The sequence below is a fragment of the Macaca fascicularis genome, chromosome 4 (assembly GCF_037993035.2).
Source record: "Macaca fascicularis isolate 582-1 chromosome 4, T2T-MFA8v1.1".
Classification (NCBI taxonomy): domain Eukaryota; kingdom Metazoa; phylum Chordata; class Mammalia; order Primates; family Cercopithecidae; genus Macaca; species Macaca fascicularis.
The window spans coordinates 138,355,946-138,483,869 of NC_088378.1; the positions used below are offsets into that span (position 1 = coordinate 138,355,946).

General features: G+C 48.7%; 10 protein-coding genes across 38 annotated transcripts; 7 read left to right on the forward strand and 3 right to left on the reverse strand.

The window, feature by feature from the left end:
- Nucleotides 1-18,053: 18,053 nt before the first annotated feature.
- Nucleotides 18,054-24,299, forward strand: SMIM40 (small integral membrane protein 40). 2 transcript variants are annotated; one of them, XM_045390694.2, is made up of 3 exons: nucleotides 18,054-18,346; nucleotides 23,905-23,964; nucleotides 24,068-24,299. In XM_045390694.2, the coding sequence occupies exon 1, from the start codon at nucleotides 18,068-18,070 to the stop codon at nucleotides 18,305-18,307; it is 240 nt and encodes a 79-aa protein (XP_045246629.2). In that variant the 5' UTR covers nucleotides 18,054-18,067; the 3' UTR covers nucleotides 18,308-18,346; nucleotides 23,905-23,964; nucleotides 24,068-24,299. The 2 variants fall into 2 exon arrangements, with proteins under 2 accessions (XP_045246629.2, XP_045246630.2); XM_045390695.2 differs by having other exon boundaries at nucleotides 24,071-24,299.
- Nucleotides 24,300-24,961: 662 nt separating this feature from the next.
- Nucleotides 24,962-29,341, forward strand: DAXX (death domain associated protein). Of its 2 annotated transcripts, none has more exons than XM_005553309.4 (8): nucleotides 24,962-25,059; nucleotides 25,928-26,187; nucleotides 26,338-27,169; nucleotides 27,314-27,522; nucleotides 27,678-27,903; nucleotides 28,058-28,523; nucleotides 28,684-28,906; nucleotides 29,099-29,341. In XM_005553309.4, the coding sequence occupies exons 2-8, from the start codon at nucleotides 25,981-25,983 to the stop codon at nucleotides 29,156-29,158; spliced, it is 2,223 nt and encodes a 740-aa protein (XP_005553366.3). In that variant the 5' UTR covers nucleotides 24,962-25,059; nucleotides 25,928-25,980; the 3' UTR covers nucleotides 29,159-29,341. The 2 variants fall into 2 exon arrangements, with proteins under 2 accessions (XP_005553366.3, XP_065400235.1); XM_065544163.1 differs by having other exon boundaries at nucleotides 25,998-26,187.
- A 469-nt stretch (nucleotides 29,342-29,810) lies between these two features.
- Nucleotides 29,811-33,465, forward strand: ZBTB22 (zinc finger and BTB domain containing 22). 2 transcript variants are annotated; one of them, XM_065544164.1, is made up of 2 exons: nucleotides 29,811-30,014; nucleotides 30,906-33,465. In XM_065544164.1, exon 2 carries the CDS (start codon nucleotides 30,975-30,977, stop codon nucleotides 32,874-32,876), a length of 1,902 nt encoding a protein of 633 aa, XP_065400236.1. In that variant the 5' UTR covers nucleotides 29,811-30,014; nucleotides 30,906-30,974; the 3' UTR covers nucleotides 32,877-33,465. The 2 variants fall into 2 exon arrangements, with proteins under 2 accessions (XP_065400236.1, XP_005553369.3); XM_005553312.4 differs by lacking the exon at nucleotides 29,811-30,014 and adding an exon at nucleotides 30,145-30,239.
- Nucleotides 33,466-33,804: 339 nt separating this feature from the next.
- Nucleotides 33,805-48,786, forward strand: TAPBP (TAP binding protein). Of its 3 annotated transcripts, none has more exons than XM_074038380.1 (8): nucleotides 33,805-33,879; nucleotides 34,023-34,300; nucleotides 34,411-34,671; nucleotides 43,061-43,459; nucleotides 43,809-44,150; nucleotides 44,230-44,319; nucleotides 44,460-44,494; nucleotides 46,700-48,786. In XM_074038380.1, exons 3-8 carry the CDS (start codon nucleotides 34,479-34,481, stop codon nucleotides 46,709-46,711), a joined length of 1,071 nt encoding a protein of 356 aa, XP_073894481.1. In that variant the 5' UTR covers nucleotides 33,805-33,879; nucleotides 34,023-34,300; nucleotides 34,411-34,478; the 3' UTR covers nucleotides 46,712-48,786. The 3 variants fall into 3 exon arrangements, with proteins under 3 accessions (XP_073894481.1, XP_005553368.2, XP_005553367.2); XM_005553311.5 differs by having other exon boundaries at nucleotides 34,023-34,193; XM_005553310.5 differs by lacking the exon at nucleotides 46,700-48,786 and having other exon boundaries at nucleotides 34,023-34,193; nucleotides 44,460-45,156.
- A 685-nt stretch (nucleotides 48,787-49,471) lies between these two features.
- Nucleotides 49,472-56,806, forward strand: RGL2 (ral guanine nucleotide dissociation stimulator like 2). 18 transcript variants are annotated; one of them, XR_012433907.1, is made up of 19 exons: nucleotides 49,472-49,613; nucleotides 49,833-50,025; nucleotides 51,110-51,239; nucleotides 51,338-51,421; nucleotides 51,670-51,848; nucleotides 51,982-52,032; nucleotides 52,121-52,418; nucleotides 52,687-52,938; nucleotides 53,021-53,124; nucleotides 53,232-53,316; nucleotides 53,397-53,465; nucleotides 53,687-53,761; nucleotides 54,384-54,416; nucleotides 54,515-54,655; nucleotides 54,750-54,845; nucleotides 54,926-55,037; nucleotides 55,143-55,433; nucleotides 55,904-56,018; nucleotides 56,135-56,806. XR_012433907.1 is itself a non-coding variant. In XM_045390686.2 (19 exons), exons 2-19 carry the CDS (start codon nucleotides 49,955-49,957, stop codon nucleotides 56,344-56,346), a joined length of 2,379 nt encoding a protein of 792 aa, XP_045246621.1. In that variant the 5' UTR covers nucleotides 49,472-49,613; nucleotides 49,833-49,954; the 3' UTR covers nucleotides 56,347-56,806. The 18 variants fall into 18 exon arrangements, 8 of the variants coding, with proteins under 8 accessions (XP_045246621.1, XP_073894475.1, XP_005553372.1 ...); XR_012433910.1 differs by having other exon boundaries at nucleotides 53,397-53,446; nucleotides 54,534-54,655; XM_045390686.2 differs by having other exon boundaries at nucleotides 54,534-54,655.
- A 726-nt stretch (nucleotides 56,807-57,532) lies between these two features.
- On the reverse strand, nucleotides 57,533-58,833 carry PFDN6 (prefoldin subunit 6). Of its 2 annotated transcripts, XM_005553325.4 has the most exons (5): nucleotides 58,802-58,833; nucleotides 58,510-58,660; nucleotides 58,212-58,282; nucleotides 58,006-58,130; nucleotides 57,533-57,745 (listed from the first exon to the last, which is right to left on the reverse strand). In XM_005553325.4, exons 2-5 carry the CDS (start codon nucleotides 58,571-58,573, stop codon nucleotides 57,616-57,618), a joined length of 390 nt encoding a protein of 129 aa, XP_005553382.1. In that variant the 5' UTR covers nucleotides 58,574-58,660; nucleotides 58,802-58,833; the 3' UTR covers nucleotides 57,533-57,615. The 2 variants fall into 2 exon arrangements, with proteins under 2 accessions (XP_005553382.1, XP_065400238.1); XM_065544166.1 differs by having other exon boundaries at nucleotides 58,510-58,829.
- A 365-nt stretch (nucleotides 58,834-59,198) lies between these two features.
- Nucleotides 59,199-68,782, forward strand: WDR46 (WD repeat domain 46). 2 transcript variants are annotated; one of them, XR_012433918.1, is made up of 15 exons: nucleotides 59,199-59,328; nucleotides 59,426-59,635; nucleotides 59,739-59,819; nucleotides 59,963-60,075; nucleotides 60,198-60,285; nucleotides 60,416-60,477; nucleotides 60,739-60,843; nucleotides 60,952-61,102; nucleotides 61,229-61,364; nucleotides 61,563-61,658; nucleotides 67,096-67,409; nucleotides 67,560-67,654; nucleotides 68,018-68,113; nucleotides 68,271-68,384; nucleotides 68,505-68,782. XR_012433918.1 is itself a non-coding variant. In XM_045390690.2 (15 exons), exons 1-15 carry the CDS (start codon nucleotides 59,251-59,253, stop codon nucleotides 68,613-68,615), a joined length of 1,854 nt encoding a protein of 617 aa, XP_045246625.2. In that variant the 5' UTR covers nucleotides 59,199-59,250; the 3' UTR covers nucleotides 68,616-68,782. The 2 variants fall into 2 exon arrangements, 1 of the variants encoding a protein (XP_045246625.2); XM_045390690.2 differs by having other exon boundaries at nucleotides 61,563-61,662.
- B3GALT4 (beta-1,3-galactosyltransferase 4) lies at nucleotides 63,618-70,740 on the reverse strand. Its single transcript, XM_045390691.3, has 2 exons — nucleotides 68,891-70,740; nucleotides 63,618-64,096 (listed from the first exon to the last, which is right to left on the reverse strand). Exon 1 carries the CDS (start codon nucleotides 70,484-70,486, stop codon nucleotides 69,335-69,337), a length of 1,152 nt encoding a protein of 383 aa, XP_045246626.2. The 5' UTR covers nucleotides 70,487-70,740; the 3' UTR covers nucleotides 63,618-64,096; nucleotides 68,891-69,334.
- Nucleotides 70,324-98,363, forward strand: VPS52 (VPS52 subunit of GARP complex). 5 transcript variants are annotated; one of them, XR_012433916.1, is made up of 21 exons: nucleotides 76,009-76,286; nucleotides 77,275-77,359; nucleotides 77,507-77,559; nucleotides 77,739-77,814; nucleotides 78,001-78,068; nucleotides 78,372-78,547; nucleotides 79,236-79,386; nucleotides 79,677-79,777; nucleotides 79,885-80,017; nucleotides 80,143-80,200; nucleotides 80,557-80,690; nucleotides 80,804-80,957; nucleotides 81,165-81,320; nucleotides 83,007-83,125; nucleotides 83,408-83,531; nucleotides 83,802-83,897; nucleotides 84,023-84,130; nucleotides 84,355-84,420; nucleotides 96,573-96,684; nucleotides 96,910-97,028; nucleotides 97,663-98,363. XR_012433916.1 is itself a non-coding variant. In XM_045390687.3 (20 exons), exons 1-20 carry the CDS (start codon nucleotides 70,485-70,487, stop codon nucleotides 97,807-97,809), a joined length of 2,103 nt encoding a protein of 700 aa, XP_045246622.2. In that variant the 5' UTR covers nucleotides 70,324-70,484; the 3' UTR covers nucleotides 97,810-98,363. The 5 variants fall into 5 exon arrangements, 4 of the variants coding, with proteins under 4 accessions (XP_045246622.2, XP_005553385.1, XP_073894480.1 ...); XM_045390687.3 differs by lacking the exons at nucleotides 76,009-76,286; nucleotides 80,804-80,957 and adding an exon at nucleotides 70,324-70,505; XM_005553328.5 differs by lacking the exon at nucleotides 80,804-80,957.
- RPS18 (ribosomal protein S18) lies at nucleotides 71,381-75,799 on the reverse strand. The gene is made up of 6 exons (XM_005553327.5): nucleotides 75,752-75,799; nucleotides 75,148-75,246; nucleotides 71,998-72,084; nucleotides 71,815-71,916; nucleotides 71,610-71,701; nucleotides 71,381-71,497 (listed from the first exon to the last, which is right to left on the reverse strand). Exons 1-6 carry the CDS (start codon nucleotides 75,752-75,754, stop codon nucleotides 71,422-71,424), a joined length of 459 nt encoding a protein of 152 aa, XP_005553384.1. The 5' UTR covers nucleotides 75,755-75,799; the 3' UTR covers nucleotides 71,381-71,421.
- Nucleotides 98,364-127,924: the final 29,561 nt, after the last annotated feature.

Consider the following 127,924-nt stretch of genomic DNA (forward strand, 5'->3'; position numbering starts at 1 on the left):
TCGCTTTGGAAAAGAATGGCTGCCAGGCACCGTGGCTCACGCCTGTAATCCCAGCACTTTGGGAGGCCAAGGTGGGCAGATCACAAGGTCGGGAGATCGAGACCATCCTGGCTAACATGATGAAACCCTGACTCTACTAAAAATATAAAAAATTAGCCGGGCATGGTGGCAGGCACCTGTAGTCCCAGCTACTCGGGAGGCTGAGGCAGGAGAATGGCGTGAACCCGGGAGGCGGAGCTTTTAGTAAGCCAAGATCACACCACTGCATTCCAGCCTGGGCGACAGAGCGAGACTCCGTCTCAAAAAAAAAAAAAAAAAAAAAAAAAAAAAAAAAAAAAGGCTGGCATGGTGGCTCACACCTGTAATCCCAGTGTGTTCCTTCTGGTGGGTTCTTGGTCTCTCTGACTTCAAGAATGAAGCCGCGGGCCCTCGCGGTGAGTGTTACAGTTCTCAAAGATGGTGTGTCCAGAGTTTTTTCCTTCAGATGTTCTGATGTGTCCAGAGTTTCTTCTTTCTGGTGGGTTTGTGGTCTTGCTGACTTCAGGAGTGAAGCCACAGACCTTCGCAGTGAGTGTTACAGCTCTTAAAAGGTGGCGCCTCCGGAGTTGTTTGTTCCTCCTGGTGGGCTCGTGGTCTCGCTGGCTTCAGGAATGAAGCCACAGACCCTCATGATGAGTGTTACAGCTCATAAAGGTAGTGGTGACCCAAAGAGTGAACAGCAGGAAGATTTATTGTGAAGAGCGAAAGAACAAGGCTGCCACAGCATGGAAGGAGACCAAAGCGGGTTGCTGCTGCTGGCTCGGGTGGCCTGCTTTTATTCCCTTATTTGGCCCCATCCACATCCTGCTTTTTAGTCCATTTTACAGAGAGCTGATTGGTCCACTTTACAGAGTGCTGATTGGTCCATTTTTACAGAGTGCTGATTGGTGGGTTTACAAACCTTTAGCTAGACACAGAGTGCTGATTAGTGCATTTACAATCCTTTAGCTAGACAGAAAAGTTCTCCAAGTCTCTTTACCCAATTAGCTAGACACAGAGCGCTGATTGGTGCATTTACAATCCTTTAGCAGCCCAGCGTAGTGGCTCAAGCCTGTAATCCCAGCACTTTGGGAGGCCCAGATGGGCGGATCACGAGGTCAGGAGATCGAGACCATCCTGGCTAACCCGGTGAAACCCCGTCTCTACTAAAAAAATACAAAAAACTAGCTGGGCGAGGTGGCCGGCGCCTATAGTCCTAGCTACTCGGGAGGCTGAGGCAGGAGAATGGCGTGAACCCGGGAGGCGGAGCTTGCATTGAGCTGAGATCCGGCCACTGCACTTCAGCCTGGGCAACAGAGCGAGACTCCGTCTCAAAAAAAAAAAAAATTAAAAAAAAAAACCAAACAATCCTTTAGCTAGACAGAAAAGTTCTCCAAGTCCCCATCCAACCCAGAAGCCCAATCGGCTTCACCTCTCACCAGCACTTTGGGCGGCGGAGGCAGGTGGATCACAAGCTCAGGAGATCAAGACCATCCTGACCGACATGGCGAAACTCTGTCTCTACCAAAAATGCAAAAAAATTAGCCAGGCATGGTGGCGGGCGCCTGTAGTCCCAGCTACTCAGCTACTCAGAAGGCTGAGGAAGGAGAATAGCATGAATCTGGGAGGCAGAACTTGCAGTGAGCTGAGATCGTGCCACTGCACTCTAGCCTGGGTGACAGAGTGAGACTCCATCTCAAAAAACAAAAAAGGTGGGGGAATAAATATGTCTACAAAGTGTTATTAAAACTAAGTTTGGCTGGGCGCGGTGGCGCAAGCCTGTAATCCCAGCACTTTGGGAGGCCGAGACAGGCGGATCACGAGGTCAGGAGATCGAGAGCATCCTGGCTAACCCAGTGAAACCCCGTCTCTACTAAAAAATACAAAAAACTAGCGGGGCGAGGTGGCGGGCGCCTATAGTCCCAGCTACTTGGGAGGCTGAGGCAGGAGAATGGCATAAACCCAGGAGGCGGAGCTTGCAGTGAGCCGAGATCCGGCCACTGCACTCCAGCCTGGGTGACAGAGCAAGACTCCCTCTCAGAAAAAAAAAACAAAAAAACAAAAAAAACAACTAAGTTTAACATTAATAGGCCGGGCGCAGTGGCTCACGCCTGTAATCCCAGCACGTTGGGAAGCCAAGACAAGCGAATTGCCTGAGTTCAGGAGTTCGCGACCAGCCCGGGCAAAAAGGTGAAACGCCGTCTCTACTAAAATACAAAAAAATTAGCTGGGCGTGGCACCATGTGCCTGTAGTCCCAGCTACTGGAGGCTGAGGCAGGAGAACTGCTTGAACCCGGGAGGCAGACGTTGCAGTGAGCTGAGATCACCCCACTGCACTCCAGCCTGGGTGACAGAGTAAGACTCCATCTCAAAATAATAATAATAATAATAACAACACAAATAGGCCGGGCGCGGTGGCTCAAGCCTGTAATCCCAGCACTTTGGGAGGCCGAGACGGGCGGATCACGAGGTCAGGAGATCGAGACCATCCTGGTTAACACGGTGAAACCCCGTCTCTACTAAAAAATACAAAAAATTAGCCGGGCGCGGTGGTGGGCGCTTGTAGTCCCAGCTACTCGGGAGGCTGAGGCAGGAGAATGGCGTGAACCCGGGAGGCGGAGCTTGCAGTGAGCTGAGATCCGACCACTGCACTCCAGCCCAGGCAACAGAGCGAGACTCTGTCTCAAAAAAAAAAAAAAACAAAAACAATAATAACACAAATATAAAAGTGAAATTTCACTTATCTGGTCTAAAAATCATACAGGAAGCACTGTCAAATATAAAACGGTGTTTGGCGTTCTTTAGTCTAAAAACTAATAAAAATAAGTGCTAAAGGAAATTTCTCAGTAAGAAGGCATCAATGACTATAAAGTCCACTGCTAATGTCCTCACATTTAAAACAAAAGGTCAATTTCTTAGAAATTATGTGCTTGGGCCGGGCACGGTGCCTCAAGCCTGTAATCCCAGCACTTTGGGAGGCCAAGACGGGCGGATCACGAGGTCAGGAGATCGAGACCATCCTGGCTAACATGGTGAAACCCTGTCTCTACTAAAAAATACAAAAAACTAGCTGGGCGAGGTGGTGGGCGCCTGTAGTCCCAGTTACTTGGTAGGCTGAGGCAGGAGAATGGCGTAAAAACCCAGGAGGCGCAGCTTGCAGTGAGCTAAGATCCGGCCACTGCACTCCAGCCTGGGCCACAGAGCGAGACTCCGTCTCAAAAAAAAAAAAAAAAAAAAAAAAAAAAGAAATTATATGCTTGGTTTATCTTCCACTTTCCTTTCCCTCAAAACTAAAAGTCTTTTAGCACATGTACCACCCCTAGAATTTCCGGTAAACCAGCACCAGCCTGAAGATCACGTTGTCATCAAAGGGTGGAAAGAAGGAAAACTCGAGCCAGCCTGGAAAGGACCCTACCTTGTGCTGCTAACCACTGAGACTGCTGTTTGTACAGCGAAAATGGGATGGATTCATCACACTTGGAGTCAAGAAAGCGCCACCCCCTCCAGAGCTGTGGGCTATAGTCCCAGGGGGAAACCCTACCAAACTAAAGCTAAGAAAAATTTAACTCTTTCATCTATTCTATTACTCTTCTTTCCTCTCTCTATTGCTGACCATCTAGTTATTAACATAACCAAGTCAATTTCATCTCAAACTATTGCATTTAATGCTTGCTTTGTTTTACCCCGTGGGAACTTGCCAAGTCAAAGACAGCTCTCTACTTCAGAAAAGTACCTCTGTCTGTCCTGACTCTCCTCAGACTGGGCATTAGTAAATTAGGACCACTGAATCCAGGGGGATTTCAATAAAGTCCCCAGTGTCAACCAGGAGTCTTGACCTCTGATGTAGAGCTTTTATGCTGTAGTTGGTCCAGCGTTCTGTGGATCACTAAAGAGCAAGTATGGATTGCCCCAACCAGTTTTTGTAATTTCGTAAAACCACACATTCATTTTACTAGAGGATCATAGAAGTTAAAGACTTAAAAAACATTTTGGCAATTAAGACAGGATACCAAGATGCAAATGCCTGGTTGGAATGGATCAAATATTCTGTCCACGTTAAACAAAAGCAATTGTTACGCTTGTGCACTCGGCAGGCCAGAGGCCCAGATTGTCCCCTTTCCACTAAGGTGGTCCTCCAGTCGACCAGGTGTGGGCTGCATGGTAGCTCTTTTCCAGGATTCTACAGCCTGGAGTAACAAGTCATGCCAAGCTCTCTCTCTGCTATATCCCAAAGTCTGGCACCCTACGGGTCAGCCCCCAAGGGCCATCCAGCTTCTGTCTCCCAACACTAAGTTCACTTCATGTCTCTCCCAACAGGAAGGAAACTTAGCGTTCCTTGGAGACCTGAAAGGATGCAGTGAGCTTAAGAATTTTCGGGAACTTATCATTCAGTCAGCCCTTGTTTATCCCCAAGCGGATGTGTGGTGGTATTGTGGTGGACTTTTACTGGACACTCTGCCAAATAACTGGAATGGCACTTGTGCTTTATTCCAATTGGCTATCCCTTTCACCCTGGCATTTCATCAACCAGAGGAAGGAAAAATAAGATATCATAAAGCAAGAGAAGCCCCTTATGGGTCTTTCGACTCTTATGTCTGTTTAGACACAATTAAGAGTCCCACAGGGAATACTAGATCAATTTAAAGCCCGAAATCAAATCGCTGCAGGATTTAAGTCAATATTTTGGTGGGTGACAATTAATAAAAGTGTAGATTGGATAAACTACATCTATTACAACCAACAGCAATTTATTAACTACACTAGAGATGCTGTTAAAGGAATAGCTGGGCCGGGCGCAGTGGCTCAAGCCTGTAATCCCAGCACTTTGGGAGGCCGAGACAGGCGGATCACAAGGTCAGGAGATCCAGACCATCCTGGCTAACATGGTAAAACCCCGTCTCTACTAAAAATACAAAAAACTAGCCGGGCGAGGTGGCAGGTGCCAGTAGTCCCAGCTACTCGGGAGGCGGAGGCAGGAGAATGGCGTAAACCCGGGAGGCAGAGCTTGCAGTGAGCTGAGATCCGACCACTGCACTCCAGCCTGGGCAACAGAGCGAGACTCCGTCTCAAAAAAAAAAAAAAAAAGGAATAGCTGAACAATTAGGGGCTACTAGCCAGATGGCTTAGGAAAATAGCGTCAAGGGTGTCCATGTGAAGAGACCAAACAGGCTTTGTGTGAGCAATAAAGCTGTTTATTTCACCTGGGTGCAGGCGGGCTGAGTCCGAAAAGAGTCAGTAAAGGGTGGTGGGATTATCATTTGTTCTTATAGGTTTGGGATAGGCATACAAAGTACATTCTTAAGGGCAGGGGAGAATATTACAAAGTACCTTCTTAAGGGTTGGGACGAGTAGAATATTACAAAGTACGTTCCTAAGGACAAGGGAGAATATATTTATCAGTTAGGGTGGGGCAGGAACAAATCACAATGGTGGATTGTCATCAGTTAAGGCAGGAACTGGCTATTTTCACTTCCTTTGTGGATCTTCAAATGCTTCAGGCCATCTGGATGTATACGTGCAGTTCACAGGGGATATGATGGCTTAGCTTGGGCTCAGAGGTGAAAGGGTGGCCTACCCCTCCACACCTGTGGGCATTTCTCGTTAGGTGGAACGAGAGACTGGAGAAAAGAAATGAGACACAGAGACAAAGTATAGAGAAAGAAAAAGTGGGCCCTGGGGACCAGCGCTCAGCATACAGAGGACCCATGCCGGCACCGGTCTCTGAGTTCCTTTAGTATTTATTGATAATTATCTTTACCATCTTAAAGAAAAGGAAGTGGCAGGATAATAGGATCATTATAGGGAGAAAGTCAGCAGTAAGACATATAAATAAAGTTCTCTGTGACATGAATAAGTTTAAGGAAAAGTGCTGTGCCTTGATATGCATATGTAAATATCTCCATAAACCTTTTTAGTGCATAAAGAGCAGCATTGCACTAGCAAGTCCCGCCTTTCGCCCTAAGGTGGTTTTCTCCTTTCTCAGTAAATAGAACATACAATCAGGTTTTACACCGAGATGTTCCATTGCCCAGGGACGGGCAGGAGACAGATGCTTTTCTCTATCTCAACTGCCAAGAGGCCTTCTTTCCTCTTGTACTAGTCCTCCTCAGCACAGACCCTTCACGGGTATCAGGCTGGGGGACGATCAGGTCTTTCACTTCCCACAGGCCATATTTCAGACTATCACATGGGGTGAAACCTTGGACAATACCTAGCTTTCCTAGGCAGAGGTCCCTGTGACCTTTGGCAGTGTACGACCTTTGGCAGTGTACATGTCCCTGAGTACTTGAGATTAAGAGAATGGTGATGACTTTTTTTTTTTTTTTTTGAGACGGAGTCTCGCTCTGTGGCCCAGGCTGGAGTGCAGTGGCCGGATCTCAGCTCACTGCAAGCTCCGCCTCCCGGGTTTACGCCATTCTCCTGCCTCAGCTTCCCGAGTAGCTGGGACTACAGGTGCCCGCCACCTCGCCCGGCTAGTTTTTTGTATTTTTTTTAGTAGAGACGGGGTTTCACCGTGTTAGCCAGGATGGTCTCGATCTCCTGACCTCGTGATCCGCCCGTCTCGGCCTCCCAAAGTGCTGGGATTACAGGCTTGAGCCACCGAGCCCGGCCGAGAATGGTGATGACTTTTAACCAGCAAGCTGCCTTCAGGCACTTGTTTAACAAAGACACACCCTGCACAGCCCAAAATCCTTTAAACCTTGAGTCACCACAGCACATGTCTCTTGCAAGGACAAGGTTGGGGGTAGGGTCACAGATTAACAGCATCTCAAATACAGAACAAAATGGAGTCTCTTATGTCTACTTCTTTCTATATAGACACAGTAACAGTCTGATCTTTCTTTCTTTTCCCCACAAGAGGCCTGACAAATAGGACAGCCTTAGACATGATATTAGCAGAAAGAGGAGGAGTCTACACCATGATTAAAACTCGATGTTGCACCTTCATCCCAAACAACACCGCCCCTAATGGAAGTATAACAATGGCATTGCAAGGTCTGACTGCTCTATCCAATGAGTTAGCCAGCAACTCAGGGGTAAATGACCCCTTTAGAGGATGGCTAGAAAAGTAGTTTGGTATATGGAAAGGAATAATAGTCTCAATTTCTATTTCCCTCACTGGTGTAATAGGTGTACTTATTCTTGTCGGGTGCTGTGTCATACCATGCATCCATAAGTTGATGCAGAGGCTCATAAAAATGGCACCTACTAAAACCTCCCTTAACTATCCTCCACTTTATCCAGAGAAGCCGCTGCTTTTGGAAAATCAAGCAAAACAACTAAGCTAAGACATATTTTAAAAGTTTGAAAAGAAAAGCTGTAAGGAAATACAAGGGGAGGGGTTGTTAGATGTGAGTTCTAAATTTCTTTTCAAAGAATTAATGTGTCAGTATGTTCAATTCTTTGCCTTCTGCTTTTAAACTTTACTTCCTTGTAAAGCAATCTTTTTTGATTACCTACCCCACCTTGACTCATTCGGATCACCTGTTCCACCCTAATTCATTTCAATTACCTGCTACCTGCTCTGCCCTGACTCCCACCAAAGCACTCACCCCGTCATTCTCTTTAAATTAGCCAATCGGAATTAGTTTAGCCTGTGCGGTCTAACCCTAGCCAATAGGGGAAGGACATAGCAGCAGCGGCCACGTGCATCAGGGATAAGAACCCCTTCCTCCACCTTGTCCAAGTGTGCGCTCACCATTGTTCCATCTGTAAGGGTGTACCCTTCTATATAGAAATACCTTGCCTTGCTGAGAATTAAAAAGAAAATTTTATATTTGAATGCTATTCCTTTTGTGGCACCGAAACTTTGTATATAACCAAGGGAAACGAAACAGAGGAGGCCAGAAGGCTGATGCTGGAAGTAGGAAATGAGAACTTGCATATGAGGGATACAATCATAATCAGCCACTTTCCTTCAGTCCTGGAGGCACCCCTCCAGGGTTTGTCCAGGAGATGCGGCCACCCCATCATACAAATGTTCGCTGACCGGGGGTCTTATCTAAGGACGGACTTTTGGACAGATTACAATCTTTTTTTTGAGATGGAGTCTGGCTCTGTCGCCCAGGCTGGAGTGTAGTGGCTGGATCTCGGCTCACTGCAAGCTCCGCCTACCGGGTTTACGCCATTCTTCTGCCTCCGCCTCCCGAGTAGCTGGGACTACAGGCGCCCACCACCTCGCCCAGCTAGTTTTTTTGTATTTTTTAGTAGAGACGGGGTTTCACCGTGTTCGCCAGAATGGTCTCGATCTCCCGACCTCGTGATCCGCCCGTCTCGGCCTCCCAAAGTGCTAGGATTACAGGCTTGAGCCACCGCGCCCGGCCCAGATTCCAATCTTTAAGGCGGATGGGAGGCGCTGTTGGCTGAACGGAGCCAACAAATGCAGGTCCCTTTAAGGGTGGAGGAAAGGAGGCAATGGCTTTTCTATAGAGAGAGGAAAAGGCTCCAGTTCGTCCTTATCCTCACTAGAAAAAAAAAATCCTCCTTATGCCCTGCAGAAGGGAATGAAGTAGAGAGAGGAGCACCCTCCTGCTGTTCTGGTTCCTATTTTTCCTCACTAGAAAAAATCTCTTATTCCCCATAGAAGGGAATGAAGGGAGGAGAGGAATCTCTCCCTTTAAATCTTCTGAATTCTTTTCAGGTGGAGGTAATAGGCGTTCTAACTCCCCACGATCTGGCAAATTAAGAAGATACAACGCAGATGGTCAAAATAGTAACATTAGTAAAATGACCTTGCTCATATCCTCTTTCCAGGCAGCGACCTACCTGCTCCCGTAACTTTAAATTTAAGGTTCCTTGATCAGGAAACCAAGGACATTCCTGCCTAATTAAAAGCATAAGATTGGGCCGGGCGCGGTGGCTCAAGCCTGTAATCCCAGCACTTTGGGAGGCCGAGACGGGCGAATCACGAGGTCAGGAAATCGAGACTATCCTGGCTAACCCGGTGAAACCCCGTCTCTACTAAAAAAATACAAAAAGTTAACCGGGCGAGGTGGCGGGCGCCTGTAGTTCCAGCTATTCGGGAGGTTGAGGCAGGAGAATGGCGTGAACTCGGGAGGCGGAGCTTGCAGTGAGCTGAGATCTGGCCACTGCACTCCAGCCTGGGCGACAGAGCGAGACTCCGTCTCAAAAAAAAAAAAAAAAAAAAAAAAAAGCACAAGATTGTGTAGAGCTTCAGGCTCTACAGTGCACTGGATAGCCTGAAGTAGCTGTTGCACTGTTTTAAAAAATACTTTCTGAGGCCAGGAGCAGTGGCTCACGCCTGAAATTCCAGCACTTTGGGAGGCTGAGGCGGGCGGATCACGAGATCAGGAGTTCGAGATCAGCCTGACGAACATGAAGAAACCCCGTCTCTACTAAAAATACAAAATTTAACCGGGCGTTGTGACGCGCACCTGTAATCCCAGCTACTCAGGAGGCTGAGGCAGGAGAATCACTTGAACCAGGGAGGCGGAAGTTGCAGTGAGCCGAGATCGTGCCACTGCACTCCAGCCTGGGTGACAGAGTGAGACTCCATCTCAAAAAAAAAAAAAAAAACAAAACACTTTTTGTTCTTTGTTCATTTCCTGACCCACGATAACCGAACCCCTGGTATTTTTCGCGTGGGTCCTATCCACCTGATGGCAGTCAGGAGTGTCTCTTACTGGGATTCTCCGAAAATTGATGTGCATAACTTCAAGGCGATCGTGTCGCCTTGCAGAGTTTATAGCTCGCAGTGAACGCCAAGAATGAGTTCTTAGACAATGCCAGCTGAGTGCGACCGGGGGAGCGTGGGGGGGCGGGGGCAGTCCTTCTAAGAGGGCCGGCCGCAGCGTCAGTCTGCCAAATACTTATTGAAAGGGCTTGTTAAATCACAAACATCCACTAGATGGCTTTTTTGAGGTCAGGTTGTGAGACACCTGCGGCCTTGTAAAAGCACTCAAATCACATTCTCAGGAGGCTATTTTCAGCGTTCCTTATCTCACCACACCCTCCACTCCCTGTCCTGTTTTCAGGGTCAAGGAATTTCATTCTCACGCACAATTAACATACACACAGTGCCTCAGTATTTTTCCATGTCCGGACCTCAAATGCCATGTACATAAGCTTGAATATGTTGCCATGCACCCCCCACACTCAAGTGTCCCCATCCCTTTAAACCTGTCCTGTGGGGTTAGTTCTCCCACTGCCCGTGAAAGATAACTCAGGCAGGCCACAGATCATGTCTGCTCAATCCCTGGAACCAAAAAAAAAAAAATCCTCCAAGCATCATTTTGAATTATATTTTTCTCTCGGCCAGCTCCGACTGAGTGTCTTGACACGGGAAGCTGCCAGTGGGAAACTGGCAGAGTGGCTGGCTTCCTCAAGAATTTCTTTCTTGCCTTCCTGTGTCTGACTCTCCACCCTCCCCCTCACAGCTGGAAGCAGAGGAGGTGAGGGGGACAAAATGCTTTACCTGACAGCCACACACTACTAGTGATTTTGGTTTCCTCTGGCTATGGCAGATGTTCAAATGACTTTTGCTCTAGTATGATGTTTGTGGGTCTTTTATAAACTCCCAATAGCTGAATATCTCCCGCTTATACTCTGTAGCCCAAACTTTGCATTATTTTATTTTTTAATTTTTATTTTATGTTCAGGGGTACGTGTGTAGGTTTGTTATATAGGTAAAATGTGTGTCATGGGGCTTTGGTGTACAGGTAATTTAATCACCCAAGTAACAAGCATAGTACCTGATAGGTCCCACCTTGAATTTGTCTAGGTGTTAGATTGGCTGCAGTTCTCTACCACTTCCTGTTATCCGAGGCCTTTACAGTGTGCCTTGGTGGCTAGTCACTGTCACCAAAAGGTACAGTTTAGGAGGGCATGGTGGCGCCCACCTGGAGTCCCAGCTACTTGGGAGACTGAGAAAAGAGGATCACTTGGACCCAGGAGGTTGAGGCTGCAGTGAACCATTCATGTTCATGCCACTGCACACTAGCCTGGGCAACAGAGCAAGACCCTGTTTCAAAACAAACAAAAAAACATAGCAAACCCCTGTCTCTATTAAAAAGATAGAAATTAGCTGATGGTGGCGTACACCTGTAATCACAGCTACTGGCTGAGGCATGAGAATGGCTCGAACCTAGAAGATGGAAGTTGCAGTGAGCCGAGATCATACCACTGCACTCCAGCCTGAGTGATGGAGTGAGACTCTGCCTCAAAAAAAAAAAAAAAAAAAAAAAGTTTGATTACACTCTCAGCTGACAGGGGTGGGGAAAGGAAACTGATACTGTCACACATTGCTGACAGGAAGGAAGGTACACTGGTGCGGCCTCTACAGAAAGCATTTAAAAAATATATACCCAAATCAAGTATTTACATATTCTTTGACCTAGCAGTTCTACTTCAAAGAATATACATTTACACTAGACCTTTTTTTTTTTTTTTTTTTCTGAGATGGAGTCTTGCTCTGTCACCCAGGCTAGAGTGTAGTGGCACAATCTCAGCTCACTACAACCTCTGCCTCTGCCTCCCAGGTTCAAGCGGTCCTCCTGCCTCAGTCAGCCTCCTGAGTAGTTGGGATTACAGGTGTGCACCACCACGCGCAGCTAAGTTTTTTTTCTTTTTGAGATGGAGTCTTGCTCTGTCGCCCAGGCTGGAGTGCAATGGCGAGATCTCGGCTCAGTGCAACCACTGCCTCCCAGATTAGAGCAATTTTCCTGCCTCAGCCTCCCAACTGAGTAGATGGGATTACAGGCGCCTACCACCACGCCCAGCTAACTTTATTTTATATATATATATATATATATATATATATATATATATATATATATATATATAAAGTTTATATATATATAACTTTATATATATTTGAAGGGGGGGCCTGCCCCTCCACACCTGTGGGTGTTTCTCGTTAGGTGGAACGAGAGACTTGAGAAAAGAAATAAGACACAGAGACAAAGAATAGAGAAAGAAAAGCGGGGGCCCAGGGGACCGGTGCTCAGCTTACAGAGGACCCACGCCGGTCTCTGAGTTCCCTTAGTATTTATAGGTAATTATCTTTACCATCTTAAAGATAAGGGAGCGGCAGGACAATAGGATCATTTTTAGGGAGGAAATCAGCAGTAAGACATAAGAACAAGGATCTCTGTGACGTGAATAAGTTTAAAGGAAAATCCTGTGCCTTGAGATAAACCTTTTAGCAGCATTGTTTCATCCTATCACATGGGGATAAACCTTGGACAATACCTAGCTTTTCGAGGAACAAAGGCACACCCTGCACGCCCAAAATCCATTAAACCTTGAGTCACCACAGCACATGTCTCTTGCAAGGACAAGGTTGGGGGTAGGGTCACAGATTAACAGCATCTCAAATACAGAACAAAATGGGGTCTCTTATGTCTACTTCTTTCTATATAGACACAGTAACAGGCTGATCTCTTTCTTTTCCCCACATATATTATATATATATAACGTTATATATTTTATATATATATATATATATATATATATTTTTTTTTTTTTTTTTTTTTTTTCTGAGACAGCGTCTCGCTCTGTCACCCAGGCTGGAGTGCAGTGGCACGATCTTGGCTCACTGCAACTACACCTCACAGGTTCAAGCAATTCTCCTGCCTCAGCCTCCCGAATAGCTGGAATTACAGGCGCTCACCACCACGCCCTGCTTATTTTTGTATTTTTAGTAGAGACGGGGCTTCACCATGTTGGCCAGGCTAGTCTCGAACTCCTGACCTCATGATCTGCCCGCCTTAGCCTCCCAAAGTGCTGGGATTATAGGCGTGAGCCATTGTGCCAGGCCAATTTTTTATATTTTTAGTAGAGACAGGATTTCACTATGTTGGCCAGGCTGATCTCGAACTCCTGACCTCAGGTCCACCCGCCTCGGCCTCCCAAAGTGCTGGGATTACAGGCATGAACCACTGCGCCCGCCCTTGTGTGTGTGTGTTTTTGAGATGGAGTTTTGCTCTTTTACCCAGGCTGGAGTAAAGTGGCGCGATCTCGGCTCACTGCAACCTCGGCCCCCCGGGATTCAAGCGATTCTCCTAACTTGGGCTCCCGAGTAGCTAGCTGGGATTATAGGCACCCACCACCATGCAAAGCTAATTTTTGTATTTTTAGTTGAGATGGGGTTTTACTATGTTGACCAGGCTGGTCTCAAACTCCTGACCTCAGGTGATCCACCCGCCTCAGCCTCCCAAAGTGCTGGGATTACAGGCATAAGCCGTGGTGCCTGGCCTGCTGGCAATCTTTGACATATCAACCTGATCTCTGCCTTCATGGTCACATGTCATTTTCTATCTGCAAGCCTATGTCCAAACTTCCCTTTTTAATAAAGGGGGTGAGAGGCCCACTCAACTCCAGTATGACCTCATTTAACCAATTACATATGCAACGACCTTATTTCCAAATAAGGTTACATTCTGAGGAACTGGGAGTTAGGACGTCAACATATGAATTTTATTGTTTTTCCTTTGACTTTTATTTTAAGTTCAGGGGTACATGTGTGGGACGTGTAGGTTTGTTACACAGGTAAACAGGTGCAATGGTGCTTTGCTGCACAGATCATCCCATCACCCAGGTATTAAGCCCAGCATCCATTAGCTATTCTTCCTGGTGCTCTTCCTTCCCCCGCTCCCCCCGACAGGACCCAGTTGTGTTGTTCCCTACCCTGTGTCCATGTGTTCTCATCATCACTTATAAGTGAGAACATGCGGACAAATGAATTCTTCACCGTTTTTTGTTTGTTTGTTTGTTTGTTTTAGAGGAGTCTTGTACTGTCACCGGGGCTGGAGTGCAATGGTGAGATCATAGCTCACTGCAACCTCGGTCCCCTGGGTTCAAGTGATTCTCCTGTCTCAGCCTCCCATGTAGCTAGCTGGAATTATAGGTGCCTGCCACCATGCCCAGCTAATTTTTGTATTTTTAGTAGATATGGGGTTTTGCCATGTTGGCCAGGCTGGTCTCGAACTCCTGACCTTGTGATCTGCCCGCCTTGGCCTCTCAAAGTTCTGGGATTACAGGGGCATAAGCCGCTGCGCCTGACCTGATCTTGTTTTTTTTTTTTTTTTTTTTTTTTGAGATGTAGTCTCGCTCTGTTGCTCAGGCTGGAGTGCAGTGATGCGATCTTGGCTCTCTGCAACCTCGCCTCCGAGTTCAAGGCACTCTTCTGCCTCAGCCTTCTGAATAGCTGGGACTACAGGCCCATGCCACCATGCCTGGCTAATTTTTTATATTTTTAGTAGAGACGGGCTTTCAGCACGTTAGCCAGGATGGTCTCGACCTCCCGACCTCGTGATCTGCCCGCCTTGGCCTCCCAAAGTGCTGAGATTACAGGCATGAGACACTGCACCCAGCCCAGCTCTTGTTCATTTTTATGGCTACACAACATATGAATTTTTAGGAGACACAATTCAACCTGTAACACATGGTTATACTGGGGTTGAGAGCGAGATGGAACAAATACAGCCAAGTGTTGACAAATGGAGAATCTGAGTGAAAGAGGTACATGCCAAAGTTCTTGGAACTGTTCTTAAATTTTTCTGTAAGCTGAAAATTATTTCAAAATTAAAAAAAATTCCAACAAGGTGCTAGGTTTATTTATTACACAAGATCTTGGTGCTGAACCTACCATGTGAAAGGAATGGTAAAGAGACAATAAAGGTATTTGTGTGGCCTTATTGCCCACTTGCCTGGGATGTAAATGAGGGTATCAGAGATTAATATGTTACATTTACATAGGGCTTTATAATTTACAAAACACCCACAACATCAAAAAACCTTTGTTTCATTTATCTCTCAGAATAATTCTGGGAGGCAAGAACTTTTTCTGATTTTATTAAAAAAAAAAAAAAACTAAACTAAAGAAAGGTCATGTGACTTGTCCACAGCTTCACACAACTAAGAGATCAGTTTAAATTCTAGTCCAGGGTTTTTTTACTCTTTTGAGACTCCTTTGCCGCTGCTGTAAAAGACAATGCGGCACGACTTGAAACAACATTTTTTTTCTTTGAGACAGAGTCTTGCTCTGTCGCCCAGGCTGGAGTGCAGTGGCGCAATCTCAGCTCACTGCAAGCTCCGCCTCTGGGGTTCACGCCATTCTCCTGCCTCAGCCTTCCGAGTAGCTGGGACTACAGGCCCCCGCCACCACTCCTGGCTAATTTTTTGTATTTTTAGTAGAGACAGGGTTTCACCGTGTTTGCCAGGATGGTCTCGAACTCCTGACGTTGTGATCCACCCACCTTGGCCTCCCAAAGTGCTGGGATTACAGGTGTGAGCCGCCGCGCCCAGCCCTCGAAACATTATAACATCATTTCTGCTCTTTTGGGGGGTGACTTGACTTTCCGAGTAAGGAAGGTTTTCCTAGTCAGGCATGGAGGCTTATGCCTGTAATTCCAGAATGATGGGAGGCTGAGGTGGAAGGATTGCTTAAGCTCAGGAGTTAGAAACTAGCCTGGGTAACATAGCGAGACCCTGTCTCTACAAAATTAAAAAATGAGCCAGGCATGGTGACACACACCTGTGGTCCCAACTACTCAGGAGGCTAAGATGGGAGGATTGCTTGAGCCAGGGAGATCAAGGCTGCGGTGGGCCATGTTTGAGCCACTACACTCCAGCCTGGGTGACAGAGCAAGATCCTGTAGCCTGGGTGCGGTGGCTCACGCCTGTAATCCCAGCACTTTGGGAGGCTGAGGTGGGTGGATCACGAGGTCAGGAGTTTGAGCCCAGCCTGGCCAACATGGTGAAACCCCGTCTCTACTAAAAAATTAGCCAGGCGTGGTGGCACGTGTCTGTAATTCCAGCTAGTCAGGAGGCTGAGGCAGGAGAATCGCTTGAACCCAGGAGGCAGAGGTTGCAGTGAGCTGAGATCGTGCCATTGCACCCCCAGCCTGGGTGACAGGGTGAGATCCCATCTTAAAAAAAAAAAGATCTGGTAAAAAAAGAAAAAAAAAAAAAAAAAAGGAACAAGGTCTTCCTATTGATGTAAAAATGAAAATGAAATATTTTAGGTAGGAGGCTCTAAAGGTTCCCAGTATAAGGTTCACTACTACACACACTGCTTCCTCCACCGTTCCCCCTCCCCTCCCTCACCCTCACTTGGGGAAATCCCTTGTCTCTAGATGGCCTTCAATTTCCCTACCCAACCTTCAGGCCAATGCCTGGGGAACAGGATCAATAAAAGGTCTTCTTTTTTTATTTTTATTTTTTTGAGACAGAATCTCACTACGTCACCCAGGCTGGAATGCAGTTGCAGTGGCATGATCTTGGCTCACGGCAACCTCCGCCTCCCGGTTTCAAGAGATTCTCCTGCAGCAGCTTCCCAAGTAGCTGGGATTGCAGGCACGTGCCACCACTTACAGGCGTGAGCCACCACGCCTGGCCTAAGAAAAGGTCTTCAATCAATCAAAAAGGAAAGAAAAGAAAAGGTCTTCAATCCTTGCCCCCACAAGTTCCTCAACCACATCCTCTACCAGTAGCCTCTGAGACCTGGACCATCGATGGGAAAACTTCACTCTTCTTTAAAATTACCCTGGCTGGGTGCAGTGGCTCACGCTTGTAATCTCAGCACTTTGGGAGGCTGAGGTGGGCAGATCATTTGAGGTCAGGAGTTCCAGACCAGCTTAACCAACATGGTGAAACCCCATCTCTACTAAAAATACAAAAAAATTAGCTGGACGTGGTTGCACATGCCTGTAATCCCAGTGCTGAGACCAGCTCAGTAGGGGAGACCCTGACCCAGTGGCACTAGAGGAATTAAAATCACACACACGTAAAAATAGAGGTGTGAAATGGGAAATCACGGGTCTCACAGCCTTCAGAGCTGAGAGCCCCAAACAGAGATTTACTCACGTATTTATTAACAGCAATCCAGTCATTAGCATTGTTTCTATAGATATTAAATTAACTAAAAGTATCCCTTATGGGAAATGAAGGGATGGGCTGAATTAAAGGAATAGATTGGGCTAGTTAACTGCAGCAGGAGCATGTCCTTAAGGCACAGATGGCTCATGCTATTGTTTGTGACTTAAGAACGCCTTTAAGCGGTTTTTCACCCTGGGTGGGCCAGGTGTTCCTTGCCCTCATTCCCGTAACCCCACAACCTTCCAGCTTGGGCGTTAGGGCCATTATGAACATGTCACAGTGCTGCAGAGATTCTGTTTGTGGCCAGTTTTGGGACCAGTTTATGGCCAGATTTTGGGGGCCTGCTCCCAACATCCCAGCTACTTAGGAGGCTGAGGAAGGAGAATTGCTTGAACCCAGGAGACAGAGATTGCAGTGAGCTGAAATTGTGCTGCTGCACTCCAGCCTGGGAGACAGAGCGGGACTCCATCTCTAAATAAATAAATAAATAAATAAGTAGAGTAAAATAACCCCAACCCAATAGCCAAGTCCCAATCACATACCCTTGCCCTGCTGATCCATCATGGTCTTTGTCTTTTTATAAGCCTCCCCTTGGGCTCATGCAGTCAATGATAATCCTTGCATTATCATTAGGAAGAGAGTGCTCTGGGTTATAACATCTCAAACTTAGCTGCCTGCAGACCCAGTGGGGAGAACTACTCCTGTGAGAACTCAAGTCCCTTCTGCTTATTCCCACCCGCCTTGGTTAGGATAGACCATCTCACCCCCTACCATCCAGCCAGAAGGGGCTTTAGATCCTTGACTGACAATGGCCCACAGATGCATGGTAGTTCCATTTCCTCACTCTCTATCAGTTGGGGCATAAGACTTTGAGCCGTGAGGCTTTGAGACTTGAGACCCAGAGTGACAGGCAATTCTAGCTTATGCCTCCATGTTGGGCCTTCAGTTTCCAAATCACAGAATTATACTATGAAAAAGCTGAAAAGAGTTCATGGATCATTTAGTCCAGACCTTTCACATCACACTGGATGTTTACATAATTGATCCGAAGGCTCAGAGGGTCCGCTTTCTTTTCTCTTAAGTGTGGGAATTAGGGTCAGGACTGGCAGGTGCAGGACTTGCCATGGCCATGCCCCTTAATCCCAGCAGTGCTGAGCAAGGCCTTCCATCCCAGCCCCTGATCCAGCCAGCTGTCTGACTGTGAGTCAGGATGGCAGAGGAAGGTGATGTGGATGAGGGGGATGTGTTCCTGGCATTTGCCCAGGGTCCCTCTCCTCCCAGGGGTCCCATGCGACGTGCCTTGGACAAGGCTTTCTTTATCTTCCTGGCCCTCTTCCTGACACTGCTGATGCTGGAGGTTGCTTATAAGCTGCTGTGGTCACTACCATGGGCAAAGTTAGGGGACTGGCTCCTGGGGACACCTCAGAAGGAGGAGGAGCTGGAATTGTGACCACCTTTCCTATAAACATCTTCTTTCCTCGCCAAGGAGGTGAGAGGGGAGACAGGAGGGAAATGGGAGTGTTGGGGGCTATGGAGGAGACGCTTGGATAGCTTAGGGCAGCAGTCTTTTTTTTTGGTGGGGTGGGGGATGGAGTTTTGCTCTTGTTGCTGGGGCTGGAGTGCAATGGCACGATCTTGGCTCTCTGCAACCTCTGCCTCCAGAGTTCAAGGGATTCTCCTGCCTCAGCCTCCTAAGTAGCTGGGATTACAGGCATGTGCCACCGCACCCGGCTAATTTTGTATTTTTAGTAGAGACAGGGTTTCTCCATGTTGGTCAGGCTGGTCTCGAACCCTGACCTTAGGTGATCTGCCCACCTTGGCCTCCCAAAGTGCTGGGATTACAGGCGTGAGCCACTGCGCCCGGCCAGGGCAGCAATCTTAAATTCTGCACCTATACTCAGGGAAATAATTTTGAAAAAGTATATACTCCTTCACATATCTTTAAGTAGGTATCTAAAAATTTTCATCATCAGTTAAAATTGTGGCCGGGCACAGTGGCTTATGCCTGTAATCCCAGAACTTTGGGAGGCCGAGGCAGGGGGCCGACCTGAGGTCAGGAGTTCAAGATCAGTCTGGCAAATATGGTGAAACCCTGTGTCTACTAAAAATACAAAAACTAGCTGGGCAAGTTGGTGGGCACCTGATTCTCTGCCTCAGCAACTTGGAGGCTGAAGAGGAGAATCGCTTGAACCCCGGAGGCAGTTGCAGTGAGCCGAGATCACACCATTGCCCTCCGGCCTGGGTGATAAGAGTGAGACTCCTTCCAAAAATAAATAAATAAATAAATAAAAATTGTTTCAAGGATGTAATTCTGGCATATTGAAAATATTCACATTTATTTATTTATTTATTTATTTATTTATTTATTTATTTGAGGTGGAGTCTTGCTCTGTCTCCCAGGCTGCACTGCAGTGGCACAATCTTGGCTCACTGCAACCTCTGCCTCTGGGGTTCAAGCTATTCTCCTGCCACAGCCTTCTGAGTAGCTGGGACCACAGGTGTGTACCAGCACGCCTGACTGATTTTTTTTTTTTTTTTTTTTTTTTGAGACGGAGTCTCGCTCTGCCGCCCAGGCTGGAGTGCAGTGGCCGGATCTCAGCTCACTGCAAGCTCCGCCTCCCGGGTTCCCGCCATTCTCCTGCCTCAGCCTCCCGAGTAGCTGGGACTACAGGCGCCCGCCACCTCGCCCGGCTAGTTTTCTGTATTTTTTAGTAGAGATGGGGTTTCACCGTGTTAGCCAGGATGGTTTCGATCTCCTGACCTCGTGATCCGCCCGTCTCGGCCTCCCAAAGTGCTGGGATTACAGGCTTGAGCCACCGCGCCCGGCCTCTGACTGATTTTTATATTTTTAGCAGAGACAGGGATTTCACTATGTTGGCCAGGCTGGTCTCGAACTCCTTTTTTGTTTTTTGAGACAGAGTCCTTCTGTCGCCCAGGCTGGAGTGCAGTGGCAGTGATCTCGGCTCACTGCAGCCTCTGCCTCGCAGATCAAGTGATTCTCCTGTCTCAGGCCCCCAAATAGCTGGGATTACAGGTGTGCGCCACCATGCCCAGCCATTTTTGTATTTTTAGTAGAGATGGGGTTTCACCGTGTTGGCAAGGCTGGTCTGGAACTCCTGATGTCAAGTGATCCACCCACCTCAGCCTCCCAAAGTGCTGGGATTACAGGCGTGAGCCACTGCACCCAGCCTATTTATTTATTTATTGAGATGAGGTCTCACTATGTTGCTTAGGCTGGTCTGTACTCCTGAGATCAAGCAATCCACCCACCTCAACTTCCCAAAGTGCTAGGATTATAGGCGGTGAGCCACAGCATCTGGCCACATTTTATTTTATTTTATTTTATTTAATTTTATTTATTTATTTATTATTTAAAAATTTTTTTTAGTTTTTGAGACGGAGTCTTGCTCTGTCACCCAGGCTGGAGTGCAGTGTCAAAATCTCGGCTCACTGCAACCTCCGCCTCCTGGGTTCAAGCGATTCTTCTGCCTCAGCCTCTCAACTAGCTGGGACTACAGGTGCCAGCCACCACGCCTGGCTAATTTTTGTATTTTTAGTAGAGAAGGGGTGTCACCATATTGGCCAGGCTGGTCTCGAACTCCTAGACCTCGTGATCTGCCCGCCTCGGCCTCCCAAAGTGCTGGAATTACAGGCATGAGCCACGCGCCTGACCTATTTATTTTTGTGAGACAGAGTCTCTCTATGTTGCCCAGGCTGGAGTGCAGTGGTGCGATGTTGGCTCACGACAACCTCTGCCTCCCAGGTTCAAGCAATTCTCCTGCCTCAGCCTCCCAAACAACTGGGACTACAGGTGCCCGCCACTGCACCCAGCTAATTTTTTTATAATTTTAGTAGAGACAGGGTTTCATCATGTTGGCCAGGCTGGTCTCGAATTCCTGTCTTCAGGTGATCCTCCCACCTCAGCCTCCCAAGTGCTGGGATTTCAGGTGTGAGCCACCAAGTCCGGCCTATTTTTTTATTTTTTGAGACAGAGTCTTGCTCTGTCACCCAGGCTGGAGTGCAGTGGCACGATCTTGGCTTAACTGCAACCTTCGCCTCCCAAATTCAAAGGATTCTCCTGCCTCAGCTCCCAAGTAGCTGGGATTACAGGCACCCACAACCACACCTGGCTAATTTTTTGTATCTTTAGTAGAGACAAGGTTTCACCATGTTGGTCAGGCTGGTCTCAAACTCCTGACCTCAAGTGATCTGCCCACCTTGGCCTCCCAAAGTGCTAGGATTACAGGCATGAGTCACCATGCCTGGCCCGGCATTTTAAAATAAAACAATTAGATCACCATTTATTGTCCAGTGGAATTGAAATACCATAGTGATGCCGGGTGCAGTGCTTCACACCTGTAATCCCAGCACTTTGGGAGGCCGAGTTGGGTGGATCACGAGGTCAGGAGTTCGAGACCAGCCTGGCCAATATGCCGAAAACCCATCTCTACTAAAAATAAAAAAAAAAAAAAATACAAAAATTTAGCTGGGCATGGTGTCATGCGCCTGTATTCCCAGCTGCTCAGGAGGCTGAGGCAGGAGAATCGCTTAAACCAGAGAGGCGGAGGTTGCAGTGAGCCGAGATTGTGCCATTGCACTCCAGCCTGGGTACGGAGCAAGACTCTGTCTGAAAAAAAAAAAAAGTATAAATAAGTTCTTACCAGTTGGGAATCATTCCTTTTTTTCTTTCATCGCCTCTTTTCTCCTTGAGCTCCTACTACTACTCCACTTCCCCACAAACTTTATGCTTTTATACTTGAAAGTCCTTTATTGACCAAACTTTTACCTCTTCCTGCATATACATATATATTAATGGAGATGAAAAATATCTTTCTTGTGTTTGTAAGACTCTAGTTGTTAAAAATTATTCTGGAGTAACTGTTACAATTATTATAAGAACAGAATGTTCTTATAAACATGTGATCGTACACATTTTTTTTTTTGAAGGAGTCTTGCTCTTTCGCCCAGGCTGGAGTGCAGTGGCAGGATCTCGGCTCACGGAAGCTCCGCCTCCCGGGTTCATGCCATTCTCCTGCCTCAGCTTCCTGAGTAGCTAGGACTACAAGGCGCCTGCCACCACGCGCTGCTAATTTTTTTTTTTTTTGTATTTTTATTTTTAGTAGAGACAGGGTTTCACCGTGTTAGCCAGGGTGGTCTTGATCTCCTGACCTTGTGATCCGCCTGCCTTGGCCTCCCAAAGTGCTGGGATTACAGGCGTGAGCCACCGCGCCTGGCCGATGGTACACATTTTTATAACTGTTAAAAATAAATTTTTAATAAGATAGTAGTCTGGGAGTGGCGGTTCACCCCATAACCCAGCACTTTGAGACGCTGAGGTGGGAGGATTGCTTGAGGCCAAGAGCTCAAGATCCATCTGGGCAACATAGTGAGACTCTGTTGCTATAAGAAAACCTTTTTTTTTTTTTTTTTTTTTTTTGAGACTGAGTCTTGCTCTGTCGCCAGGCTGGAGTGCAGTGGCTGATCTCGGCTCACTGCAACCTCCGCCTCCCAGGTTCAAGTGATTCTCCTGCCTCAGCCTCCCGAGTAGCTGGGCCTACAGGCGCGTGCCACCAAACCCAGCTATTTTTTGTATTTTTAGTAGAGACGGGATTTCACCATGTTGGCCAGGCTGGTCTCAAACTCCTGACCTCAGGTGATCTGCCCGCCTCGGCCTTCCAAAGTTCTGGGACTACAGGCATGAGCCACCGTGCCCGGTCTCTACAAAAAACTTTTTTAAAAAAATTAGCCGGGTGAGGTGGTGTGCGCCTGTAGTCCTAGCTACTTGAGGTGAGAGGATGGCTTGTGAGCTATGATCGTACCCGCATTCCAGCCTGGTTGATAGAACAAGACGCTGGCCGGGCGCCGTGGCTCAAGCCTGTAATCCTAGCACTTTGGGAGGCCGAGACGGGCGGATCACGAGGTCAGGAGATCGAGACCATCCTGGTTAACACGGTGAAACCCCGTTTCTACCACAAAATACAAAAAAAAAAAAAACCCAAAAAACTAGCCGGGCGAGGTGGCGGGCGCCTGTAGTCCCAGCAGCTGCTGGGGAGGCAGAGGCAGGAGAATGGCGTAAACCCGGGAGGCGGAGCTTGCAGTGAGCTGAGATCCGGCCACTGCACTCTAGCCTGGGCGACAGAGCAAGACTCCATCTCAAAAAAAAAAAAAAAAAAAAAAAAGCAAGACCCTTTTTTTCTTTTCTTTTTTTTTTTTTTTGAGATAATCTCGCTCTGTCGCCCAGGCTGGAGTGCAATGATGCGATCTCGGCTCACTGCAACCTCCGCCTCCCGGGTTCGAGCGGTTTTCCTTCCTCGGCCTCCTGAGTAGCTGGGACTACAGGCGCCTGCCACCACGCCCAGCTAATTTTTTGTATTTTTAGTAGAGACGGGGTTTCACCATGTTGGCCAGGATGGTCTCCATCTCTTGACCCCATGATACGCCCGCCTCGGTCCCCCAAAGTGCTGGCATTACAGGCGTGAGCCACCGCGCCCGGCCGACCTTGCCTTTAAAAAAACAAACAAACAAACAAAAAAAGAAAGGAAATAAAAGAAAAAAAAGAAAAGGTGTTCAACAGGGTACATCTCCCTTTATTTTAAACAGGTAAGAATACCCCAGGAGATTTCATGGTTGAGAACTACACTTTTGAGGGCGGAGGGGAAAAAGAGAGAACTATTCTTTTCTTTTTTCTTAAGAGGGTGTCTCTATTGTAAAAGGAGAAGTGAAGAATGAGAACCTGTACTGCAGGTGTTTCCTTAGGAAGACCAATTTTGGGAAAGTTGAGGTTCTGGAAATTAAATCCCTTACATCTCCCAAGTTCCAGTCCTCGCGGAGGTTTTTTATGTTCCCCATTTTGAAAGCTGTAGACTTTGACGACTGGAGAGAAGTGATGTGGGATTGTTCAATGGACGGGTGTTTGCGATTCTATGACTCAGCGTTAGGGATGTAGTAAATTCTGTGAACCTAGTTAAGCGGCAAGATGCCCACCACTTGTGGAAATGGGAATCTTTGCGATTGGGACCTTGTTAATCTTTCTGGTTTCCTCATAAGCTCACCTCTGGACCCAGCCTTGCCTCCACGACTCCCTCCAACCTCCCTAAACTCAACGAGGTGGGTATCAAGTCTGTTTCTTCATCCTTCATTCTTTTTTAACCTCTCCCAGAAGAGGAGGAGGAAACCCAAAGTATTTTATGAGCCTCATTTCGTTTCACAGCAGCCCTTGCAGAGGCTCAAACTCTCCTCCAAGCCCCACCCCATCATCGCCCATCCGCAGACCCTGGGCCTCCACGACAAAGCACGGCCTCACAGTCAGCACCGACGGCCCTTCGAGGACCCCCTCTGGAGGAGAACCATTCAGGTCCCAACCGTCTGGTCATTAGTTCTGTGGTGAAGCTTGAAAAGCAAATCAGCAACAATAGTAATAATAATAACACTTTTGTATGGCGCATTGTGCTTATTTGTACGCATGTGTTATAACGACTGTGGGACGCAGCACCTGGCAGTAGAAGCAGCTGCTGGACAGCGGCAAGGAGCGCGCCGCCCTTGCAGGGGAAGGGGCTGGGTCAGCCGAATAAGCCGTGGAAATGGGAACCTGGGGGACAGGAAAGCAGGGCCAGATAGCTTGCCAATAGCCTAGTTGAAGATAAAGGTTTTACTTCCCTTTTAAGAGACTTCTGCCATTCCCTGAAACCCTACGCAGCTTTGGAAAGCCCAATTCCTAAACCACCCTGTTCGGTTCCCCTGCCCCTCCTTGGAAAGGAGGCTCCGTTCTCCCCACGCGCTACTCGCCGGCGGTTGGACCCCAGGGAGGAAGTTTCTGATTGGCGGAGTCAGAGAAGCACCGGGTGAAAAGAGCTCCTCCGGCTGCGCACCGAAGTTCTGGCGTAGCCAGCGCCGTACGGCAAAATGGCGGCCCCCAGCTGCTTTGGGACGCCCGGGTTCGGGGAGACAAACTCCGACCTGGAAGACCGCGCTGACTATGTGGGCGGCACTGGAGGTGTTCGCGGGGCGGGCCTACGGCCGCTTCCGGCCACAGGAAGCCTTGTTCCGTACGACAATATGGCGGCGCTTAGTTGCATGCAGGCGGAAACTCTGTTGCTTCCGGTCCGTAGTGGGGCCTGCGGTGGGAGTGGGAAGGAAGGCGGAGGGAACCATGCGAGGTTCTGAGATCTGCGGCGAGGGTCGCCTCGAGAGACGGTTTCTGAGGTGGGGGCCGGATGGTGCGGGGATCAGAGGCGGGGGCGGGGATATCGAGGCAGAGGTATTGGGGAGAGCCGGGCTCTGAGTCTGAGGGGAAAACTGTGGTACCTTCCTATCCCTGAAAGGGAGTGGGGCGGCCGGGGGCTGAACTGGGGGAGGGGGATTTGGCGGGAAGCGCATCTACCGGACCGGCCGGACCCAGGGTTGGGATCTAAGAGGAATCGGGAGAGCGTAGCGCGGTGCGGGGGGACTTCTAATTAGTTACAGGTCTCCGAGAGAATGGGGAAAATTAGGGTGGGGTGAAAGGGAGGGGACTTGGGTAAAATATCTTCAACCTAAAGGCCCAGTTTGAGGAGACTCATCTGAGGGTGAAATACGGAGATAATTCAAGGAGGGGAAAAGAGAACGGACTGTTGGGAGGGAACCTCTTTCACCTCAGAGAGTCTAGGAGTTGGGGTGATCAGGATGGGGCGGGTGTGGGGTTGACTTGTTTGAGGGCAGAGGGGGCAAACACATGAGGTGGCGCCCACAGGAGTGTGTTGTCTGTGCCAGGGGGTGTCAGGACGATTTAGGGTGCAGTGTGGGAGAAAGAACCAACTTGCCAACTCTGAGAAAGAGTGGGGAAATGCAACAGAAAGACCGGAAATCGACGTGAGGGGTGGAGCAGAAGGTGGCAACTTAAGGTGTGGGGGGGTTTGCCCCCCCCACACACCACTTGAAGGGCCCGAAAAGCATATAGAACTAATGGTTATTGAAATCAGGTGGTGAAGACAGTGTTGGTCAGGGCTGAAACCCAAGGAGTTCAGAAAATGCGTGAGGTGAAGGGATGGGGCTATGCTGGAGGGGCTCATTCTGAGGCCCCATCCCCTTCCAGCAGGAATTCTGAAATCCCCACCACTTCCTCCTTCCGGGGGATTTGATTCCCCCATGGCCACCGCTAACAGCATCATTGTGCTGGATGATGATGACGAAGATGAAGCAGCTGCTCAGCCAGGGCCCTCCCACCCACTCCCCAGTACAGCCTCACCAGGGGCAGAAGCCCCTAGCTCTTCTGAGCCTCATGGGGCCAGAGGAAGCAGTAGTTCGGGCGGCAAGAAGTGCTACAAGCTGGAGAATGAGAAGCTGTTCCAAGAGGTGAGCTTTAGCGGGGAAGATCGTTGTACCCCAGGGAGGGGGATGGCTGACTGGCTCTCCTGTCCTTTCTTCCCCACTAACCCCACTCCCCTTTCTCTCAACCCCCTCCCTTGTCTCTCTTCCCCTTCCTTCTTCCCCTGAACCTTCTAGTTCCTTGAACTTTGTAAGACGCAGACAGCGGACCACCCTGAGGTGGTCCCATTCCTCTCTAACCGGCAGCAACGTGCCCACTCTCTGTTTTTGGCCTCGGCGGAGTTCTGCAACATCCTCTCTCGGGTCCTATCTCGGGCCCAGAGCCGGCCATCTAAGCTCTATGTCTACATCAATGAGCTCTGCACTGTTCTCAAGGCCCACTCAGCCAAAAAGAAGCTGAACTTGGCCCCTGCTGCCACCACGTCCAATGAGCCCTCTGGGAATAACCCTCCCACACACCTCTCCTTGGACCCCACAAACGCTGAAAACACTGCCTCTCAGGCCCCAAGGACCCGTGGTTCCCGGCGGCAGATCCAGCGCTTGGAGCAGCTGCTGGCGCTCTATGTGGCAGAGATCCGGCGGCTGCAGGAAAAGGAGTTGGATCTCTCAGAATTGGATGACCCAGACTCCACATACCTGCAGGAGGCACGGTTGAAGCGTAAGCTGATCCGCCTCTTTGGGCGACTATGTGAGCTGAAAGACTGCTCTTCACTGACCGGCCGTGTCATAGAGCAGCGCATCACCTACCGTGGCACCCGCTACCCAGAGGTTAACAGGCGCATTGAGCGGCTCATCAACAAGCCAGGGCCTGATACCTTCCCTGACTATGGGGATGTGCTTCGGGCAGTAGAGAAGGCAGCTGCCCGACACAGCCTTGGCCTCCCCCGACAGCAGCTCCAGCTCATGGCTCAGGATGCCTTCCGAGATGTGGGCATCAGGTTACAGGAACGACGTCACCTCGATCTCATCTACAACTTTGGCTGCCACCTCACAGATGACTATAGGCCAGGTAGGGGGTTAGTGGGATGCCTCTCAGTGACCCTTATATGTCAGGTATGAGGCGGATGGGGCATCTCTCTAGTCCTTTCTAGGGTTTGTACTCTTCTAGTCCCTTCCACGGCTGAGTGCTCTGACTTTATATTTTCCCACGTAGGCATTGACCCTGCACTATCAGATCCTGTGTTGGCCCGGCGCCTTCGGGAAAACCGGAGTTTGGCCATGAGTCGGCTGGATGAGGTCATCTCCAAATATGCAATGTTGCAAGACAAAAGTGAGGAGGGCGAGAGAAAAAAGAGAAGAGCTCGGCTCCAAGGCACCTCTTCCCACTCTGAAGACACCCCCGCCTCCTTGGATTCTGGTGAGGTGTGGATGGGGTAAAGCCTTCAGAGAGACATTGTCCTTCCCCTGCACTGGCCACCAGGGAGTCCAGGTTGACTGATGGGGGAGCATGAGAAGGAATGCAAGAACCAAACCCTCTAGGGCAAGGGATTCCTTAGAGAAACTTCTTTGTCCCCCAGGGCCCTAGTGGAATGGCATCCCAGGGGTGCCCTTCTGCCTCCAAAGCTGAGACAGATGACGAAGAAGATGAAGAGAGTGATGAGGAAGAGGAGGAGGATGAGGAGGAGGAGGAGGAAGAAGAAGAAGAGGAGGAGGCCACAGATTCTGAAGAGGAGGAGGATCTGGAACAGATGCAGGAGGGTCAGGAGGATGATGAAGAGGAGGAGGAAGAGGAAGAAGCAGCAGGTATGTCAAGGGAACATTCTCCTCACCTGTCATTTGTTTTTGTTAGGCATAAGCCACCTGTTTGAGACCTTTCCCTTCCTCCTCCTAGTGTCCTCTCAGCAGTATTTTTTCCCCTCATTCTCGGGCTACCCTCTCCCCTTTTCTTCTTTTCCAGGTAAAGATGGAGACGGGAGCCCCATGTCCTCACCACAGATCTCCACTGAAAAGAACCTGGAACCTGGCAAACAGATCAGCAGGTCTTCAGGGGAGCAGCAAAACAAAGTGTCACCCTTGTTACTGTCAGAAGAACCCCTGGCCCCCTCCAGCATAGATGCTGAAAGCAATGGAGAACAGCCTGAGGAGCTGACCCTGGAGGAAGAAAGCCCTGTGTCTCAGCTCTTTGAGCTAGAGATTGAAGCTTTGCCCCTGGATACCCCTTCCTCTGTGGAGATGGACATTTCCTCTTCCAGGAAGCAATCAGAGGAGCCCTTCACCACTGTCTTAGAGAATGGGGCAGGCATGGTCTCTTCTACTTCCTTCAATGGAGGCGTCTCTCCTCACAACTGGGGAGATTCTGGTCCCCCCTGCAAAAAATCTCGGAAGGAGAAGAAGCAAACAGGATCAGGGCCATTAGGAAACAGGTAATAACAACAGGAGGAGGAAGAGGGAAGCCAAGGAGGGATTGCAGGGGACTTTCGGAGAGGAATATTGGGGAACTGAGTCTGCTGGGAGAGACTGGACTGCCCTCCTCCAGCCTCAGTCTTCCCTTACCCCTCCGCATATTTATGTTTCGGTTTCTAGCTATGTGGAAAGGCAAAGGTCAGTGCATGAGAAGAATGGGAAAAAGATATGTACCCTGCCCAGCCCACCTTCCCCCTTGGCTTCCTTGGCCCCGGTTGCTGATTCCTCCACGAGGGTGGACTCTCCCAGCCATGGCCTGGTGACCAGCTCCCTCTGCATCCCTTCTCCAGCCCAGCTGTCCCAAACCCCCCAATCACAACCTCCTCGGCCCAGTACTTACAAGGTAAGAAGGGGAGGCCGTGTTTCCTCTGATAATTTGTTCTCTTTCATTGTCTGTTTCAGCTGCTCTGTCTGAATATTGCACCTGCCACATCCTGTCTCTTTTTCCCACCCGTTTTATCCTGTAAATCCTCCTGTCTGTTTCTTTTCTCCTGTACTCTAGATCTCTGACTCTTTGTCTCTGACTTCCCTGCAGACAAGTGTGGCCACACAATGCGATCCAGAAGAGATCATCGTGCTCTCAGACTCTGATTAGCTGCCTCCCCTTCTCCCTGCCTCCAGAATGTTTTGGGATAGCATGTGGAGGAATGTGGGAAGCAGATGACTGAGGAAGGGATGGACTAAGCTAATCCCCTTTTGGTGGTGTTTCTTTAAAAAAAAAAAAAAAAGCTTAAGTTTTACACAGAAACATTAATAATAAAGTTCTTTTCTTACTGTATCACTGTCTTTTTCTTGTCCTTCTACTGTTACAGATTGGCATTAGCTGTCCCCTTGCTCAGGGTTAGCCCAATATCCCCGGGGTAGTCCCGATCTGTCCTTTCTAGCCTGGTCTTTTGTTGTTGTTGTCTCGCTGTGTCGCCCAGGCCAGAGTGCAGTGGTGCGATCACAGCTCACTGCAGCCTGGACCTCCCAGTCTCAAGTGATAATGCCCCAGTCTCCCGAGTAGCCGGGACTACAGGCGCGTGCCACCATACCTGGCTAATTTTTTGTTTTTGTTGTTTGTATTTTTTGTAGAGACAGGGTTTCGCCATGTTGTTCAGGCTGTACTTTTTTTTTTTTTTTAAGTGCTTCAGCCGCCTTAACGCACTTTACTTTTTCACTTCGTGCAGTAGGAGTGAAAAAGCCAATGAGGGGCCGACTCAAGGTTATTTGGCCAATCCAGGCCCGGAGAAAGGGGGCGGGGCTTCAGGGGGCTGTAAGGAGCTAGGAAAAGGGCGATTAGATCCCACCAACCAGCTAATGGTCACAGCTCAGAGGCGGAGCCTGGGGAACGATACCTGAACCCATCGCCAATGGGAAAAGACAGGCTTATAGCTTTAAAGGGGAATAAATGCTTCGGCCGAACCAAGTCCTGAGTTCCCAGCGGAGGAGGGGGAATCTGATCTTTTAAGGTGGAATGAGGCGACGGTTCTTTAAAGGCAAAGTAGCCGAGTCGGCCGAGTATTGCCCAGCGGCACGGGCGGGGTGGCCGGCTGTGCCTTTAAAGGCAGAGGGGCGGGAGGCGGAGCGGAGGCGGAGGGCGGAGGAAGTCGGCGCAAGATGGCGGCGGGAGGGGCCCAGGCTGCTGCTCTGCCCGCCGAGTGAGGGGCGGGGGGGGCCCGGGGGCGCGCGGCCCGGTAAGCGGGGACGCGCGAGGTTGGGGGGCGCCTTCCGAGTGGGAGAAGAGGCCGAGGTAGCGCCTGGGGCGGAGCGGGGGGGGCGGGGTCCGTTGTGGGCGGAGGTAGACAAGGGGCGGGGTCGAAAGGCCCGATAGTGGGCGGGGCACGGGGGCGGGCCTGGAAAGGGGCGGGGCTAGAGAGAAGCTGGGGTGAAGGGGGCGTGGTCGACGAGAGAGCTTGCGGGGCATAGCATGGAGGGGAGATGGAGCAAGAGTTGGTTTTCAGTAGCGGAGCTGCCCTGCCCCCTCCCAAAAAGTGGGTGCAAAACACCAAAAAGGTAGATTTTGGAATGTCAGACTCCCAGGTAAATGGGAAATAGGGTGTAATTCCGAAGGAAGCCACTCCACCCGCTAAGAGCACCTTATTTCTCTAACCTCCAAGGAAAGGGCACAGGATTTGTCAGATACCTGTGTTTGCTGGCGGTGCCACTTGCTGTGTGACCTTGGATAATCTTGTAATCTTTCTGAGCCTCAGTTTCCTCATCTGTCAAATGGGGTTGAGAGGAATACCTACCTCACTGTTGTGGGGAGTTACACAGATAATGGGTGTGAACATATTTTTGAGTTGTAATGGGCTGTGTCGTTATAAGATGTTATCATTATTCTTTTCTCTTTTTCTTCCCAGAGACCCCCCCGGCCGCCCTCTTCCTTTCTTTGTTCCTGTGGCTGGGGGGGTATCCCCTCCCTCCACAACATGGAGCCATCTCCTCTGTCTCCCAGTGGGGCAGCACTTCCCCTGCCGCTGTCGCTGGCTCCGCCCCCACTACCCCTGCCAGCAGCTGCGGTGGTACATGTGTCCTTCCCTGAGGTGACCAGTGCCCTCCTGGAGTCCCTCAATCAGCAGCGTCTGCAGGGCCAGCTCTGCGATGTGTCTATCCGAGTGCAGGGCCGTGAGTTCCGGGCTCATCGGGCTGTCCTGGCTGCCTCCTCCCCTTACTTCCATGATCAGGTCCTACTCAAGGGCATGACCTCCATCTCACTGCCCAGTGTCATGGACCCAGGCGCCTTTGAGACTGTCCTAGCCTCCGCTTACACTGGCCGCCTCAGCATGGCTGCTGCTGACATTGTCAACTTCCTCACAGTGGGGTCTGTGCTCCAAATGTGGCACATTGTGGACAAGTGCACTGAACTACTCCGAGAAGGCCGGGCCTCAGCTACCACCACCATCACTACTGCTGCAGCCACCTCTGTCACTGTCCCTGGTGCTGGGGTCCCATCCGGGAGTGGGGGCACTGTGGCCCCTGCTACCATGGGCTCTGCACGCTCCCATGCCTCCAGCCGGGCCAGTGAGAATCAATCTCCCAGCAGCAGCAACTACTTCAGCCCCAGGGAGTCCACTGATTTCTCATCTTCCTCTCAAGAGGCATTTGCAGCTTCTGCAGTGGGCAGTGGGGAGCGTCGAGGAGGTGGCCCTGTGTTCCCAGCCCCTGTCGTTGGCAGTGGGGGGGCCACATCTGGAAAGCTGCTGCTGGAGGCAGATGAGCTGTGCGATGATGGTGGGGATGGGAGGGGGGCAGTGGTTCCTGGGACTGGGGTCCGGAGACCCACCTACACACCCCCTAGCATCGTGCCACAGAAACACTGGGTATACGTGAAGCGAGGTGGTAATTGCCCAGCACCAGCACCGCTGGTTCCCCAAGACCCAGATCTGGAGGAGGAAGAGGAAGAGGAAGACCTGGTGTTGACCTGTGAGGATGATGAAGATGAAGAGCTAGGGGGTAGCTCCAGGGTTCCAGTAGGGGGAGGGCCTGAGGCTACCCTCAGCATAAGTGATGTCCGTACCCTGAGTGAGCCCCCAGACAAGGGAGAGGAGCAGGTTAACTTCTGTGAGTCCTCCAATGACTTTGGCCCATATGAGGGTGGGGGTCCTGGGGCAGGTCTTGATGACTCAGGGGGGCCAACTCCCTCTTCCTATGCACCCTCCCACCCTCCTCGACCACTTCTTCCCTTGGACATGCAGGGCAACCAGATCTTGGTCTTCCCGTCGTCTTCATCCTCCTCCTCACAGGCTCCTGGCCAACCACCAGGGAACCAAGCAGAACACGGGGCAGTGACTGTGGGGGGCACGTCGGTGGGGAGCCTGGGTGTGCCGGGTAGCGTTGGGGGGGTCCCTGGAGGGACTGGCAGCGGGGACGGGAATAAGATCTTTCTGTGCCATTGTGGGAAGGCCTTCTCCCACAAGAGCATGCGGGACCGGCACGTGAACATGCATCTCAATCTGCGGCCGTTTGACTGCCCCGTGTGCAACAAAAAGTTCAAGATGAAGCACCATCTGACTGAGCACATGAAGACGCACACAGGTCTCAAGCCCTACGAGTGCGGAGTCTGCGCCAAGAAGTTCATGTGGCGAGACAGCTTCATGCGCCACCGAGGACACTGTGAGCGCCGGCACCGCTTGGGTGGGGGCGGAGCCGGACCTGGGCCTGGGACGTCCACGGGGCCTTCCTTGCCTTCTAAGAGAGAGTCTTCCGGAACGGGCGCGGGCAGCGGCGATGAAGCGAGTGCGGCCACGCCCCCGTCCAGTAGACGTGTCTGGTCCCCACCCAGCGTCCACAAGGTGGAGATGGGCTTCAGTGGAGGTGGAGGAGCAAACTGAAGGGGCAGGCTACTGGGGTGGGGTAGCTTTCGGGAAAAGGAATAAGCACGATACAAGGGCGCTGTGACCCCCGGGTGATCTCCCACCACTCTTTCTGTCTTCCTTTATCTCTGTGGACTTGTATATATTCTGGAAGGGGAGCCACAGTTGCACCATCGCCCGCCCATTCTACTACTCAGCCCCTCCTTCCCAAGGTATTTCCGGAACTAAGCCCTTCCTTTCCCTCTGATGGGTACACTGAAGCCCCTGCTCCACAGAGTAGGGTGCACGAGGAGGGTAGGAGAGGGGGCGTGTTGAGCATCTTGCAGTCACAGGGTCAGGGGTCAGGTGGTTGTAGTCTGTGCCTGAAGTCTGTGTTTGTGTTGTCGTGGAGACCAGGCCTTTGAGCCCCACCCTTGTCCTAGAACCTACCCCCTCTCAAGGATGCGCTCTTTATTTCTACCCTCTGTCCTCGCCACCCCCCACTTCCCGTGGAAATTCCCAACTCGGTTCTCATGGAGGAGTGGGTGGAGACAAGGAGGGAGTAAGTCTTAGGAGTACAAGGTTTTTATTTTTTTTAACAGTGATTAAAATATTTATTGGTCATTTACTTGGCTTCCCGACAACGTGTGTTTGGTGGGGACGCGGCACAGATGGGGGAAAGCAGGAGTAATGGTTTTCGGGCAAGTGGATGCTGGAGAGCACACACAGGAGTTGGGGAGCGGGGAGTGGGTGCCTGGGCTTAGGGAGGGCTCGAACTCGGGGCTGCTGTGTAGTCCAAGAGGGCGCGGTAAGACTGGGGTGTCCTGGTGAGAACTGGAGAGGATCTTCCCGGGTCCCTGCCTGGCCAGTGAGGAAACACTGGTCTCCCAGGCACCCTCACCTAACCAGAGCGGGGATTTCCACCGCCCCTCCCGTCGCCCTTTGGAGGAAAGTGAAAGTGAAAGGAGGAAGAGGAGGGTTGCTGGCTGAGGAGGTCGCAGAGCCATGAAGTCGCTGTCTCTGCTCCTCGCTGTGGCTTTGGGTGAGCGAACCCCGCGACTCATCGCCCAGGAACTAGAGGGAAGCGGGGGGAGGTGGCCCCACTGGAGCCGACGCCAGGGTGGGTGTGAGTGGGCAGGTCACCAGATATCCAAGCCGCCCCTCACTCGCGCCCCTATACGCCAGGCCTGGCGACCGCCGTCTCGGCAGGACCCGCGGTGATCGAGTGTTGGTTCGTGGAGGATACGAGCGGAAAGGGTCTGGCCAAGAGACCCGGTGCACTGCTGTTGCGCCAGGGACAGGGGGAACCGCCGCCCCGGCCGGACCTCGACCCTGAGCTCTACCTCAATGTGCACGGTGAGTCTTTAGGGACTCGCCGCCCCCCTACCTCTGTCGCCTCCACCGAAACCCCCTCTTCTTTAGATCCGGCAGTGACCTCGGGCCTCAGCTTCCCCCTCTATAAAGTGAGTCTCACTATGGGGTAGTCTGTGCATTTGAAGTTCCCTGAACGCTGCCCTTCCAGCCCCTTTCCCGGCGGTGACTCTACAGCTGCAACTTCCTTCTCTACACTCAGACCCCGCGGGCTTCCTCCAGGCTGCCTTCAGGCGGTACCCCCGGGACGCCCCCGCACCACACTGTGAGATGAGCCGCTTCGTCCCTCTCCCCGCCTCTGCGAACTGGGCCAGCGGCCTGACCCCGGCGCGGAACTGCCCGCGGGCCCTGGATGGGGCTTGGCTGATGGTCAGCATGTCCAGCCCAGTCCTCAGCCTCTCCAGCCTCTTGAGACGACAGCCAGAGCCTCAGCAGGAGCCTGTTCTCATCACCATGGCAACAGGTAGCTGGGGAGGGGAGGTGAAGGGTGGGTAGATTCTAAGGGTCCAGATCAGCCGGTGGTCTCGCTTTATGGACTTGAGCAAGACATTTCGCTAATCGGGGTTCAGTTTCCTTTTTTTGTTAAGAGAGGTGTTTGGCTAGAATGAATCAATCTCTACCGCTCCTTCTAGCCCTCACCCAGTTAAAAAAAAAATACTGCGGCTTGGCGGGGGTGTGGGGGGAGAGCCGGGGCGGTCAAGGGGGTTACTTTCTGATGTTTCGAAGGGCGGGGCTTTGAAGAGGTGGGATTTCCGGACACCAGACCTGGAGAGACTTGTCAGGTGATGCGAGGTGGGAGGGGTTCAGAGGCAGGAGCTCCTGCCAGATTTGTATCTTGCTCGGCATCCTCAGCTTTGCGGTTCACTCTTTCAAAACCCAGCTCTCTAGCCCCACCTGCGCCCACACCCGGCGCTGCGGCAATCCGCAAAGCAAAGGCTCTTGCACTCTAGCGCGTTGACCTTCCCTGACAGCCGCGTGTGGGGATGTGCTGCCGCTCTGTGGTCCGCAAACAAGTGGGCTCGAGTGGCGGATGGACACTGCTGGAGATTGGGTGGTTCCTATTGCATTGCAGGGTGCGTTGCAGTTTGAGGCCCAGGGGTCGGAAGCTTTGCTGGGCTGGGACGTGGGAGGGACTGTGCAGATAATTCAAGAATGAGGAGAATCTGACCTGGATATCTGGGAGCTCTCCGTCCTGGCAGTGGAGGCGGGGTATTCCTGGGTAGAATACCTGTAGAGTTCTTAGCTTTTCTATCTGGATTTTATGTAAGCGACACAGCCTGATGGACAGGCCAACCCTGCACCCTCCCTTCCCTCCACCCTCCTGAGAATTACCCACAGAACCAGGGAGACAGACTTGAAACCCACGCTGAAACCCTCACCTCTGCCTACACCTCCATTCTTAGTCTTAAGCCCCCACCCTGGCAGAAGCAGAGGAGCACTGCTCTTGTGTAGACAGTGGCTCTCTCTGGTGGGGGGAATATTTCCTAGGGCTACTGGCTCCACTGAGGTGATGATGAGAATGGTCTTTGCTTTCTGAGTTTGTTTTTCCAACTGTAAAATGTGCATACTATTTCCCAGCTGCCTTTCCTGTTGTGACTATCAAGAGATGGCACTGTGTTAATTTATTCATTGACTTAATAAATACTTATTAGCACCAAGAATGAGTTGGGACTCAGCAGTTCTTAGTCCACACTGGAAATAAGAATCCTGTTGGAGGTTTCTAAAATATACTGAAACCTCATTCAATCCCATGCTTGACTTGGTCAATTAAATCAGAATCTCTGGGGTGGCCCTGGGTACCCTTGAGGGTCACAAAGATGATCCGATGTAGATTCTGCTCTCCAGGAGGTTCTGGGCGGATTTGCCACAGATAATCCTAATGTAAAGTAGAAAGTGAAGGACGTGCAGACAGGGAGCCTTGGAAGTGTCCAGGTGGTAAGATTGTCTGTATCTCACAGACAACTGGGGTCAAAGCAAGGTGCTATGCTATTTTTTATTTTTATTTTATTTATTTACTTATTTATTTTTGAGATAGAGTTTTGCTCTTGTTGCCCAGGCTGGAGTGCAATGGCGTGACCTCACACTCGCCGGAACCTCCGCCTCACTGGTTCAAGCGATTCTCCTGCCTCAGCCTCCCGAGTAGCTGGGATTACGGGTGCACACCACCACACCCAGCTAATTTTGTATTTTTAGTAGAGATGGGGTTTCTCCATGTTGGTAAGGCTGGTCTTGAACTCCCAACTTCAGGTGATCCTCCCACTTCGCCTCCCAAAGAGCTGGGATTACAAGCGTGAGCCACTGTGCCCGGCCTGCTATCTATCTATCTATCTATCTATCTATCTATCTATCTATCTATCTGTGTTTGAGACAGAGTCTCCCTCTTATTGCCCAGGCTGGAGTGCAGTTGCAGTGGCATGATCTTGGCTCACTGCAACCTCTGTCTCCCAGGTTCAAGCAATTCTCGTGCCTTAGCCTCCCCAGTAGCTGGGATTACAGGTGCATGCCACCATGCCCACCTAATTTTTGTATCTTTAGTAGAGACAGGGTTTCACCATGTTGGCCAGGCTGGTCTTGAACTCCTGACCTAAGATGGTCTGCCTGCCTTGGCCTTCCAAAGTGTTGGGATTACAGGCGTGAGCCACCACGCCCAGCCTGCTGTGCTCTTTCTTTTCAAGCATTTTTGCTTGATTTGGGATTTAAGAAAATGAAAGCTGTTGTGCTGATGTACAATTAGAAATGAAATCTCTCCAGGGTCAAAGATCATTGATAATTTTGCTAATATACATTTATACTTGTCTTATCAAATATTTTAAAATGTTTGTTGACAAATATACTTATTTATTTATTTGAGACAGGGTCTCCCTCTGTCGCCCAGGCTGGAGTGCAGTGCAGGCTGGAGAGCAGTGGCATGATCTCAACTCACTGCAACCTCCACTTCCGTGGCTCAAGTGATCCTCATGCCTCAGTTTCCTGAGTAGCTGGGACCACAGGCATGTGCCACCATGCCCAGCTAATTTTTGTATTTTTATTTGTAGAGATGGGGTTTCATCAGGTTGCCCAGACTGGTCTTGAACTCCTGGGCTCAATTGATCTGCCCACCTTGGCCTCCCAAACTGCTGGGATTACAGGTGTGAGCTGCCTGGCCCCAAATATACCTTTTTTTTTTTTTTTTTTTTTTGAGACAGAGTCTCACCCTGTTGCCCAGGCTGAAGTGCAATGGCGTGATCTCTACTCATTGCAACCTCTGTCTCCTGAGTTCAAGTAATTCTCCTGTCTCGGCCTCCTGAGTAGCTGAGACTACAGGTGCCCACCAGCACGCTCAGCTAATTTTTGTATTTTTAGTGGAGACAGGGTTTTGTCACGTTAGCCAGGCTGGTCTCGAGCTCCTGACCTCAGGTGATCCACCCACCTCAGCGTCCCAAATTGCTGGGATTACAGGCGTGAGCCACCATGCCAGGCTTATACTTTCTTAATATACTTTGTGTATATTAAGAAATATACATTCTCACCATTCTTTTAAAATATTACTGAGCCAGGTGAGGTGACTCATGCCTGTACTTCCAGCACTTTGGGAGGTCTAGGTGGGAGGATCATTTGAACTCAGGGGTTTGAGACCAGCCTGGGCAACATAACCAGACCTTGTCTCTACTAAATACTAAAAAAATGCTGGGTACAGTGGCTCACATCTGTAATCCCAGCACTTTGGGAGGCTGAGGTGGGCAGATCACCTGAGGTCGAAAGTTCAAGACCAGCCTGACCAACTTGGAGAAACCCTGTCTCTACTAAAAATACAAAATTAGCTGGGCATGGTGGCGCATGCCTGTAATCCCAGCTACTCGGGAGGCTGAGGCAGGAGAATTGCTTGAACCTGGGAGGCGGAGGTTGCCGTGAGCCAAGATCATGCCATTGCACTCCAGCCTGGGCAACAAGAGTGAAACTCTGTCTCAAAAAAAAAAAAAAAGTTGGGTGTCGTCCCAGCTACTCTGGAGGCTGTGGTGGGAGGATTGCACCTTCGATGGGTGACAGAGTGAGACCCTGTCTCAAAAAAAAAAAGAGTTAAACTGTAAAACCTTTAGGTTTTGTTTATTTAATTTTTTTTCTTTTAAATAAAGATGGGGTCTTGCTATGTTGCCCAGGCTGGTCTCAAACTGCTGGGTTCAAGTGATCCTCCAACCTCAGCCTCCCAAGGTACTGGGATTACAGGTCTGAGCCACCCTGCCCAGCCAGGTTTTGTTTATTAATCCTGTGGATTTTTTTTTTTTTTTTTTTTGAGACGGAGTCTCACTCTGTAGCCCAGGCTGGAGTGCAGTGGCCAGATCTCAGCTCACTGCAAGCTCCGCCTCCCGGGTTCACGCCATTCTCCGGCCTCAGCCTCCCAAGTAGCTGGGACTACAGGCGCCTGCCACCTCGCCCGGCTAGTTTTTTGTATTTCTTAGTAGAGACGGGGTTTCACCGTGTTAGCCAGGATGGTCTCGATCTCCTGACCTCGTGATCCGCCCGTCTCGGCCTCCCAAAGTGCTGGGATTACAGGCTTGAGCCACCGCGCCCGGCCTTTTTTTTTTTTTTTTTTTTTTTTGAGATCGAGTTTTGCTCTTGTTGACCAGGCTGGAGTGCAATGGCATGATGTCAGCTCACCGCAACCTCCACCTCCCAGGTTCAAGTGATTCTCCTGCCTCAGCTTCCCAAGTAGCTGGGACTACCAGCATGCACCACCACGCCCGGCTAATTTTGTATTTTTAGTAGAAATGGGGTTTCTTCAGTCTGGTCTCAAACTCCCAACCTCAGGTGATCTGCCCACTTCGGCCTCCCAAAGTGCTGGGATTATAGGCATAAGCCACTGCACCCGGCCTGTGGATCTTTTTTTTAGCAATTCAAAAGTATGTTTCTGGATTTTGACAAACTAAGTGAAATTGCATACTGTTTTTACTCTACTGAACAATTCCATGAAGCTGAGAACAGTTTAACCTTATAGGCCTCAGAAGCTAGGACTAAAAAGAACATACAGATAATAACAAGAAGAAAAAGATTATTTCTACCCGAAGGACCTAGACATTTCTGGGAAGAAACAGCAGTGAAAATGACCTTAAAGTACATAGAGTATTTAGATCATGGGTCTCCAATCTTTTGGCTTCCCTGGGCCACACTGGGAGAATAATTGTCTTGGACCACACATAAAATACACGAACACGATTGCTGATAAGCTAAAAAAAATTGTGAAAAAAAATCTCATAATGTTTTAAGAAAGTTTATGAATTTGTGTTGGGCTGCATTCCAAGCCGTCCTTGGCCGCATGTGGCCCGTGGGCTGGAGGTTGGACAAGCTTGATAGATGTTTGGGAGAAAATGGGAAAGACATTGTAAACTGAAGGGACCTCATGACCAAAACAAAGAGATGCCCAATGATGACCACTTCTACTAGGCACAAGGAAGGGGTTCTATGTGGCTGGTCTGTAGGATGCAGGAGAAGTCTGGAAGGGTGGGTTAGGGGCTGAATGTTCAAATACCTTGAAAGCTGGGCTTTGTTCTGTAGGTGAGAGTGAACCATCAGAAGTTCTTTTGGAGGGCTGGTTGTTCTAAAAAGCCTGTTTGTTTTGTTTTGTTTTGTTTTTGAGACAGAGTCTCCCTCTGTCACCCACATTGGAGTGCAGTGGCGCGATCTCGGTTCTCTGCATGCTCTGCCTCCTGGGTTCACGCCATTCTCCTGCCTCAGCCTCCCAAGTAGCTGGGACTACAGGCGCCCACCACCACGCCTGGCTAATTTTTTGTATTTTTTAGTAGAGATGGGGTTTCACCATGTTAGCCAGAATGGTCTCGATCTCCTAACTTCATGATCCGCCCGCCTCGGCCTCCCAAAGTGCTAGGATTACAGGTGTAAGCCATCGTGCCCGGCCTAAAAAGCCTGTTTTTATTATGTACATATTTATTTTTTGAGACGGAGTTTCACTCTTGTCGCCCATGCTGAAGTGCAATGGGACAATCTTGGCTCACTGCAACCTCTGCCTCCTGGGTTCAGGCAATTCTCCTGCCTCAGCCCCCCAAGTAGTTGGGATTACAGACACCCGCAACCACACCCAGCTAACTTGTTTTTTGTATTTTTAGTAGAGATGGGGTTTCATCATGTTGGCCAGGCTGCTCTCGAACTCCTGACCTCAGGTAATCCACCCGCCTCAGGCTCCCAAAGTGCTGGGATTACAGGTGTGAGCCACCATGCCCAGAAAAAACCTGTTATTTTACTTGATTCTTTTAAAAGACAAAGGTCAGATCTTTGGACTAGTGGGGAAAATACCCGATAAATGATTTTCCCAAGTTAACCAGCAAGTCCATGACAATGATGAAGGTAATGAAAACAGTAATAGCTAACATTTATCAAGTATTTTCTATATGCCAGGCCCTGTTCTAAGCACTTTATATGCATAATCTCACTTATTCCTCTCAACAACCATAGGCCGTAGGTTTTAATATTATCCCTATATTGCAGATGGAGAAATATGGGACACAAACTAGTTAAATAATTTGCCCAAGGACACACAGTGTGTAAGAAGCAGAGCTAGAGGCCAGGCGTGGTGGCTCACACCTGTAATCCCAGCACTTTGGGAGACTGAGGCAGGCTTATCACCTGAGGTCGGGAGTTTGAGACCAGCCTGGCCAACATGGTGAAACCCTGTCTCTGCCAAAAACACAAAAATTAGCTGGGCATGGTGGCGGGCGCCTGTAATCCCAGCTACTCAGGAGGCTGAGGCAGGAGAATCACTTGAACCTGGGAGGCAGAGGTTGCAGTGAGCCAAGATCGCACCACTGCACTCCAGCCTGGGCGACAAGAGCAAAACTCCATCTCAAAAAAAAAAAAAAAAAAAAAAATTAGGGCTAGAAATTGAACCCAGGCCATGTGGCTTCAGTCTATGCCTTTATCGACTGACTTCCTAGGTATTTGGGATTTTTATTTTATTTATTTATTTATTTATTTATTTATTTATTTATTTATTTATTGAGACAGAGTCTCATTCTGTCACCCAGGCTGGAGTGTAGTGGCATGATTTTTCGCTTACTGCAACCTCTACCTCCCAGGTTCAAGTGATTCTTCCATCTCAGCTTCCTAAGTAGCTGGGACTACAGGTGCCTGCCACCACACCTGGCTAATTTTTGTATTTTTAGTAGAGATGGGTTTTCGCCATGTTGGCCAAGCTGGTCTTGAACTCCTGACCTCAGGTAATCCACCCGTCTCAGCCTCCCAACGTGTTGGGATGAGCCACTGCGCCCAGCCGTATTTGGGATTTTTTTATTTTGAAATGGGGTTTCCCTCTTGTTGCCCAGGCTGGAGTGCAATGGCACAACCTTGGCTCACTGCAACCTCCGCCTCCTGGGTTCAAGCAATTCTACTGCCTCAGTCTCCCAAGTAGCTGGGATTACAGGCATGTGCCACCACACCCAGCTAATTTTGTATTTTTAGTAGAGACGGGGTTTCACCATGTTGGTCAGGCTGGTCTCAAACTCCCAACCTCAGGTGATCCGCCTGCCTCAGCTTCCCATCTGGTGTAACCAGCCACCGCGTCTGGCCCATATTTGGGATTTTTAAACAGGTAAATGATGGGATCAGACTTGTAGTCACCTTGTTTGGCTACAGTGTGAAGGAGGAGTTGAAGGAATAGGGAGATCAGACAGGAGGGCTGTTGTAATTGTCTAAATGTACATTGATGAGAACCTGAGTTGGAAACAGATATGAGATCTGTTAGGTCCTGGTGGGGAAAGCACATAGCACATAATTTTTGACAATTTGCTTGTCTATCATTGGACTATAGGCAATTTGAGGGTAGGGACTGCCTGTCTTGTTCACCATTCTGTCTTCTACCAGGATACCTTGAACATCTTCAGTGCTCAATAGTTGCTGAATGAATAAATGAATCTGAGTAACTCCAAGGGTTTGCTTTTAGTGTCTGGCGAGCTTGGTGATCATTCATCAAAGACAGAGAAGATGGGCATTGGAGCAGGGTGGGGAATGTTGCAGAGATGCTATTGACTTGGGGTATGCTAAGTTAGGTGTAACTATAGCAAATATGTGTGTAGACTTACTGTGTTCCAGACAGTGTTCTAAGCACCCTTGATATTTAGGTGTCTCTATTATCTAAAATTGGGAACTGAATAGACTTGAGTAGCAAGAGGTATTAATGATTTAACCCTCACAACAACCTCATGAAGTAGGTACTATTATTATTATCAACTTTTAATTTTAGAGATTGGGAAGCTGAGCCATGGAAAAATGAAGTGGCCCAAGGCCATATAAATAAGCTGCAGAGGGGATTTGAACCAGGTCAGCCAGGCTCCAGGCACTTAGCCACTGCACTGTACTGCTTCAGTAGAGCATAGAGGTCTGTGCTCAGGTCTAGGCTATAGCTGTAACCTTCTAGAGTCAGTAAATGTTCTGTACAGCACCACAGGACTGACAGTCATGGCTCAATCATTGTCTTCACCCATACGCAAGAAAGGCCTGGTTCCTCAAGGGTGGTGCTTGGAGATAGAGTGGTTCAGGTTGTGTCAGAAGTGACCTCAGATTCTGCAGTCCCAAGCTTGAGTGTGCTATGTGTTCAGAGTAGGCTTCAAAGGCCATATACCCTCATTGCCCCTACTCACCACCCCTAGACCTCTCTGCTCACCCTCAGCCACACTAGGTGCCACTCAGTCGCAGAGCAAAAGGAATTCGCAGGGAGGGCTAGGAAATGGTGAGTATCAGAAAAGGTGTCCTCTGAGGGGTGGGTAAACTGCAGTTTAGTCCTCCCCAATAATGCATTTCTCTATTTTTTTCTCCTTCTTTTTCTCCCTCATGCCCCTCCCAACCCCTCATCTCCCTATCTTCGTCAGTGGTACTGACTGTCCTCACCCATACCCCTGCCCCTCGAGTGAGACTGGGACAAGATGCTCTGCTGGACTTGAGCTTTGCCTACATGCCCCCCACCTCTGAGGCCGCCTCATCTCTGGCTGCGGGTCCCCCTCCCTTTGGGCTAGAGTGGCGACGCCAGCACCTGGGTAAGGGACATCTGCTCCTGGCTGCAACTCCTGGGCTGAATGGCCAGATGCCAGCGGCCCAAGAAGGGGCCGTGGCATTTGCTGCTTGGGATGATGATGAGCCATGGGGCCCATGGACCGGAAATGGGACCTTCTGGCTGCCTAGAGTTCAACCCTTCCAGGAGGGCACCTATCTGGCCACCATACACCTGCCATACCTGCAAGGACAGGTCACCCTGGAGCTTGCTGTATACAGTGAGTTGGGGGACAGAGGTCTCCAAGGGTAGAGGGTGGGCACTGGATTGTGGGGACCATGATGGGGGAGGGATGATGGAGAAGAGGGTGCCTGGGTAAGTAAGTAGAGATAGAAACGGATTCCTGGGAGTCAGAGGGGTAATGGGAGGCTAGAGGGTTCCTGGGAATTTGAGGGGCTTTGGCATGGGTATTTCTGTGATGCACCAATGGAAAGACAGTGGGTTCCCCATTTCAGGAGAAGAAACCCAACCTTCTTTAGTTCTAAGGAAGCCAGAAGGCAAACTGAGGGTCTCTTAGGGAGGACAGTATGGACTGATTTCCCTATGCTCATGTCGTCCTCTTTCCCCAGAACCCCCCAAAGTGTCCCTGATGCCAGCAACCCTTGCATGGGCCGCCCCAGGGGAGGCACCCCCGGAGTTGCTCTGCCTTGTGTCCCACTTCTACCCTCCTGGGGGCCTGGAGGTGGAGTGGGAACTCCGGGGTGGCCCAGGGGGCCGCTCTCAGAAGGCCGAGGGGCAGAGGTGGCTCTCGGCCCTGCGCCACCATTCCGATGGCTCTGTCAGCCTCTCTGGGCACTTGCAGCCGCCTCCAGTCACCACTGAGCAGCATGGGGCACGCTATGCCTGTCGAATTCACCATCCCAGCCTGCCTGCCTCGGGGCGCAGCGCTGAGGTCACCCTGGAGGTAGCAGGTAAGAGCTGGGAGCTCCGCGGAGCCTGAGCCAGCCTTCGGGAAGACAGGAGCTCACTCTCATCCCTTCTGCCTGCCAGGTCTCTCAGGACCCTCCCTCGAGGACAGCATAGGCCTTTTCCTGTCTGCCTTTCTTCTGCTCGGGCTCTTCAAGGCACTGGGCTGGGCTGGTGAGTGTGAGCCCCACCCTGACCATGATCTGAGGCTGGTGGACTTTTCCCCGCTCTACTCCCAGAAGCCTGATACCCATCCCTCTGCCCTCCACCTGTACCACTCCGGCATCCCATCCCTTCTCAATCTTTTCCCACAGCTGTCTACCTGTCCACCTGCAAGGATTCAAAGAAGGTACATTGCTCCACCTCTCTGTATCTTTCCCTTGTCACTTTATCTCCTCATCCTATCTCAAAACCCATGGAGGGAGGCTGCTGGTGTGGTAGGCAGAACCTAGGCTTGGAATTCACGCTGATTTGGGTTAAAACCTGGCACTATATCCTAACTGTAGGACTCTTTGTGCATGCTACTTAATCTATATCTGTTTCCCTGGGTGTAGGGATTTTAAAAAGTTACTTAGGCAGTGCTGTCCAGTAGAAAGATAATGCAAGCCACATATGTAAATTTAAATAATCTAGTAGTCACATTAAAAAAAAAGCAGAAACAGATAAAATTAACTTAATAATATACCTTATTTAATCTAATAATTCTGGTCCCTTATCTGAAATGCTTGGGACTAGAAGTATTTTTGGATGTTGGATTTTTTTCAGGCTTTGGAATATTTGCATATATAATATCTTTGGGATCACACCCAAACCTAAACAAGAAATCATTTGTTTCCTATACACATTATACACATGGCCTGAAGACTTTGTTTCCTTGTTTTTTTTTTTTTTTTTTTTGTTTTTTTTTTTTTTTTTTTTTGAGACAGAGTCTCTGTCGCCCAGGCTGGGGTGCAATGGTGTGATCTCGGTTCATTGCAACCTCCACCTCCCGGGTTCAAACGATTATCCTGCCTCAGCCTCCCGAGTAGTTGGGATTACAGGCACCCACCACCACACCCGGCTAATTTTTGTATTTCTAGTAGAGACCAGGTTTCGCCATGTTGGTCAGGCTGGTCTCGAACTCCTGACCTCAGGTGATCCGCCCATGGCCTTGGCCTCCCGAAGCGTTGGGATTACAGGTGTGAATCACTGCACCCAGCCACAATATTTTTAATAATATATGTGATCCATCACATGAGGGCAGCTGTGGGATTTTCCACTTGTGGCATCATGTTGGCACTAAAAAAATTTCAGGTTTTAGAACATTTCAGATTTTAGATTTTTGGACCGGTGATACTCAACCTGTACATCCAAAACATTATTGCAACATGTAAACAATATAAGAAATTACAGGCTGTTGTGCACAGTGGCTCACGCCTGTAATCCCTGCACTTTCGGAGGCCGAGGCGGGAGGATCACCTGAGGTCAGGAGTTCGAGACCAGCCTGGCCAACATGATGAAACCCCGTCTCTACTAAAAATACAAAAAATTAGCCAGACGTGGTGACGGGCCCCTGTAATCCCAGCTACTCGGGAGACTGGGGCAGGAGAATTGCTTGAACCTGGGAGGCGGAGGTTGCAGTGAGCCGAGATCACACCATTGTACTCCAGCCTGGGAGACAAAAGCAAAACTTTGTCTCAAAAAAAGAAAAGAAAAAGAAATTACAATCTCGGCCAGGCGAGTTGGCTCACGCCTGTAATCCCAGCACTTCAGGAGGCTGAGGTGGGCGGATCACCTGAGGTCAGGAGTTCAAAACCAGCCTGGCCAACATGGTGAAACCCCGTCTCTACTAAAAATACAGAAAAATTAGCCGGGCATGGTGGTGCGCACCTGTAATCTCAGCTACTTAGGAGGCTGAGGCAGGAGAATTGCTTGAACCAGGGAGGTGGAGGTTGCGGTAAGCTGAGATCGCACCACTGCACTCCAGCCTGGGCAACAGAGGGAGGCTCTGTCTCAAAAAACAAAACAAAACAAAACAAATTAGCTGGGCACGGTGGCACACACCTATAGTCCCAGCTACTTGGGGAGCTGTGGCAGAAGGATCGCTTGAATCTGGGAGGTCGAGGCTGCAATGAGCCAAGGTTGTGCCACTGTACTCCAGCCTGGGTGACAAAGTGAGACCCTGTCTCCAAAAAAAAAAAAAGAAAAGAAAAAGAAAAGAAATTGCAGCCCTTTTTCCACCCTAAGTATTCAAAAGCAGGTGTTTAAACAGTCAGCACATCTCAGTTTGGACTAGCCACATGTCAAATGCTCAATAGCCAAATGTGGGTGGTGGCTGCCATATTGGACAGCGGAGCCTGAGAGGACTGTTAGGAGGATTAAGGAAGACAGTGTATCTCCTTTAGAAGATGTAGGAGATAGAGCACTCAGCACAGTGTCTGGAGGGCAGAAAATGTTAGCCTCATCCTTCTCCCATCATCTGTGCCCATGATAGTTTATATGTCTCTGGACTGACCATGTACACCTCAACTGCCTTCTAATATTCTGAATTCCTCACCACCTTCCTCTCTTCCAGAAAGCAGAGTGAGGGCACTCACCTCCATCCTGTGGAAGCCACCATCATCTCGGCCCAAGCATCTGTAGTAGCTCCCCAAAATAATACCCCATCATCTGTTCCTACTCCCTCCAATCTCTCTCCACTGAGTGGCTGGAATGCTTTTTTTTTTTTTTCCACTTATACAAGGGAGAATTTTTTTTTTTTTTTTTTTTTTTTTTAGACAGTGTTACTTTCTTGCCCAGGCTGCAGTGCAGTGGCCTGATCTTGGCTCACTGCAACCTCTGCCTCCTGGGTTCAAGCAATTCTTTGGTTTCAGCCTCCGGAGTAGCTGGGATTACAGGCACATGCCACCACACCAGCGAATTTGTGTATTTTTAGTAGAGACGGGGTTTCACCATTGGCCAGGCTGGTCTTGAATTCCTGACCTCAGGTGATCCGCCCTCCTCGGCCTCCCAAAGTGCTGGGATTACAGGTGTGAGCCACTGCACCAGGCCCAAGAAATGCTTTTTTAAAAAACACATATCTTTTTTTTTTTTTTTTTTTTTTTTTTTGAGACGGAGTCTCGCTCTGTCGCCCAGGCTGGAGTGCAGTGACGCGATCTCACCTCACTGCAAGCTCCGCCTCCTGGGTTTACGCCATTCTCCTGCCTCAGCCTCCCGAGTAGCTGGGACTACAGGCGCCCGCCACCTCGCCCAGCTAGTTTTTTGTACTTTTTAGTAGAGATGGGGTTTCACTGATGTTAGCCAGGATGGTCTCGATCTCCTGACCTCGTGATCCTCCCGTCTCGGCCTCCCAAAGTGCTGGGATTACAGGCTTGAGCCACCGCGCCTGGCAAAAACACACATCTTATGGCATTCACCTTCTTGGAGCTCTAGGACAGTGGTTCTCAACATTTTTTCTCTCAGGATCTCTTAAAAATCATCAAGGACTCCAAAAAGCTTTTGGGTATGTGGGTTATAGCTATCAATATTTATGGTACTAGAACTTAAAACAGAAAAACTTAAAACACGAGAATACATAGGCACACATTCCATTCATTGTGGGAACCATGGTGTCAATACATATCATGTAGTTTCTGAAAAACTCCACTGTACACTCTCATAGAATGAAGAAGGCAAAAAACTTTTTTTGTTTTGTTTTTTGAGACCCAGTCTCTCTCTGTCGCCCAGGCTGAAGTGCAGTGGCGAGATCTCGGCTCACTGCAAGCTCCGCCTCCCGGGTTCACACCATTCTGGTGCCTCAGCCTCCCGACTAGCTGGGACTACAGGCGCCCTCCACCATGCCTGGCTAAAATTTTGTATTTTTTAGTAGGGACAGGGCTTCACCGTGTTAGCCAGGATGGTCTCGATCTCCTGACCTCGTGATCCGCCCGCCTCGGCCTCCCTGTGTTGGGATTAGCGGCGTTAGCCACCGTGCTCGGTTGCAAATAACATCTTAATTTTGTTATAAAAAATAGTCATTCTCACCTACCCCCTGACATAGTCTCAGCGACCTGTAGGGCCGAGGTTACACTTGGAGAACCCGTGCTCTAGGGCCAAACCCATTCTTCTTGCCCTGGCCCACGTGTTCCCCCCACCGCCCCACACTGGAGCCACTGCCTAATTCTCCAGCCCAAGATGGTGCTCGCCAGCCCTCCTCTCAATGCTCATCACACACAGGGCTATTCCTTTCCTCCAATGAACCAACCGCCTCCCGCCCACCTCCAGTTCCCAGCCCTCTGTTCCCTTTGCCTGGTCCACCCTCGGCCTCCCTGGGTCGCAGACGAGGTCGGCCTCGTCATTCCCCGCAGACCGCCGCGCGTCCCTCTTGTGCGGTTCACCACAGTTGTATTTTAAGTGATCATGTGAGTCGTCGTTAAATGCCTGTCTCCCCGCGGATCATGGGCTCCTCGAGGACAGGGACCGGCCTGTCTGTCCACTGCTGTAACCCCGCGCCGGCATAGGGACGTAAGGCCCCACTGGAGGGCGCTCATCAAATAGCTGCTGGATATTGACGAAGGAAGCGGCGGCGCAGCTCAGGGATCTCCGAGTCAGGACTGTCGGCCAGACCGACGGGGTAACATGTCTAATGGTGTGGGAATAAAGTTGTATTCCAGTGCTTCCAAACGGGCCTCTCATTCCAACCCCCTTCCAAGCAAAATGAATATTCCAATCATCTCTGGTCCCTTCCAGTGACCTTGAACCCCTCAGAGAACGCCCCGTCGACACCGTTCGGGGTCGGGCGCCACTACTGGCGCATAAGATGCGCTCAAGCGGAGGGCACTCCAACCGCAAAGCGACGCCGAGCCAACAGGGATGCCTGCCTCGGCGCCGGAAGCCCCAAAGAGCCGAATCTGGAACCGGATGTGGCTGCTTCCTGCCCCGCCCCCTGCCGAGGGGGCGGGAACCGAGGGCCCTTCGGAAAACGCGGCCGGGATTTCGGTCAGCGGAGTTCGTGGGTTGTGGTGGGGAGCGTAATCCCGTGGGGATGGAGTGACCCGCTCTCTCTCCTCCTGAAACGCTTCCCGCGGGAGTTTTAGCCGTGTTATTGTTGGGGAAGGGAATGTCAAATTCTGCTCCTGCCTTCCCCCAGGGGCTGGAGATTGGAATCTTTATTCCAGTTCAGTGCGGAGCGACGTGGTCTCCAGAATCCCCGAGTGTAGAGGCGGAGGACAGTGGAGCTGGGGACTCGGGCGCCTGGGTCCTGGTCCCTGAGCGTCCGGCGCTCCCCTAGTCCGCGGCCCTGGCTCCTGTCCTCACTTCCTTCCCCTTTTGGCTCCTGCTCTCGGAGCGGGCGGACGCGGGGGGGAGCGGAAAGGGCGGAAGGGGCCCGGGAGCCTAGCGGGAGGGGTTCAAGGGGGTACGGAAAAGCCGGGGAGGGGACTTGGTCCGGGGCCGGAGACCGACGGCAACAGCGGCCCAGGACCCACGCTGCCCCCACCCCTCCCGAGCAGGTCAGAGCCTGAGCACCCTGCGCGTCCCCGTACTCGTGACCCCCTCCTCCCCCAACTGCACCAAGGGCCACCCTATTTCACCCTTCTGTTGCCTCCCTCCCCCAGCCTTCCTGCAGAATTCCCTTCCGGTCTTCTTGACACCCACCCACGTCCCTTCCCTGCCCGGCTCCCCCGCGCCCACCTGACTCTCCACCCCCACCCCACCCCGTCTCTCCCCAGGCGCCCCCATGGCCCGACCCCGCTGATTCACTCGGCCATGCTCCCGCGGCCCCTGCGGCTGCTTTTGGACACGAGCCCCCCAGGGGGAGTCGTACTGAGCAGCTTCCGAAGCCGGGACCCCGATGAGGGTGGGGGCCCAGGTGGCCTGGTCGTGGGCGGGGGGCAGGAGGAAGAGGAGGAGGAAGAAGAAGAGGTGAGACGCGGGTGGTGGGAGGTAGGGGTCGGATGTATTTCTGAAGTCTCCACTTTTCTCTTGTCTCTGGGTCCCTACATCTCCTCCTCCTTGCCTCAGTTATTCTCGCGCCTCCCTGGGCGTCGGCCCGTTTCTCTGCTGCGGGGAGTCCCGGCGTCTCTGTGGTTCTCTGTCAGTGTGACTCAGGACCTGCCCGCAGGAACCTGCCTGGAACTTCTGGCTGGCTGTCCCTGCGGGTCTCTGGCCCTCTGCCTCTGCCTGCCTGAGTGTGCCTACTTCTCTGAGCAGTCTTGTCTTGCCCCCTGTCTCCCTCCTTGTTTTTGTTTGGCGGGGAGGGGTTTGTTTCCACAGTAACCAGCTCCTCTGACTCTGGGATTGGGGAGGGAACCCTCAGATTTCGTGACCCCTCCTTCCCTCCCTCCCCTTTACCCCCCCCCCCCCATCCTGGGTAGAGGCAGGGAAGCCACGGTTCTGGGACCTGGAGGAATGATCCTAGGGTGGGTAGAGAGTGGTTACCTGTTTTCATTAGGGATTAATGGTGGTGGCCAGGAGCAGGATTTTAGGCCTCAGGAGGGGCCAGAATTTGGATTTGGGGCCCCGAGGCCCTGAACTCCTAGGTCCAGATCCTAAGTGAGGGCAGGTTGACTGGCAAGGCTGGTTTTTCGGGATCGGTCGGGGGAGGGACTGGGGCCACGTGACTCTCTGAGTCTACCGCCCCCCAGCCCCCATCATCCCACTTCCCCTTTTCCTTCCTGGACTGGGATTGGAGCTGCTACCTTCAGGGGTCCCTTAGGGCTGAGATAGTGGAGGCATTACCCGAGGGACCAGTGTGAAAGGGGGCCTGAGAAGGACTAAAGCTCTGGGCTGGTCTAGTCCTTGGCCGGGAGGGGCGGGGCATGCGGCAGTGCCTGAACTGAGGTTTCAGCTACTCCTAGTCTCTGCCTCTGGCTTGCTGCCTCTCGCTTCCCTCTCCTGCTCTTTGTACCCTGCTTCTCTGTCGTGTGTGGGTTCAGCTCTGGGGGGAAAGGGCTTTGGGGGTCTCCAGGATCAGGATTCCTGTACTCCATCCACGCCTCCACTACAGCCCCTTCGACTCCACCGGGGCCCTGAGGCGACTGGGGTGGGGCTGTCTGGGCCCCAGTGGGGGAGACCTGGGGTCACCAGCTCCCCCCACCCTTCCTCGCACTCGCTGGTACTATGCCCTGCCACCACAGGTGAGGGGTATAGAGGGAGAAGCAGGGCCTGGGGTGAAGGCTGAGGGCAGTGGGGGGTGATATGGAACTGTCTGACTTCCCCTTCCTTGCTCCTGCAGGCCCCTGTGTCCGTCTGGGATGAGGAGGAGGATGGTGCTGTGTTTACCATCACAAGCCGCCAATATCGACCTCTTGATCCCTTGGTGAGATCATGACTTTAGCTTCTCACCTCTGACTCTTCAGTTCGCTTCCTCTGGCTGACTTTCTGGCCAGAGTGCTAGGTTGGAGTTCTGGAGTCCTGGACTCCGCTGTATGACATAGGCCAAGACTTTTGCCCTCTCTAAATATCAGAAAAATGAGGCTGGAACATCTCCTGGGTCTGGGATTGTCCTCAGAAATCTAGGGGCAGAGTGGGAGAAAGCGTTGGTGATCATCTCTTTGTGTCCTCCAGGTCCCTATGCCTCCCCCGCGTTCCTCCCGACGGCTCCGAGCTGGCACTCTGGAGGCCCTGGTCAGACACCTACTGGATACCCGGACATCAGGGACTGATGGGACTTTCATGTCAGCCTTCCTGGCCACCCACCGGGCCTTCACCTCGACGCCTGCCTTGCTAGGACTTATGGCTGACAGGTCAGAGTCATAAGGGACCCAGGGTCGTGGAGTGTCTGTCCAGATTTCCTAAAGTTCCAACATCCCACCAAAATAGTTAAGGCCACTGGGGGTTTGGGGAAAATGGACAGATAGATCCTCTTCTTCCCCTCAGGCTGGAAGCCCTTGAATCTCATCCTACCGGTGAACTAGAGAGGACAACAGAGTGAGTGACCCCTGTTTCTTAATCTCACAGTCTACTCTGCCTAGGCTGCAGCTTTACCTCTCACCCTTGGCTGATTCCCTTCTCCCAGGGTAGCCATCTCTGTGCTGTCAACCTGGCTGGCCTCTCACCCTGAGGATTTTGGCTCTGAGGCCAAGGGTCAGCTTGACCGGCTTGAGAGCTTCTTACTTCAGACAGGGTATGCAGCAGGGAAGGGTGTTGGGGGGGGCAGCGCTGACCTCATCCGCAACCTCCGGTCCCGGGTGGACCCTCAGGCCCCCGACCTTCCTAAGCCCCTGGCCCTCCCCGGCGATCCCCCTGCTGACCCCACGGATGTCCTGGTGTTCCTCGCTGACCACTTGGCCGAACAGCTGACCCTGCTAGATGCGGTGAGACCCTGACCTCTGGCCCGTATGCCCCCTGACCCCTTACTAACCTCTCCTTGACTCCAGATCCTTTCCTTGCTTCCACCCTTTCCTGATCCAGCTCCTAGCCTCCTTCACCTACCATTTTGACTTTCCCTTTTTCCTTTTGGTTGTTACCCTTCAAACCCTGTGCCCCTCTGGTTCCTTGGCCACCTGAGATCCTCAGATCCCTAATATTGGAAAGCTGACCTCACTTGACTATGAACTTTAACCTCTTACCTCTACCCTGCAGGAGCTATTTCTCAATTTGATCCCCTCTCAGTGCCTGGGAGGCCTGTGGGGTCACAGAGACCGGCCAGGACATTCTCACCTCTGCCCATCTGTCCGAGCTACTGTCACACAGTTCAACAAGGTGGCAGGGGCAGTGGTTAGTTCTGTCCTGGGGGCTACCTCCACCGGAGAGGGACCTGGGGAGGTGACCATACGGCCACTCCGTCCCCCCCAGAGGGCCCGCCTCCTGGAGAAGTGGATCCGCGTGGCGGAGGTGAGAAAGAAGATTGCCCCACGGTGGGTGGCCATGGCATGGAGAGGGCTCCCATAGCCTTAGCTCTCTTTGACCCCCACAGGAGTGCCGGCTGCTCCGAAACTTCTCTTCAGTTTATGCTGTGGTGTCAGCCCTGCAGTCCAGCCCCATCCACAGGCTTCGGGCAGCCTGGGGGGAAGCAACCAGGTGGGGAGGCTGAGGCATTGGACTGGGGTGGGGGTTCCTCAGAAGGCAGGGAAGAGGGGGTGACAGAGCCAGGCCTGTCCTCAGGGCCACTTTTCTCCCTCCCCCAGGGACAGCCTCAGAGTCTTTTCTAGCCTCTGCCAGATTTTCTCCGAGGAGGATAATTATTCCCAGAGTCGGGAGCTGCTCGTGCAGGTGAGAGCCTGGTTTGTGGCATTCCCCCCTCTCCCTGCTCCCTACTGCTCCCCCATGTCTCTTTATTTTGTCACCACCAGGAGGTAAAGTTGCAGTCTCCTCTGGAGCCACACTCCAAGAAGGCCCCGAGGTCTGGCTCCCGGGGTGGGGTGAGTGACTAGCTGGGTGGTGGGCTTGGGGGTTGTGATTATGAAGGGGTGAGGAGTATGTTTTAGGGGAGCAGCCTGAAGGATGGGTAAGGGAGGCACAGAGGGGTGAGGGGTGAGGAGAATGAAATCTGTTCTCTGAGGCAATGGGGAGGGCAAGTGCGGAGGGACGGAGAGCCCTCACATCAATGGCAGGCACGTCTGACCCTGACCCCTGACCTCAGGGTATAGTCCCATACCTTGGCACCTTCCTGAAGGACCTTGTGATGCTGGATGCAGCCTCCAAGGATGAGTTGGAGGTCAGTGGTGTGTGTGTGTGTGTCATTATGATGATGTAACAAGTGGGCTGCAGGGTCCGACAGATCCCCCCCTTGCAAGGGGCTGTAAGGCACAAATAGCTGAGTGTAGGACAAAGCCAGATCTATTTCTGTGCCAAGTCGCCTCAGTGGTCTGTAAATGAGAAACTAGAAATAGCATCTACATTGATCTGTTATTATAAGGGTTAAATGAATTGTATTTGTCAAGCGCTTAGAACATGCCTGAAACGTAAGCACATTTAGGTTTTGTGATGGGGTCCTGCTCTATTGCTAGAGTTTGTTAAATAAACAAATACTGAGACCTTGGGCAAGTTCCTTATCCTCTCTGGATGAGGAATCCTATCCAATTGGATACTATCCAGTCTTCTCATCTGCAAAGCAGACTAGTTGTCTACCTGAGATATTAAATTTCAAGGGTCAAGTGCAGTGCTTAGGCCATGATAGATTGAGGGGGAAGGCAGGGAGGGATGGAAGAGTCAGAGAGGCTAGAGGGAAGTGATTGTGAGTTGGATGTGGCTGTGTGTGTTTAAGAGAGGGGATATTCTCTCTCTGTGGCCTGGAAGGTAGTGTTAGAACTTTCACCCCATCCCCATTTTCCTCGCAGAATGGATACATCAATTTTGACAAGCGGAGGAAGGTGAGTGGAGTGCCTGGGCTGGATGCTGGACTTCTCAATCCATGTTCCTGGAAGGGGAGGGGGGAAAGTCAGGTGTCCCTGAGTTTTGGCTCCTGCAGTTTGAGGGCTCCTTCCCAGGAGTTTGCAGTCCTTTCTGAGTTGCGACGGCTCCAGAATGAATGTCGTGGCTATAACCTCCAACCTGACCATGATATCCAGAGGTGGCTACAGGGGCTCCGGCCACTGACAGAGGCTCAGAGGTGACTGGCGGGTGAGGTTGGGACTCTAGGGCTCTGGCCAGGTGTGGGGGATTGGTGTCATGTCCTGAGCTCTGTCTTTTGCCCCCTAACCCAGCCATCGTGTATCCTGTGAGGTGGAGCCACCTGGTTCCAGTGACCCTCCTGCCCCACGGGTGCTTCGGCCAACATTGGTCATCTCGCAGTGGACAGAGTGAGAGATTCACTGGCTGGGGGATGGTTACTTGGAACTTCCACTTTTCTTCTGATCCTCCCAATCTCCTGCCACTGTAGGGTTCTGGGCTCTGTTGGGGTCCCTACCCCGCTTGTGTCCTGCGAGCGGCCCAGTATGGCGGGAGATGAGGTGCCTACAACTCCTGCTCCTCTGCTGACTCGGCTGGCCCAGGTGAGCTCTGCTCCTGACTCTGACCTTGATGCTGACCCTCACTCTGTAAATGTTTCTTCCTTAATCTCCCTGCCTTCATGCCAGTCCCATGTTGTTTATTCCTAGCACATGAAGTGGCCATCTGTCTCGTCACTAGACTCTGCCCTGGAAAGCAGTCCATCCCTGCACAGTCCAGCTGACCCCAGCCATCTCTCCCCACCAGCCTCCTCCCCTAGGCCTTCTCGAGGTCACCGCCGCTCAGCCTCCTGTGGCTCCCCGCTGAGTGGGGGTGCAGAAGGGGCCTCCGGGGGGACTGGATATGGGGGAGGGGGATCTGGGCCAGGGGCCTCTGATTGCCGAATCATCCGAGTCCAGATGGAGCTGGGGGAAGATGGCAGTGTCTATAAGAGCATTTTGGTGAGGGAGCCTTGGGATGGAGTTGGGGTGAAGGATGGTGTCTTGTTGGACTATAAATGTCTGAGGTTTGGGCAACCAAATGGAATTGAATGTAGTTTTAATTTTGACTTTTGGTTTTGGCAGTTGTTTTATTTATTTTTAATTTTATCTTGTAAACTCTGGTCTTCAATACAAGCTAAAATTTGTTTTATTTTGATGGCTATTTTGCATTAGTTGCTACACCTTAAACTTTTGGTAGCCATATTAAAATTTCAGAATCAACAGCAGTTTCCCCAAAGGCAAGCAGCTCTGTTTCACTGGGCACCATGTGGGCTGGCTTATGGGGTATAGGAAGCCACCGTATTGGGTTTCCCTGTTCCTTTTAAAGCCTTGGACACAAGTAACCTTTTGTGGTTGGGTTCAGTGGCTAAGGGTAGAAGGATGGGAATTCATGGCTGATTGATTGCTCTTTTGGTCTCCTGTCCTGCCAGGTGACAAGCCAGGACAAGGCTCCAAGTGTCATCAGTCGTGTCCTTAAGAAAAACAATCGTGACTCTGCAGTGGTTTCAGAGTATGAGCTGGTACAGCTGCTGCCAGGGGAGCGAGGTCAGAGGCCACGAGGGAAAGGCAGACTCGGGAGGAGAGTGGAGTGCTTCCACATCTGGGCGGCTGTGGGGGGAATGACTGTGCTTGTGCTTGACATCCATCCCCTGAACCTTCAGAGCTGACTATCCCAGCCTCGGCTAACGTATTCTACGCCATGGATGGAGCTTCACACGATTTCCTCCTGCGGCAGCGGCGAAGGTCCTCTGCTGCTACACCTGGCGTCACCAGTGGCCCGTCTGCCTCAGGAACTCCTCCGAGTGAGGGAGGAGGGGGCTCCTTTCCCAGGATCAAGGCCACAGGGAGGAAGATTGCACGGGCACTGTTCTGAGGAGGAAGCCCCGTTGGCTTACAGAAGTCATGGTGTTCATACCAGATGTGGGTAGCCATCCTGAATGGTGGCAGTTATATCACATTGAGACAGAAATTCAGAAAGGTAGCCAGCCATCCTGGGGCAGTGAAGTACCACTGGTTTACCAGACAGCTGAGAAATCCAGCCCTGTGGGAACTGGTGTCTTATAACCAAGTTGGATACCTGTGTGTAGCTTCCCACCTGTGTGTGCTTCCTACCTGTGCAGCACACAGGTAGTGCTGGAAAAAACGCATCAGTTTCTGATTCTTGGCCATATCCTAATATGCAAAGGGCTAAGCAAAGGCCTCAAGGCTCTGAGCCCCAGGGCAGAGGGAAATGGCAAAAAATAGGTCCTCGCAGGAGTTCTTCTTCCCACTCTGGGGGTTTCTATCACTGTGACAACACTAAGATAATAAACCAAAACACTACCTGAATTCTACTCCCCTGTCCTTGTAGTGCGTATGAACTGGCTGCTATGAGTGGGGGTGGGGAATTGGCTGAAGGTAGATGCCATGGAACAGGAAGGGGCACAATGTTTTCTATCCCCATGAACAGAGCAAAAAGTGAGTGAGGTATTGGTGAAAAAAGTTTCCTCAGAACAATTTTTCTTCAGTAACCTCTCTACCACTGGTCCCTTGCTGCAAATGTGTATAAAACAATTTTAGGACAAGGAAATGGCAGAACAACTTTATGGACAACATATAAACTTGGGAGGACTTATACACTACAAAGCATTACGTGCTGGGATTTTAAGTCAGTTTAAGCTACATTCAAGCAAATTCTAGGAAGACAGAGGCTGAAAAGTACCAATAGAGATGCCAGGGCTGCTGGCAAAGAGGGTAACCACATTTCATCCTGGGGCCTCAGGTTAGAGAACCGTGAATTCTTTTTCAATTGAACTGACATTCCTAGTAATACGCTATGTTGTAAATGCCCTTCCAAAATAATCATGCCAACCAAGATGAGGGAAAGTTAAGGGTTGTATATACAGGCAAGAAGTAGGTTTGAGGACATTTAGGATTTCACTTTCAAGAAAGAAAGAACATTGTGCCACAAAGAAGTTCCAAGTGCAAGAGTTTGAACCTGAGGGGGTAATACAGGTGGTGTGTGTGAAGGTGGAAGGGACTGTGGGGATATGACAGAAGCGCCTGGTCAGGAAACGGAGCCAGGTGTTTTTACATTTTATTAGCTACAGTATAGATGCTAGAGCTGCCTCATTCCCTCCCCTCCCCTCCCCCCACCAAGGGGTCAGGCCTTGCCAGGAGCCCCTGCCTTTGCCGCCTGGGCCCGCTGGAACTCCTGCTGCAGCTGAGCAAGGGTCTCCCTCTGTTGCTCTGACTGCCGCTCAAGATCCCGGAGCTGGGATTCATATCGCTTACTAAAGAGAGACAAGGGAGACAAGTAGAAAGGGAGAAATTAGTAGGACTTACTAAGGAGGGTGCTAAACGCAAGAAAGAGATAGGTGGAAAACTTGAAATTAGGGAAGGGAGAAGGGGGGTTAAAAGGGAAGGAAGGGGTTGGAGGAACTGGAGGACTAGGGGCCACTATGGAGAGCTGTTCTGCAATGGTTCAACACCTCTACTCCAATGATTCACTGCATCACAGGGTGCAGCACACAGTGGTGGAATAAAGACTCACATTTCAGCTGTGATATAGTCCAGCCTCTTCCCTACTGTGGCCCGAGCCTCCCCCAGCTCCTGTTTGACTAGCACCGGACCCAGAAGTTTAAAGACCACGTTGGACCCATCCAGCAGGGCCAGTTCCTGATGGAGGGATGGGACATACGTGATCAGAACCATGGCTAGTACAGGTCCCTCCTCGCCCCACAAATCCCAGTCCCTCACCTCTTTCACGATATTATTTTCTGTTAGTTGTGCTTCAAGTTTCTGCCTCCCCGACATGGATTTACTCAAGTCTGGGGATAAGAGGAAAGGCAAGATTAGAAACATCAATCCTAGTCAGGTGGATATGGATCTGAGGAAGCAGAAAAAGATGGGGGCAGCGGGTCAGTGAATAGGGAAGAGTACTGAAGCGGGAAAGTCTCTGCACGCAAGGGCCCAGATGGGGCAACAAACCTTATCTCGGTAATGGCTTTGGGTTGTGAGTGCATTGGGCGAGGCCATACCGACCCTGCTCCCTTACCCTTCTGTAGCTGTTGATATTTCTCCACTTCTCCCTGCAGCTTCTTCTGGATCAGCTCCGCCATGGCAGGGATGAAAGCCTACGGGGAGCGAGACAAGGGCGCTGCGTCTCACTCTCTGGAAGGTACCTGAGCTCCCTTTTCTGATCTCGCCTGCGGAAATGATAGCACTCTTGAGAGGCAGCCCTGAGGGGCACCGCCACCTCCCCCCCGTCCTGGGTATCGACTCCACCCCGTCCCCAGGATATGGTGGGCGAAACGCAAGACCGTAAGCCTCTCAACCGAAATCCCAACCTATTCACGTTCTGCTTTCAGTAGTAATAAACCCGGAAGTAAACGAGGAATGCCGGGAAAAGACTGCGCCGGAAGTTTCTTTCTGACCCTTGATGGGAAGTGTAGTTCTGACATGTTTAGCGAATGGAGTTCTGCTACAAAGACTGGACTCGGATATTTTTAGGCAAGATGGGGAAACTAACCCGGAAAAAGAAACCGCACCGCTACTTAGCCCCTGGTCCCGGGCCTGCCTTTCTTTTGTAAGTCACTCTTGCATAAGCTGCCGCTCCCGATAAGGTGCCAAGAGCTCTTCCGCCCCTCTAAGGAAAGCGTGCCCTCACTCAAGATGGCGCCTAGAGAGCTTCAGACCTGGTACGCTGCTGATTGGATGAAGGATAGAGGGCTTCCGGGAGTTTTCAAGCCGACTGTGGGGCAGCTGAGAGAAGTTTTGCACGTGGATCGCCGTTCGGATGGGCGAGATGGAGACAGCCCCCAAGCCGGGCAGGGATGTCCCGCCCAAGAAAGACAAACTTCAGACCAAGAGAAAGGTATCGGCCTCCCTGGGTGGGAAAGGAAGTTTTTTGCTGCGGGGTCGGGGGGGCGGGGCGTGGGTGCGGAGTATCAGAGTTCCTGATCTGCTTGTAGAAACCGCGGCGATACTGGGAGGAAGAGACTGTTCCGACCACAGACGGAGCCTCTCCAGGGCCTCCTTGTAACAAGAAGAATCGGGAGCTCCGTCCTCAGAGACCAAAAAATGCTCACATATTAAAGAAGTCTCGGATCTCTAAGCAGCCTCAGGTCCCGAAGAAACCCCGAGAGTGGAAGAACCCGGAGTCCCAGCGGAGCTTGTCCGGGGTGAACGTGGAACCTAATGGGTGGCGAGGCAGGGCGCCTTGTGCTTTGAAAGGGTTGGGGTCAATCCAAGGCTGTCTACTAACTGCGTTCTCCTTTCCCCTAGGCCCAAGATCCATTCCCAGGCCCCGCCCCCGTCCCTGTGGAGGTGGTCCAGAAGTTCTGTCGTATTGACAAATCCCGAAAGGTGAGGTCCAGCCGGAGAGTTGGGAAGTGTTGGAGGCAGGGAGTGTCTGAGTGAGTTGAATGGAGGCTGGGCTAGGTAGCTCTCCTGTGACCCCACTTATCCTATGGTTCTTCTGCCACTCCTCCCCACCAACAATGTTATAGCTACCACGTTCTAAAGCCAAAACTCGAAGCCGACTTGAGGTGGCTGAAGCTGAGGAAGAGGAAACAAGTATCAAAGCTGCTCGTTCTGAGCTGCTGCTTGCTGAGGAACCGGGGTGAGTGGGCCCTAATCTGGACCCCCAATCCTTGCCTTATAGGACTGTCTTTTCTCGTTTTTATGTTGGTACACTTGCTTCATATTGGGAAACTTTACTGCTATCCTAACCCTTGCTTTCAGGTTTCTGGAAGGGGAGGATGGGGAAGACACAGCAAAGATATGCCAGGCTGACATTGTGGAGGCTGTGGACATTGCAAGTGCAGCCAAGGTGAGCCTGAGGAGGTAAAGGAGCCAAGGGATTGATTGGTGGTGCAGGACAAGAGAGGAATGGGGGCTAGAAGAAGGCGTTCCTGCAGGGTACTCATTTTTTTTTTTTTTTTCACTCTTCTCTTTCCCAGCACTTTGACTTGAATCTGAGGCAATTTGGGCCCTACAGACTAAACTACTCTCGAACTGGAAGGTAAGGTTGAATTCTAGTGACTCTTGAACTAAGATGTGTTTCCTTAACCACTTTAGCCATGCCCACTTCAGCCATTCGCAGTGTATGTTTGGGTTGTTGATGAGGGGAGGGTCCTTCGATTTGCTTGTGTGTGCGGGTGAGCACCTGCAGCAACATGTGTCTGCCCACCTGGAGAGATGGGGCTGGCATGGGGCAGACCTCAAGTCATCTGAGTCGGTGGTCCCCTGCCTTAACACCCTGCCTGCCCCTCACCTCCAACAGACACCTGGCTTTTGGAGGGCGCCGAGGTCATGTGGCTGCCCTTGATTGGGTAACAAAGAAGCTTATGTGCGAGATCAACGTCATGGAGGCAGTGCGGGACATCCGGTCAGTGGCCTCATTGTCAGCGGTCAGTAGGGGTGAGATAGTCCATCCTTGATTGAATGATAGCCTGTGACCTCATTTCCCAATTGAACCACTCTTCCTCTCCCCCAGGTTTCTCCATTCTGAGGCACTGCTTGCTGTTGCCCAGAACCGCTGGCTCCACATCTATGACAATCAGGGCATTGAGCTCCACTGTATCCGCCGGTGTGACCGAGTGACACGGCTTGAGTTCCTGCCCTTCCACTTCCTCCTGGCTACAGCTGTGAGTGGCCGTGGAGCTCAGGAACTGGGTGGCAGCCCTTGGGATGACCACTTCTCCTTTAGGACCCCAGGAGAGGGAATACAGAGGGCAATCAGGACTGGGTCATTCTCTCTGTCTCTCTCTCAGTCAGAAACAGGGTTTCTGACCTACCTGGATGTATCAGTGGGGAAGATCGTGGCAGCTCTGAATGCTCGAGCTGGGCGGCTCGATGTCATGAGTCAGAACCCTTACAATGCTGTCATCCATCTCGGACACAGCAATGGTCAGTACCTAGCTTAGTTTTGACTCTCCGACCATCCTGACTTGCATTTCTTCTATATTTATACTTCATGAGTCTCTTAAAGTTACCCTTTTATTTCCCTTTTTTGTTATCTCTTGGTCTTGAGTTCCCATCTTTCCCAGGTTTAATAACCTTAGGGTCAGGTTTGTATTAGCAACTTTGGTTCTTCTTCTCTTCCAGGTACTGTGTCTTTATGGAGTCCAGCTATGAAGGAGCCACTGGCAAAGATTCTCTGTCATCGTGGTGGGGTCCGGGCTGTGGCAGTAGATTCTACAGGCACGTAAGTTACTGGTGGGATGAGGCGTTAGGTGGGCAGAAAGTTGTGGAAGGTAGTGTGCTTTAGGAGCACAGACTCTAAAGCCAGGATGCCCAGGTTTAAATCACAATGTTACCACTGATGGGCCTTGTAAGTATGGGCATATGGCATAACCTTTGTGTGCCACCGTTTTCTCACCCCAGAAATGGAAATATGAGTGTCTAGTTCAAGGGTCCACAAACTTTTTCTGTCAAGAGTCAGATAGTAAATATTTGATGATTTGCTGATAAGAAGTGAAATCAAAGGGTACTGTGTAGCTATTTAAATACCAAGAGAAAACAAATTATCACAATTTTTTTTTTTTGAGATGGAGTCTCGCTCTGACGCCCAGGCTGGAGTGCAGTGGCGCAATGTCAGCTCACTGCAACCTCCGCCTCTTAGGTTCAAGTGATTCTCCTGCCTTGGCCTCCCAAAGAGCTGGCACTACAGGCACCCAGCACAACACCTGGCTAATTTTTGTATTTTTAATAGAGACAGGGTTTCACCATGTTGGTCAGGCTGGTCTCGAATTCCTGACCTCAAGTGATCTGCCCGCCTCAGCCTCCCAAAGTGCTGGGATTACAGGCGTGAGCCACTGTGCCTGACCTTTTTTTCTTTTTTAATCTTTTGAGAGAGATGTAGTCTTGCTCTGTCTCCCAGGCTGGAGTGCAGTGGCGTGATCTCAGCTCACTGCAACCTCTGCCTCCCGGGTTCAAGTGACTCTTCTGCCTCAGTCTCCCAAGTAGTTGGGATTACAGGCACCTGCCGTTATGACCAGCTAATTTTTGCATTTTTTTGTAAAGACGGGGTTTTGCCATGTTGGCCAGGCTGGTCTTGAACTCCTGACTTCAGGTGATCTGCCCGCCTCGGCTTCCCAAAGTGCTGGGATTACAGCTGTGAGCCACTGCACCCGGCCCACACATTTTTAAGTTATAAAATTAAACATAATATGGCCAGGTGCAATGGCTCACACCTGTAATCCCAGCACTTTGGAGGCTGAGGCGGGTGGATCACCTGAGGTCAGGAGTTCGAGACTAGCCTGGCCAACATGGCAAAACCCTGTCTCTACTAAAAATCCACAAAATTAGCCGGGTGTTGTGACAGGGGCCTGTAATCCCTGCAACTTGGGAGGCTGAGGCAGAAGAATCGCTTGAACCTGGGAGGCAGAGGTTGCAGTGAGCCGAGATTGTGCCATTGCACTCCAACCTGGGCAACAAGAGCAAAACTCTGTCTCAAAAAAAAAAAAAAAAAAAAAAAAAGTTAAACATAATATGAGGCTGGACACAGTAGCTCATGCCTGTAATCTTAACACCTTGGTAGGCTGAGGTGGGCAGATCGCTTGAGCCCAGAAGTTCGAAACCAGCCTGGGTGACATGGCAAAACTCTGTCTCTACAAAGATAGAAAAATTAGCCGGGTGTGGTGGTGCATGCCTGTAGTCCCAGCTACTCAGGAGGCTCAGGTGGGAGGATCACCTCAGCATAGGAGGTTAAGGCTGCAGTGAGCTGTGATCATCCCACTGTACTCTTCCATCGGCAACAGAGGGAGACCCTGTCTTAAAAAATAATAATAAATATGATATTTGTGTAATACAGATCTACTAATGGGAAGAACTGAATTTCTCTTTTTGAGGATAACATTTTGCCTAGTTCATGTACAAAGTTAGTGTTCCAAATGATCAAACTTGACTGTAGATACTCATGTTCATGCTGATCTGTAGAGATTTCATGTATTTCATCTTTGAAAATATCTTTTCACACAGTTAGGTAATGATAGGTGATATGTGAGGTGCTCAAAATGCTGTGAAGCACTTATGATTGTGTCACTGTGACTTGTAGCGTACAAAGCAGGAGTGCAAATCAGGATGCCGTATTCTGTCATGACCACTCGGCTGTGTGTTGTAGAGCAAAAGCAGCCACGGTGTAAATAAATACTGAGTGGCCATGTTCCAATAAAACTTTATTTGTGGATATTGGAATTTGAATTTCATACAGTTTTCAGTCTCAAAATATTATTTTGATTTTTTTTTAACCACTTAAAAATGTAAAAACCATTCTTGGCTTGTGGGCTATAAAGAACTAGATGATGGGCCAGGTTTGGCCCATGGGCAGTAGTTTACCAAGCCCTAGTTTAAAGCCCTTATAAAAGCTGTTGTAGACATTAAGATGAGTTAAGGCATATAGTTTAGCACAGTGCTTAGCAAATAGGGAGTGCTATATTCATCATTGTCATTCAAGATGATCGTTCTCTCCAGGTCTGGCTGATGTGAGGGTAGAGGTGGTGTCTGCTTTGGATTTCTGCTGTTCCTGAGAGAGTATCTGCATTTTCCACAGCTGTTCTCTCTGATTTGTATTGTCCTCTGATTCCTTTTGTCAGGTATTCACTGGGCATCTGCTGTGGGCGGGGCTCTGTGCTGAAGTTCTGGAGATAAAAGGATGAATCATTGAGCCTGCCTTGGTGTGGTGCTCCAATTACCCTTTGGGTATAAAAACTTGTGGCTAGGCCGGGCGCGGTGGCTCAACCCTGTAATCCCAGCACTTTGGGAGGCCGAGACGGGCGGATCACGAGGTCAGGAGATCAAGACCATCCTGGCTAACACGGTGAAACCCCGTCTCTACTAAAAAATACAAAAAACTAGCCGGGCTTGGTGGAGGCGCCTGTAGTCCCAGCTAGTCGGGAGTCTGAGGCAGGAGAATGGCGTGAACCCGGGAGGCGGAGCTTGCAGTGAGCCGAAATCACGCCACTGCACTCCAGCCTGGGCGACAGAGCGAGACTCCGTCTCAAAAAACAAAAACAAAACAAAACAAAACAAAAAAAAACAACTTGTGGCTATGGGTTTTTTTTTTTTTTTGAGACAGTCTCACTCTGTCACCCAGGCTGGAGTGCAGTGGCGCAATCTCACTGCAACCTCTGTCCCCGGGGGTTCAAGCGATTGTCCTGCCTCAGCCTCCTGAGTAGCTGGGATTATATGCACCCGCCACCACGCCCGGTTAATTTTTAAATTTTTAGTAGAGACGGGGTTTCACCCTCTTGGCCAGGCTGGTCTTGAACTCCTGACATTGTGATCCACCTGCTTCAGCCTCCCAAAGTGCTGGGATTACAGGCATGAGCCACTGTACCCGGCCATGGCTATGGTTTTTGAGAATGACTGGCCAGGTGATGCATTTATTTATTTATTATTATTTTTCGAGATGGAGTCTTGATCTGTCACCCAGGCTGGAGTGCAGGGGCACGATCTCGGTTCACTGCAACCTTCGCCTCCTAGGCTCAAGTGATTCTTCTGCCTCAGCCTCTGAGTAGCTGGGACTACAGGTGCGTGCCACTGCGCGCAGCTAATTTTTGTATTTTTAATGGAGATGGAATTTCACTATGTTGGCCAGGCTGGTCTCGAACTCCTGACCTTGTGATCCGCCCATCTGGTCTCCCAAAGTGCTGGGATTATAGGCCTGAGCCACTGCTCCTGGCCTCTGTAATTGTATCTTTGTGAACAAATGATTTGGTTCTGCCCTTTTTACTCCATATCTATACCAGCCTGGCTCTAGGAGAGTTGGAAGGCCTGCCCAAGGGTTTCTGCCCTCTCTGGGCCACTGGGCCAAAGCTGTAGCTTGCCCTCCATGGGCTACCTGGGTCAGCCACTCCTCTGCTTAGCACTTAATCACTAGTTAGCTGAGGCCTGAAGTTTAATCAACACCTTGATGCTGAACAGCTCTGGTCCTTGTGATCTTCAGCCCATCCCTGCTTTTCTCTGGTCCTTCTCAGGAGCTTGTCAGATAGGCCACGGGGACTCCAGCGATGAAGCCGACCATCTTTCATAAGAGGTGTTCTGGTAGCCTGCATTAGGATTGGATTGGTTGACTTCTCAGAGCCGAACTGCTGCTTGCAAGTTTAGTAGTACAGTAGTATGGCCCAGACTCCCATCTGGCACTAGGCTGGTCTTTACCCAGGGGATCCCATAGATGGGTATGTGGAGGGGAGAAGAGCCAGCATGCATCCTTGAGTTATTAGTTCACCAAAGGATGTGACCCTGTGTTCCAGGAGCGCTCGGTAATTCCTGGTTTGCACTGATGGCTTTTCTCTGTGGTAAAGTCAGGGCCCTGATTATCTTGTTGGAAGTATCCAGTTGGGCCTTCCTTGGGCTCCGTCACTGTGCAAGTCTCTGCTCATAAAAACTCTTTAGTTCCCTTCTTCTGGGTTCACAGCCAAGGCAAAAGAGAGTCCTTGGCCTCTTGGCAAACATACATCCCCTACCTGGCTGGTTCCCCTTCAGCTTCCCTCGTTAAGGAATAACTTTAACATAGAAACTCCAACCTCACCTGTAATCCCAGCACTTTGGGAGGCAGAGGAGGTCATTTGAGGCCAGGAGTTCAAGACCAGCATGGCCAACATGGTGAACCCCGACTCCACTAAAAACGCAAAAATTAGCCGTGGTGGCGCATGCCTGTAATCCCAGCTACTTGGGAGGCTGAGGCACGAGAATCACTTGAACCAGGGAGGCAGAGGCTGCGGTGAGCCAAGGTCACGCCACTGCACTCCAGCTTGGGCAACAGAATGAGACCCTGTCTCAAAAAAAGAAAAGAAACTCCAACTTCTGAAAGTAAACAACTTATGCAGTACATGATTCCTAGAGAGGATTTGATCCCAACCTTCACTCCCTCCTTCCAGGGAAAGCACACAGAGGGGCAGGCCAAGGGATACTTCACCACTTTCTGAGTAGGTCTTCTCAAGTCCTTGGAGCCTTGAGTTTGTGATTTGTCATTGCCAGAGAGCAACGTTGGGATTGTGAGCTGTGGGTCCTCGGTCTGACTTTAAAGAAACCCCACAAATTTTCCGTTCCTGATTTTCCTGACCATGTCTCCCACCAATCCTGCTAACGTAACCTCTGCTTCCCTCTCAGTCTCCACACTCTGGTGTTAATGCATGTGAACCTGCTGTGTATCTCTTTCCTGTACTTTTTTGAGAATTACTTAGAATGGGTCAAATCCCACCTTTCCCATGAAGCCTTTCTGACCACTGCAGATGCTCTTTCCCCTTGCTGGGCTGTGTGCTGCATGTATGTACAGGGGGACATCACATTTAGGTGCAGCCTGTCGTGTGGGTGCTCCTTTTGACTCCCGTGTCTTGAGAGGGCTGTATGGTGTTAGCAGAGGAGAGGCAGATGCTAAAGAGATAGGCCTGACCATCCACTGACCTAGCTTTCCTTTCCCTGAGCTTCAGTTTCCTCACCTCTTAAAGGGAAATAAAAATCGTAAGAGTTGTGTGCAGCTTAACCAAGAGGATGCCTGTGGAGTGTTCAGGGTGATGGTAGTGGTCATTACTATTAATCTTTTTCTCCCCAGCCAGACTTGATGCCTGGACTTGGCCACAGTTTGCTTGGTAAACCCATTTACTGACAGATTAATTGATCCCTCTTTTCTCACCAGGTACATGGCCACCTCTGGCCTAGACCACCAGCTGAAGATCTTTGACTTGAGAGGGACCTACCAGCCTCTGAGCACTCGGACCCTGCCCCATGGAGCAGGGCACCTGGCCTTCTCCCAGAGGGGACTGCTGGTGGCGGGAATGGGTGATGTTGTCAACATCTGGGCAGGGCAGGGCAAGGGCAGCCCACCCTCCCTTGAACAGCCCTACCTCACCCACCGGCTCTCAGGCCCTGTGCATGGCCTTCAGTTCTGCCCCTTTGAAGATGTGCTAGGGGTGGGGCACAGTGGGGGCGTCACCAGCATGCTGGTCCCTGGTGAGTGGGCCAGGGATGGGGCTTGAAGTGAATGAACTCTGGGTGGAAGTTTGGGCCTGAGACACCCAGGAGCTGGGGGATTGGTTGGGCTGGAGCTGTTGGACTTAGGTCTTTCCTTACGGCTCCATGCTCCTCCCTCCCTCCCTTCAGGGGCTGGTGAGCCCAACTTTGATGGCCTGGAGAGTAATCCTTACAGAAGCCGGAAGCAACGCCAGGAGTGGGAGGTGAAGGCCCTGCTAGAGAAGGTGAGGCTCCCCTGCTGGAGAGGGTGAGGTTCCCCTCTCCTGGAGACGGTCAGGTTCCCCCTGCTGGAGAGGGTGAGGTTCCCCCTGCTGGAGAGGGTCAGGGTTCCCCCTGGCGGAGAGGGTGAGATTGCCCCTGTTGGAGAAGGTGAGGTTCCCCTGCTGGTTGGTGTGCAGCATGCTTGTGAGGCCCCTGCTGCTGGGGAAGGTATGCATGTGGTTTTGGGTTGGAGGTAGAGAAAGCTATCCTGAGGTCTCATGCTGGGGGTCCTGGGTAGAGGGGTTCAGCAGCCTTCCTGGCTTCCCTTTTTGGTGCTACCCTCCTGTGGCTCCTTGCTGAGTCCTATCCCTCTGTGAAACCCTCAGGTACCTGCAGAGCTTATTTGTCTTGACCCGCGAGCCCTGGCCGAGGTGGATGTCATCTCTCTGGAGCAGGGAAAGAAGGAGCGGATAGAGAGGCTGGTATGGAGCAGGCCCCTGAATGCCCAGGCCTGTCTTCTCCCCCACATCCTCTCCCCACCATGGCTTGTCCCCAGAAGTGTGGCCAGCAGGTGGGTGCTGCCAGTTCCCTGACTCCGACCGAGGCTCTAACAGATTTCACTCCTGTCCCCTCCCTCAGGGCTATGACCCAGAGGCTAAGGCTCCCTTCCAGCCAAAGCCAAAGCAGAAGGGCCGCAGCTCCACAGCAAGCCTGGTGAAGAGGAAGAGGAAGGTCATGGATGAGGAACACAGGGTAGATGAGTATTGGGATGGGCCGGGCCTTCCACAGGCTGCACCCTCCTGCTTGTGCCTCTGCCCTTGTCAGCCTGCCACTTCTCACTGTCCCTGTGCCCTCCCCCTCTCCGGTCCCCAGGACAAGGTCCGGCAGAGCCTTCAGCAGCAGCAGCAGCAGCAGCAGCAGAAGGAAGCGAAGGCCAAGTCCACAGGGGCCCGGCCATCTGCCCTGGACAGATTTGTGCACTGAGCCAGACTCCAGGGTTGCCTGGGAACAGTCTCTCCCCAAGATCACCTGTAGGGAAAAGAGTGTTCCCTGGAACAAGGAGGTGGGGCACTGTGGTCCTTTCCCCAACTGGGGGTGGACAGCTGGCTCCTGGGGTGGGTTGGTATTAAAGAGGAAAGCGATTTTTTGGATCATGTGTCTGGATCATCTTGTGGACCTGTTCCCCTCCCCCTTGCCCAGCATGAGGCCATTCTAGGATCAGAGGAGTCAGTGTCCTGCCTCTACCCCCACCCCCATACCTTGTGGCTGCTGTGGCCTTAGCTTTGCCTTTTAGGGGCCTTCCTCCTCAGAGAGGCTGTCCTCTCTCCCATGTCCCTGGAGATGTCCTTCCCATGAAGCAGGGTCTGGCAGCCTCTGGGGTCTCCAGGTTTGTGGTGTTCTGGGGGTCCTGGTGAAGACCACACTGCACTCGAAGAAGTGGAGACAAGTTTATTGAGGAGCTTGACAGCCCTCTTCTGCCCTAGCTTGAGAGAACAGCTGCAGCATTTTTTTCTTTTTCTCTTCCTGATGACCATTTTTCAGGCTGGCGGGCCAGGCCCCTGGGTGTCTCCCATATCCCTGTCTTTAGTGAGACTGAGGATCTGGTATGAGGAAACAGATCAGCTCCAGCCAGTGAGGGCCCCTGCGTTGGGCCTGGGAGAGAGAAGGTCCTGTTCCTGCCTTTCCTGTGGCCCCAGGCACTCTCAGCTGTGAAGCCAGGCTATTGCTCGACACCGCAGGATGCCCAGGACTCCCTGGAACCAGGAGCAAAAGGGCGCAGTCCTTTCCCCGTCAGAGCCACCCACCAGCTTCCAGGCTTCCTGCATCTTCCAGGGGTCCAGCCTGTGGGACGTCAGCAGGAATTTCCCATAGCAGCACCGGTCTAGTGGGTAGTGGGTGGCACCAGCCAGCTTGACACACTGTGTTGGGGCGAGGCCTCCTCTTCGGGCACTTACCCCCACAAAGACATCCTCTAACGGGAGAGGGGGTGCCCGGCTAGCCACCTTGAGAATAAGCTGCACAGCAGACGCTGACAACACATACCCCGTGCCTGAGGCATAGGGTGGGAAGGGGCCCCAGGTGTGAGGCCACTGCTCCTCTGATACACGGTGCCTGCCCCCTGGTGTCCGAGAGGGGTTTACTCGCCAGTGCACCCGGCCCAGGTACAGAAGAGGCACTTCCTCGCTGTGCAAGGCCTGGCCTCCTTCCTGCTGTTCATTTCCAACCTCAGCCTCTCTCTGGGGTTCCGTGCTTCTCTCCCATTGCTCCCAACGGCCCCCTCGCAAGACCAGCTCTGATACCAGTTCGGGGACGTTGACATACACATCATCGTCCGTCTTGAGGACGTATCGGGCCATGGGGCAGTGTTTCTCAGCCCAGTTCAGCCCACTGAGGGTCTTGAGGGTGAGGTTGCGGTAGGAGTCCTGGAAGGCGGCCTGCAAGATATCCCCCTGGGCTGCTGACTCCGAGGCCAGGTCGTTCCCCTGGGAGCCCCACATGGGGTGCTGTGCGTTCGGCTCTCCCAGCAGGAATAGCGTCTGTACCCTGAGTCCCCGGGCCTCGCGCAGCCCGCCCCACGAGGCCCGAATGGCGTTTCTCTGGTTCAGATTTTCCGGAGCCGTGCACACCAGGATGAGCAGGAAGGGAGGAGCCCCGGGACCACCGCAAGCTTCCTGGTTGGGGATCAAGAGGCGGGGCAGGGCCAGGGGCGGCCCCGGTGAGGCGGGGGCTGGTAGCAGGGAGGCTAGTGAGAGGCTCAGCAGCTCCTCCCCCAACCCCGAAGGCCCGAAGAGGGTCCAGACGATCACCAGCAGCAGAGCGGTGAAGAGCAGGCGCCGGAAGAGCCTGAGCGGCATGGTGCGGCGCACTCCAAGGGTAATCCGGAGAGCGAAGGGCGGAGACTAGCTCCCCGGGCCTGGGTCAGGGCGGGGATTTAACCGACCACACCTGGGATGCGGAGGGCGGAGCGCGCGACCGGGACCAGCGCACCCTGGGGGTCGGGGGAAGGCGGTGCGGACCGCGGTCGAGGCATGCTGCGGGGGTGGCTACCTTGTTGTCGTGGCCTCGCCGCCAGCAAGCTCCGCTCCATGGCTGCCCGACTGCGGCACTCACGGCCCCTCCCCCGCCTCGCCCCGGCGGCCGGCCTGCCACCCGCTTCCGCGCTGCGCGCTCCCATCCCCGCCGGAAGCGGCGTCGGAGCAGCGCGGCAGGGCGCGGAAACCCGGGCGGGTGGAGTGGCACCAAACGGAGCGAGACCGGTCTGTCCAGCCACTCCCCATCCCAACCCACCCACGTATTCCACCAGGGGGACCACACCCTACATAACCAACGTCTGTGTTTTTGCCTTTGTTGCTTTGGTCACAGCCCCGAAGATTTTCTAACTAGATGACCCCTTTTTTAAAAACAAAACAAAAAAAAACCCAGTGACTAAGACCTGCAAACTCACCTGAACTGCAACTGTCTAGGCTCAGCTACCCACTCCACAACCATGCTGCACACCAACCCCAGGGGACTGGTCTCTAAACTGGTCTGGGTCACCCTCTCGAGGCTGGGAATTGTTTTCCCCTCACATTTCTCTTTACAGAGAGAGACATCACTAGCTACACATAGGAAGACTGAGGGGTCTGCAGCATCACCACTGCTAAAACCAATAGCACTGTGTGGGCAACTGAGTAGGGCAGCTCTAAATGGAAAAGGGACCCAGCACTTTAACATTCCCTATTAGAATGGACAGAAAGGACAGGAAGCCATAGGTATATAAACTATTTATTAACAGACAAGGCCTACAGACTTATTTCTTCTTGGACACACCCACGGTGCGGCCACGGCGGCCAGTGGTCTTGGTGTGCTGGCCTCGGACACGAAGGCTGCAGGTAAAAAGAGAAGGGTCATAGGTCATACACAGCACAAAGAAAAGGAAGAGCGAGTAGGAGGAATGCTGTGAGTCGAGGTAGGCAGTGAGATGAGACCTCCACTCACCCCCAGAAGTGGCGCAGCCCTCTATGGGCCCGAATCTTCTTCAGTCGCTCCAGGTCTTCACGGAGCTTGTTGTCCAGACCATTGGCTAGGACCTGGATTGAGAGGCGGCGGCAAGGGATGTTTTATCCCCTGACCACCTACCTATGCCCAATTCTATCAGGACCCTCCACCCTTCCTCTAATCCTGCCCTCATTTCAGTACACACCTGGCTATATTTTCCATCCTTTACATCCTTCTGTCTGTTCAAGAACCAGTCTGGGATCTTGTACTGGCGTGGATTCTGCATAATGGTGATCACACGTTCCACCTGGCAGGCAGGACAAGGTCAGATCTACATGACCCCCTTTCTGAGGCTGACCCCACCCCCAGCCCCCTTCCTTGTCCTCACCTCATCCTCAGTGAGTTCTCCCGCCCTCTTGGTGAGGTCAATGTCTGCTTTCCTCAACACCACATGAGCATATCTTCGGCCCACACCCTGAATGAAGTGAGGGTTTTCGGAATTAGGGTTCAATCTGATTTTTAAATTCCTTTATAGCCTCATTATTCAAAAAGCTCACAAAGGTAGGATCTGCAATAATCTATTTTGCAATTCCCTAGGTCACCCTTTCGTCACCCACCTTTCCAGATATAAACCATTTGATAGAAGGTTAACTTTGGGCCGCACGCAGTGGCTCACGCCTGTAATCCTAGCACTTTGGGAGGCCCAGGTGGGTGGATGACTTTGAGGGCAGGAGTTTGAAACCAGCCTGGCCAACATGGTGAAACCCTACTAAAAATACAAAAAAATTAGCCGAGCATGGTGGTGGGTGCCTGTAATCCCAGCTACTTGGGAGGCTTTGGCAGAATTGCTTGAACCTGGGAGGCGGAGGTCACAGCAAGGCGAGATCACACCACCACACTCAAACCTGGGCGAGAGAGAGAGACCCCGTCTCAAAAAAAAAAAAAAAAAAAAAAAAGGTTACTTTGTTCAGGGGCACAACTGAATCATGAACACAGAATTTAGTGTTATAGACAACCCTTTGAAAGCAGGCAGTATCTTTTTTTTTTCTCCTCATTGCTCAGCATATGTATTTGTCACTAAGTGCCTTCTGATTCTTGCATTTAGGAGAACAAGGGGCCTGCCTCTCCAAGCTAATGCAGTAAACCAGAGTCTTATGAGTTACAGGATTTGATTAAGGTATTTGGGCTGTCAGTTCCTCAGAATCTCTAAGGCAAATCACTGTATCCCTATAATCAAAGTATTCCAAGATCACAAACTGAATTTTGTCAGTGCCCAGAACTGACCGCCCAAGTGATTATAAAAAAAGCCTAATGCTTACATTGGTAGCATCATATCAACACCAGCACTAGCACCCATGCTATCTAAATTCATGAACCAAAGTGATTTGGAGAGTGAAGGATGAACTGAATAGTAAGCCCTGCCCCTCATTTTGTCCAACTAGAACCTCAGAATGTGGCCCTATTTGGAAATAAGGTCTTCACAGAAATAATTAGGTAAAATGAAGTTATCTTTGATTAGGGTGGGCTCTAGATCCAATGACAAATCATAAGAGAGACATGAAGAGGACCATGAAATGACAGCAACAGATTGGAGTAATGCAGTTACAAGCCAAGGAACACTAAGGATTACTGACAACCACCAGTAGATAGGAAGAGGCAAGGTTATTAAGTGCCTCCAGCACCGTAAGTAATTTTCTTAGTTTATATGAACTTATTATAGTAGGCCCCAGGAAACTAAAACAAATGGCAGTTCCTCTCTGCGAGAGTGAGAGATCAAGGGTTGGCTTCACAGTGGCTCATGCCTGTAATTCCAGCACTCTGGGAGGCTGAGGGTGGACGATCACTGAGCCCAGGAGTTCCAGACCAGCTTGGACAACACAGCAAGATCCAGATTAGCCAGACGTGGTGGTGGTGCACACTTATAGCCCCAACTACTTGGGAAGTTGAGGCAGAAGGATTGACTTGAGCCCTGGAGGTCAAGGCTGCAGTGAATGGTGATTCCGCCACTCCAGCCTTTCAAAAAATAAATGTGGCTGGGCGCAGTGGCTCAAGCCTGTAACCCCAGCACTTTGGGAGGCTAAGGTGGGTGGATCACCTGAGGTCAGAAGTTTAAGACCAGCCTGACCAACATGGTGAAACCCCCCCCTTCTAAAAATACAAAAATTAGCTGGGCGTGTGCCTGTAATCTCAGCTACTTGGGAGGCTGGAGTTGCAGTGAGATGAGATCACGCCACTGCACTCCAGCCTGGGTGATGGGGCAAGACTCTGTTTCAGAATAAATAAATAAACGTGACCAAGGGTCAAATTATTAGGTTTATTCAGAAGAGAGCAGGGTCTTTCAAATATATATATTTATTTATTTATTAAATGACGAGGTTTCACCGTGTTGGCCAGGCTTGTCTTGAATTCCTGACCTCAGGGGATCCACCCACTTCAGCCTCTGAAAGTGAGCCACTGCACTCAGCCTCAAATTTAATTATATGTTTACAAATGAATATTTACTTCAAAATGAGAGTGGGAAGACAGATAGATAAAATGAGATTTCTAATTTTAGTTAGAATAACTTTCATCCATGAAAGTTATTCTCTATTACACTTCTGAATGGTGCACCTCTACTTAAGCCTCACAGCAAGTATCTAAGTACAGTATTTCACACTGCCTTATTAGTTTCACAGAGCACCCAACAGAAGGAATTTTCCTCTACACATTCCTTAAACCAGCCAACAGTATCCCTACTACTATCCATTAGCTAACGTCGCCTAAGTATCTACCATGCAACAGAAGCCAAGAACTGTAAGACAGGCCTAGCCCTGCACCCATGAAGTGGACACATACTGGTAGGCTATTTCCACAACTAACTACAAATTCTGACTTAAGAAAAAAAAAAAAAAGAACGTGTGTATCTAGAAAGCCAGGAGTTTATTAGGTTTGTGGAGAGAAATACCCAAGTGAAATAATTATTCTTGCATTCACTGATTCGATTCTTAAAAGCCGAAGAGAGAGATGTACTCCTTCACACTTTAACAGGAGTGTCAACTCTGACATATGAGTAAATGTCCTGCTCATACTTCTTCCACCCTCCATCTACAAGTTTCTTCACACTTTTTATCTGTTGGCATTTTTACTCATCCCTCAAGATGCCCAATAATCCTCCAATTCTGAGGGAATATAAATTTCACAGGAAGGGTTGCTGTTATAATGGCAGGGTGGGTAAAGAAACCGAATCTAGAAGGATCTCACGGTTCAGGAAAATCTTAGCGAATTCGGGTGAGCAACCATACCTCCTTCCCACTCCCCCGGGTGAAATGTTTTGGCTTGACCTTAGACCACTCTCTTGGCTTTAATCACTTATTTTCTGTGGTAAATGTGGTAAGTGCTAAAGGGGTTAGTCTCTCCCTAAACCACTTTCTTTTCTTAATCCAGCAGTCAAGGTGCTCTGGATGAGACTCAAGTCTCCCCAACCTTGCTTCATTTTTGCTCATGTCTTCACAACCCAATTCTCATTTACATTCCCTATTCCTTACCCTACTTTACTTACCTTAATGGCAGTGATGGCAAAGGCTATTTTCCGCCGCCCATCGATATTGGTGTTGAGTACTCGCAAAATATGCTGGAACTTTTCAGGGATCACTAGAGACTGGTTTAAAAAGTACGGGGGAGAAATTAGACACAGTAAACTATCAAACAGTAAGGTTGATAAGGCAAACGAACTTCATACAAAACGGTTAAGCCTGTCACACAAGTGGCAAAGGCACCCGATCCCCACCCCTAAGGTTTTCACACCACACAGCAAACTCCTCAGTCCTGCAGAGTAGGTACATGAAGCGTTCAAGCTTGGGAAAATGCAACCTTTGGAGAGAGGAGGCAGGTCTCCTGCCCATTCCCAAAAGTGCGTGGCGGAAGCCAGAGTTCCCCATATACGCCCAAGCCTTAGGCAGCTTCCGTGCGCCAGAGCAGTGACCCTTCCTCGGGCCCGCTCTCCGGAACTGGAAATCTTTGGTGTCCCTTTCCAGGGGCGCGATCCAAGGCTTCATACGGAAAGTCTCAGGCCCTCAGGACAGGGCGTTTCCAGAACCCCAACAGCCGGCTTTCCTTGCCCGAGTTGCGATGTCGCTGGATCACGGCACGGATTCCAGGCTTACCATGGCGGCAGCACAAGCGGCGGCGTGTAGGCCTCCTGTGGAAGAGAGAGCGGAAGTGACGCGGTATCATTATATAGCGTTCAGGAGGAAGAGGCGGAGCGATCTAGGAGAAGTGCTTCCGGAAACTGTTTCAGCCTGACCTAGCTGGACTTAAGAGAGTATGGCTCGGGTACCACAACTTCCGGTGCGCCTTTCTTTACAGTTCGTAAAGTTCATAGGTTTAAGAGAAGCGAAGGTTCCGGGCTAGTTTGTGCTTCAGACTTCCACATTTCCGTTTAGAGTTGGGTGAAGTGGTTAGAACTGAAAGGGAACAGCTGGAGTCAAACAATTTAACTCAAATATCTGGGAACGATTTCGCGCTGAGGAAGACCCTTTGGGACTTGTAGCTCCACTCCGGGGAACAGACTCGCCGGCCTGACAGTTGCCGGAAGTGAGGCTGCGGGGAATGGCCGCCGCTGCGACCATGGCGGCTGCCGCCCGGGAACTGGTGTTGCGGGCAGGGACGTCAGACATGGAGGAGGAAGAGGGCCCGCTGGTGAGAGCGCGGAACTGTTTCTCCTCCGTAGTCCCGGTGCTCCTAGCTTCAGAAAGACCTGAGCTGGGTTTAGGCACAAGGGTGGGAACTTGGCTGCTACCTGTGATATTACCTGTTTGACTCCCCGTACCCTTCCCTGTGATCAGACCCGACCCTGAGCGGGACCCTCGTGGCTGAAACTCATATTCTGGGGCACAATTTCAACTTCGCTCCACATTTTGGGGTAGAGTCAAGAAGTAATATAGTGTAAAGGTTAAGAACATGGACTCTGGAGCCAGACTGCCTGGGTTCTAATTCCATCTCTGCCACTTACACGCTGTGTTCCCTTGGGCAAGTTAACCCGCTTTTCTGTGCCATCATTTCTCAGACCTATAAGATGAGGAAGATAGAACCTACTGTATACATCGTTGTTAGGATTAGATGAATGAGTATGTTTAAGATTGCATCTCGCACGCAGGTAAACACTATGTATTTTGACATTTATAGAAAGCCTGGGGTTCCCCAGAGGTGTGATAGAACATCCAAGATGGCAGGAGCCTGAGGGTCCTAAATTTAAGTGCAAGTTCAGCTCCATCCTCTGCAATTCCTAGCTTTCCTCATTAGGTCATCTCCACTGTCTTGTCTTTTACTTTTTTTTTTTTTTCTTGAGACGGTTCTCCCTGTGTTACCCAGGTTGACCTTGAACTCCTGATCTCCTCAGACAGTCTTCCAGTCTCAGCTTCTAAGTAGTTGGGACTACAAGGAGCCCGCCACCATGCTGGGCTACCTCCACTGTCTCATTGGATCGTCTCACTCCTTGTCGTATTCCTTACCTATCAACACAAAATAGGAGAGTGGGTACAATGTGAGACTTACAGTTTTTCAAAGCGGTACCTGTGGCTTCCAGCAAAAGCACCTCCTTCTCACTTGAAGGACTGGGGATATCCAATTACATTTTTTCTTTCTGTCTTTCACTGTATCCTACTCCCATTAACTTATTCCTTTTCAGGCGGGTGGTGCTGGGCTCCAGGAATCACTGCAACTTGGGGAGTTGGATATCACTTCTGATGAGTTCATCCTGGATGAAGTGGATGGTAAGTGATGGCGTGGAGTGGGTGCAGTACCTGTAATCTGAGAGGCATGGGAGCTGGAAGGAATAAGGTAGGGATTGGTGTGCAGATACTCAATGTGGGGAGAGGGAGCTGTGGAGCTGAACCCTTACGATAAACTTCTATTTCCAGTTCACATTCAGGCAAATCTGGAGGATGAGTTAGTAAAGGAAGCTCTTAAAACGGTGAGGATTTCCCCTATACTAATCTGCCCTTCTATCTACTGTCCCCCAAAAGGAAAAACAACAGTTTTTTGCTTTTGTTATATCAGCCTGGTATCTGATCCTTTAGTCCTTCACTGATTCTGTTACAGTGTCCCTTTACTGAGACTTTTTTCTGACCTGTCATCTTTATGTCCTCCCAGGGTGTAGATCTTCGTCACTATTCAAAACAAGTTGAACTGGAGCTACAGCAGATTGAACAGAAATCCATTCGGGATTGTATCCTCCAGCAGAGGGAAGGGGCGGTGCTATTGATATGGGGATTTTGTGGTGTGTGGTACAGATGTCTCAGCTGGGGTCAACATCTGTGAGGTTTCTGTCACTTCAGAGAGCAATTGGAGAGGTACTACAAATCTGAGGCTCTCCCATTTTCACCATGAGGCCCCTTGACTTTTTGTGGGTCAGATATTCAAGAGAGTGAGAATATAGCATCTCTGCACAACCAGATCACAGCCTGTGATGCTGTCCTGGAGGTTAGTAATCCTGAACTGTGACCCCTAATAGCTGCTCTGAACCAGATCATGGACTCTGGTGCCATTTTTAGGTCATCAGCCTTAAGATGGGGACAAGTTAGGGTCATTTTCAAGATGACTTCAGGAGCCTTTTTTGTTATTGCTGCCATATTTAATGTTATTTCCTGGTAATCTGGGGTATCTCATCCTCTGCCACCCTCATGGACTGATGAATACTGAGGACTTCACAGAGAGGCTTTGGTGGCCCACTTATCCCCTACAAACCCTATAGCACTCCAGCAACATCTTCTACCTTCCCTACAGCGAATGGAGCAGATGTTGGGAGCTTTTCAGAGTGACCTCAGCTCCATCAGCTCTGAGATCCGGACACTGCAGGAACAGTCAGGAGCCATGAACATTCGACTTCGAAATCGCCAGGCAGTTCGGGGGAAACTTGGGGAGCTTGTTGATGGTCTGGTCGTGCCTTCTGCTCTGGTCACGTGAGTTACCGGTTTGAAGGGTCATGATGTCCGTGGCAGGTGAATGGGCTGGGGTGACCTACCTTATTTACCATATGGGTCTACTGGCTCCAGATTAAGTGCTTTTTAGAAATTAGTAGCCAGGTTAACCACCATTTTTTTAGGCATGCATTAGGCATCAAAGATTAAGATTAAGAATGATGTAAGATCGGCTGGGCGCAGTGGCTCAAGCCTGTAATCCCAGCACTTTGGGAGGCCGAGACGGGTGGATCACGAGGTCAGGAGATCGAGACCATCCTGGCTAACACGGTGAAACCCCGTCTCTACTAAAAATACAAAAAAAAAACTTAGCCGGGCGAGGTGGCAGGCGCCTGTAGTCCCAGCTACTCGGGAGGCTGAGGCAGGAGAATGGCGTGAACCCGGGAGGCGGAGCTTGCAGTGAGCTGAGATCCGGCCACTGCACTCCAGCCTGGGTGACAGAGCGAGACTCCGTCTCAAAAAAAAAAAAAAAAAAAAAAAGAATGATGTAAGATCAGGTGTATAGTGGGAAGGTCCAGGAATAGAAAACTTTGTACATGTGTCCTGACTATATGGTACAGTGCAAGGTGGTAGAGATGATAGGAGCTGGAGGTAAGGAGTGTGGTCTGGGTCTGGTTTAGGGATGTCTGGGTTTCCCTTGTAACTTATCCCACCCCTTCCTGCTACCCAGGGCAATTCTGGAGGCTCCAGTGACAGAGCCCAGGTTCTTGGAGCAGCTACAGGAGCTGGATGCCAAGGCAGCTGCAGTCAGAGAGCAGGAAGCTAGAGGCACAGCAGCCTGCGCGGATGTCAGAGGCGTGCTCGATCGGCTCCGGGTCAAGGTGGGAAGTAGGGATGGATACCCTGGAGGCTACTAGAAGCAGCCCTCCCAAGATCTTCACTATGGATTTTCTTGGCAGAGCTCACTGTAGCCTGTCTCCAAGAACTTCACCCTGCCTTTTCTGGGCAGCCCCATTCTTGCCTCTCTGGGTTTCCTTGAAAATCTTGAGAAATACCAAAGAGATATGCACCACTTTTCAATCTATGTTTACCATTTGTTGCTTCCCCCAATTCCTCTCATACAGCAAAAAGGTTGCAGCTTCATGCTCTGTGCTTGGTTCCCCACATCTAGGCAGTGATGAAGATCCGAGAGTTTATCCTCCAGAAGATTTATTCCTTCAGGAAACCAATGACCAACTATCAGATCCCCCAGACGGCCCTGCTGAAGTACAGGTCACAACCCCAAGGAAGTGCATGGGATGGCCTTTGAGCTTTTGAGCAGCCTAATGGCATCTGGTTTCCTGGGAGACAGGTAGACTGACATGTTCCTGACCTCCTAGGTTCTTCTATCAGTTTCTGCTGGGCAATGAACGAGCAACAGCAAAGGAAATCAGGGATGAATACGTGGAGACGCTGAGCAAGATCTACCTGTCTTACTACCGCTCTTACCTGGGGCGGCTCATGAAGGTGCAGGTAAGGTCAGGAGGGAGAGGCATTCCTGGGCACGTGGACTGGGAGGAGGGGACATCCCTGGGCAAGGAATATTTTATTGTGTTGTCGGAAGAGACGGTTATCAGTTCTCTTTTCTGTTTTCTTAGTATGAGGAAGTTGCTGAGAAAGATGATCTAATGGGCGTGGAAGATACAGCGAAGAAAGATATCCTAGTCCTGGGGAACCCTCATGCCAGGTCTTGAGAGTGGGAGGACTTTCGGCTGCAGCCACCAAGGCACTGTTCCTTACCTTTTCCTATGGGACTGAAACCTTTTAGAATGTGATGAAAGCTATAGCCTCCCTCCTAAGAAAGATGCGTCATTTTGACACATAGTTTTGCATATGATTGCAGGAGGTGGGGAGACACCCTGAAGTCCGTTCACAGATGTCATCACGTGGGGCCCTAGTACTGGGAAAGAGGGCTGACTAGGCCATGTCTCGCTGTCTGGGGTCCCTGCAGATAGTGAGTCTTTGGGCCCAGTTATGGTCTCATTGTTTTCCCTGACTCTGACCCATCTTACGATTCTTCTCAAAGCCATCACTCCGCAGCAGGAACACCATTTTCACCCTAGGAACCCGTGGCTCTGTCATCTCCCCCACTGAACTTGAGGCCCCCATCCTGGTGCCTCACACAGCCCAGCGTGGAGAGCAGAGGGTATGAGGAGGAACAAGCTTCAGTCATGAAAGAGACTCTGAGCATGGAGGGAGGGAAGGCCAGACCTCAGGGCAGAGCTTCCCAACCTGCAGGCCCTGTCTCGATCCCCTTAGACTTGGGAGTGGCCTTCTCCAATCACTCCAGCCTGCTGTGATGTGAAAAGAGCTGGGAACCATTGACTTAAGGGCATGCAGAGGGGAGAGACTGGATGAGGGGAATGACGGTCAGAGGCAGGTGTTGAGGTGGATGCAGGAGTAGCAACAGCAGGTGGGTGTAGGCCCTTTTTGTACCCCTATGTTCCCCCACCTTTTCAGTGCCCATTCAGCTTGCTCTTTGACAGCCTGGACCTAGATGGATGCCAAGGGTCTGCCCAGCTCTTATTACCCAGGTTTACTGATTTTGCAGCCATATCCATGGGAAGTCAGTGTTGGGGTCCATCCCTTCTGTGTTTCTTCTTTACTTCTCCTCTCCCAGTATCCATTTGAGGCCCTCTTCCGCAGCCAGCACTACGCCCTCCTAGACAATTCCTGCCGCGAATACCTTTTCATCTGTGAATTTTTTGTTGTGTCTGGCCCGGCTGCACATGACCTGTTCCATGCTGTCATGGGCCGTACACTCAGCATGACCCTGGTAAGATTCCTATTTCCTGTACTATTCAACACCTTTGTCCCCAGTCTTCATCAGCAGCATAGTGGGGTCATGACTCTGGTAGAACTGAAATCAATCAGGATCCTCATTCTAAAATGTCTAAGCCTTGGCTGGGCATGGTAGCGCACGCCCATAATCCCAGCATTTTGGGAGTCTGAGGCAGTAGGATTGCCTGAGCTCAGGAGTTTGAGACCAGCCTGGCCTGTCTATGAAAAATAAAAAATTAGCCAGCTGTGTGTTGATGTATGCCTGTGGTCGTAGCTACTTGAGATGCTGAGGTGGAAGGATTGCTTGAGCCCAGGAGGTCAAGGCTGCAGTGAGCCATGCACTCCAGAGTGAGACCTATCTCTTAAAACAAAAAAAAGAAAAGCTGGGCACAGTGGCTCACACCTGTAATCCCAGCATTTTGGGAGGCTGAGGCGGGAGGATCTGTGAGTTCGAGACCAGCCTGACCAACATGGTGAAACCCCATCTCCACTAAAAATACAAAATTAGTCGGGCGTGCGCAGCCTGTAATCCTAGCTAATCAGGAGGCCGAGGCAGGAGAATTGCTTGAACCTAGGAGGAGGAGGTTGCAGTGAGCCAAGACTGTGCCACTGCACTCCAGCCTGGGTGACAGAGCAAGACTCCATCTCAAAAAAAAAAAAGTCTAAGCCTTGTTACTTAGACTTGTCACAGTGTTACTTCCCATGAAATCCTCAGAGTGTAGGGTCCCTGAGACTCCCCCTGCTGCTGCCCCACAATCAGAATCAGGCAATAGCACGTGAAAACTGAGGGTCCTCCAAACCCCTGACCCAAGCTCAGCCTGGAACTCTGCTGTGATAGGCTTGTGATCGTAGATCCTGCTGCAGCCAGGTGCAGTGGTTTACACCTGTAATCCCGGTACTTTGGGAGACCAAGGCAGGAAGATTGCTTGAGGCCAGGAGTTCAAGACCAGCCTGGGCAACATGGCAAGACCTTGTCTTGACAAAAAATTTAAAAATAAGCCAGGCATGGTGGTACACACCCATGGTCCCAGCTACTTGGCAGGCTGAGGTGGGAACATCACTTGAGCCCAGATGTTTGAGGCTGCAGTGAACTGTGATTGTACCATTGCAATCTAGCCTAGGTGACAAAGCAAGAACCTGTCTCTAAAGTCAAAAACGCCGGGCGCAGTGGCTCACACCTGTAATCCCAGCACTTTAGGAGGCTGAGGTGGGCGGATCACCTGAGGTCAGGAGTTCGAGACCAGCTTGGCCAACATGGTGAAACCCCATCTTTACTAAAAATACAAAAATTAGTCAGGCGTGGTGGCAGGCGCCTGTAATTCCAGCTACTCAGGAGTCTAAGGCAGGAGAATCGCTTGAACCTGGGAGGCAGGCGGAGGTTGCAGTGAGCTGCGATTGCGCCACTGCATTCCAGCTTAGGCGACAAGGGCGACAAGAGCGAAACTCCATCTCAAAAAAACAACAACAAAAAAAGCCAAAAACATAGATCCTGGTGGGTAAGGCAGTAGGACCACCCGGGTGGCAGTGGACAGGAAAGCAGGGGGCAGTTGCATTTTACATCTCTCCCTTCTGTCCTATCCAGTGCATCATCCCCAAAGAAACACATGCGTTTGTTCATAGTCACTGAGGAAAACAAACTGACATTCTCTTTTAATCCTCTGCTTGTTCCCCAATCACATAGAAACACCTGGAGTCCTATCTCGCTGACTGCTACGATGCCATTGCTGTTTTTCTTTGTATCCACATTGTTCTCCGGTTCCGTAACATTGCAGCAAAGAGGGATGTTCCTGCTCTGGACAGGTCACTGAATTCTGGTCCTTGATGCCCAACAGGCCACAAACTCTTGGTCTTGCATGACTCTGCCCTGACCTTAGACTTCTACTGACCTGGTATCATTAACCTTTATTCCCATTGATTTGCTCCAGAGGCAGTACTGCTGCTTTTTGACTCACCTTTCTCCAACCACTGCCCCCCCATCCCCACAACTAACTGTTGACCATTAAACTGAATGGTGCCCCACTCCCCCCCATCCCTCTCCAACATTCCTTGCCGGCTGACCTCAGATTCTGATTAAGCCCACAGGTACTGGGAACAGGTGCTTGCCTTGCTATGGCCACGGTTTGAGCTGATCCTGGAGATGAATGTCCAGAGCGTCCGAAGCACTGACCCCCAGCGCCTAGGGGGGTTGGATACTCGGCCCCACTATGTGAGGGAGGGCAAGGGTAACAAAGGGTTCTTGAAAGGCAGGGCTCTAAGCATCATTGTGGGGGTTGGCCACGGTCACAGTTGTGTCATGGGCCACGCTCTGAGCAGGCATTCTGGGAGGGTGATAAAACTCATGGTGAGTGGTGCACTGTGGGTAGGAGGGACTGGAGGTAGAGTCACATCACATGGTGGCGGGTTGACCAAGGGAGTTGGGAGGTGGTGGTGGTTGGGCCAGGAGGTGGGTGTGATTTTCCTTCCCACTCTGTCCTAGATCACACGCCGCTACGCAGAGTTCTCCTCCGCTCTTGTCAGCATCAACCAGACAATTCCCAATGAACGGACCATGCAGTTGCTGGGACAGCTGCAGGTAAGGGTCAGACAGGAGAGACTTACCAGCAGCAGGGCTGCTGCCAGTGGGTGGAGGCTGAGGAGGAGCCAGAGGGGGGCCTGATGGCCTTGCTTTCTGGTGTCACCTCTTCTCTGCCTTTTCAGGTGGAGGTGGAGAATTTTGTCCTTCGAGTGGCAGCCGAGTTCTCCTCAAGGAAGGAGCAGCTTGTGTTTCTGATCAACAACTATGACATGATGCTGGGTGTGCTGATGGTAATAGGTGCTCCTTCTCCTTGTCTTCCTACCCAGAAAATTGGGTTTCCCCCACTGCTTTGTTAGCTCTGTGAGGGCAGAGACGATGCCTGTCTTGTTCAGCGTTTTACTCTTGGAGTCTGGCACAGTGTCCAGCTTAGTACAATAAGTGTGGAATGAAGGGGACATCCTGAAGTGAAGGACTGCTTTCCCCAAACTTGACATTTCCCTTTGTCTTCCCTTAGGAGCGGGCTGCAGATGACAGCAAAGAGGTTGAGAGCTTCCAGCAGCTGCTCAATGCTCGGACACAGGTAGGGGTGTGGGGAAAAGGGAAGGGACAGCTTTGTGTGCTGTTTTCAGCTCCTGTGTGTTTGTGTGTGTGTGTGTGTGTGTAGGGAGTGGCATAATGGACCTCAGGTACATGGAATTACTGTAACTCTTGATCCACAACATACTGTCATTATTGGTCTACTTTATTTTATTTTGTCTTTGGTTTTGCTTTTTTTTTTTTTTTTCCTTTTTTGAGGCAGAGTCTCGCTGTGTCACCCAGGCTGCAGTGCAGTGGCATGAACATGGCTTACTGCAGCCTCGACAGCCTGGGCTTAAGCGATCCTCCCACCTTAGCCCCTGGGTAGCTGGGACCACAGGCATGAGCCACCACGCCTAGCTAATTTTCAATTTTTTTTTTTTTTTTGTTTTTTTTTTGAGACGGAGTCTCGCTCTGTCGCCCAGGCTGGAGTGCAGTGGCGCAATCTCGGCTCACTGCAAGCTCCGCCTCCTGGGTTCACGCCATTCTCCTGCCTCAGCCTCCTGAGTAGCTGGGACTACAGGCGCCCGCCACCGCGCCCGGCTAATTTTTTGTATTTTTAGTAGAGACGGGGTTTCACCGTGGTCTCGATCTCCTGACCTTGTGATCCGCCCGCCTCGGCCTCCCAAAGTGCTGGGATTACAGGCGTGAGCCACCGCGCCCGGCCATTTTCTATTTTTAGAATGAATTTTATTTTTTTCTTTATCCATCCCCTCAAGCACTTATCCTTTGTGTTATAAACAATCCAGTTACACTCTAAGTTATTTTAAAATGTACAATTAAGTTATAATTGACTATAGTCACCCTGTTGTGCTGTCAAATAGTAGGTCTTATTAATTCTTCCTATTTTTGTTTGTACCCATTAATCATCCCCAGCCTTCCACTAGCCTTCCCAGCCTCTGGTAGCCATCCTACTCTCTTCGTACATGAGTACATGAGTTCAATTGTTTTGATTTTTAGATCCCACAAATAAGTGAGAACACATGACATTTGTCTTTCTGTGCCTGGCTTACTTCACTTAATATAATGATCTCCAATTCTATGCATGTTGTTGCAAATGACTGAGTCTCATTATTTTTTATGGCTGAATAGTGCTCCATTGTGTACATGTCCCACGTTTTCTTTACCCATTCATCTGCTGATGGACACTTAGGTTGCTTCCAAATCTTAGCTATTGTGAACAATACTGCAACAAACATGGGAGTGCAGATACCTCTTCAATGTATTGATGTCCTTTCTTTTGGGTATATATCCAGCAGTGGGATTGCTGGATCCTATGGTAGCTCTACTTTTAGTTTTCTGAGCAACCTTCAAACTGTTCTCCAAAGTGTTTGTACTAATTTACATTCCCACCAACAGTGTATAAGGGTTCCCTTTTCTCCACATCCTTGCCAGCATTGTTATTGCCTGTCTTTCGGATAAAAGCCATTCTGAGTAGAGTGAGATGAGATCTCACTGTAGTTTTAATTTGCATTTCTTTGATGATAGTGATGGTGAGCCCCTTTTCATATATGCCTGTTTGCCATTTGTATTCTTTTGAAAAATGTCTATTCAAATCTTTTGCCCATTTTTTAATAGGATTATTAGACTTTGTCATGTAGTGTTGTTTGAGCCCCTTATATATGCTGGTTATGAATCCCTTGGCAGATGGGTAGTTTGCAAATATTCGTTGTCTCTTCACTTTGTTATTTCTTTCGCTGTGTGTGCAGAAGCTTTTTTTTTTTTTTTTGACACGGAGTTTAGCTCTTGTTGCCCAGGCTGGAGTGCGATGGTGCGATCTTGGCTCACCGCAACCTCCGCCTCCTAGGTTCAAGCAATTTTCCTGCCTCAGCGTCCCAAGTAGCTGGGATTACAGGTATGTGCCACCATGCCTGGCTAATTTTGTATTTTTAGTAGGGATGGGGTTTCACCATGTTGGTCAGGCTGGTCTCAAACTCCTGACCTCAGGTGATCCGCCCACCTCCATCTCCCGAAGTGCTGGGATTACAGTGTGAGCCACCGTGCCCAGCTGTGCAGAAGCTTTTTAATTTGATGTGATCCCATTTGGCCATTTTTGCTTTGGTTGCCTGTGCTTGTGGGGTATGGCTCAAGAAATTTTTGCCCAGACCAATGTCTTGGAGATTTTCCCCAGTGTTTTCTTGTAGTAGTTTCATAGTTTGGTCTTAGATTTAAGTTTTTAATCCATTTGAATTGGTTTTCATATGTGGCGAGAGATAGGGGTATAGTTTCATTCTTCTGTGTAATGGATAGCCAGTTTTCCCAGCACCATTTATTGAAGAGACTATCTCTTTCTTTTTTTTTCCTCAGACGGAGTCTTGCTCTGTCACCTAGGCTGGAGTGCAGTGGTGCAGTATTGGCTTACTGCAACCTCCGCCTCCTTGGTTCAAGTGATTCTCCTGCCTCAGCCTCCTGAATAGTTGGGATTACAGGTGCCTGCCACCACGCCGGGCTAGTTTTTGTATTTTTAGTAGAGGTGGGGTTTCACCATGTTGGCCAGGCTTGTCTTGAACTCCTGACTTCAAGTGATCCTCCCGCCTCGGCCTCCCAAGTGCTGAGATTACAGGCATGAGCCACCGTGCCTGACCAAGAGACTATCTTTTCCCCAGTGTATGTTCTTGGCACTTTTATCAAAAATGAATTCACTGTAGGTGTGTGCGGGCTAATTTTTTAATTTTGTAAAGACAGTGTCTTGCCATGTTGCCTGGACTGTTCTTGAATTACTGCCCTCAAGTGAAAAATCTAATGATTCTTTTGGTTTTTTTGTTTGTTTGTTTGTTTAGAGACGGAGTCTCACTCTGTCTCCCACACTGGAGTGCAGCGATACGATCTCGGCTCACTGCAACCTCTGCCTCCCAGGTTAAGTGATTCTCCTGCCTCAGCCTCTTAGTAGCTGGGACTACAGGTGCGTGCCACCATGCCCAGCTAATTTTTGTATTTTTAGTAGAGATGGGGTTTCACCATGTTGGCCAGGCTGGTCGTGAACTCCTCACCTCAGGTGATTCACCCGCCTTAGCCTCCCAAAGTGCTGGGATTACAGGCGTGAGCCCCTGCACCCGGCCCGGATTCTGTTTTTAATGACACTGAAAAACAGAATGAATTTTTGTTTTGGCATATATATAGCTCTACTTTTAAAAGCAAGAACACACACACAAAAGGGGGAAAAAAGCAGGAGTACAATAAATGCAACGTTTAGATCAACGAGTACCTGTGCATGAGAGGCACAGGGATAGTTTCAGGAGGATTTCATAGTTTGATGGTGGCTTTTGCCAAGCTGCTACTTCTTGGATTGTGTGGTGTGTTTGTGGGTGTTTATATCATTAAAAAACAAAACAGCCACTGCACTGGGTTGTTTTATTTTTTAATGATATAAACACTGATGAGACAAGGCAAGAAAACAGCAAGGCAAAAAAAACAAAAAAAAACAAAAAAAAACAGGCATGGTGGTGTGCACCTGTAATTCTAGCTATATAGGAGACAAAGGCGAGAGGACCACCTGAAATCCAGGAGTTCGAGGTTACAGCAAGCTGTGATCATGCCATTGTAGTCTACCCTTGGCAACAGAGCAAGACCCTGTCTCAAACAGCAAAACAAAAATCCCCAGAATCACAGGATTTTTTTCATGCATAATTTTTCTAATATTGTCATGTTATTGCATATGGCTATAGCTCATTCTTTTTCACTGCCATATATGACTTGTGTGATTAAACATATTCTATAAATGGATTGTTTCCAGTTTCTTGCTTCTGTGAGCATTGTTTTATGAATAATCATGTCTTTTAGCACACATAGATACTGATTATCTTCATCAGAAGTTTCTCTTGGGTATAAACCTAGGACAGTATTTTTGCTGTTTATAAGATAGGCAGTATTAGTCTTTATAAGACAATGATAAATTGTTTTCCTAAGTAGTTCCTTCTTACCAGCAATATGTAAGAATTCCTTCTGAGCCACATTTTCTCCAACATGTGGTATTATCAGATCTTTGCCATCTTTTTCTTTTTTTTTTTTTAAGAGACCAGAGATGCTGCTAAAGATGCTTGGGATCAGAAATGTTTCAGATTTTGAGTTTTTTTGGATTTTGGATTACTTTTATTATTTTTACTGGTTAGCATCTGTAGTCTGAAAATCTGAAATCTGAGATGCTCCAAAGAGCATTACCTTTGAGCGTCATGTTGATACTCAAAAACTTTCAAATTTTAGAGCATTTTGGATTTTAGATTATTGGATTAGGGATACTCAACCTGTATTTCAGTGGGTCTTTATTTGTAATTTCCTGATTACTAATAACATTGAGTATCATTTCAAATGTTTAGTAACTATATGTAGGGGTTCAGTCAGGCTGGTGGGAAAAATACTAGTTATGATAGCCACAAACCCTCTTCGAAGGCCTGAGAGTTTGCATAACTTCAGTAATAGATATGGTTGAAGGCGACCTGATCTTTACCTTTAGTTAAATAAATTAGAGTAATAACAAAGGAATGTGGGGAAGTTAGCTAGCTAGCTTGTTTACTCATGTGGTCTTAAGACTAACCTTTCATGTACCGCAGGTGCCTAACTGCTTTCTACTCAGGAAGTCCACAGTGTCAGTTACCCTGTAGTGGTGTTGACTCAAGTCTTTGTCAATTAATCTTTACTGAATAAATGAGAGTCTCACTAGCTGGTCAGGGCCGCCATCGCAACTGTTTACAGTACTCTACAGGGAGTTTGTAAGCAGCCTGGACACACTCAGCTGGACTGGCAAAGCAGAGTATCTGTGTCAGTGTACTTCATTCATCCTTCGCCGGGTCAGGGGTCTGCAAGGGACAGACTCCCCGCAGCTGGTGCTCTGTGTCAGCATCACCACAACTATACCATTTTTTTTTTTTTTCTGTAGAATGGCTGTCATAGCATTTGACCTTTTAAAAATCGGGTTGTGGCTGGGCATGGTGGCTCACACCTGTAATCCCAGCACTTTGGGAGGCTGAGGCGGATGGATCAGTTGAGGCCAGTAATTCAAGACCAGCCTGGCCAACATGGCAGAACCCTGTCTCTACTAGAAGTACAAAAATTAACCAGGCATGGTGGCACATGCCTGTAGTCCCAGCTCCTCAAGGGCGCTGAACCTGGGAGGTGAAGGTTGCAGTGAGTCAAGATTATGCCACTGTACTCCAGCCTCAGTTACAGAGCATGACTCTCTCAAAAAATAAAGAAAAAAATAAGTCTGCTGGTATTTTTTGATTTATAAGAGTTCTTTGTATCATCTACATACTAATCTTGTTGATTATATATAGGTTACAGATTATCTTTTAGTATGTATCTTTTTACCTTTTTTTTTTTTTTTTTTTGGTGAGATGAGGGTCTTTCTATGTTGCCCAGGCACCTGGGCTCAAGAGATCCTTGCACCTCTTTTTTTTTTTTTTTTTTTTTTTTGTTTGTTTAGACGGAGTTTCACTCTTGTTGCCCAGGCTGGAGTGCAATGGCATGATCTCAGCTCACTGCAACCTCCGCCTCCCAGCTTCAAGCAATTATCCTGTCTCAGCCTCCTGAGTAGCTGGGATTACAGGTGTGTGCTACCATGCCTGGCTAATTTTTGTATATTTAGTAGAGATGGGGTTTTGCCATGTTGGCCAGGCCGGTCTTGAATTCCCGACCTCAGGTGATCCATCCACTTCAGCCTCCCAAAGTGCTGGGATTACAGGCATGAGCCACCGCGTCCAACCTTTGTTTTTTTAATGTTGCTTTTTGATGAAATAAATTTAGAATTTTAATGTGATTGAATTTATCTGTCTTTCATTTTTATGTCTTTGTTTTTAGTAACAGTCTTGCTCTGTCACCCAAGCTGGAATGCAGTAGTGTGATCATGTCTCACTGTAGCCTCAACCAGCTGGGCTCAGGCAACCCTCCTGCCTCAGCCTCCCAAGTAACTGGGTCTATAGGTGTGTGCCACATGCCCAGCTAATTTTTGTTGTTGTTGTTTTGTAGAGACAGAGTCTCACTATGTTGCCCAGACTGGTCTCAAACTCCTGGCCTCAAGTGATCTTCCCGCATCAGCCTCCCAAAGTGCTGGGCTTACAGCCACTATCCATCTCACCTGTGGCTCATGCCTGTAATCCCAGCACTTTGGGAGGCCGAGTGGAGGTGGATTACAAGGTCAAGGGATGGAGACCATCCTGGCCAACATGGTGAAACCCCGTCTCGAGTAAAAACACAAAAAAATTAGTTGGGCATGGTGGTGCGCACCTGTAGTCCCAGCTACTCATGAGGCTGAGGCAGGAGAATCACTTGAACCAGGGAGGTGGAGGTTGCAGTGAGCCAAGACTGTGCCACTGCTCTCCAGACTGGTGACAGAGTGAGACTCCGTCTCAAAAAAAAAAAAAAAAAAAAGACATTCATTATTACTCCAAGGCCAGAAAAATATTATACTACATTTTCTTCTTAATATTGTAGAATTTTGGTTGGGTGCAGTGGCTGAAGACTGTAATCCCAGCACTTTGGGAGGCCAAGGCAGGAAGACTGCTTGAAGCCAGGAGTTTGAGACCAGCCTAGACAGTATAGTGAGACCTCATCTCTACAAAAAATTAAAAAAAAAAAAAAAATAGCCAAGCATAGTGGCACACACCTGTAGTCTGTGCTATTCAGGTAGCTGAGGTGGGAGGATCACTTGAGCCTGGGAGGTCGAGGCTGCAGTGAGCCCTGTTTGCGCTGCTGCACTCCAGCCTGGGCAACAGAGCGAGACCTTGTCTCAAAAAAATATAATAATAAAATTAGAGAATAAGCAAATATATAGAGAGAATTTTGTTGTTACCTTTAAGTCTGAAATTTACTTGGAATTAATTTTTGTGTATGATGTGAGGTAGGGATCTATTTCATTTTTTTATGTGGATGGTTGGCCCAGAACCATTTATAGAAAATCTTTTCTTTTTCTTTCTTCTTTTTTTTTTTTTTTTTTTTTTGAGACAGAGTCTCACTCTGTCACCCAGGCTGGAGTGCAGGGCCACAGTCTCAGCTCACTGAAACCTCTGTCTCCTGGGTTCAAGTGATTCTCCTGCCTCAGCCTCCTGAGTAGCTAGGATTACAGACATGTGCCACCACGCCCAGCTAATTTTTGTATTTTTAGTAGAGACGGGGTTTCACCATGTTGGCCGGGCTGGTCTCGACAAGTTTTCACATTTTAAAAAGTCTTTAATGATTTTGATTAGAATTACATTGTTTATAGATTAATTTGGAAGAATTGATACTTTATGATTTTTTTTTTTTTTTTTTTTTTGAGACAGGTTGGAGTGCAGTGGCACAATCATAGCTCACTGCAGCCTTGAACTCCTGGGCTCAAGAGCTCCTCCTATCTCAGCCTACTGAGTAGTTAGGACTAGAGGCACACAGCACCACACTTGCCTTTTTTAAAAAAATTTTTAAATTAAAAAAATTTTTTTTAAATTTTCTGTGAGAATACAAAATATAAAAATTTAATTTTTTATAGTGTCTCACTATGCTGGGATTACAGACCTGAGCCACTCTACCTGGCCTCCTTCTCCAATTTTTAAGATAATCTTTTAATGCCTTTTGATAACCTTTTTAAATTTTCAGCACAAAGACACTGTAAGTCATTTGCCATATTTTTAGTTGGGCATAATATGTATGTTTAGTCCTACTAGGAATAAATATTTTCTAATCTTTTGTCTTTAATGTCTTATGTTTTTGATTTCTTATTCTATTGGCTAACACTCCCAGGATGATGTTTAGAAGCTGAATAGAAAGGTGATAGTGAGAACCCTTTTCCTATTCCTGATTTTGAAAGAATTGTTGCTGGCGCCGTGGCTCATGCCTGTAATCCCAGCACTTTGGGAGGCTGAGATAGGAGAATCTCTTGAGCCCAGGAGTTTGAGGGGATCAGCCTGGGCAACATAGTGAGACCCCATTTCTTTCTTTTTTTTTTTTTTTTTGAGACAGAGTCTCACTCTGTTTCCCAGGCTGGAGTGGTGCAGTGGCGCGATCTCGGCTCACTGCAAGCTCTGCCTCCTGGGTTCACGCCATTCTCCTGCCTCAGCCTCCCAAGTAGCTGGGACTACAGGTGCCCATCACCATGCCTGGCTAATTTTTTGTATTTTTAGTAGAAACAGGGTTTCACCATGTTAGCCAGTATGGTCTTGATCTCCTGACCTCGTGATCCACCCGCCTCTGCCTCCCAAAGTGCTGGGATTACAGGTGTGAGCCACCATGCCCGGCTGAGATCCCATTTCTTTAAAAAAAAAGAAAAATAGCCAGGCATAGTGGCATGCACCTGTAGTTCTAGCTGCTTGGGAGGCTGAGGCGGGATAATTGCAGGAGATTAAGGCACCACAAAGATGCACTTAAACCAGTTGTTTCTGCTGAGAGCAGCTGGGATTTGTCACTAGATTTGCCAGGTATAGAGAGAGACTGGCCAGCTGCCATCAATGCTTTTAGTCCTTTTTTGGTTGGCTGCTGCTTGATACTATGTAGGAAAGATTGTTAAAGCCCAGTGCACTGTTTCCCTCTGGTCACTCCTCTGCTATCAATGTGTTGTCTTTTGTGTAATAGAAAGCTTAAAGTTCATCCAAGTCGAGACCAGTACTCCCATAGGAATATAATGCATGCCACAAATGTGAGCCACGTAAATAATTTTAAATTTTCTAGAAGCTACGTAAATAATTTTAAATTTTCTAGAAGCTACATTAAAAAGTAAGGAGAAACAAATGTGAGCCACTTAAATAATTTTAACTTTTCTAGAAGCTACATTAGAAAGGAGAAACAGATGAAATAATTTTTTAAAACACTACATCCAAAATACTATTATTTCAACATATAATCAATAAAAAATAGTACTGAGGCCAGCACGGTGGCTCACACCTGTAATCCCAGCACAGGCCAAGGCAGGGAGGATCGCTTGAGCCCAGGAGTTTGAGACCAGCCTGGACAACATGGTGAAACCCCATCTCTACAAAAAATACAAAAAAAATTAGTGGGGCGTGTTGGCACATGCCTGTTAGTCCCAGCTACTCAGGAGGCTGAGGTGGGATAATCACTGAACCAGGAAAGTCGAGGTTGTAGTGACCTGTGATTGTGCCACTGCACTCCAGCCTGGGTGACAAAGCAAGACCCTGTTTCAAAAAAAAAAAAAAAAAAAAGATATACTTAAAATTTTTTCCCATATGAAGTCTTCAAAATCAGGTGTATATATCATGCTTACAACACATGTAATTTATGGCTACTGCATAGCAGGGGTTATCACTGTTAGTTCAACTTTTCTTCGGCAGTCCACTCCCTGTGCCCCACACTACACTGCTGCACTGTTGTTGTATATGTGTGTGTGAGATTGCATTTAGACAACTGTAGTAGGTTGAATTTGGTTATTTAATCTCTGTCCAAAATCACATCACAATGATGCCTTGATTATAGAAAGATCCTTCCTTGCAGCATATCTCCCTAGTCTCACATTAGTTATCTGACACCATCAGTGTATATAAGTGAATATTTTGAGGGAAGAATAGAAAAGATGCAATTATATATATATATATATATATATATATATATATATTTTTTTTTTTTTTTTTTTTTTTTTTTTTTTGAGACAAGTTGCTGCTCTGTCGCCCAGGCTGGAGTGCAGTGACATGATCTCAGCTCACTGCAACCTCCGCCTCCCGGTTCAAGTGATTCTCCTGCCTCAGCCTCCCTAAGTAGCTGGGATTACAGTCATACACTACCACACCTGGCTAATTTTTGTATTAATAATTTATTTTTAAATGGAATAATAATTTCACTTTCTTCTTACCAGATCTTATTGTCTGGGTTGTTTTTATGGTTTCTTTTTGTTTGAATCTCCCTTTTACATTAAACAAAAATTAACGTTTTATTATGGGAAATTTTTTTTTTTTTTTGAGACGGAGTCTCGCTCTGTCGCCCAGGCTGTCTCAGCTCACTGCAAGCTCCGCCTCCCGGGCTTACGCCATTCTCCTGCCTCAGCCTCCCGAGTAGCTGGGACTACAGGTGCCTGCCACCTCACCCGGCTAGTTTTTTGTATTTTTTTTAGTAGAGACGGGGTTTCACCGTGTTAGCCAGGATGGTCTCGATCTCCTGACCTTGTGATCTGCCCGTCTTGGCCTCCCAAAGTCCTGGGATTACAGGCTTGAGCCACCGTGCCCGGCTATGGGAAATTTCAATATGCTATTAGAAAAGCATAGTGAACCCCCCGGCACCATCAGTGATATTCTGTGTATAACAATTCATGGACAGTTTTGTTTCATCTATATCAACACCTATTGCTTATCCTCCTTCTGTGTCCCCCGGTTACTTTGGATTAAATCTTATACATTATTATCACTTCATCTGTATCAGAATGTTTTTCTTTTTTATTAAGAAAATTAGTTTTGAGATAGGGCCTTGCTATAGTGCCCAGGCTGGAGTGCAGTGGCATGATATAGCTCCCTGTAGCCTCGAACTCCTGGGCTCAAGTGATCCTCCCACCTCAGCCTCCTAAGTAACTGGGACTACAGGTGTGTGCCACCACACCTGGTAACAGAATGGTTTTAAAAACTACATTATCACACTTAAAAATATTATCTTATTTAAAATAACTACTATTCAGATTTCCCCAGTTATTTCATAAATGATTTTTTTTTTTTTTTTTTTTTTTTTTTTGAGACAGAGTTGCACTCTTGTTGCCCCCAGGTTGGAGTGCAATGGCCCGATCTCAGCACACTGCAACATCTGCCTGCCTCCTGGGTTCAAGCAATTCTTCTGCCTCAGTCTCCCAAGTAGCTGGGATTATAGGCATCCATCACCACGCCCTTTTTTGTATTTTTAGTAGAGACAGGATTTCACCATGTTGGCCAGGCTGGTCTCAAACTCCTGACCTCAGGTGATCTACTCACCTCGGCCTCCCAAAATGCTGGGATTACAGGCATGAGCCACTGCGCCCGGCCTTCATAAATGATTTTTATGGTTCAAATCAGGATCCATATAAAGTCCATATATGTGTCTTTTTTTAATCTATAGATTTCCCTTCCATCTTAACCTCCTCTCTTCTGCAATTTATTTGTGGAAGAAACTGAGTTACTGAGTCATTTGTCATCTAGAATGATGTACAGTTTAGATTTTGCTGACTGCATTCCATGGTGTGGCCAAACTGTTCCTCTGTCTGGTGTGTTTCTCATAAATGTGTAATTAGATGGAAAGGTTTGATCAGATTTAAATTAGTTTTTTTTTTCTACAGGGATATTTGAGAGGTAGTGGTATGCATTTCCATCAGGAAGCGCATAATGTCTTCTTGGCTCTCTTTGTGATGTTAGTAGCCATCAATTTCAGTGCCTAGATACATTAATTAGATTTCTGTATCTCCTACTATTTCAGAATTTTCTATCTTCTGTCTGTGCTACATTTTGAGTCCTTTCTTCAGTTATAAATTCTAGTTCATTGTATAATTCTTGTTAATCTGTTGACTTTCTAAAAATTTCCTTTTTTCAAGTCTGTTCATTCCTAATAGTTCTTACTAATTGGTCATTTTTACATCCTTAACTTTTTCTTTTCTTTTCTTTTTTTTTTTTTTTTTGAGACAGAGTCTTGCTCTTTCATCCAGGCTGGAGTGCAGTGGCGCGATCTCAGCTTACTGCAACCTCCGCCTCCTGAGTTCAAGCGGTTCTCCTGCCTCAGTCTCCCGAGTAGCTGGGATTATAGGCACCCACCACCATGCCCAGCTAATTTTTGTATTTTTAGTAGAGACGGGGTTTCATCATGTTGGCCAGGCTAGTCTTGAACTCCTGACCTCAGGTGATCTGCCCGCCTCAGCCTCCGAAAGTGCTGGGATTACAGGTGTGAGCCACCATGCCTGGCCTATCCTTAACTTCTGACATTGCAAACAGTGCAACTGCTATCTGTATCTGATAGTACTAAGGTCAGCAGCTATTGCTTATTGTGTCTGCTGACTCTCTTGGTAGCTGCCCTTCTTTTGTGTCTAGTTATCTTTGAGTTCATTGTTTGATCTTAACCAGGGGAATTGTATGGGCCAAAATTAGGATTGAGGATATTTTTCTCCATAGAGAATTTTCCTTAACTTCTGCAGCAGCTGAAAGATGCCATTCACACGGATCTACATTAGTCATGATGCCAGAATTGGGCAAATCTGCTGACACCAGGACACCTGTGTATATGTGTTTGTCTTTCCAGGAATTCATTGAAGAGTTGCTGTCTCCCCCTTTTGGGGGTTTAGTGGCATTTGTGAAGGAGGCTGAGGCTTTGATTGAGCGTGGACAGGCTGAGCGACTTCGAGGGGAAGAAGGTATGAGGAAAATGCGGTAATGATGGGATCAGTGGTAAGGGAAGTGGAAAAGAAAAATGAAAGGATGCAGATTACATGGTGGGGGAATAGAGTATGAAAGACTGGATTGAGAGAATACCAGAAAAGAGGGTTTGATGGTAAGGATGGCTATACCTTGGGGAGAACTTAGTGGAGTTGAAGATCAGCCAGATCCGTCTCTGACACTCTCTTTCCTCCTGCTGTTAGCCCGGGTAACTCAGCTGATCCGTGGCTTTGGTAGTTCCTGGAAATCCTCAGTGGAATCTCTGAGTCAGGATGTAATGCGGAGTTTCACCAACTTCAGAAATGGCACCAGTATCATTCAGGTGACCTGCAAGTCCCAGCCCCCACTCAGATACCCCATCATTTATTATTTTCTCCCATCATTTTGCTGGGCTCAGCATCATCTAAGTTACCCCATCATTTATTATTTTCTCCCATCATTTTGCTGGGCTCAGCATCATCTAAGTTACCCCATCATTTATTATTTTCTCCCATCATTTTGCTGGGCTCAGCATCATCTAAGTTACCCTTGGTCTTCAGTTACTAGCTGTGCCCAAAGTGCTGGATGAGCCCTAACCTGATTCTTTTTTTTTTTTTTGAGAGAGTCTAGCTATGTTGTCCAGGCTGGAGTGCAGTGGCACGATCTGGGCTCACCTCCACCTCCACCTCCACCTCCCAGGTTCAAGTGATTTTCCTGCCTCAGCCTCCCAATTAGCTGGGATTACAGGCACCTGCCACCACACCCAGCTAATTTTTGTATTTTTTAGTAGAGATGGGGTTTCACTGTGTTGGCCAGGCTGGTCTTGAATTCCTGACCTCGTGATCTGCCCGCCATGGCCTCCCACAGTGCTGGGATTACAAGTGTGAGCCACTGCGCCTGGCTGCCTAACCTGATTCTTAATCATCACTATTAGCACCACTTTACAGTTTGATCCCTCAATGACTTTCTTTGACCAGGGAGCGCTGACCCAGCTGATCCAGGTCTATCATCGCTTCCACCGGGTGCTGTCCCAGCCGCAGCTCCGAGCCCTGCCTGCCCGGGCTGAGCTCATCAACATTCACCACCTTATGGTGGAGCTCAAGAAGCATAAGCCCAACTTCTGATGTGCCGGAAACCACCCTGAGATCTGCCAGTCATCTCCATGGACTTCTGCACCCCATTCCATACCCTTCTTCACCTGGGGGTCCCCTTTCCAGTTTTTCCCTTGCCTCCCAGGCCCTTAATATGGCTTACCTGCCTTCCCTCCCAGCACCTTGCCCAACAGGATAAGCTGGATCTCCTTGGCCGTCTAAATTTCCCAGTGTCTTCAGGTTTCCCAAGACCACTTCCCTGTGGGCTTCCAAAATGGCCTTTATCATTTCTCCAGTCTGTCACCCTCCTTTCCTGCTCCCATACACCCAAGGCTTGTTTCTTCCCCTGTAAAAACCGTCACTGCGTCAATCTCTGGTTCACTCAACTAGTCACCATGTCTTGAGGCATGAAGCTTCAGCTCTTGGAATTGCTGGCAAGGGGTGACTGCCTCTGTCATTGTGTTTTTCAAAGTGATTTCTGTAGTTTTTTGACCTGAGATCTGAGCAATTTGAACACTAACCCCTCCCCTCCTGGCTCAAGAATTAATCCCAAGTCAGTATGCAGAAAATAAATATTTAATATGACATGACACTTCTCCCATTTCCTTTCTCCTTCCTCCTGAAGGCCTTAAGGTGGCCCCATCTCTAGAGTGACCTTTCCTTTCTGACTGCTTCCTGGGCTTATATCCCTTATGGCGGGTGTAACCTCTAACCTCTAGCTACTTCCAGGCCAGAGGAGGAAGGTGGCCCCTGGCTAAAGTAGATGCTGCAAGGGCTGAGAACCAGGCCGCGCAGCCCCAGACACTATCTCGAGGGCTCCCTTGGGACAAGCCCAAGCTGACTCTGGAATCCCTCCTCTGTAGCAGCTCCGTAGCTCCTCTGGTTGTGGCTGTCACAGTCCCTTGCCTCCTGGGCTGCAGCAACCAACCCACACCCACATCGCTGGGGCAGGGGTAGACGAGGCAAAATTCATCCACGTCATCTATTTGTTTGACTTGGAGCCTTCCTGCTGCCCATGCCTATACGCTTCGTTTGACCTTAGGCTCTAGACTGGAGAGACACAGGGACCCCTTTAAGGCCTAAGAGGAAAGGTGCAGTTGAGGAAAAATGGTTATTTGGGGATGTTTCCTGTCTCCTCCACCCCCACGGCCTAAACATTCCCTTCCCAGGTCCCTGGAGAGTGGTGGAAAGAAAGCGGATTCTACTCCCCGCCTTAGGCCCTCCGGATGCGGGTCTAGACCGCCGGCGACCGGAGGTGTCTTGAGTGAGTCTGACTGCCGAGCACCCCCGCCGCGGAGCGGAGGCTGCTGCGTGCTGAGGCTGAGAGCGGGTCCAGCTCCGGGCTCTCCTAATTGACGGACGCGGGACGTGGCGTGGTAAGGCAGAAAGGAGCGGGATCTCAGCTCTCGCCTTTTCAGGGTTCCGCCCCATATCTGAGAGCCGCTCTCTGATTGGCTTGGGAAGCCGTATCTCAGCGCTTTGGCCTAGCGACTTTGAAAGTGTTTACGCCTGAGACCGAAGTGCAGAGGAGGGCGAGCAGAGGCGGAGAGGATTGGAGAATCAGCGATTTCTGATTGGCCAGGCGTGTCTTGAGGGCGGGGCCAGAACTGCGTCCTTAAGTGACCTCGCACTTGCTCCGCTCACCCGCTCCGCGTTATTCAGGGTTTACACCGCCTGACTCACTGCGCTATGCGTTCCCTCACACCTGCTGGATGCCAGGCGGCGGTGTGCCAGGCTCTGAGGGGCCGCGAGCTCACCCCAGACGCCAGCCCCGGGAATCCTCTGCTCCTCCACTTTCCCTTCCCGCTGCTGCTTTCTTGGCTACCCACTCCCAGGTGTCACTCTTGGGGCATCCAGATGTTCTGGCATTTGACCTGACTCCAGCCTAAGCGCGAGGACGGGAGAAAGGCCAAGGGTATGAGATTTGGGACAGGAGAGGCATTTAGCTACTCTGACAAAGAGCGTGGGTTCCCAAAGAAAGGGTCCCCAGATACCCCTCAGGGGAGACTGTCGAGACAGACGGCTTTAGTCAACTAATGCTCGCATGCGGGGAGGGCTGTGCAGGCAGCCACCACGGTTCTTCACAGCCTTCATTCTTTCCTTCCCCTGTCCGTCGCAGAACCCAAATCCTCAGAGCTGACCGAAAAGCGCGTGTTGTTGAAGTCGCTGAGGGGCAGACGCGCGGAATGTGAGCCGTGGGGCAAAGGGACAGCTCCGGAGGCTCGAGATTCCGGAACCCGGTGGGCATTCAAGTGATACTGAAGCACGCAGTTTTCAGGGACATTAAGCTCGCCCCGGGGGTCCACTGGAACCTTCTGACCCAACGGTCTCTCTGGACAGGGTGATCCAGAACAGACGATGAAGAGACAGACTAGCGTGAAAGGGAGCAGCGATGCCTACACTGACCTCCGGAGGGCAGCATGATCAAGGGAAGGAGCTGTTCACGCTCCGCTCAAACCCCCGCGCAGCCTCTGCGGCTTACTCCCGCTTCCCAAGGCTGCGAGGTTCCACCCCCACCACCGCCGGCCCCCGCCGCCCTCTTCGCGCTGAAGCTGCGGAGGGTCTGTTTCTTCAGCCCAAAATCCTCTGCTCTGTGGTTTAAGATTCCCAGGCTTAAACTCGTAACTCCTCAAACTTCTCCCACACTTGTTTTGCTGATGACGGACACAGGGGCCTCACAGACTCAGAAGCATCTGGAATCATTCCGAAGGACATAACTGTGTCATTATCCTCTTTCCCCCTGCTAATCTCTGAGAACAGTGTCTGTATATGGCACAGGGGTTCCTAGTGTTATATAGAAGGACTTGGAGATGTCCTCATGGGCTGTAACAGCCCCCAGTGCTATTCAGGGATCTCTGTCCTTTAAAGAGATATCATTTCCCTTTATTTCTCTACCTTTGTGCCCTCACTTCGCCCTGAATTGTTTCCTTAAACTGGGCTTTCTGGGAAACGTTTACTTCGTGTTCAACAGCAAAGTCTTATGTTCAACAGCATAAGGCGAGGGCGGCAGGGGACAGTGGGGCGGGAGTTTGTTTGCTTTGGCATTAATTTCAGAGCTGCTGAACGTGGACAAAAGAGAGAAGGAACATTCTCCTTTCTTCCATTCCTGTAAATATGGGCCCACCTACCCTCCACTTAAGAAGGGTGGCTTTTCTGATTTTAAGATATCAGGCAGCCGGGCGAGGTGGCTGACACCTGGGATCCCAGAACTTTGGGAGGCCGAGGCAGGAAGATCCCTTGAGGCCAGGAGTTCGAGACCAGCCTGGCCAACATTGCAAAAACCCATCTCTACTAAGAATACAAAAATTAGCTGGGCGTGGTGGTGCCTGCCTATAATCCCAGCTACTAGGGTGGCTGAGTCAGGAGAATCGCTTGAACCTGGGAGGTGGAGATTGTAATGAGCCGAGATGGCCACTGCACTCCAGCCTGGGTGACAGTGAGACTCTGTCTCAAAAAAATAAAAATAATAATAATAATAAAAATATATAAATTGACTGAGCTTTAAAATAAAGTAGTCAGAGGCCCAGGGTGGTGGCTCATGCCTGTAATCCCTTTGGAAGGCAGAGGCCAGAGGATCTTGAGTGCAGGAGTTTGAGACTAGCCTGGGCAACATAGGGAGACCCCATCTCTACAAAAAAAAAAAAAAAAAAAAAAAAAAAGCTAAGCATGGTGGCCCATGCCTGTGGTCCCAACTACTTGTGAGGCTGAGGCAGGAGGATTGCTTGAGAACAGGAGTTAGAGATTGCAGTGAGCTATGATTGCACTATTGCACTCCATCCTGGGTGACAGAGTGAGACCCTATCTCTTTTAAAAAAAAAATTTTAAAAGTAGATTTAGTGTGAAGATTCAAGAAAAGAAAGAGAAAGCAAGCAAAACTTTAAGGAGAGGAGAATCGAAATTGGCTGTCTTCATCCTGGACATAATGGACACACCAATTCATGTTACATACTAGAGTTAACTAAGTGTTTTCAGAAACAGTTGCCATTAAACCAACATAGTTATTGAAGCTCTGCTCTGTGTTCTGTGATAGGCACTGTGGATTCAGCAGAGACTAAATCAAAGTCCTTGATCTCAGAGGACATATTTCATCTAATTGAATTCACATATCAGCCTTATGAGGAGGTGTTCTTCCTGTTTCAGGTAATGAGCTTGAATTTCAAATAATGAGCTCAAAACCATATAGGCACTCAGTGGCTGAAACTTCTGTGCCCACATTCAGCTTTTGTTCTATGACTCCAGGCTGGGAGTCATGGAGCTGAGGAGGCAGCCGGTTGTAGAGAAGCAACAGATTAATAAGTAATAGTAAATTATTGAAAGGATATTTACAGAACTGAAGGAAAAGCTGAACAGGTGGTCTTTGGAAAGGACAGAAGCCAGGATAGTTCCAGCATCCAGGCAGCAGACACCAATAGTCAATGCTTCTACTTTGAGTCAAGAGAGAGAACTCCAATAGGCTTAGGGTGGGTCAGGTGCTCACACTCCTCTAAGGAAGGGGAGGGTCCCTTGAAGAATAGTACCATAGACTACCCAATGTTGGAGGATAATGGCCCCAATGCAAAAATGGGATCCTGCTACCAGACGAATGGGATACAGATGCCAGGTAGCAAAATCCAACAAATGTACACGTGCCAAAATCCCAACTCCATCACTAAGAGCCACGCAATCCTCTGAATATCAATTAGATTAATTGACACTCTTTTTCCTCTTGCTACTGTGGTACATGCAGTAGTTACCTTTATTCTTCACTTTGTTTTCTCATAAGACTAACCAAGGAGTTTTTTAAAATAAAGAAATAAAAGCAAAATTGCTTATTGTCTTATTCTATTCATTGGCAAACTAGTAACATTAAACTCCAGACAGAGCCGCTGGAGAAGAATCAAGTACAATTTAGTAGAAATAACACTGTATGTGTGAGGGTGAGTGTGTGTGTGTGATGGAAAAAACTTTGTCCTGCCCAAACTGTAAGTCATGACCATGCCCCTCTCAGCAGAAGTTTATCTTTTTGGAAGAAGTTTGGAAGAAGTTTATCTCATTTGGAAGAAGTTTATAAGAATGCAGCTTAAAAAAAATCGTGTGATTTTGGAGCAAGGTCAAGCCTTTGCTATTGCTTCCACATTTCGTTTTATTTATTTGTTTACTTTTTAGTTTTTTGGGGGTTTTGTTTGTGTTTTTGAGACAAGGTCTCGCTCTGTTGCCCAGGCTGGAGGGCAGAGGCACCATCTCAGCTCACTACAACCTCCGCCTCCCGGGTTCAAGCGATTCCCCTGGCTTAGCCTCCTGTGTAGCTGGGATTACTGGCACGCACCACCACATCCAGCTATTTTTGTATTTTTAGTAGACACAGGGTTTGCCATGTTGGCCGGGCTGGTCTCGAACTCCTGATCTCATGTGATCCGCCCTCCTTGGCCTCCCAAAGTGCTAGGATTACAGGCATGAGCCATTACGTCCGGCTAGTTTTTAGTTTTTTGAGACAAAGTCTTGCTCAGCACCCCCAGGCTGGAATGCAGTGGCATAATCACCGTTTACTGCAGCCTTGACCTCATGGACTTAAGCAATCCACCCACCTCAGCCTCTGGGATAGCTGGGACTACAGTCACGTGCCACCACACCTGGCTAATTTCTGTAGTTTTTGGTAAATGAGGTTTCACTATGTTGCCCAGGCTGGTCTTGAACTCCTGAGCTCAAGTGATCTCCTACCTTGGCCTCCCAAAGTGTTGGAATTACAGGCATGAGCCACTGCCCCAGCCTGTTTTATTAATTTAGTTAAAAATATATGAAAAGAGGCCCTGTGCGGTGGCTCACGCCTATAATCCCAGCACTTTGGGAGGCTGAGGCGGGTGGATCACCTGAGGTTTTGGAGTTCAAGACCAGCCTGACCAACATGGAGAAACCCCATCTCTACTAAAAATATAAAAAATCAGTCAGGCATGGTGGTGCATGCCTGTAACCCCAGTTACTTGAGAGGCTGAGGCAGGAGAATTGCCCTAACCCAGGGGAGGTTGTGGTGAGCTGAGATTGCACCATTGCACTCCAGCCTGGCAACAAGAGTGAAACTCCATCTCAAAAAGAAAAGGAAAAAAAAAAAAATATATATATATATATATATATATGTATATATATATATATCACATATGAAAAGGCCAGGTATGGTGGCTCATGCCTGTAATCCTAGCACTTTGGGAGGCTGAGGCGGGTGGGTCACCTGAGGTCAGGAGTTCGAGACCAGCCTGGCCAACATGACGAAACCCTGTCTCTACTCAAAATACAAAAATTAGCCAGGCATGGTGGTGCATGCCTGATATCCCAACTACTTGGGAAGCTGAGGCAGAAGAATCGCTTGAACTCGGGGGCAGAAGTTGGCAGTGAGCCAAGATCACACCATTTCACTCCAGTCTGGGCACAAGAGCAAGACTCTCTCTCTCTCTCTCTCTCTCTCTCTCTATATATATATATATATATATGAAAAGCAGGCAGGGCATGGTGATCCACGCCTATAATCCTAGCACTTTGGGAGGCTTAGGTGGGCAGATCAGTCGAGCACAGGAGTTGGAGACCAGCCTGAGCAACATGGTGAAAGTCTGTCTCTACCGAAAATACAAAAATTAGCTGGGCGGGGTGGTGCGTGCCAGTAATCCCAGCTACTCTGGAGGCTGAGGCAGGAGGATCGCTTGGGAAGGCAGAGGTTGCAGTGAGCCGAGATGACACCACTAGACTCCAGTCCGGGTGACAGAGCAAGACACTGTCTCAAAAAATAAAAAGAAAAAAGAAAAGAAATCATCTGCCTTATGAAGAAACAGTTGGTAACAGATATAAGATACAGAATGTACAGCCCCTGGTATAGAATAAGTCCTTAGAAATGTTAGTTCCTCTCTGTCCCTGTGTGACATGAAGGGAATTCCAAGGCCAGTACCACTTCCTGGTGGCTTCCCTCACTTAAGTGCTGTGTACCCCATTGCAAAAGCATGTCTCCCAGGTTCCTGATACCACATCCCATGTCCTCTGCCTTTGGGGCTCTCGTAGGATAAAGTGTCATTTTCTGTATGAGCTAGAAAAGAATCTTCCGAACAAACGTCTGCCTTGGGAATGATGATATAACTGAACTGAAAGGACAATTAGTTTTCGTCCCCAGACCAACCCAACCTTCAGGGCTGGGGACTCATTTGATGCTCCCATTCAAACAATTGGAGAACATTGTCTCTGAGTACCCGGGCTTTTTAGCCTCTTTTCTCCAAATGTTACATCCTTAGGGGCTTTGAATAGTAGAAGAGCCTACAATAGTGGTTCAGATGGAAGCATGCAGGCACGTGGAGAGTTTCCACTCCCTGATCCCTGAGACAAACCTTAGGGTGGAAAAGAGGCTGCTGGGGAGGTTGGCTCTGAATGTCAACTTAAGGGCTTGTGGGCAGGGGCAACATGTTGACCTGGCTTCCTTTCCACTCTGAGACATCACTGGCTCTCATGCAGAGCTTTTCTTTTCTTTTCTTTCTTTTTCTTTTTTTTTTTCTTTTTTTTTTAGACGAAGTTTCACTCCTGTTGCCCAGGCTAGAGTGCAATGGCACAATCTCGGCCCACCACAACCACCACCTCCCCAGTCCAAGCGATTCTCCTGCCTCAGCCTCCCGAGTAGTTGGGATTACAGGCATACGCCACCATGCCCAGCTAATTTTGTATTTTTAGTAGAGACAGGGTTTCTTCTTGTTGGTCAGGCTTGTCTCGAACTCCTGACCTCAGGTGATCCACCTGCCTTGGCCTCCCAAAGTGCTGGGATTACGAGCATGAGCTACTGCGCCTGGACTTTCAGTTTTTTCTTTCTTTCTTTCCCTCCTTCCTTCCTTCCTTCCTCCCTCCCTCCCTCCCTCCCTTCCTTCCCTCCCTCCCTTCTTTTCTTTCTTTTCTTTCCTTCTTTCCTTCTCTCTCTTTCTTTCTTTCTTCTTCTTCTTCTTTTTTTTTTTTTTTTTTCAGGGTTTCACTTTGTTGCCCAGGCTGGAGTACAGTGAGTGGCACGATCATGGCTCACTGTAGCCTCAACTTTCTAGGCTCAAGCAATCCTCCTACCTCAGCCTCCTTAGTAGCTGGGATTGCAGGCATGAGCCACTGTGCCCAGCGTAATACAGGGCTCTTCATCCAGGATCCCGAGGGGAAACAAAGATAGGATAAAATTACATTGCATTTTCACTAATCTCTAACTGATATTTAGCATCTTCTCCAATGATAAATGTAGGCAATAAACCTACACAGGTATTTGTAGTACATGTGACTGTTGTTAATAGAATTTACAGGTTTATATCATCTTCCAATAGTTGCAGAAATTTCAAAATGTCATGTATGCTCATGGTTACTTTGTAGTTAGTGGTAGTGGTTAGACTCACCACTAGATCTTCTTACACATTTTGCTTCATTTTGATAACTGTACTTCAATATGATTGTTTTCCTTTGTAATCCCGTTTATTTTACTTTATGTAGTTGAAGGTTATTCTGAGACTCCACAGACTTCTCCAGACTTCCAAAGCCTGTCTTAGACATAAAAAGTTAAGAAACCTTAAATCTCTAATGATGCTGTCATTTCCTGTTCTGTATTATTTTACAACCAGGGCAATTAGGAATGCTTTCTTCTTCTTCCTTCATCTTCTTCTTTTTTGAGACGGAGTCCTGCTGTGTCACCCAGGCTGGAGTGCAGTGGCACGATCTTGGCTCACTGCAACCTCTGCCTTCCAGGTTCAAGCAATTCTCCTGCCTCAGCCTCCCAAGTAGCAGGCACCCACCGTGCCCAGCTTTTTTTGTGTGTATTTAGTGGAGATGGGGTTTCACCATGTTGGCCAGGCTGGTCTTGAACTCCTGATGTCAGGTGATCTACCCACCTCAGCCTCCCAAAGTGCTGGGATTACAGGCATGAGCCACCTCGCCTGGCTTGCTTTTTTGTTTAAACTAAATGTTTGCTTGTAAAATTTCTGCCCATATTTTCTTCATTATTACTCAAATTCCATTATTCATTTGCCAAATATTTAGAAAACATTTCTCTTTTACAAAACCATGCTGCATAAAACTGTTATTATGCGAAAAATAATCCTTACTCACCATGCCCTCCACCCCGACCCGCCAACCCCATTTACAATCTGGTAGAGGAGCTGAACTGTTTACTTACATAGGACACACAGGCTGCAGCTTACCATGGACAGGGAGGGAGATGATTGTTCTGGGTGTAGGCAATAAGAAGGTGTATTGTCTGTGGAGAATTTAAAAATAATTCTAAAACCAGCTTTTTTTTTGAGATGGAGTCTGACTCTGTTGCCCAGGCTGGAGTGCAGTGGCACCATCTCACCATCTCAGCTCACTGCAGCCTCTGCCTCCCGGGTTCCAATGATTCTTCTGCCTCAGCCTCCCAGGTAGCTGGGATTACAGGCACACACCACCATTCCAGGCTAATCTTTGTATTTTTAGTAGGGACAGGGTTTCACCATGTTGGCCAGGGTGGTCTTGAACTCCTGACCTCAGGTGATCCTCCCGCCTCGGCCTCCCAAAATGCTAGGATTACAGGTGTGAGCCACTGCGCCCAGCCTAAAGCCAACTTTTTATTGATGCTGTGCACCAACAATTATAAAACAATGTTAGTGAAAAAATACCCCTTGTGGTGTAGCCTCCTCCCACCACTCCACCCTGCTTGGTATACCACTGCACACAGGGGAGTTTAACCATTTCCAGTTTACACACACACGCACGTGCGCACACACACACACACACACACCCTTTGAAACTTCCTTTTCTTCTCCTCAACTCCCCCAGCCCAGTTCTCATGTCACTCTACTCAGGGTGGGATCTACAGCGCTGCTGGGCCAGTATCCCCGAAGGTGAGTCCAGCCCTCTCCCTGTAAGCTCCTTGGCCTCTGGATGGTCTCATTAATAGTCCAGGATGAGCCCTGCAAACTTGGTGTCTATAGGCAGGTCTCAGCTCTTCTTAACGCCCCTGCGCTTGAACCCCTTGGCAACTGCATTTGACAGTACATGATGCCCATCCCTCATCTCCAGATTTTCCATCCTTCAAGAAAACTCTGGATTTCCTTGTCACGCCAAGGCTTAATAAACTGGCCTGGCAGCTTCTCTGGCCCTCAAGATTCCTTTTCTTGCCTTACTTTCTGAAGACTTCTAGTAGTTTTACGTGGAAGTGTCACTGCCTCCATTTTTCTGCAGTTCTTTTTTCTGTACCCCAGGGACTGCAGGGAGCTGACACCTCATCTGAGCTGCTAGAATTGAGGTGAGAAAGGAGGTTCCTAAGTGCAGAAATGTGTTTTCTCCTCTCAGCCACCACTGAAGGCCTTGGATGTGATTGAGTCAGACCTCCCCTGCACAGTCTCCCTTTGGATTACCTCAAGATAAACCAATTTGTGACTTTAATTACATCTGCAAAGTCCCTTCCCAGCAGCACCTAATCTAAAGTGTGATTCAATGAGTGAAAGAGGGTGTGCTAGCGATCAGGTAGGGAAGTGATTCCAAGGGTCCCTAGACTCCACATTCCCAACGGCAAAATGTGACGTTGTTACGTTCTGACAAGTGAACTCTCCTCCCAAATTCATTGCCTGAGTTGATGCAAATGAATTCAGCCATGCCTTTTGGGTTTGGCATCTGAGAAGTGTCTGTGACTTGGGAAGAGTGGTCAGAATGGCAGGTGATGGGAAGAGACCACATTTCAGCTGGTGGAGAGTGAAAGGACAGCCAACATCTTGCTCCTTCTGAAGCATAGACATACTGGAGATTGAAAGTGTCTGTTGGCCTCACAGGCACTGAGGAAAGCCTCCCATCCTCTCAGATTTTCCTCCTTTTTCCTGAGGTCCCCTGAACCTGATAGTCTGTAATCTTATTCCATGTCTGGGCCAACAAACTACCTTCCATGGAGGATTTGAATATAATAATCAGTTTCCTCTGCATTCCTCCAGAACAGAGTCCACACCATCCACGAGTCTACCAAACAAAAGCTTCCTCATTGGTCTCAATGTTGAGCACTCAAAGTTCTCTGAGCTCATTTAGCACCAACCCATCATCCTTAAAATCCACAGGATGGGCGGGGTGCAGTGACCCATGCCTTTGATTACAACACCTTGGGAGGCCAAGAGGCAGATCTCTTGAGCCCAGGAGTTCAAGACCGGCCTGGGCAACATGGTGAGACACCATCTCTACAAAAAAAAAAATTTTTTTTTTTGGAACAGAGTCTCACTCTGTCGCCCAGGCTGGAGTGCAGTGGTACGATCCCAGCTCACTGCAACTTCTGCTTCCAGGGTTCAAGTGATTCTCTGCCTCAGCCTCCCCAGTAGCTGGGATTGCAGGCATCCTCCACCATGCCCAGTTAATTTTTGTATTTTTAGTAGAGACAGGGTTTCACCATGTTGACTAGGCTGGTCTCGGACTCCTGACCTTGTGATCCACCCACCTCAGCCTCCCAAAGTACTGGGATTACAGGTGTGAGTCACCACACCCGGCCTACAAAAATTTTTTTTAAAAATTAGCCAGGAATGGTGGTGCACACCTGTGGTCCCAGCTACTTGGGAAACTGAGGTAGGAGGATTCCTTGAGCCCAGGAGGTTGAGGCTGCACAGTGAGCTGTGATCACGCCACTGCACTCCAGCCTGAGCAATAATGAGACCTTATCTCAGAAAACAAAAAAACAACCAAAAATATCCATAGGATGAAACATATGTTTGATTCTGACAACTTGCTCATGGCACCTTCTGAATGGCCCAACCCCTCACAGATCCCCAGACCAACCCCCTCACAGATCCCCAGACCAACCCCCTCACACATCCCCAGACCAACCCCCTCACACATCCCCAGACCAACCCCCTCACACATCCCCAGACCAACCCCCTCACACATCCCCAGACCAACCCCCTCACACATCCCCAGACCAACCCCCTCACACATCCCCAGACCAACCCCCTCACACATCCCCAGACCAACCCCCTCACACATCCCCAGACCAACTCCCTCACAGATCCCCAGACCAACTGTTTTTGTGGCAGAGACAGCTTCTTGTAACCTCTTTTTTTTTTTCTTGGAGATGGAATTTCACTCTTATTGCCCAGGCTGGAGTGCAATGACATGATCTTGGCTCACTGCAACCTCTGCCTCCAGGGTTCAAATGATTCTCCTGCCTCAGCCTCCTGAGTAGCTGGAATTACGGGTGTGCACAACCACACCTGGCTAATTTTTGTGTTTTTAGTAGGGACAGTGTTTTGCCATGTTGGCCAGGCTGGTCTCGAACTCCTGGCCTCAGGTGATCCACCCGCCTCAGCTTCCCAAAGTGCTGGGATTACAGGCGTGAGCTACTGCACCCGGCCTACAGCCTCTAATTTCATTTTCATCCAAAAACTTTAATGGAAGACCCACGGATTCCCTCTTCAAGTAACAGCAAAGCCCATCTCCTTTAAGATTTCTTTGATCATCTTTGTAAAGCTTGACCTTAAAGTCTTCTGAGGATTTCTTCTGGAGGCAAACCAGATATATATACATTTGTATTTCTGTCTTCTTCAACATGAAATTATCCTTATTCCATTTTTCTTTTATCTCCCCTTTTTTTAGGATCAGTGGGTTTGGGGATTTTCTTTGCAGAAGTTCTGCATTCCTAGCATTGACATCTTGTACATTTGCAGGAGAGCTAGATGCCCACCATTAGAAAAGCCACACTTGGGGGCTGGGCGCGGTGGCTCAAGCCTGTAATCCCAGCACTTTGGGAGGCCGAGACAGGCGGATCACGAGGTCAGGAGATCGAGACCATCCTGGCTAATACGGTGAAACCCCATCTCTACTAAAAATACAAAAAACTAGCCAGGCGAGGTGGCGGGCGCCTGTAGTCCCAGCTACTCGGGAGGCTGAGGCAGGAGAATGGCGTAAACCCGGGAGGCGGAGCTCGCAGTGAGCTGAGATCCGGCCACTGCACTCCAGCCTGGGCGACAGAGTGAGACTCCGTCTCAAAAAAAAAAAAAAAAAAGAAAAGCCACACTTGGCTGGGTATGTAGCAATGAAACCTTTAGTGGCCTTGGGAAACCACACCTTCTTGTCCAGATCCCACTCACTGTGGGAGTCAGTTGGCTGCAGCCCTAAATAACCCATTTGCCACTGAGATCTTCTTATCTGTTGCAGTCCTTGGTGTCTCCATATAATTTTTGCATTCACAACTGCTCATCAAGTCATCATTGTCATCCACTTCATGTTTGCTACCTAGTCAGGGGCAGGGTTCAGGTAATCAAAGAGGCTGCTCTGCTGGGCCTGCAAGGCTCCACCAAGTATGTCTGAGGCAACAGCCCAAGCACTGTTGTAAACATTTGCATTAGTCCGTTCTCACACTGCTATAAAGAAATACCTGAGACTGGGAAATTTATAAAGAAAAGAGGTTGCCGGGCACGGTGGCTCACGCCTGTAATCCCAACACTTTGGAAGGCTGAGGTGAGTGGATCACTTGAGGTCAGGAGTTTGAGACCAGCCTGGCCAAATATGGTGAAACCCTGTCTCTACTAAGAATACAAAAATTAGACGGGCATGGTGGCACAGGCCTGTAATCCCAGTTACTTGGGAGGCTGAAGCAAGAGAATCACTTGAACCAGGGAGGCAGAGGTTGCAGTGAGCCAAGATCATGCCATTGCACTCCAGCCTAGGTGACAGAGCAAGACTCCGTCTCAGAGAAAAAAAAAAAAAAAAAAAGAAGATGTTTGTTGGGCACAGTGGCTCATGCTTGTGATCCTAGCAGCACTTCGGGAGGCCGAGGCAGGAGGATCAATCACTTGAGCTCAAGAGTTTGAGACCAGCCTGGGCAACATGGCAAAAACCTGTCTCTATAAAAAATACAAAACTTAGCTGGGTATGGTGGCATGTGCTTGTGGTTCTAGCTACTTGGGGAGCTGAGGTGGGAGAATTGCTTCAGACCAGAAGGTTGAGGCTGCAGTGAGCTGTGACTGCACCACTGCCTGGGTGACAGAGCAAGACCCTATCTCAAAAAAAAAGAGGTTTAATTGGCTCATGGTTCTGCGGGCTGTACAGGAAGCATGATGCTGGCATCTGCTCGGCTTCTGGGGAGGTCTCCAGAAACTTACAATTATGGCAGAAGGCAAAGGGGGAGCGAAGCTTCTCACATGGCAGGAGCAAGAGAGAGAGGGAGGAGGTGCAGCACACTTTTAAACAACCAGAGCTCACCAGAACTCACTCTCATGGGAACAGTACCAGGGGGATGGTGCTAAACCATTCGTGAGAATCCACTCCCATAATCCAGCCACCTCTCACCAGGCCCCACCTCCAACACTGGGACTACAATTCAACATGAGATTTGGTGGGGACACAGATCCAAACCGTATCAACATTGAACACATTGCATCTTTGAATTGTCACAGCAACCCTGTGAGGTGGGTACTAGTGTTATCCACGTTTTACACAAGAGGAAACTGATGCCCAGAGACCTTGCCAAGGTTATAGACAGGACAGCTAGTGCATGACAAAGCTGGAGTTGGAATGCAGCCAGTTCTGCTTTAGTAGCCACTTTCTTGCCTGCCTTTCTATTGTTCTTTATTTCTTTATCTTTTCTTTCTTTCTCTCTCTTTCTCTTCTTCCTTCCTTCCTTTTCTTTCTTTTTTTCTTTTCTTTTCTTTTTTTTTTTTTTGAGACAGGGTCTGGCTCTGTTGCTCAGGCTGGAGTGTGGTGGTGCCATCTTGGCTCACTGCAACCTCCACCTTCTGAGCTCAAGCCATTCTCCCACCTAAGCTTCCCAAGTAGCTGGGATTACAGGTGTGCACCACCACACCTGGCTAATACTTGTATTTTTTTTAGTAGAGATGGGGTTTCGCCATGTGGGCCAGGCTGGTCTTGTACTCCTGGCCTCCCAAAGTGCTGGGATCAGGTGTGAGCTATTGCACCCCGCTTGAAGCTACATTTTTTTTTTTTTTTTTTAATGAGACGAGTCTTGCTCTGTCCCCCAGGCTGGAGTGGTGCCGTGGAGTGATCTCAGTTCACTGCAACCTCCGCCTCCCAAGAGGCTCTCCTGCCTCAGCCTCTTGAGTAGCTGGGATTACAGGCACCTGCCACCACTCCTGGCTGTTTTTCTATTTTTAGTAGAAACGGGGCTTAACCATATGGGCCAGGCTGGTCTCAAGCAATCCGCCTGCCTCGGCCTTCCAAAGTGCTGGGATACAGGCATGAGCCACCACACCCGGCCAGGCTACATTCTTAAACGCCACTTTTTACAGCTTCCTAGAAACTAAATGGGTGAAATCCAGCCTGCCTCCTGTCCTTGTTTTTATCATTTCATAGTGAAAACATAAACTCCCAAGCCCACCTACTCTATTGCACTGTGTCTCCACGACACTCTGTACTTTCTGGATCTGACTCAGCCCTCCACTTGCCCCCTCCCTAACCTGCCTGTGCCCTCTAATAAACTGCAGCCCCCTCCTCTTACCCTTAGCTTCTCCTTGGAGCATTCCCTCCACTTCCTGGCGTTAAGTGAAATTTAACTCTCCCTTGAGGGCACTACCTCCTCTGCAGGCTTCTGAAATAAGAGTTGTTGATTTTCTTACAGCTGAGGGTGCTCTCCTGGCTTCAGATTGCTGCCTCCAGACTACTCCTCCCCTAGCCCCCAACTCTAGCTTAAAATAACCCTCTGCCTTCCAGGCTCAGCAATTAGGCTAAACTTTCCTCTTCCTTTCTCACTGCTACTGTCTGCCAGACCCCTCCACCTCACTCAGGGGAACGCTGGCCTAGCTGACGTTTAAGTCTTTGCATTGAGTGCTTCCTCAGGGTGACTTCGTTGTCCACCTGGAGGATCCATTCCCTACCTGACCTCTCAATAACCTGGGCACTTGATCCCAAGAACCTTCTCCTCTCCAACTCGGCCACACATTCTCATTGTCACACCCTGGACCTTATCACCTGAAGGAGCCCCTCCTTGAGAATCAGCCAAGCAGCCTGCTCTTAACCCCCACCTCCTAACCTTCTGTCCATCAGTCTGTCTGCCCTCCTCGCAACCAATTTTCAGTCTCCTAGGACCTTCGGATCAATGATGCCCTCCTTCTTCCAGCTTATGAGCCCCTCCCTATTCAGTTCAACTCCACGACCCTTCATTTCAACACCTCTCTGGACAATATCGCCAACTCCCCTTCCCCTCTGTATTTTCATCCTTTTTATCCAAGTGGCAAAACCCTAACCCTGGATGAGCCCAGTGATCTGTTTTCTTCAGGATTTTACTCTGATAGCCAAGAACTGTTGGTGGTGGAAATCACACAACCAGGAAATGGTTCCCACTCCTCACTCATGATCATGAACTCTAAGGAGGCTCCCAGAATTGTTTAGTGGCCCAACCACATCACCCTGGTCAATGGCTATGTTAAACCTCCCTGGTCCTTGAACCTCTGAGGCTCTTCTGTCTCTCACCTCACGCTCACTTGATGACCGCCCTCTTATGTCACAGAGAAAACCAAAGTCATCAGAGGTGAGCTCCCTCAACCATCTGTCACCACCAGATCCACACCCCTCCAAGAGGAACATAATGCATGCAGCGTGTGTACCTTGATTTGATCCTGATTTGAAATATATGTATAGGCTGGATGCAGTGGCTCACGCCTGTAATTCCAGCACTTTGCTTGAGCTCAGGAGTTCAAGAAGGGTGGAATACTTAAGCTCAGGATTTCAAGACCCACCTGGGCAACAGAGAAAAACCCTGTCTCTACAAAATAAAAATACAAAAATTAGTCAGGTGTGGTGGGTCACATCTAAATAGAAGTTCCAGCTACTTAGGAGGCTGAGGTGGGAGGATCACTTGAGCCTGGGAGGCGGAGGTTGTAGTGAACTTTGATTGCACTGCTGCACTCTGGCCTGGGTGACAGTGAGACCCAGTCAAAAAAGAAAGAAGGAAAGAAAGGAAGGAAAGAAAGAAAGAAAGATTGAGAGAGAGAGGGAGGAAGGAAGGAAGGAAGGAAGGAAGGAAAGAAGGAAGGAAAAAGAGAAGAAAGGAAGGAAAGAAATGAAAAAGAAAGACATTTTGAAGAAGACATATAGAAGACATTTTGAAGAAGACATATAGAAGACATTTTGAGGCTAACTGGGGAATATTTGAGCATATTCTGCTATCAGACGAAGTGAAGGGGTGATCGTTATTTTCTAATTTTTTTTTTTTTTTGAGACTGAGTCTTGTTCTGTTACCAGGCTGGAGTGCAGTGGCGCGATCTCAGCTCACTGCAACCTCTGCCTCCTGGGTTCAAGCAATTCTCCTGCCTCAGCCTCCCAAGTAGCTGGGATTATAGGTATGCATCACCACGCCCGGCTAATTTTTGTATTTTTATTAGAGATGGGGTTTCACCATGTTGGCCAGGATGGTCTCTATCTCTTGACCTTGTGATCCTCATGCCTCGGCCTCCCAAAGTGCTGGGATTACAGGTGTGAGCCACCATGCCTGGCTGTGATCATTATTTTCTTAGCTGTGATTATGTATTGTGGTTATGGAATCTCCTTATTTTTGGGAGATGCATGCTGAGGTACTTGGGTGTGAAGCACATGCTTTCCTATATTTTCACATGGTCCAAGAATGTTTTAGTAGTCGCTTAACAATTTCTATGTTAAAAAAAAAAAAAGTGGCGGGGGGGAGCCGGGCACAGTGGGTCACGCCTGTAATCAATCCCAGCACTTTGGGAGGCTGAGGCAGGCGGATCACCTGAGGTTGGGAGTTCAAGACCAGCCTGACCAACACCGGAAACCCCATCTAAACTAAAAATACAAAATTAGCTGGGCATGGTGGCACATGCCTGTAATCATAGCTACTCAGGAAGCTGAGGCAGGAGAATCGCTTGAACCCAGGAGGCGGAGGTTGCGGTGAGCCGAGATCATGCCATTGCACTCCAGCCTGGGCAACAAGAGTGAAACTCCATCTCAAAACAAAAAACAAAAAACAAACCCACAAAAACGTATATAGGCCTGGCACTGTGGCTCATGTCTGTAATCCCAGAACTTTGGGAGGCCAAAGCAACAGGACCCCCTCAGTCCAGTTTGAGACCAGCTAGGCAACAAGGCGAGACCCTGTCTCTACAAAAAATTTAAAAATTAGCCCGGCATGGTGCCATGCACCTGTGGCCCCAGCTACCTGAGAGGCTGAGGTGGGAGGATGGCTTGAGCCCAAGAGTTTGAAGCTGAGATGAGCTATGATCAGGTCACTGCACTCCACCCTGTGTGATGAAGTGAGACCCTCTCTTGGAAAAAAAAAAAAAAGAACCATATATATATGTTTGTATATATATAATATATAAATATTTGTATATATCTATAAATGACAATTGTTAAATCTAAGTAAAATGATGGACATACAAACAATATTGTATTATATTTTCAAGTTTTCTGTACATTTGAAATTTTTCATAATAAAAAACTGGGCAAAATTCTGTCACTTCCACTTACTGCTCGACCCTTTCAGGCTGGTGTTTATCTCTACCTTGCTGCTACTCAAATGTTTTTTTGCAATGAACTTTATGTCATTAAGTCCATTGTTTCGTTTTCTTCTTACTTGAACTGCCACTAGTAGCTGATGTTGCTGGCCCGTTCTTTCTTGGAACACTGTCGTTTTTTGGCCTCCAGGACTTGGCATCTTCTGGCTTCCTCCTATCCCTCCTCTGGCTGCTCTTCCACCCCTCAGCTGGCCCACTCTGCCTTTGACTGAAATCACCTGGTCACATTGGAGGTCATCAAGAGAGGTTGGTCCTGGACCTTCCTCTTCTCATGCTACCCTTTCCTTCCAGGGGATCACACCTGTCCTATGGCTTCAGTTCCTATTAGCTGGTTACTCTCAAATTTATCTCTTGCCTCAAATCTCCAGATTTGACCACCTTCCTGCCTGGCATCCCTACTTGGATATCCCAAAGGTACTACTAGCTTTTTTTTTTTTTTTTTTTTTGGAGACAGAGTTTCACTCTTGTTGGCCAGGCTGGAGTGCAGTGGCAAGACCTTGGCTCACTGCAACCTCTGCCTCCTGGGTTCAAGTGATTCTCCTGCCTCAGCCTCCGGAGTAGCTGGGATTACAGATGCGTGCCACCACACCCGGCTAATTTTTTGTATTTCAAGTAGAGACAGGGTTTCACCATGTTGGCCAGGTTGGTCTCAAACTCCTGACCTCAGGTGATCCACCCGCCTCAGCTTCCCGAAGTGCTGGGATTACAGGTGTGAGCCACGGTGCCCAGCTTAATTTAGCATATTTGAAACAGAAGTCATGATCTTCCCCCAGAAGCAGTATCATCCTCAGATCTGAACCACAGGGGCCCTGCCCTGGCCCACATACTTTAGGGGGATTCACCTATCACAAACAACCTATCACACACATTTATTACACATGACACCTGGGCACCTCTGTCACTGATCTGCTCTCAGTGCTGGCACGGCACAACCTGAAATCTTACACATCTCCTCTTGTAATTAACGCCGTTCAAGCCCTGGGGAACGGTGACTTCTGCAATCTCTTGCCCTGTATCCTGGAAACAAAAGATGACTATAGCCTAATTCTGTGAAAGTCTGAGGTTGTGCCTCTGCCTGGATTCTGAAGCACATACTGCTTTGGAGTATAGGGAGGATTTAAGCAATGGAAACACGTAAGTGAAAGAAAACACACCTTAACCAGCTTGTTAAATATTGCCTCTCAAATAGTGTGATAAAGTATCATTTCCCAATAGTGTTGAGTACAGTTTTTCTTGTTGCTCTTTGTTTTAGAGGTATGGATGTATGTTGTGCTGCATTTACAACAGTTGCAAAGGATAGCTGAGGAACATGTTGCTGTATTAAACAATCCTTATTACTCTTAAATTTGTATGCATACAGTGGGAGGGTTGGTGAGGGATAAAAAAAAAAAAAACTACACATTTACAGTGTACACTCCTCCAGTGATGGGGACACCAAAATCTCAGAAATCACCACTAAATAACTTATTCATGTAACCGAACACCACCGTTCCCCAAAAGCCTATTGAAAATAAAAATTGAATACATGTAGGTCTAGATATAACTCGTGTGAAGTATGATATTGATTCTCTGTGTTGTAATAGATGGACATTGAATATGAGATTATGAATACAGTCATCCTCAGTATTCACCAGGGATTGATTCCAAAACCCTCACTGATGCTCAAATCCCTTGTATAAAATGGCATAGTATTTGCATAAAACCTATGCACATTCTTCCATATACTTTAAATCATCTCTAGGTTATCTATAGTACCTATTGCAATGTAAATGCTGTATAAATAGTTATACTGTATTTTTTATTTGTATTATTTTTATTACATATACATTTCTTTCTTTCCTTCCCTCCTTCCCTCCTTCCTTCCTTCCTTCCTTCCTTTCTTCCTTCCTTCTTTTTTTTTTTTTTTTTTTGACAGAGTCTTGCTCTGTCACCCAGGGTGGAGTGCAATGGCATGATCTCAGCTCACTGCAAACTCTGCCTTCCGGGTTCAAGAGATTCTCCTGCCTCAGCCTCCTGAGTAGGTGGGATTACAGGCACCCACCACCACGCATGGCTAATATTTTTGTATTTTTAGTAGAGATGGGGTTTTACCATTGTTGGCCAGACTGGTCTCAAACTCCTGACCTCAAGTGATCCACCTGCTGTGGCCTCCCAAAACGCTGAGATTACAGGCGTGAACCACCGCATCTGGCCATATATATTTAAAAAATATTTTTATTCTTCGGTTGGTTGAATCCACAGGTGTGGAACTGCAGATACAAAACATGTAGTGTAATTTTTATAAAACTATCTGTCTTAGTCCATTCAGGCTGCTATAACGAAATACCTTAGACTGAGCAATTTATAGACAATAAAAACTGCTTGCAGTTCTGGAGACTGGAAGGTCCAAGATCAAGGTGCCAGCAGATTTGGTAACCAGTGAGGGCACACTTTGCTTCATAGATGGCACCTTCTTGCTGCATCTTCATGGGTGGAAGGGCCAAACAACTCCTTTGGGCCTCTTTTTTCTAAGACAGGGTCTCGCTGTGTCACCTAGGGTAGAGTGCAGTGGCTCGATCTTGGCTTACTGCAAGCTCCGCATCCGGGGTTCAAGTGATTCTCCTGCCTCAGCCTCCTGAATAGCTGGGATTACAGATGCCTGCCACTATGCCCGGCTAATTTTTGTGTTTTTAGTAGAGAGAGGGTTTCTCCATGTTGCCCAGGCTGATCTTGAACTCCTGACCTCAAATGATTAGCCTGCCTGAGCCTCTCAAAGTGCTAGGATTACAGGCATGAGCCACCGCGCCCAGCCTGGGATTCTTTCATAACGGCATTAATCCCACTCATGAGGACAGGCCCCTCATGACCTAATCACCTTCTAAAGGCCCCATTCCTTAATATCACCACATTGGGGATTAGGTTTCAATTTATGGATTTTAGGGGGGCACAAACATTTATGCCATAGCAATACATAATAAAAATTAATATATATATATATTTTTGAGACAGGGTCTCACTCTGTCACCAGGCTCGAGTGTGGTGGCTCAATCATGGCTCACTACAGCGTCAACCTCCCAGGCTCAGGCAATCCTATCTCAGCCTCCAGAGTAGGTGAGGCCACAGGTGTGAGCCACCTCGCCTGGCTAAGTTTTCTATTTTTTGTAGAGATAGCATTTCACCATGTTGCCCAGGGGGGTCTCAAAACAATGGGCTCAAGTGATCTGCCCACCTTGACCTCCATAACACTGGGATTTCAGGTGTGAACCACTGTGCCCAGCCCAAAATTTCAAAAAAAAAAAAAAAAAGGCAAGCAAAAAGTCAGCTTTATCTAAATGTGTTTGATTTAAAATATTGATGTGTATTAATTATCATTTATATTTTGTCCAGATGTTGTGTCTCATGGCTGGGATCCCAGCACTTTGGGAGGCCGAGGTGGGAGGATCGCTCGAGCTCAGAAATTTGAGACCAGCCTGTACAACATAGTGAGATCAGCTCTCTACAAAAAGTAGAAAAAAAAAAAAAAAATAGCCGGGTGCGATGGCTCATGCCTGTAATCCCAGCACTTTGGGAGGCCAAGGCAGGTAGATCACTTGAGGTCAGGAGTTTGAGACCAGCCTGGCCAACATGGTGAAACTCCATCTCTACTAAAAATACAAAAAATTAGCAGGAGAATGCTTGAACCCATATGTATATATGTATACATATGTGTGTGTGTGTGTATGTTTATATATATATGTATATGATACAAAATCAGCCAGGTGTGGCAGCACACACCTGTAGTCCCAGTTGTTTGGGAGGCTCAGATGGGAGGATCGCTTGGACCTGGGAGGTCAAAGCTGCAGTGAGTCGGGATCATGGCACTATGGCACTGTACTCCAGCCGGGATGACAACGTGAGATCCTGCCAAACAAAAAAAAAAGGAAAAATGAAAAGAGTGATTTCACAGAAAATTTGAGATTTCCAATTTCTCACGGCAGTGCCAGCTCTGAATTCCTATGTGGCAACACTGGACCAGGAGGTTCTGACCCTCCAGGAGGGGAGGGTGCCCTCCAGCCTGTTGTATCCTTCCCATGGCACTTGGCACATTACCTGTCTGGCCCTTACAGGAATTTGAGTTGCAAATTGATCTAGATCATTGAAGGAAGAGTCTGGGTCTTCTCAGTTTTGGGGCACTTTCATTGCCAAGCAAGGTTCTTATGAGATTTTTAGAAGTTGAGATTAAAGAAGAGTTTATATGCAGCTGGAGGTGATGCCTAACAACAACCGTAATAACAGCATCAACAACAACAAAAACAATAGCCTAGAGCAGTTGCTCTAAGCCAGGCAGTGTTCTAACACACTTTACACAACTTATTTACTCTGACGACAATGCTATTAGATAGCACTTTGAATATACACATTTTGTAGATGAGGAAATTGAGGCATGTAGCTGTTAAGATTTATACCAGCCAGGCGCGGTTGCCCACGCCTGTTCCCAGCACCTTGGGAGGCCGAAGCAGGCAGATCACAAGGTCAGCAGTTTGAGACCAGCCTGACCAACATGGTGAAACCCTGTCTCTACTAAAAATACAAAAATTAGCCTGGCGTGGTGGCGGCTGCCTGTGATTCTAGCTATTCGGGAGGCTGAGACAGGAGAATTGCTTTAATCTGGGAGGCAGAGGTTGCAGTGAGCTGAGATGCCCTCCAGCCTGGGTGACAGAGTGAGACTCTGTCTCAAAAAAAAAAAAAAAAAAAAAAAAAAAAAAGATTTGTACCAATTTATACTGTCCAATAGGAGGAGTGAGACTCAACAGGGGGCAAAGGAGAGAATAGGTCAGGAAATAATCACATCTCTCCACCTACACAGCCACCATCATTGTACCCTTCTAAAAAGACTGACAATAAACTTTCATTTAGCACTGTCCCATTTATTAGCTCATTTCATGATCACAGCAACCCAGTTAAGCAAATCCTCACCTTTGCATCGCCTGCTTTGTATCACTTTTTCTTTAAAATTAAAAATAAAAAAAATGGGTTACAAATTCGGCTAACGCCCATCCCATTTCTCTCCTTCCTTGTAGCAATTATCATTCTAAAGTTGTTGGGAATTATTCCCATGCGTACTGTATACTTTTAAAGGATATGTTTGCTTTCCTAAACATATACCACTGTTTTGTGTATTTTAAAACTCACAAATAATATCATACAACATCCATTTTTGCAAGTTTCTTACTCATTACATTGCTACATATGTCTATAATTCATTTAACTGCCACATAGTATCCCATTATAAGAACAAACCATACTTTATATCCATTTTACTTAACAAATTAGCTTATTTCCACTTTTTCTTGACAATTAGCTGATACTGCAATGACCATTTTTATCCTTGCCTTTTCGTGCATGTGTAGAAATGTTTTCCTAAGGAATAGATCTAGAAGCAAGGTTGCTGGGTCATAGGGAATATTCATTTTCAGCATTAACTGGTGCCAAAATTTTCTTCAAATTTGTTGTATCTGTTTACACTTCAACACAAAATATATGCATTCCTATTGTCCCACATTTTTGTCAACAGTGTTAATTTTAATTTTGGTGATTTTGTGTGTGTAAAATGGTATCTCATGCTGTGATTTGCATTTCTACATTACTGGTTAAATTGAGCATCTTTTCTTATGCTTATTGACCATTTAGGTTTCTTTTTTGTGACTTGTCTATTCACAGCTTTACTCATATTCTCTTGTGTTGTCCTTTTCATATGGATCTGCAATTTCTTTATAAATCCTGGATCTAATCCTTTGTTGTTTATGTAGGTTGTGAATATTCTCCAAGTCTGTGGCTTGTCTTTTACTTTACATTATTTCTTATAAAAGCTTAAAAATGTTTTAATGTGGTCATATGTGTCAATATTTTCCTTTATTGCTTGTGCATTTATTCATAGTTGACAAATAAAAATTGTATCTATGGTGTAACAACATGATGTGTGTATATATATGTGTGTGTGTGTGTGTAATGGCTAGAGTAATTACCGTACCTGTTATCTCACATACTATCATTTTAAACGTGATATTTGAAATGCACTCTCTTAGCAATTATTTTTATTTTTATTTTTTTGGAGATAGGATCTTGCTCTGTCGCCCAGGCTAGAGTGCAGTGGCAAGATTACAGCTCACTGCAGCCTGGACCTCCCAAGCTCAAGTGATTCTCTCTTCTCAGCCTCCCAAGTAGCTGGGACTACTGGCACGTGCCACTACATCCCGCTAATTTTTTCTAATTTTTGTAGAGACAGGGTCTCTCTATGTTGCCTAGGTTAGTCTCGAATTCTTGGGGTCAAGCAATCAAGCAATCGGCATTCCGAAATGCTAGGATTACAGGCGTGAACCACTGCGCGCAGCTAATTTTTGTATATTTTTTTTAAAGATGGGGTTTCACCATGTTGCCCATGCTGGTCTCGAACTGGTCTCAAGCGATCCATCAGCCTCAGCCTCCCAAAGTGCTGAGATTACAGACATGAACCACTGCAGCTGGCCAGCAACTTTCATGTACATAATACATTGTTATTAACTGTAGTCATCCTGTTATACAACAGATCTCCTGAATTTATTCTACCTAACTGAAATTTTGTATCCTTTAACTAAAGTCCTCCAGTCCCTGCCCACCCACCCCTCACCCTCCAGCCCATATGCAACCACGATTCTATTCTCTACTTCTGCAATAAATTTTATTTTATTTACTATTATTTTTTATTTATTTTGAGACAGGGTCTCACTCTGTTGTCTGGGTTGGAGTGCAGTGGTGTGATCACAGCTTACTGCAGCCTCAAACTCCTGGATTCAGGAGATCCTCCTGCCTCAGCCTCCCGAGTAGCTGGGACTACAGGCACATGCCACCACGCCTGGCTGAGTTTGACTTTTTAGGTTCCACATATAAATGAAATCATGGTATTTGTCTTTCTGTGCCTGGTTTATTTCATTTAGCATAATGTCCTCCAGGTTTATCCATGTTGTCACAGATGACAGAATTTCCTTCTTTTTAATGACTGAATAGTATTCCATTGTGTATATGTACCATAATCTCTTTATTTATTCATTGATGGACACTTAGGTTGATCATGTCTTGGCTATTGTGAATAATGATGCAGTGAACATGGGAATACAGATACCGCTTCAACATACTGAGTTCATTTCTTTATATATATACCTGATAATGGAACTACTGGATCACATGGTGGTTTTATTTTTAATTTTCTGAGGAAGCTCCATTCTGTTTTCCAAAATAGGTGTACAAATTTACATTCCTACCAACAGTGTGTGAGGGTCCCTTTTTCTCCACATCCTCGCCACCACTTGTAATCTCTTGGTTTATTTTTATTTTTTATCAGAGCCATCTTAGCAGGTACGAGGTGATATCTCGCTGTGGTTTAAATTTGCATTTCCTCGATAATTAGTAATACTGAGCATTTGTTTTTCATATACCTGTTGGCCATTTGTGTGTGTTCTTTTGAGGAATGTTTTTTCAGACCCTTTGCCCATTTTAAAATCAGATTTTTGGCTGGATGCAGTGGCTCATGTCTGTAATCCCTGCACTTTGGGAGGCCAAGGCAGGAGGATCACTCGAGCCTAGGAGTTCAAGATAAATCTGGGCAACATAGGGAGACCTTGTCTCTACAAAAAAATTCTAAAAATTAGCAGGGCATGGTGGAGTGTGCCTGTGGTCTCAGCTACTTGGGAGGCTGAGGTGGGAGGATTGTTTGAGCCTGGGGGTTGAAGGCTGCAGTGAGTTTTTATTGTGGCACTGTATTCCAGCCTGGGCAACAGGGTGAGACCCCATCTTAAAGAAAAAAAAATCAGATTTTTGGTTTTCAACAACTCTTGCTATTAAGTTTTTTGTATATTTAAAATATTCACCCCTTATCAGATGTATGGTTTGCAACTATTTTGTCCCTTTCCATAGGTTGTCTGTTGATTGTTTCCTTTGCTGTTCAGAAGCTTTCATTTGATGCAATCTCATTTGTCCAAAAAAATCACTGCCCAGACCAAGATCAGAGGCCGAGATTGCACCACTGCACTCCACCCTGGCGACAGAGAGAGACTCCATCTCAAAAACAACAACAAAAAGGATCTGAAATTGTAAAAATACTAGAAGAAAATATAGGAGAAAAGCAATTCTCCTGCCTCAGCCTCCCGAGTGGCTGGGACTACAGGTGTGCACCACCACATCCAGCTAATTTTTGTATTTTTAGTAGATATCGGGTTTCACCATGTTGGCCAGGATGGTCTCAATCTCTTGACCTCATGATCCACCCGCCTTGGCCTCCCAAAGTGCTAGGATTAGAGGTGTGAGCCACCATGCCCGGCCATTTGAGATCTTATGTTTAAGTCTTTAACTCATTTTGAGTTGAATTTTTTTTTTTTTTTGAGACAGTCTCTTTCTGTCCTTCAGGCTAGAGTGCAGTGGCGTGGTCTTGGCTCACTGCAACCTCTGCCTCCCAGGTTCAAGTAATTCTCATGCCTTAGCCTCCCGAGTAGCTGGGACTATAGGTGTGCACCACCACCCCCGGCTAATTTTTGTGTTTTTGGTAGGTTTCACCATGTTGGCCAGGCTGGTCTTGAACTCCTGGCCTCAAGTAACCCACTGGCCTTAGCCTCCCAAAGTGCTAGGATTACAGATGTGAGCCATTGTGCCTGGCCTGAGTTGATTTTTGTATATGAGATGAGATATGGTCCAATTTTATTCTTCTACATGTGGATATCCAGTTTTCCCAGGACTGTTTATTGAGGAGACTGTCCTTTCCCCACTGTGTGTTCTTGGCATATTTTTAAAGGATCAGTTGGCCATAAAATGTGTGGATTTATTTCTGGTCTCTATTCTGGTCTTACATGTGTGTTTTTGTTCCAGAACCATGCTGTTTTGATTAGTATAGCTTTGTGGCAGCTTCTGAAATTAGGTAGTGTGATGCCTCTAGCTTTGTTCCTTTTGCTCAAGATTACTTTGGCCATGTGGTCCTTGTCTTTTGTGGTTCCATATGAATCTTAGGAATTTTTTTCCATTTCTGTGAAAATGTCATTGGAATTTTGATAGGGGTTGGGGTAGTGTGGCCATTTTAACAATATTAATCTTTCCAATCCATTAACATGGAATATCTTTCCATTTATTTGTGTCTTTCTTTCTTCAATGCTTTATGGTTTTCAGTGTACAGATTTCTCACCTCTTTAATTAAATCTATTCCTAAGTATATTTTTTGATGCTATTATAAATGAGATTGTTTTCTTGATTTCTCTTTTGGTTGTTGCATTATTAGTGTACAGTAATGCTACTGACTTTTGAATATTGATTTTGTATGCTGCAACTTTACTGAATTTATTAGTTCTAATAATTTTTTGGTGATATCTTTAGGGATTTCTCTACATAAGATCATGTCATCTACAAAGTGACAATTTAACTTCTTTCTTTCCAATTTGGATGCCTAGGGAGCCGCAGTGGCTCAGGCTGGCTGTCCTGAGATTGTGCCACTGCACTCCAGCCAGGTGAGGCTATGTGTTCGAGGCCAACCTGGTCAACACTGAAAAATTTGGATGCCTTGTTATTTCTTTCTCTTGCCTATCTGTTCTGGCTAGAACTTCTAGTACTATATTGAATAGAAATGGTGAGAATGGTCATGCTTGTCTTGTTCCTGATCTTAGAGGAAAAGTTTTTAACTTTTCATGATTATGTATGATGTTACCTGTGGGTTTGTCATATATGGGCTTTACTGTGTTGAGATACATTTTTTCTATACCTAATTTGCTAAGAATTTGTATCATGAAAGGATGTTAAATTTCGTCAAATGCCTTTCCTCCATCTATTGATATAATCAAATAGTGTTCTTCATTTTGTTAACTGCTTGTACTTTTACAATTTTGTATAAAAAATCCTTCTTTATTCTGATATCACCAATATATGATCTTATATTTTCTTTGAACAGTTTTCAGTTTTCCTTTTCACTCTAGCTATCTGAAATTTACTTCTGGGTAGGATGTAATGTAGAATTTATTTTGTGTGTGTGTGTTTGGATAGCCAGTTAACTCAAAACCATTGAGCTTTCCCACTGATTTATGTCACTTTCATTATACACCAAGTCTCATATCTTTGAGGGTCTGAATTAGTCCATTCTTGCACTGTTATAGAGAAATACCTGAGATTAGATAATGTATAAAGTTTAATTGGCTCATACTTCTACAGGCTGTATAGGAAGCATGGCTGGGGAGGCCTCAGGAAACTTATAATCATGGTGGAAGGTGAAAGGGAAGCAGGCATGTCTTACGTGGCTGGAGCAGGAGGAAGAGAGGAAAGAGGTGCCACACACTTATTTATTTATTTATTTTTTAAGACAGAGTCTTGCTCCATTACCCAGGCTGGAGTGCAGTGGCACAGTCTCAGTTCACTGTAACCTCCACCTGCTAGGCTCAAGCGATCCTCCCACCTCAGCCTCCTGAGTAGCTGGGACCACAGGAATACATCACCATGCCCAGCTTTTTTTTTTTCTTTTTTGTATTTTTGTAGAGATGGTGTCTCATCATGTTGTCCAGGCTGTTCTTGACCTCCTGAGCTCAAGTGATCCTCCTGCCTCAGGCCCCCAAAGTGCTGCAATTATAGGCATGAGCCACTGCACCTGGCCTCCACATACTTTTAAACAACCAGGTCTCGTGATAACTTACTATCATGAGAACAGCACCCAGTGGGAAATCCATCTCCATGATCCAGTCACCTCCCACCAGACCCTACCTCCAACAAAGCGGATTACAATTCGACATCAGATTTTTGTTTGTGTGCGGGGGGACACAGATCCAAACCCTATTAGGGTCTGATTCAAAAAAGTTTTATTCTGTACTGTGGTCTATTTATGTGTGCATATACCAGGACTAGACTCTTTTAATCACTCTAGGTTTCAACAAGTAAACTTGTGATGTATGGTTAGGCAAGGCATCTCATATTCTTCTGCTTCAAGTTTTGTTTTTTCTTGGCCATTTACCCTTCCATAAGAATTTTAAGGCTGGGTGCAGTGGCTCATGCCTGTAATCCCAGCACTTTAGGAGGCTGAGGCGGGTGGATCACAAGGTCAGGCTGGTCTCGAACTCCTGACCATGGTGAAACCCCGTCTCTACTAAAAATACAAAAAAATTAGCCGGGCGTGGTGGTGCACGCCTGTAATCCCAGCTACTCAGGAGGCTGAGCCAGGAGAATCACTTGAACCCAGGAGGCGGAGGTTGCAGTGAGCCGAGATCGTGCCATTGCACTCCAGCCTGGGTGACAGAGTGAGACTCTGTCTCAAAAAAAAAAAAAAAAAAAGAGAATTTTAAGAACAGTCTGTCAAGTTCCATAAAATATCTGGTTGGGGTTTTGCTTAGAATTGTACTGAGTTTTTAGATTTGAGAAAAATTATCAGTTTTATATCAAACTTCCGTCTTTATGAGTAGGGGCTCTCTTCCTATTCTTTTATAACTTCTTTATGTTCTCTAATAAAACTTTATAATTTTCTCCATAAATATCATATACAGACTTTGTTATTTATTCCTAAGTATCTTATGATTTTTGTTATTACAAATGGTATTTTCTTTTTTCTTTTCTTTTTTTTTTTTTTTTGAGATGGAGTCTCGCTCTGTTGCCCAGGCTGGAGTGCAGTAGCACGATCTCGGCTCACTGCAAGCTCTGCTTTCCGAGTTCATGCCGTTTTCCTGCCTCAGCCTCCCGAGTAG

Bases quoted from the DNA above. Each gene is read 5' to 3' on its own strand.
- SMIM40 (XM_045390694.2), top strand. From the start codon at position 18,068: ATGGCAGAGGAAGGTGATGTGGATGAGGGGGATGTGTTCCTGGCATTT.
- DAXX (XM_065544163.1), top strand. From the start codon at position 25,007: ATGCGAGGTTCTGAGATCTGCGGCGAGGGTCGCCTCGAGAGACGGTTT. The intron at 25,060-25,997 runs GTGGGGGCCGGA...CACCGCTAACAG, and splicing joins CTCGAGAGACGGTTTCTGAG to CATCATTGTGCTGGATGATG. The intron at 28,907-29,098 runs GTAAGAAGGGGA...ACTTCCCTGCAG, and splicing joins CTCGGCCCAGTACTTACAAG to ACAAGTGTGGCCACACAATG.
- ZBTB22 (XM_065544164.1), top strand. From the start codon at position 30,975: ATGGAGCCATCTCCTCTGTCTCCCAGTGGGGCAGCACTTCCCCTGCCG.
- TAPBP (XM_005553310.5), top strand. From the start codon at position 33,843: ATGAAGTCGCTGTCTCTGCTCCTCGCTGTGGCTTTGG. The intron at 34,194-34,410 runs GTGAGTCTTTAG...CTCTACACTCAG, and splicing joins GCTCTACCTCAATGTGCACG to ACCCCGCGGGCTTCCTCCAG. The intron at 34,672-43,060 runs GTAGCTGGGGAG...TATCTTCGTCAG, and splicing joins TCTCATCACCATGGCAACAG to TGGTACTGACTGTCCTCACC.
- RGL2 (XM_074038374.1), top strand. From the start codon at position 49,955: ATGAGGGTGGGGGCCCAGGTGGCCTGGTCGTGGGCGGGGGGCAGGAGG. The intron at 52,033-52,120 runs GTGAGTGACCCC...CCCTTCTCCCAG, and splicing joins GAACTAGAGAGGACAACAGA to GGTAGCCATCTCTGTGCTGT. The intron at 54,846-54,925 runs GTGAGAGATTCA...CTGCCACTGTAG, and splicing joins GTCATCTCGCAGTGGACAGA to GGTTCTGGGCTCTGTTGGGG.
- PFDN6 (XM_005553325.4), bottom strand. From the start codon at position 58,573: ATGGCGGAGCTGATCCAGAAGAAGCTGCAGGGAGAAGTGGAGAAATAT. The intron at 58,131-58,211 runs GTGAGGGACTGG...TCCCTCCATCAG, and splicing joins AAAATAATATCGTGAAAGAG to GAACTGGCCCTGCTGGATGG. The intron at 57,746-58,005 runs GTGAGTCTTTAT...GTCTCTCTTTAG, and splicing joins GACTATATCACAGCTGAAAT to TAAGCGATATGAATCCCAGC.
- WDR46 (XM_045390690.2), top strand. From the start codon at position 59,251: ATGGGCGAGATGGAGACAGCCCCCAAGCCGGGCAGGGATGTCCCGCCC. The intron at 60,076-60,197 runs GTGAGTGGGCCC...CCTTGCTTTCAG, and splicing joins CTGCTTGCTGAGGAACCGGG to GTTTCTGGAAGGGGAGGATG. The intron at 60,478-60,738 runs GTAAGGTTGAAT...CACCTCCAACAG, and splicing joins AACTACTCTCGAACTGGAAG to ACACCTGGCTTTTGGAGGGC.
- B3GALT4 (XM_045390691.3), bottom strand. From the start codon at position 70,486: ATGCCGCTCAGGCTCTTCCGGCGCCTGCTCTTCACCGCTCTGCTGCTG.
- RPS18 (XM_005553327.5), bottom strand. The intron at 72,085-75,147 runs GTAAGTAAAGTA...CACTTCATTCAG, and splicing joins TTGCCATCACTGCCATTAAG to GGTGTGGGCCGAAGATATGC. The intron at 71,702-71,814 runs GTGTGTACTGAA...CTCTCAATCCAG, and splicing joins AGGATGGAAAATATAGCCAG to GTCCTAGCCAATGGTCTGGA.
- VPS52 (XM_005553328.5), top strand. From the start codon at position 76,197: ATGGCCGCCGCTGCGACCATGGCGGCTGCCGCCCGGGAACTGGTGTTG. The intron at 77,360-77,506 runs GTAAGTGATGGC...TTCTATTTCCAG, and splicing joins CATCCTGGATGAAGTGGATG to TTCACATTCAGGCAAATCTG. The intron at 80,691-81,164 runs GTATGAGGAGGA...CTCCTCTCCCAG, and splicing joins CCCAGCGTGGAGAGCAGAGG to TATCCATTTGAGGCCCTCTT.